The sequence below is a fragment of the Rhamphochromis sp. 'chilingali' genome (assembly GCF_963969265.1).
Source record: "Rhamphochromis sp. 'chilingali' genome assembly, chromosome: 14".
Classification (NCBI taxonomy): domain Eukaryota; kingdom Metazoa; phylum Chordata; class Actinopteri; order Cichliformes; family Cichlidae; genus Rhamphochromis; species Rhamphochromis sp. 'chilingali'.
The window spans coordinates 24339386-24482534 of record NC_137941.1 but is presented as its reverse complement, the minus strand read 5'-3'; the positions used below and the strand labels follow the sequence as shown (position 1 = coordinate 24482534).

Sequence of the window (143149 nt, the reverse complement as noted above, 5' to 3'; positions counted from 1 at the left end):
TGCTTAAAGGTAGCGTTTAGGTTTATTTATTCTGTATTTATGCTAAGATTGTGCTCCCATCATTTAACACATATAGAGTTTTAATACCTCAGTGCTGCGATTCTTCTATTTGCGACAATCGCTGCTTACTTCCGAGTTAAACTAAGAAAACGAGGACGAAGCCTACATTTCCCGTCGGCCCCCGCGGTGATTTCTCCGGAAGAAAACCTTGGCTTTTTCCTTTGCACTTCCTCTTTCCGTCAACGGAGTTTAGGTAGGATGTCTACTTCTGATCCCCGTCCTAAAAATCTGTTCTAAATCCAGATTTAATTAGGCCATCCGCTTTAAAAAGACATGTCTAAATACGGAACAAGTGTATAAGACTAAGACCTAACGAGCATTTTAACGACAGACTTTTGATTTTAAGTTTTTTTTCGTGCTTGTGTGTCCCTGTTGGGCGACATGGCGCACTTACAGCGGTGTGCTGGTAGCTAAAAGGCCGGCAGCCTTTCATATGAGCAAATTTGGCAAGCTGCTAATAATTAAATTTGTATATACTCGTGTAAGTGTTGGAATAAAGGAAATTTGTGTTAAACCTGAACCGTTACTTTAACAAATTGACTTAACGGAGGCTAGCTTGGCGGGCTAACGACAGCTAGCATTATGAGAGATGTATTACTGCATATGAGAAGCCAAACTCGCTTTGTGCAGTGTTTCAGCCACTATACCGACAAACATACATAAGCTTCAAGTTAAAGTTCCCATAAAGGAAAACTTAATGTGACTTTACATTAGTAGCAGCCCTGTTAGCATTTCATATGTCAAGCCGACAGATACGTGTCTGTTTCAAGCTTTTAAAAACCAGTGGAACTCATTAAATCCTCACATTTAAACTCAGGACTTTGAAACGTTTTCTTTAACTTGCTACTGGTTAAATGTTTGCTTTAAAGTGTTTTTATGTATCATAAGTTAAGGTTGGATCCATTCAATGAGGTTTAGCTTTAGTAATTACTACACAGGTCTGCTTAGAGGGGTAGCCACATGTTTCTCTCTGTTTTGACCTGTTTGATGGAGATGCTGGATTTAATTTTATCCTGTATTAAACAAGACACTAGAATGTAACTTTTTTTTTTTTCATTAAATGCTCTGTTTTTCAGTACACGATGGGACGTGTAATCAGGGGACAGAGAAAAGGTGCGGGCTCTGTGTTTAAAGCCCACGTCAAGCACAGGAAAGGTGCTGCTAAACTCCGTCACATTGACTTCGCTGAACGCCATGGTTACATCAAGGGGATTGTGAAGGTAATTTGATGATAAATCCGAGCTGTTTTGGGCAGTGGTGAGGGTGGACGGATTTGTAATGTCTTTCCTGCTGGTTTCCCCTTGCAGGACATTATCCACGACCCTGGCCGTGGTGCCCCCCTGGCCAAAGTGGCCTTCCGTGACCCATACCGGTTCAAGAAGAGGACGGAGCTCTTCATTGCTGCCGAGGGCATCCACACCGGACAGTTCATCTACTGTGGCAAGAAGGGTAAGACGCTGAGCAAGGGTGTATGAGCTGCTCTTAGATTTTCATCTGTTGCCATGGATCTTTCCACAACGTGACGCTAATGCATGAATTCTATTTCTGCGTCCGATCTTACACCATAGCTGGATCCCCATTTTAACTTTACACCACAACCTGCTACATAATCTGGCATCCATCTCCTGAGAAATGTAACTAAACATCAGGTCGACACATAAAAAGATGTCTTGAATGGCGTGGAAGGTTGAGGTGTACGGATGAAAGTAGTTTCCGGTTACTGTGCAAGTTATGACATAGATTTCCCACAGAAGTCTAAATCAAGCTTGAGAAGGAATTTTGGACCTCTGTCTCACTCAGACTCTCTTTTAAAGTTCCTGTTAAGATTGAGTGGCTTCAGAGGTGGCAGTAGTTCCAGGGAGCCATGTAATGATATGATTTAATGTTTTCCTGTCATAAAGTTAGTCACAGGAGTAATGATCATATATGATATAGGAGCTGATAGAATATGCAACATACAGAGCAACTCGACAAGAAGCTGCCTGAATGTTTTCTGCTCTTTCATAGTTTGGGTTAGTGCTGGACACACTTGAGATCTCAACTTCACTCTCTGTGTTTTCACTCATAAGTCTTAAAGTCCTTGCAGGATGTAGCTGTTAAAGTTGTTTTTTAGCTTTAGTCAAAGTGTAATTACACTACTTGATTACTTTTATTTGTATTTCCTTCTACATGAATAAAAATCAGCATTTCCTTCATTGATAATGGTGCTGTTGTGCAGAGAGTCAGCTGTTTGGGACTGCCGTGATGTTTTTTATTTTAATATCTGCTGACAGAAACTCAACAGTTTGAAGGCATTTACACACTTTTTTTTAAACTTGGTATCTGTAGTTTTGGGGCTGTGGTCCACACTTGTGCTTTGTGGGGACAGAAGAAGCACCCAGTACCATGTGTTTGGTAGTAGAAGATGGCGACAGTTGCCCTCCTGTACTTGTTATGGGGTTGGAACCAGCAGCTCTATTCTGATATATAGGTCAGGACTTCAGCTGTCCTCAGCCACACTGCCCACTTCAGGGGGATCTCTGTTTTCCCCTGAGACTTTTAAGTTGTGGTTGTTAAATGACAAACATGATAACAGCAATTTTAACCATGAAGTGTGTAATGTTTGAGCTTTCATCTGCATGGTTAAATATTTTCTGGTCTAAAAATAAATCTGTTCCATTGGTGGTCCTTGATGGAGAAGATGGATAAAGTTATCTGAATGAACCACAAGATGTTTTAATAATAATTTTCAGTCTCAGTGTTGGTTCTAATTGAACTATTGTCTTATTTAGCTCATTAAGCAAAGATGAGCATCCGTGAAAATAGCAGAAGAATCCTAGGGTGTAATCAGAGGGCGATTATTTGCTTTTGTGCTGTGCAGCACCTGCTTATCTGCTGCCTCGTGTTTCTGTTACATTTTTTGATTACCTGTCTTCAGTCAGCCTCCAATGAAACGCGAACAGAGCTGTTGCTTAGGTGACACTGTTTTCAGATTGTCAGATGGAAGTTTGAAGCTTGTCCTCTCATCCTTTGTCCCACAGCTCAGCTGAACATTGGTAATGTCTTGCCCGTTGGCACAATGCCTGAGGGAACCATCATCTGCTGCCTTGAGGAGAAGCCCGGTGACAGAGGCAAGCTGGCCCGTGCTTCAGGAAACTACGCCACAGTCATCTCCCACAACCCCGAGACCAAGAAGTCCAGAGTCAAGCTGCCCTCAGGCGCCAAGAAGGTCATTGCCTCTGCCAACAGAGCCGTCGTTGGTAAGAAAGCGTAACGAAACAGCCGCGCATTTGATCTAGTCTTTGGACTGAGGAAAGCGTTTAAACGTGTCTGCCCTCCTTCTGTGGTGAAGGTGTCGTTGCTGGAGGTGGACGTATTGACAAGCCCATCCTGAAGGCCGGTCGTGCCTACCACAAGTACAAGGCCAAGAGGAACTGCTGGCCACGTGTCCGTGGTGTGGCTATGAACGTAAGTGAACATGAGCGTACCGGCACTGTGCTGCGATTAGAAACACATACAGGACTGCAGGCAGAGCAGCAGACAGATGCATGTATTTATGCATTGAACTGAAAGACATGTCATGTAGGCAGATAATCAGATTGTTATTTTGGGCATTGAATCTTTAGAAAAGTTTACTATGGAGCCCCATAAAAAGTCTCAGCACTGATGCAGATGATTGCCTATTCTCAGAGGTGGTGAAGATAATAGCTAATCACTCGGTATTACAGTTACCCTAATGGGTTTCCAGAAGAGTCTGCAGAACTCACACACACTGCAATGAGTCTGTGGGCGGGCGAATCTCAAAACGTTTAGAGGAACAACCTGCTTTGAGGTTTTAGATGGTGCTGCCTGTGTTGTCAGAGCACCAACCACATGAAGAAAGTCCATGTTTGAGCCTTTCTGGTCACAAAGAAAACAATCTTTATTGAACATATGAAATAAAGGCCTGTTGGTTCTGATTCTCAGAGCTAAGAGGCTGGTGAAAGGATGTTTATCACAATACCTGGTTGTGTGCTTGCTGTTAAATTAGTCAGTGAGGAAGAAAAGAGTAGAGGATGGATTCCCTTTTGAAAGTCCTCATACTAAAGATGCTTCTCCCCCCCCTCTCCTGTCCTCCTGCAGCCTGTTGAGCATCCCTTCGGTGGTGGTAACCATCAGCACATCGGCAAACCCTCAACAATCAGGAGGGATGCACCTGCTGGTCGCAAGGTCGGTCTTATTGCTGCCCGTCGTACAGGCAGACTGCGCGGAACAAAGACCGTCCAGGAGAAGGAGAACTAAATCTGACCGTGTTGATAATAAAAACCTGTTCCAAAACATTTGATTGGCTGAAGTCATTCCGGAGTCCACACCACATACAAAACAATGAACCCCATTTCAGTGAGGTGGTTAGATGAGCAGGTTTTCCTTGTGTGAAACTGAGTAGTTGCAGAATTTTAAAGGTGAAGCTGTGATATTATAATCTGAAGTTAAATTTGACAGTGTTGACTTTGCTCAACAAGCTTTCAACATGCACAAACTTTGGGGAGTTTAAAAAAAAAAGGAATATAGTGAGGGGGGGTTCTTCCTGAGTTGTGATAATCAGGAGCAGGTGTTTCAGCTGTCACACCAGCAACGCTTTAACACAATTTAAAAAAATACTCAACAGATGTTTTTTAACCCTGTTAAGGCTAATTAGTTTTTAATTTGAAACAATTTGTATACAAGTTAGAATTTGCATCAGGTTTTAAAGATTTAGTCAGATTTACTGGGGGAAAACAAATCACACTGAGGTCACCAGTTATTATTTTACTGTTTGGTGACAGGAATAACTTGTTATACCAAATCCCTTTGTCTTAATCTTTGTTTTTAGGTTATGGTCTTCTTTGAGGAGCGAGGGTCGGAGTGTTTCCCTTATCTGAAAGATTTCAAAAGTTCTTTGGGGTTTTTTGGAAAACCAAATCAATTTTAGCTGCTTTAGTGTAGTGACCACTTCTAAACACTAGAGGGCATCTTATTGGGCAGGTGATTGAACTTTCAATGCATTGAAGTATATAAGCAATAAAATAGCCTGACCTTAGTAATTCATCCCTGCTCTCAGCCTTCTGAGTGTGACCCAGAAATCAGTAATAGTGAAGGGTACGTGGAAAACAGACTGGAGACTTGATGGAGGCGAAACAGCCACGTGATTGGCAAGAGTTTGTTAAAGAGACTTAATTATTTTGCTCTTGTGGCCACTATGTAAGATTCACACTTTCAACAAATACTATGTGCTTTTCAAAGTATGACTCCCTTGAAGTTGGGCCTTTATTAAGGCACAGATTCAGTAAAAGTCACACTGCACACACAAGTTGTTTGTGGCAGTTGTTTGAAGAGCTAGTCTTTTTTTATTAAGTTTTGTTAAACAGTTTAGTTTTTAGTCAAACATATTTAATTGACATTGTAAAAGGAAAAAAAGTCTCATTTTACTACATGGCTGCTACCTCGCATCTTCGGTGGGAGGTACCAAAGGGGAAGGGGAGGAATTGAGGATGTGCAGTTCAGGAAATGAGTGTGAGTGTCTCTGATAGACAGAGATTTGAGACATTTTCACAGCAGTCAGGTTTTGGCCATCAAAGCAGGAGCACCACAGCTGTAATTTATTAGTGGTGGATTCCATTTAGTGGAGACCCGTCCAGGGACAAATTGATGTACATTTATCAATTAACCAATCGCTCAACAGAACAGTTCATGCAGAATCGAAAACAAGTCAAGTATCTTCTGAACTGTCCAACGCTTAAAAATGACACGCAGGCAAGATTCCATGTTCTTTATTTGCTAAGGGCGCAATGCTTTTTTTTTTTTGTTATATTTCTGTGCACAAAAAACCTCACAAAGTGAAAGTCCACATCGCGACTGTAGCTCCAGAATTCAACGTCACACCATGGCCAAAACAAAAGTCGGCAAAAAACAGGGCGCAGAACTCTGTACAGTCAAATATCTTCTTTAAAAATAACACAAGGACAAAAATGTTCCTCTTAAATCAAATTCTATTTTTTTAGTGAAATACAACAAAATAAATTCTATAAAATAAGAGCAAAATATTTAAATATAATACGGTGGGCAGAATATTTTCATTTGCAGGAGTATTTGGTATGTTTTTGACAAAATAAAAGAAAAAAAATGAATAAAAAAAAAAGAAAATTACACGCATTCAAGTTACCAATTAAATACAGTATTTACTGATGTTTACCTTTACTCCTACATAATCACAAGTTAGCTCAAGTTGCAACATGACTAACCAGCCGCTATTCTTACGGTAAAACCCTGCTGTGGGACCTACTCTCAAAGGTGGGGATGGGTGGGGTTAGGTGGGGTGGGTGCTCGCTGCTGCTCAGGATCAGTCACATCATCCCAAACCGCAGCCAGATGCCAAACCTGACCAGCTCCACGGCAGAAAGGAGGCCGATGGGCAACAAAGTCTGTCTACGACTAGGCTCTATTGAAGAGACAGAAGCAAACCACACAGTCTATTATACACCAGAAAGCCCAGTACAGCAGTTCTGTTGCATATGTGTTCATTTTCCTATAGATGAAAGCTAAAGTTGTCTAACCCACCGAAACTGACTGCCAAATGTGAAGTTGGAGGATTATAATGTGCAATTGAAAAGCCACTTATTCATACATTGGTTCCAAAAAAACAAAAAAAGTATCGCCCTCTTTGTAGACAGGGTAGATGAGTAGAAAAAAAAGACAACCTAAAGGGAAACAACACCCCTCTGGAGATGTGGATTAAGAACAGCTTTTAGGTTGTTATGATCACAAGTCTTCCCATGGGCTACACTATTCTGGTGAGAAGCCATGCTAAATGTTACAGCATATTAACTAGAGCTTCAGAAAGGATTGAATTAATTACCAGAACCAAAAAAAAAAGAAAAAAAAAGACAAAAGTGAGAGAAAGGCAATGAGTTTCAGAGCAATGTTGCATCAATGCTGTTTCACATCAACCAAACACCATTAAAGTCCACCCAACCATTCCACGTCTCGCAGTAAAACCCAACCACAGCTCGGGGGTTGATTTGGCGTGGGTCGTAAGGTTGCCAAGGAGCTTAAGAAGAATATAATTATGATGATAACAATGCGTCCTTCTACAGGTGAATGACCAGAAACCGTCCGATGGCAGAACAAAGTTTTACTGCTGAGCATGGGTGATAAAACAAAGGAGTTGTTGTCTTCTTACAGTTTTTTTTTTCTGGGGGGGAATTTTTATTATTTATAATATCCATTTTGTTTTTCATAACATCTGCAACATCTCCCAACAGCAAACCACACAGAGTTATGCTACTGGGGAATCTGAACAGTCAAAAACATTAACATACTATGTACACCTTTTCGTCGTGTAGACAAGCGCATCAGCATCGTCAGCTCCAGGTAAATTTGTTTTTTTCGTTATTAGAACTCTTGTCCACTCCCTCGCCTCTGCAGCCGAGAACGGGCCCCTGTCACACAGTCAGGCGGCCTCAGGTCAGGGGAGAGCGTCTCCCGCAGGCTGTCGGGGGGAGTGGGGACAGTGGAGAGAGAAGTGGCCAGGCTCTACCCTGCCCTGGGGCCAGAGAGAGGGAAAGAGAAAGGTGGGACCCGGCGAGAGGAGAGAGTGGGACGATGGAGGCTCGAGGCACAGCAGAGGAAGGGAGGGGGAGGTTACTCCTTAGGCGGGGCGGGCGCTGGGGTGGAGGTGGGGGCGGGAGCGACCTCCTCTGTGCCCTCCCAGTTCTCTTGTGCTCGCGGGCCTGTTCCTGGAGTGGTACCGGGGGCAGGGGCGGGGGCGGAAGTCTGGGTCGGGGCTGGAGTCGGAGCGGAGGCCGGACCGGGGCGCTGGGGGTTGTTCATGTGCTGAGCAGCAGGCCCGGTGTACGGCTGCCCGTGAGGGTGGTTGTTCTGTTCGGGGGGAGAGCGTGGAGAAAAATCAGCACATCATATAAGAAATGCACTCAAATGAAAACATGACATGCTTTAATTGCATCCACAGCCACGTGTTTTATGCACGTGCAACGCTGCTGGGGCCAATAACTCCAAACTAATCTAAACTGACAGACCTCACCTCTGCTGCTGAATCAGTAAAAACATCAGAGCCACATTTCTTCACTACAGTCAACATGTGCACCACAGATTGTTTTTAGTCCGTGTTTGCTTGCTGTAAATGCACTAAACAGGAAATTACCCTGCCTTTCACGAAGCAGAACCTATAAAAATTTTTTAAAAAATCCCCATCTATGACTAGTAATGTATGTCTTCAGTAGGGATAAATGCCCTGACAGCCACAGAGTCACTCAAGGTGAAGCCACATGCCGCTTCCTGTCTACATTTTACTTGCACTTGACCTCAAAGACGGATGAAGTGTTTCTGATGAAAGAAATGAGCCTGGTGTGGTAAATTACTGAATACACAGACAAAACGTGCCAAAATCAGTGTAAAGGGATGAACTCAAGTACAGTTTGTACTCGGGGAAGGACACAAAGTTGTCTGCAGTACAGCATTATCACAGACTGACAAACCTGAGTCACTGATTGTGTGAGTGCTTGGGCACGAAATAATACTCAGGAAAAAACACTTTTCACCATGGTTACCAGCATCATTAACAGATAATACAAGACTCGCTACGGGGATGGAAACCACTGTCTAAGACTGCGTTCTTTTACCTGTGCAATATGAAAACTCGAGAACATCCTGTCTCAGAGTGACACTGAAAAAACACTTCACAAGCTCCGCACTTCTGGGATGGATTTATTTATTTATTTTTGTAAAATCAGGTGTCGTAACCCCTCCCTGAAAAGTTTCCAGTTAAGCAAAAGTTGTTGGCAAACAGAAACTAGGAGATGTCATATTTCTGTGTCCCTGTTAAATCCAGAATTCATCTTAAAGTCTTTCCTCTCACACACCAAAGTTCAGAAACCCCATGTTCAGCTAGCAGGCCCCTCTGCTGTGGACCGAGCTCCCAGTTTGAGTATGGGAGACAAATACTTGAACTGTACTATAAGATTATCCTTTTTTCTTTAGTAAAGAGCTGGATACTCTCTTAGTTATGCTGCTAAAAGCTTAGGCTGCTTTCTATTGCAAGTTCTTTTCCTCACATGTTATGATTTAGAAAGATAGAACATCCTTTGATGGGAATGGGCAGTAAGCTGTCCTCTGAGACACTACCTGCTGAAACTGGGTTGTTCCGGGAGAATGTGGGTACAGAGACGTATCCTCAGGTGGGGAGGAGTCCTGATCATCGGGTGCTTCCTGTTCATCTGGCTCCTAGAATAAAAGAGATGAATATATGTTTGTAATCACATATCAAGACAAAAACTGGAAATGTGCTCATCTATTTGAACAAAGTATAATAGTCTGACATCAGAGAGTAGCTTGTGTGGGAAAGTCAAACTTCCTACTGTGTTGTCAAGTAAATAAGGTTTAGGAGATTGAATTATGTGTGTGGGTGGCGTCTACAGCTGAGAGCATGAAAAAAATGGAGCTAACAGAAGGTGCACATGAACCTCTACTGTGGAGGCAATTTCAGTGCGTCGTTTTTAAAGGACAAGGCTCATTGGCATTTGTACTTTTATCATGCTATATCGAATAACATCAGCCTCATCGTTTTACAGTCTTATCTCTGAGGCAAGGTCAAGTACACATCAACATTACAACATGATGTAACGGACAGGACCTGAAAGCTATCTGAAACATCACGAGTTTATAAACTTTTCAATTTAGCTTTTGTTCATTATTTTGTCACAGATTAAAACTTAATACTATGAATATGATAAGTTCTGGCTTTTGATTTGATCCAAATAACAAAACTGACAGCTTCACATTAGGGGCTGCTTACGCCTTTAAGAGTAATGTGCAACCTTTGAGATCTAGAAATGTACAAATCTGCAAAACAGCGGCTAAAAAAGCACAACGGCTTAACAGTTAAAATACTGTAACTAGCATTGAATGCTCAAGTACAGCTGAGGCTAGGAGATGCAGGTGGCTGGCCGTACCACACTGCAAGTTGGGGAGGAAGCAAAAACTGGCAAAAGAGCACTAGACTGAGATTGAAGACTGGCTATGTCAGTGCTGCTGAGACTGGGCAACAGGACAGGAAGAGAACAAAGATCTGTTCACTGTGTGCAGCTGCGTAACATGACTTCTCATGCTTAGTTACACTACATAGCATCTCATATCTCACCAGTGGCCAGTACACCTTGCCTTTTACTTGAACAGCCAAGAAATGATTTATTTATTTATTTTTTTTAAATAAAATATCATGTACGCTCACAATCTGCTTTACCTACGCAGAGTGGACATGTACAAAATTGGAGTAGTTTACTCTAACTGCACATCCTAAATTATTTACATGACATTTATATTGAAAATACATGCAAAAGGCTCATCGTCATAGTGTTTCAAGCCTCTGACTAATCTACAAGAAACTCAAAGCTGTGCAATTCGATTTAAACTAGTGTTAAATGTGATGGAAGCTAAAACTGTTGTTTCTCTGCTGATTCTTTTGGTAGGTTTTGTCTCACTTCCTTCTTTTATGTCGTGGTGCCTGGAATACTGACCTTCCCTGGGCTTCCCTGAGTACACTTGAGCTGTGTATGGAATATTACAGGAGAAGTGTGTCATTTGACTGGATTTTCCATTCATAAAAAAATATATACAAGTAACGCATTTTAAGTGAAAACAACACAATCATATCTGTGTGTATTGTGAACTGCAGCCATGTAAACAACACAGAGTCAAACATGGTAAGCTGTACTTTAATCAAGCTCAGTTTCTTTTAGCTGAGCACTTAGATTCCAGATAATTTACTCTCTGTATGTTTAAAAAAAAATCAGGATACAAAGCTAAAAATACACAACACATTTCGTGCGTAACTACAAGAGGTAGAGAAAATGGTAAATTACAAATTTTCTGATCGGCTTAATATTCGATTAATCGCCGTGTTAGTACTCATACATATCCACATGTTAAATGCTGGTCATGTTAGACCATTCATTTGGGCTATTTGTGTTGAAGTGATGTGATACACATTCACATTCAGCCTCAGTCTTACAATATTTTTTCTGTTACCTCTCCCTAAGACTGCAAGATAGTGTTAAAGAGAATCTGTGGGTGTGTACAGTACAAGGTTAATGGTATTACCTCCTCGGGACAGAGCTCACAGGCCTTGGCCAGTGTCATACGTGCACTGTGAGAGCGCTCCAGGAAATATCCGTTGGAGGTCTCGTTGCTCTGAACAGGAGGTGACCAGTTGTTGTAGGTGTACTGTGGATTTCCTGTGTATGGCCTCCTTTCCAGCTCATCGCCCAGCCACTCCACTGCCCACGTCCACTTTCGCTTCAGGTCACCGTTACTCTGTACAGACAAGCACAGAAATGTAACAAACGTTTAAATGTTTTAAAGCTTCCAGTCTTTTCACATGCCAAAGCACATCAATATACCTCTTTCTTGTTGTTATGTTACTTAGTGCTTACTTTGGTCTGCATTAGTTAAAGAGAGACAGCCTGTTTACCTGTAAGATCTGGTAAGCCACAGAGCAGTTGCTGAAAAGGGCCACCATGCACTTAATGCACTGATAAGCTCGTTTCTGATAGTGGTTCTTGGAGCGCTGGATGGTGTCAAAAAGCCCATCTCTGTCATCGGGAATGCCCTTCAGCGCATTGTGAATCCTACACACACAAAAAGAAGCAAAGGAGAAATTTAAAACCACGTTCAAGTTTAAAAATTGTAACTTTCTGCACTCAGCAATCAAGTCTGACCTGTGTGTTTGCCAGGAGTCCTCGATGAGCAGGATTTGTAGCAGCAAGTCCAGGTAAGGCCTCAGCTCATAGGTGTACGAGTATGCCACCTGCAGACAATGTGTACAGTCTAATTACAAGCACTTGTAGACGTTTATAAGTAAGAAACCTATGGAGTTCTGAATATCATGTTGCTCTGAAGAAGCATTAGATGTTTACCTGCCAGAGCAGCTCACTGAGCACAGTGGAGGAGAACTGAGGGTTCTCCCAACAGCTGAAGCGAAGCAGCTTCACTGTCTCTTCAGAGTTGCTGCAGTCCTCAATGATCTTCTTCACGTAGCTCGTCCTCACAAACAGGATCTCTGCCACCAGCTGCTGCACAGGCATCACTGGAGCCGTCAGGTTGGTGTCCCCATATGGGTTAGGAAGAGGGGGATTACCTGCAGGAAATACAAAACAAAAGTTAAGATGGACTATCCTACAAATGCAGGCGGATATTAGCAAAGTCCCTCATTCATCATCTTTGAGAGCCCTCAGCTCCAAGCTGTGCCTACACAGCACAGAGGCTCAGAGTGGCTGTTTGTCAGTCACTAGATCCTGAGCAAGGATGAAAATCCTCACTGGGCTCTCACTAACCCTTTTCACACAATCACTTGTTCACTTTAACTGAGCTCATACAACTTGTGCCTAAAAGGAGAAAGGGGGGGGAGAACCCCAACAACTCACCATTGATGGAGGACTGCATGCGTGAAGAGACGTCACAACAGCGAACCAGCTGAGAGACGACAGTGTAGAGCTTGCCCAGTTCAGCATACTGATACTTAATTGGAGGGCCAGGCCCCTCGTCCAGAGCGACCAACATGAACGTGGCAGGAACATTCAGCTTCAGCAGTTGCGTCTTTTCAGCCAGGCCTGCATGTGGCAGGAGTAATGACAGGTCAGAAGAAAGTAAAAGCATTCCAAGCACCAAATAACTTTAATTATTAAAGAACTGAATTATAATTTACATAAAATTTTGTAGAATTCATTGAGGAACAAATGTACATAAAAGCTTAACAATCTCTGTGCGCTCCTTACCCAGATTGGCGTACATGACAAAGAGGTTGAAGTACTGCTGCAGATGACGGCCGTGCTCAGAAACTTCTCGTCTGAGCAGGTTGAGGACAGCTCTCAATAAGTGGTCACTTAGACTGAGGTTATCACAGCCCTAAAACACAAACATGAAATCAGTTGGAGTCCATCAAAGGCATCGTGTTAACATGTGAGGCCAGACAGAGCGAATTAAAGTCGTTTTTCCAGTGCCCAGATGTAAGCCTGGCACCAACCTGAGCTGAGGGTCCAGGCGAGGCAGTGGGGGAGGGGCAGGGGCCATCTTGCAGGGAGAAGTGAGCGATGAAGACAATGAGCTTGGCAAATGCCCCACGGACCTCAGCGCTCGGGCACTCAAGCAGGTACTCAGAGAACCGGTTAGGATAAGCAAACAGAACGTTGTGTGCAAACCAGTAGCGTACATTCTTACTGTGTCTCAGCAGGATGCAAAGGGCATCATACCTAGAGGGGAAAACAAGATAAACATGTGTAAACAAGGGCAGGAACACTTGAGGGGGAAAAAAAAGGAAAAAAGAAACAGCAAGGCTCACCAGTCACTGGCAGGACCCCGTACTACTTTCTTGGTGTGAAAACCTGTGCTGAAGAGAAACCTAGCAGCCAGCTGAGCACTTATCATAGCAATCTCCTCTGCCTCTGGCAAAAGGTGGTCTTGTCCTAAAAGAAAGAGTAGCGGTTACCAAAACAAAGAAAATATTCCATGTAACTGCAGCTAATTCTTCAATGCTTAAACATGCAACTAAGGCTTCACGCAACTACTTCTCCTTAAAGTAACTACTGCACATCAACAGAGCTGGCTAAGAAACACACAAAGGAAGTGAAATATGCAACTCCACTGGAGTGTGTAAATAGCAAACAGACATTTCCTTTGTTTGGAGTTAGATGAAACATGAAATGCACATAATGAAACAGCAGATGGGAAGTTGTCGGCTCACAAAATGAGGCAGCAGCTTAAAGGCTCAGAGCAAGCTCAAATAAAATGCGAAACTACCTAAACTGACACTGTTTTCTTATTTTCTTATGATCAGAACAAATTCTGTGTTTTTGGGGTTATGGCATCACTGGGCTCTGGTTCAAATAATAATGCATCAGAGCTTTGTAATGCCTAACACAGAGGTAGTGCAGTATTAAGCAGTCTGTGCTGACCTACTAAACATCAATTTTTTTTTCCCCTCCATGAGAATTTTATTTATAACATTGAGTTGAGTGAGATATAATATATACATATAATTTTTTTTTAGGCATAGATTAGTGATACAAATATTTTTGGCAGCAGCTGTATCTTTAAGAGAGAAGCTTTGAAACCCACAGATCAGATACAATGAGGAATTAATCAAAAAGATCAAAGTAGGTTTCAGGGGGAATTTAAGAGCACGGCCATTACTGGAGGAACAACACAATCTGTGCATCAGTAATGAAATACATGCTATTATTTTTCATACAACCTGTCAACATGAGTGGATGGTTGGACTGTCTTATCTGAGTATTGTTTATTTTATTCTCGCTGGTATCATTTTATCGATTGCCTGTTTTCATTGCCATCTTGTTCAGGTCTCCCTCTCTTAAGAGGCTTTCCAGATTACATGGACCTTACCTTGATTAATAAAATGATCAAACACAGCTATATTAGCTGGTGTTTGCAACCATGATTTACCAGCATGATATCTGGCAGCAGATGGCTTTGTAAACATCTGCTACAGTTAATGTTTCCAGTATTGGAACCATGTCTCAAAAGGTCTGAGCAAACATAAAGCAAAAAGAAACTAGCACTAAACTAAACTCTAGCTAAAAAGAGTCATTCGTTTTTTCGGATCCAAAGAGTTAGCTCTGAATTTACCCGCACACACAAAACTGATGCATACCTGGAGGAGGGTTTAAATAGACACTGTTACAGGTCAGAAGTTTCTTAATGAACTGGAAATATTCCAGGCTGTATTGCATTCGGTTGTGCATGAATTGGACGTTCTGTTTGCGGACGCTGCACTCGATAACACCAGGCATCTTGACCTGATGCGGCTTAGTGGAGGAGATATTCAAGTCCGAGATGTATTTGACAAGCTCGCTGTCCTTGTCCATTGAGTCCATACGTTCGTAGAACAGGATGTAGGCATTCCACCAGCGTTTCTGCCTCCTGTACGACATCCTTTTCATCATATGATCAAAAACCTCGCCCATGTATTCCCCTCCAAAGCACTGGTTCTTCATTTCCTCCTCATCGTCCATCTTGCACTCAGTCACATCACCATCATCAAATTTATACCAGCGGTTCTTCTCACCATCACCCCCATTCCTCTGGATTATATACGAATAGTAGTGTCCGCCACTGGCCTGGCCTGAGTGGACCAGCACTCCCACCAGGCGATACTTGGAGCTGCCTGGTGGCGTCGGTTCAGAGGGCTCATTCTGTTGGATAACCTGGTTTTCCGGATTTACGTCGTCGCCTTCTAGCTTGGCCACACCTGCTACCGTGTACGGCTCCATGTCGAGCTCCCTAGGGAACTCAAAATAGTCATTAAACTTGATGGCACACTCCCTCTCCCAGTCGTAGTCGAAGCGCTTCAGCTGGATAGCGAGGACAGGAGGCAGCTTCTTGATCAGCAGACGTTTCACTGTGTCCACCTGACAGGGAGAACAAGCATCACAGATTATCTACGGCTCCTTTAAAGCAAAAAGCATAAAAACAGGTGAGGAAAAGGGAACTGGTGAGAAGTTAAACAGAGGACAACAAAGTTTGTTTAGATTCAGTGTGAAAATGATGGTAAAAGTTGGCGTGAATTTCCCATGAGCAGTTACAAGTAGAGGTGGGAATCACCATACATCCCACGATATGATATTATCACAATATTTAACTCACGATACTATCACAATATTTAACTCACAATATGATATTATCACAATATTTAACTCACGATACGATATTATTGCAATTTTTTAAAATATTTTGCGATATTCAGATTCTGTACATAAAGGTAAACGTTTTCAATATTCATTTTATCTAATATCAAAGTCTCACACTCAGTCTTTCTCTCATTTCAGTCAGTTTTATTGTTGACAAACTGAATGGTTTGTATTACAGTCTAGTCCAACTTAACTGAATGCAACCATCTGGTACAATTATAGCTATTCTGAACTATGCAATATGAAAACTATGCAGCCCCTTCAGCAACTGAAGAATTTGAAAGTAAATTAAAACAAAATATAATTTTACATTAAATAAAAAAGTTTTAAACTTAATTAAAATAAAACATGTCTTAAATTAAAATAAGTAAACTGTCATGTTTATTGCTGCCAAAAAAAAAGTTAAACACATTTGGACAGTGTCAGGATTCTTGCTTAGAAAAAGGATTAACATGCTCTGAAGTCAGAGCAGTTCCAGTCCACAAAAACCTTTTTTGTAACAAGATATCGATTTCTGCTGTCCCTGTATCGATACATTATTAGCAAACAAAATATCACGATACTACACAGTATCGATTTTTCCCCCCACCCCTAGTTACAAGCATCACATACTAAACAGAAGGACACCAACTTCTCACCTTTTTGTTACACTTCTCACAGTGGTAGGCGTTTGCTCCTTCCAGCAGATCTCCTTTTACATACTGCTCCATTGAGTCCAACAGGTTCTGATGGTTTCTGATGTCTACATTGAGTGTTGTGAACGACTCTTCACACTCATATCTGACAACACATTTTTTGTGGGTTAAGTATACAGTGTCTTAAACTGCTGCCCATATTCAGTCACCAAACACAAAGTATGTGTACTTACCTGTGTGGGCATCCTTGACAGATTTTCTGGTCAGCAAAAGATCCTCCCAGCACCTTACTGAGCATGGCAGGGTGGCCCAGTGCTTTTAAAGCCTCGTCTAAACTGTCCACCAAAGAGTTGAAAAACTCCAGTGCATCATGCTGTTCCCTCAAGTTAACTGGCTCACCCCATAACCTAAAACAGGAAGACACGGATACATTATGGTTGCTACGTTGGTCGCCTTGCTAGCAAACATTGACACCACCACAGCTCTGAAAGCATTTATAGCAGTGCTGAGGGCACAGGCACTCAGATACAACATCAACTTCGACGCTGGTGTAGGAGTAAAAGACGTTGAAGCTGGAAGCAAAGAAATCAACAAGTTTCTTTTTCCCCCCTTTCGACATCTTTTTCTTTTCAGAATAACTGTATAATCTGGGACACACTAAGCTTCTATATTGATGTGGCATTGACATTGTGGTAAAAACGGACATGATCATAGACTGCGTCTTCAACTCAACCGCTGTGGTACCCACGGCTGGCTGAAAACAACACAAAAATGCCGCCTGTGGCAGGAGATCTGACATAACTTCTGGAATCCCCCATTCGCAAGGACGAGAACATTTGGTATAAGAGCCCGCTAGACTTCAGGAACAGGTAACTAGGCAAACTGCTGATGCTCAAAACAAATGAGTCTTTGCAATACCTGAACTGTTTCCAGAATCCCCTAGGGACGTAGTACTGCAGTCTGGATGCAGCCAGGTGGCCAAAGATGACCTGCAGGTGACGCAGGACCCCGATGTTGTACTCTTTCCTGTCTTCTGACTTACTGGAAGGTTTGTCATCAAACTGGTGATGATAGCTGAACACCTCATCACGAGGATCTACATTGCTCTGTGGAAACAAAATACGCAGGTGAAATATTGATATCCACATGTGTCATTAAATCTAAAATTGTTTATCGTTTTTAACTGCTGCTGTTTAGTTGGGAAAACAAATCACAGCAGCTAAATGACAACTGGGAGGGAAAGTCACTGTGTGAAGTGATTTGCTATTTGGTCTTGTAATTATGCTGCCCTCAGCTCCAAGCTCTACCTACATGACCTCCATGCTTATAGTTGGCCAGTCTGTCAGTCACTGGATGCTGATAAAGGATGAAAACTGGGACTAAATCTCTTGCAACACAAACTCTCACTGTACCTCATTCTCCTGCTTCTCATCCCCCGACATGTCATCATCCACATCGGTCCCCGTGCCCTCAATGGCAAGGATGCCATTGCGGATAGGAGGGATCATGTATAGCTGCTGAATGACAGAGTTCATGTAACAAGTGGCCCCAGCGTTCTTCAGACCTACAAATCCTTTGTTGGGCCGTGGCCCCACTGGAGGCAAGTACTCCCACTCTGTCAGCGTCTCACAACCTAGATGGAGAACAAAGTAAAAACACCCTCATATATACTGTAATTTACAAGCTGCTTGGGCGGCGTCATCTCTAAAGCCAAAGCAATCTCCATACCTAAATAGTACATGTCAGTCAGAGTGTCGACTATCTGTTTCAAGTTGCGGACACAGCCAACAGCCAGCGCCACGAGGAGCTCAAAACCAGCATTGATGGAAGCAGGAGTGCTGCACACTGGGATGGCCTGCTCTGTGGGGAACTCGCCAGTCTTCATGTACTGCAGGTAAACATTAGATGCTGGGAAGATGAAGTCATCAATCAGCTCCTAAATCAAGCAGGAAAAAAAGGAGAAGAAGAAGATATGGTTTCTTAGTGATGTTATGTGAAACAAGAAAAATACAGGATGGACATATTCTCATTATAGTAGCACTGTTTTCATGAATGTGTGTTTCACCTTAATGAGGTTTGCTCCTCCCTTCTCGCAGCCGATGTAATACTTCTTCTCTGGGGTTTGGAAGGCAAGCAGCTCTTTGGTGACTCCAAGGTGGCCCTCCAAGATCGTCTCCTCCACTCCAGTTTCCCCTGTCCTCTTCACTTCGTCCTGGCAAATGAAAACATACAGTACAGCCTCACTTCTGCCTTAAATAACTAGTTGAACAACAGCATATATTATGATTCCTTACACATTTTGCACAGCTAAAACAAATCATTAACAATGATTAAAAGGCTCTTTTACCCGTATTCGTTTCAGCCAGTCGATCTCATTGTTGAGCAGCACCTCAGCGTTTGGCAGGTTGATGTTGCTATTGTAGGCATAGTTTAATAAGTGTCTGAGCAACGTGAAGTAGTCCCCAGCATGCTTGGCTCGCTCTTTGGCCGTACTCTAGAAACAGACATGGATTAAGTTAGGATTCTGTTGTGTGGACTGCAGTGATGTTATGGTATTAAAATACAAAAGAAATATAGCCACTCACCCCTAGTACAGTAAAGAGGAGGGTGATAAAAAAGAGAAGGGGTCGATGGCCCATACAGCACCTAGTTGCCATAAGGAAGAACTGCTCCTGGGCCATTTGCCGCACCGATCTGTTGAAAACAGATTTCAAAATCAGCATCATGTCTCCCCCACCCAAAGCTTAAATCTCATTACTCAGAAGGTGGCTAGAATGCAAACTGGTATCCTTACTTGCTGTGGCAGTGTAGCAGCAAGTCTATGATGAAGGTCTGCCACGCCTTCTCTTTACTGAGTGTGTCCAGAGCTGTGGGCATGAGGGCAAAACACAGTGTCATCACCTCCAGGGCCTCACAGCACACCTGCTCATCCTCTCCATCTGGTTCCTTTGCTGCATTCGTCTACAAAAACAAAGACAGATAAAGGTCACCAGGCTGATCAAAACCTCATATAGATTTAGACTTTTGCTGATCAAGCTTTAGCATTCTTTCCTCATACATCAAACACCTGATGGCAGACAGTTTAAAGTGCTGCTGGAACACAGTCAACAAAACACATCAGCATTCAGAGTCATTTTTACCTTCTCATAGATTTTGCTGATTTCCTCATTGGAACTGAAAACAAGCTGCACTGTACCACAGCCTGATGCCCACACAATTTTCTGTATAGCACGGATCACACAAATGTCCGGGATGTACTTCGATGCCTGGAAGAAATTCTAGTGAAAAAAACAGTTCCAGAAAATCTACTGTTACAGACATAATAGCTCAAATGGGTCTACTCATCCAGTGTTTGCTTGAATATATTTTATGCTTTTCATATCAACATATAATAATTATAACTATATATCAACCTACTTATGTCAGCCCTTAATTGCAGCCCTTTTAATGCTTATAAACACATTTGCCTTTATCATAAAAAATAATTATTTATTTTATTTTTTTATTTTTAAAGGTAAGATACCGTGACCTCCCTAAAAAACCAAACAAAAAACAATTTAAAGAAATCAGTTCCTTTAACTTATCTCACTAAAATTTACCTCATCAGAAATCTGCTGGGCCAAGCGAATGGCTACATTTCGTAGCATGCATTCTGAGGCAGGGTTGGGGATGTTTTGCAGGGCACTCTGGAGGACCAGTGCCTGGTCATGAGTAGCCTGATTTATCTGCAGAGAGGTGTTGAGAAAGAAGCAGGCACGTAAGAGTATGGCAAGCATATGTGCTAGTGTCAAACAAGTAATACAGGTTTGTCTATGTGTGCATCATGAGTGTGACCTAACCGGAGAGACAGGAATATTTCCCTCTGCATTAGGCTGGCAGGCCTCAGCAACAGCCTTCACGTGTCCAAAGCCTACTGCAGTCAGGAGGAGCTTGGCGATCTTGAGCGCATTGAGGTAAGCTCCACGCCGTGTCTCCATGTCAGCAGATGGGAGGAAGTTGTTTCTGGTGAGCATGCTTAAAACCAGGGGCAGACCACCGCTTTTCAAGAAATTATACTGGAAGTCGCTGGCATCCTCGCCCAGAGTGGCACTGGCTGGCATCAGCAAAGCATACACAACCTGGAACGCACACAAGAAAAAAATCAATCTTACATTTTTCTAGCACGCCCCACATCCAAGAATCAAACAGGTTCAAAAGCCACACCCCACAGCCTTTGTCAATTGTTGGGACTGAAAGTTTAATCTGGATGAAACAACCAGCATGGCAGCTTCAGCAAACTCATTTTTAAAAACACATTCTCAGCAAAAATCATATTCATCCAATGTATGTTTATTTCATTTTTCTCCCTTGCTTGTCAACTCCCCATAGGCAGTGACTGCATGCCCTATTAGTGGAGGAAAAAAAAGTTCTTTAAATACATAATGAGGGCTGGGAAAAAAAAAAAAAAACCCTAACAAAACTCACTCCTGTGTAATATTCCTATTAAATACAGATTACACTATAAAATTACAGGTGCCATTGGGGTTGTTCCACTGCTGGTCAATGTACAGCAGCATACATTATGCAAATCTGATAATGAAGGGTATATAGATAAAAGGGAACACAATGTATAACAAGGCAGGGCACAGTGACACTCACCTCAATGAGGTAGAGCACTTGTGAGGGTGAGGGGCCAAAGAAGCGTGAGTCCAGAGAAGGACTCAGGCTGTTCTCACCAAGCTTGGCATGGTCCAGACAAACAGCTCTCAGATTCTCCACTGTAGTGTTATCTAAGGACAAAGAAACCGCACAAACAAGACCACTTAAAATAACACCGTCTGTGTGCATTAGCATAGGAGTACATTATCACCAAGCAACCTAGGTGTGTAATATTGTGAGCACAGGTGTGTGTAATACCCGGGGGCATGAGTTTCATGAGATCTCGAGCTCCATCTCTAAGCAGGGGCATGTTAAGGTTACACCCCAGGTCGGCCACTTGCCACAGGAAGGAAATGTAGCGCAGATGCAGCGACATAATCTAAAAGAGAGCAGAGGGTGTTACAGTACGTCTGCTTACATACTGAGCAGCACATAATTGCATTACTGCATCATATTTAGAGGGGTCTGATTAACTATCAACTAGCACTTGTTAGTGCTGTACAAGTATATGGAATATATATGGAACATGGAAACTGCATGTGCAGCTTATGCAGAATCTATTCACTTTACTTACCACACCCGGAAGACAGCTCTCCACCTCAGGGTTGGGGCCATCACTGTAGTGGTTACCGTGGTTACCAGGAGAGCCAGTGGATGAGTCAGATGAGCTGTCTGGACTCGAGGGCATATTGGCACTCACCTGGGTCAGCTTGGCTGTGATAAGCTGTATAAAAACAGTTACCGTGCAAGGAAACATTTTTATTTCAAAGTCTTAATATTGGTATAGGCAGCGTTAATGCATTATTAATAAAGAGCAAAAATAAATATATTAGTACATATATTAGTACAAAAAAAATAATCACAGTACAGCAGCTTCATCAGAGTGATTCTTTTGTCAGTCCAACAGAATATCACTCTCTCACCGTTTTGTCCTTCAAATTGAGCTGTCCAATCAGCTTCCTGTCGTCAGCTGGATCAACAACCTCTCCACCAATAAAGAGCTCGATCTTGGTATGGGCAGCATTTGCTTTTATCCTGTTTAGAATACCACGCCGAACCGAGCCAATTGTGTCATTTGTGTGTGACCAGATATCCAAATCATCCACCTGTCGACCTTGGTTGGGGAAACGTACAATCAATGTGATATGCTTCCCACGGAAAGCTCTGCAAGAAGAAAAGAGTAAAGAGGTTCAAATAACTGAAATATAGTAAAAGTAATGTCAACACCTTACTTATCTCATGAAGAGAAATGTTGCAAAATGTTTGTGCTGTAGTTTTGTTTTCATGTCTCATGTTTTTATTTGTCAATCGGATGACATTCGACAAATGAGATATGGGCATTTATGATAACTGAATCAATGATGTAATTGCGACAGTACCTTGACATGGGCAGTATAGTCCTCTCTTCATGATAGTCACTGTCACACTCATTGATGTACTCCTTAAGCACAGTGAGAACTCGTACCATGCGGATGGCCTCCTGACGGGCACAGTTAATGCTGTCTTTATCTCCATCTAACACACAAAGGGTGTCGTAGGATGCCTTCAGGCGGTCAAAACATGACTGGATGAAGTCTTCGTGAATTTCAACCTAAAAGGGGAGACAAGAAAAAAAATGGTCAAAGACTTCGATATTACTAATGTATATAGTACTGAAACATGCGAACTAACAATTTGGAACAGCAGATGAAACAGTTTCTCTAACTGAGAGAAGTCACAGTACCTGGTTAACTTGTAGTTTTGGTCCCAGATTGGTATAGATTTCTTTCAGCAGGTCTATGGCTCGGTTTGCAATGTCGTCACTTCCTTGAATCACCACCTGGGAGAAAACAGAAGAGCTGCAAGTCAGTCTTTAATACATTCATGTGTGTGGATGTCTGAGATAAGTGCACAGCAGCCTCATCTTTAAAGGCCATGTGAAAACATTAACAACCCAAACATCAGGTAGTTGTGTGAAGCTTCAAAGCTGCAGAGCATGCACAGTAAATCTTTATTAAAGCACCTAAACAGAGAATTTGTAAGTTAGACATCTTAGCTCTGGGGCACTAAAGTGGCAAGAAAGGTGAAAAAAAAAAAGAGAACGTGATTACAATCTTCAAGGTACAATTTTTTTTCTCCTAAATCAAATTCTCATGACCTTAAAAAATAAATGTTAAAGAAAAATAAAATGTTCATGTGTGCCTGTTGCAACTTCTCTCCTCACCCTCCAGAGATAGTCCAAGCCTATTAGTTCCAGGTCATCCATCATGTAGGCCCTGCGCTTTGCTACCAATTTCCCCTCCCTGCAGTTGACAGCCTTGAAGAACCTCTCAAAGCACTTCATCCCATTCTCTGTCAGCAGAGAGGGATCCAACTGCAAAACATTGTTCTCAAAGAAGTCCTTATTGATGTCTGGGTCCAGATCTGGCTCGTCACCCATCAGTTTGGAGTACCTATTAAGTGATGGGAAAGAAACACATCGTTCAGAAAGCATACTTTGTGATTATCAAATTTCAATTAAGAAACTAATTATGCCATAGGCAAGGAGAAATAGAGCCATACCATTTAAAGCAAGCCTCACGGTCACAGAGAAACACTGCGTTCTCAGCCAGACACTTCCAGATCTGCTTGGCCTGCGGGGCACACAGCCACAGCTGGCCATCTTTTAGCAGAAACCTGGTACATACAAATTTAAATTTAAATGGACCCTGGTGGCCAGAAGGTCAGAGTGATGTTGACGCAATATGTGGACTTGTATCATATTTGCACATTTTTACACAGGATCCTACCTTGTTTCTTTCTTTTTCCCCTCCAAGGAGTACTACTTTACTACTACATTTTATATATTTAACTATGCAATGTCCAATGTAATGTACCTCAGGAAGTTGAGCCTTTCCTGGACTTCCTGGACATGGCTATAGCGGCTTCCTGGTCTAACTGTCTGTGGGTCGAACTCTGCTTGTTCCTCTGAAAAAGAGACATGTTGAGTCACACAGCAGGTTGTACACAATTCAACTGACACAACTAATATAGAGGACCATATCTGGTCTGACCAAAGTACCTTTAGACAACTGCCTCATGGTCTCCATGTAGGCTGAGAGGTTCTCAGCCACAAGCGTCACCAGTGCGTGGTTATGCTGCAGCTGGTTGATCAGGTCATGGCGGTAAAAAACATGGGGACTTCTCTGAGTTTGACTGAAGAGAGAACAGCAGGATGATTGGTGGATATAGGCGGTTTTAAAGCAGTGAGTAAAAACACAAGACTGTTGACCAGCCTGAAATTGAATCTACATACTTTTAGTGATACAACTGTGATTGAGAAAACATAGCAAGACTGATTTCTCATATGTCTGTATTAGGGGCATAAATAAAGCAGCTTTTATTGCATCTCTGTGTGTATGTATGCTATAGAATAACCAGCAAAGAAAGTCATATCAATAAAGGCCATTTCATGCCTTATTTCCACAAGAATGTTTTGGTCTGAAAATGAATAAGCCTGCAAACCTGTACTTTTGAGAGCCAGTATAAACCATAAAGAGTCCTGCGAGAATCAGCAGATACTTAAAAATCATTTTAATATTTTTTCTTTTCCCCCATCCCATTATACTCATCAGCTATATTGTCTTATAAGAACAACTTAAAAAAAAACAGTACAGTGATGACACCAATTATCAATTTGAATTCATAAAAAAATATAACATTTAAAAAATATATATAACACTAAAAAAAGGGGGAAAAAACATGTTAACATAAATGAGACATGTGGATCCAAGGCATGAAATACCCCTGATATTTTTGCATTGAATGATTTGAGCTGAAAGGCATCAGGAAGAGCTGGGCTCCATCTCAAAGGACCTTTCATTGAGCTGTGCAACTCACTACTAGATTAAATGCTGTGTATGCACCATGGCTCCCACCAAGAAACTCCCACCAAGCGTCTCTAGAGAAATTAAACACACTAGAGTTTATCCAGTGATGGCTGTTCTTCACCTATTAAATAACTACATTTTACATCATTGAGTAACCGCTTTGAAAGAATCAACCACACCCTGAATGTATTAATGTCACCATAAATACCGAGATTACCCTGATTCTGTTCAAATCTGAGAGCACAACATTAGTTACTCATGTAAGCAGTCCACAGACCTGTCACACTTAAGTTGTTAGAAGCCTCATGTGACTTCAAAACAAAAATCCTTACTAAAGACAGTCATCAATTACAATTATGAAACAAACTGATGCAACTTTGGTATATAAGCTATAATTCTCTGTAGGACTCATTTTTGCTCTTAAGGGGAATTGCTCCTATAAACAACCTGACAGCTAAGCAAACACTTGCCACCTGGGTCACCAAGGTTTCAAACAACACAACATTAATGATAAAAGTTAATGCAATTTAGAGCTGTCCTAATCTTGCCTGACCTACACATGCACAAACTTTAAGGAATTTGAATAAGCAGTAAGTCATTTGAGATGAAACCCATGAAGGAATTGCTTAAGCGTATTCACGGCAGGGATTTTGCATTTTTTATACATTTTAATATGTCAAAGAGAAAGTTAGACTTGACGTAACACAGAAATAGGAAGAGCCCTGGAATTAGCATTAAACTTACCCCGCTAAGCTCGTTTGTATGTAAATTGGCATTTTCTTTCTGAAAAACAACAGGCATGTGTGCTACATATTTTCTACAGTTACTATTAAAGAAAAACACTACTCCAAGTCTAAACAATTTAATGTTGCACAATCAAACTTAAAATTATTTATTATAGTAACTTTAAATCAATGCTACTCTGGGGCCTGAAGACCCTGAGTTGCTAGAGTACACAGCTTAAAAAAGAAAAGAAAAGAAAAGAAAAAAGAAAAAAGAAAGGGGGGGGGGGGGGGGGGGGCTGCACGATAACCTGATTCACTCGCAGAACAAGCTTTAATGTATGCTTGACTTACACTTTGGGAAAAAGCCAAGTGTTAATAATTAAATTGATAATGGCTGAATTCCATTAAGGTATATTTGTGATCTGTAAAGTTGCTCAGATGAACTTAATTAACTAATATTATTTACTGGACAGAACTAGTATCGTGTCTATAAAGTATTGTGTATTTTGACTGGCATGATGCGATCTTATGTAAAAGCTTTTGGTCCGAATTAAAGCGGAAAGTGCAGCTTTTCAGCTCTTTCCAGTGTATTCAAAACAAAACAATGCTCACCAACCCATGCTGCTTGACTGATTTACTGAGAGATATTGAACAAATAAGGAAGAAAAAAAAAAGGTTGTCCAGCTTTGTTGGTTAGTGCTGATGGATAATTAGTGCACTGGAATGAGTTGCAGACAAAAAATGTTATCTTACAGCGGTGTAATAAAATGTAAACTGCAATGCCATTAATTTTCTGAAATGCAAAATTGACACGCCTCAGCCATTGGGATAAATGCTCAGCTCAAACACAGAAAATTGTTTTCTTTATGAGTGTTCAGGCATTCTGTGCAAAATAAATATAAATAATTCATTATAAAGCATTAAAAGTACAGTAAATGATACCTTTAAAAAAAAAAAATAATTGCCAGTATTAGAACTGTGCTTTTTGTGCATTTATGTAGGAATATATTTCCACCATGACCTTACCTGAGGTTTTGAGGAGCTTCTCCAAAGAGGCTACAGATTTCTCTGATTTGCTTAAGGGCAGGGATCACCCATTTGTCATTGGTTCGTAGCTCCTCTATGAAGCGATCTATCCATTGAATCTTCTGGGTGTCTCTGTCCTGTGAATGAAAATTAAACATCATCAGTATAGAGTTAAGAAAGACCAGCCTATTATTTTCATATTTTTGGAGTCAAACATAAACCGCAGCATGTACCTGTGAGCAACTATAGTCCAATATCTTGATGTGAGCACTGAGAGCCTGGTCCATGATGTCTACAGGCACATCATCGCTGTGTGCTAGGTTCCACAGCAAGTTAAGGACCTTGTGGGCCATCACACCATCCTTATCATCCTCAGCCAAGCGGCGAATAAGTTCCAACAGTTTTTCACGCTGCTTCTTGCTGGCATTGGTCCAGCTTGCCTATAGAAGTTGGGGGGGGTTACAGTAGTATCAGTGGAACAATTACACTGCAGCACGATTCAGCTGAAAGCAAATGAAAAATATACATTGTGGACAAAAATCCTTTATCGCCTGTAACTACTGAGGACAAGTCTTACTCACCTTGAAACAGTCAAAAAGGTGATCCAGCTGCTCAGGCGAGAAGTCCCACGCCAGCTTAGCCAACAGGTCGTGGACATTTTTAACGATGGCCTCGTGTTTACCAGCCTGCAGACATACACAGAACAGTTCAGCTGTCAGGGTCACAATATTTATATTCTACCAGAAACTTTGTGATAAAGGGTTTACTCTGGCTATTATAAAGACACTACAAAAAGTATATTCTAATTTGCTTGTTTAAATGAGAGAAAATTCCCTATTAACAGTGGATCATTTTAAGTCAATTTACTAGAATGTTGAAAGTGCGTGAAGTCTGGTCCAGAGAAGTTTACTTTCCAAATCACGTCCTTTTCTTGGTGATGACAGTGTTCTACATGCTTCAGGCTCCACCCCAGCTCAGCCCTGACTCACCTTCCATCTCATACTTTCTATCTAACCTTTTTGCTAAGAATAAAAGGATGTCTGTATTTTGCCAGCTTAAAAAAATATCATGCAGTCCAACCTTCATGTCTGTCCTTGACTATGTGCATACATTTTAGTGTCCTGCTGCAAAACAAAACTACATCAGTATCTACCATAGAATACAACACTTCAAAAGTTATGAAAAACTTTAAACTTATGTATTGAAAAGGTTGGATTCAATTGCTTTTAGCCAATAAGTAGTGGTGCTTTGTACATGTCATCCATTTATAAGAGACTATTACTGCTCCCAATCCTCCTCATATTTCTCATCTCTTTAAATTTTCTAACTATAATTCAAAACCCAGTAAAAACATAACCTTCAATATTCCCCAATGCAAGCAGCAAACTTGGCATGTCAAGTACATACGCACTCTTCAACTAGAATAAAGTCGAACCTGTCCTTAAATTAAAGTTGTGATCATTGCTAACAGGTTTAATTATCCTTGCAATTGTTTTTAATGATTCGTTGATTATTGTTCTGTTCTGTCAGCTGATTGTATTCTTTTGAATCTTTGCCAGCTCTTTCTTGTAAGACAGATTTGAAAGATGACGTATACATTCTCAGCGATTTATAGGTGTGAGCACTGCAGAAATCTAGAGCTGTGTGCCATGATCACACCATGGAGGCACAGTTTGTACAGATACTGCACAAACAGGGTTGAGGTTAGAAAAAAAACAAATCTATAAAACATACCTGGGCAAGGACACATCTTTTTATTTATTTATTATTTGTTCCGCACTACTGACAAGAATGTGGCAATCTTTAAAATCTTAAAATTGTAAAACATAGTCCAATAAAGCTGGCGCCAGTGCAAAACAATTATAATCTTCAGGATTCTTAGAAACCACTAGTAAAATCTCTCTCTAAAAAAGAAAAAGACAAAACAAAACCACACATTTAAAAGGTGCTTTCACGCTGCAATCTGAAAGCCATCGTTTTTAATGACTTGTACTGTGCAATGGCAGTCTGTCGCCATGCAGAGCAAAGCCCAAACATAGACCTCAGGAGCTCTTGTGAAGAATGAAGTTGCCTTTGCTACAGCAAATACAAAAGGGAGGAAAATTTGATATTGTGCGTTGGTGCATGTATGCTTGTACCATTGTACTGCATTTACTGCATTCTTTTCTTGGAAAGAGCTGCACCAGGTATGCATTTTAACAGTGACATAGCTTGCTGCATATCCGCAATAAGGGTTAATAGTTTAGATGACTGACATCTTGCACAAGTTTTTGAAAGTGCCCATTTTGCTCCTTTGGCCACAGGTCCCTGAAACAGTGCACTGAACGCAAACGTCAAGCACAGTGCGTACCACGTCCTGGATCAAAGCCCCATAAAACATGTTTTGTAATCTTGCAACAATGCCGTACTGTGCTGTATTGCTGCATCTGTTCAACCATCTGCAAGGTTTTATCTAACTTTGATTTTTGCCTCCGTATGAAAATAAGAGTAGTTGATAAAACCACGAGTAAGGGCTCTTAGGCTATAATTTTTTATTTTTTTTAAATGATCAATTGCAGAGTACCTGTGCAGCCCAGATGTTGTCCAGATCCTGCATGGTAAGAGCTTTCTCTTTGATAACAAAGCGAAGGATCTTCTCCAGTTTCTCGACATACTGTGGTTGATGCAAACTGTCCCTCAGCACAATGGACAGGATGTGGTTCTGTTGGATCCATTCCTGAAGCACCATAATGAGATGTGTAAAGGAGAAATGAATTTCACAGACATTAAAATCCCTGATGTAAAACACAAATGTTAAGAGCTGAGCGTACCGCCATACGCTCTGCAGTCAGCCATTCCTCCTCCTCAGGGTTATGCCGATGAGTGTAGTAGGACACACTGGAGATGACCTTGTTAACTTCATTTAGTGCATTCATTTTGCCATTAAAAGAAGAAATTTGCAATAACCTGGTGGTAAAAAACAAAAATAAAATGTTTAAAACCTGATCAAACTTAAAGTTAAACAAAATCTTTATCAGAGAAGACTGAATTTGATATTTACCTAAGAATCATTTTTAACCTAAAAATCTCTAAATTCTTCACGGTCTCCTCCTGCCCTGGTACACGAGAAGCCAGATTCTTCAGAGACTTGATTATCATGGACAGTGCGTCATTTTTGGCTTCATTCTTGGCCTCTTTCTTTAGCTCCTCATCTGTGAGATTCTCTAGAAACTGGGGAACCATCTCGATGACTGGAAGGAAGTACTTCTTTACTGTGTGCAATGTGAGAAACTCATAACACTGGCCAAAAGGCCTGTAAAACAGAAAGTAGAAACAGAAAGTCAGTTCCAGAAACAAGACCATTGCACCAAAAGCACTTTGCAACGTGGTGTAAAACCTTGTGCTGTGTCAGCACTTACTTGATAAGTGCAGCGATGATCTGGACATTCAGTGCTTGGCCGCTCATGAAGCGATCGTGCAAAATTTGAAACCCGTTTAACGTGCCAAATTTGTTTATTAAGTCCACCAACCAACCCTGTGATCAGAATAAACAAGGGACAAAAACAAACTGTATAAGCACCCTTTAATGTGAAGTCAGGTTGGTTACACAGGCTAAACTATCATCAGCTTCCATTCAGAGACTTTAGGTTGAAACTACAACAGAAATTGTTTTCTCTGTGTAAATGAACAACTTCTCAAACTAAATTCCTATTGGCAAGCTTGAAGAAACATATCTATTCTTTGGTTTTCTATATTTATTCTCAGTTGAGATGCATGGCTTGTGAAAGAGGCACACTGCTAAGGAGAACAAGCTTCAAACTTCAACTCTTATTTTAATGTAGCTGGTCTTCCTTTGGTCTTCCACTGCCTCTGTCAGTGCCCCCCAGGGTGGCTGTGGCTACAATGTAGCTTGCCATCACCAGTGTGTGAATGTGTGTGTGAATGGGTGGATGACTGGATATGTAAAGCGCTTTGGGGTCCTTAGGGACTAGTAAAGCGCTATATAAATACAGGCCATTTACCATTTACCATTTCCTTTAGCTAAAAATTAACTTTAAATTTGGCACTGCTGTTAAATATTTAGTAATGAGTAATTTGATTTAAATTTCCTAAAAATAATAGTAATAATAATAATAATAATAATAATAATCTCTGACGTAACAGCACAGTAAAACACTAAGTAGTCCTGGGCCCCCTGCCAATAGACAGCCAGACAGGCAAGCAATACTGCAGTACTGCTTCTACTGACCCTGTGCCCACACTGCATTCATCACTCCTTTACTGTACAATTCTTATTCTCTGGTGTATCCACCTTCCCTTTTATACAATCTGCTTTCTGACATAAGCATTAAATGTCTTAGGGACAGTGAAGTCCATGTTATTTTTTATCAGGCAGCTCCAGAGAGGGATTCTTTATTTCAAAAGGGTCTTCAGGGCGAGACTAAAATGTCACTTGATGGAGTTTGTCTTGAGGAAGAAAGACGAGCTAACTCTCCTCAAAAGAAAGAAAACTCAAAGCTCATCTTCTGCATGACATATCTTGACAATTTTCCATACACCTAAGGATTTGTTATACAATACAAAACGCATGACTGGATCAGTCTGGATCACTTAATGTGAATCAGATTATAAACTAGTCATTTTACAGTTTTTATGGTCAACTGTTGTACTGAGTCACCTTGGGAGATCGAGGGTCTGGTGGTCGAGCGTAGAGTTCATCATCAGCCAGCTGTGCTCCAGCAGGGACGGTCTCAGAGGGCCGTGTGCCATTGTAGATGTGGAACTTGCAGTGAGGGTTGGTGGCCATGGCCAACAGCTCCAGTAGAGGAAACCAGTCCTGAGAGAGCTTGGCCACACATAGCTCCACCAACCGGTGTGTGTTATTTATGATACACCTCTGTGGAATAAAACCCGAGTTTAAAAGAAAGAAAGGCAGGATCACAAGAACAATATCAAGAACTGGAAAAAGCCCAGCCTCGACGCTGCTGTGATTAACTTCTGGTCAGCCTTACAACACACATTTTACTATTCATGGTTTCTCCCCAGTAACCCTGAAGTCTGACAGGCTTAACTCTTCAGCTCCCAAGCTAGAGAAAAATTGCACATTTCACTCATTACACCCACATTTTGTTGCCTTTAATGAGGATTCCACATTGTCAACAAAAGAAATTACACTTCCACACAAACAAAGGAAGAGCACTCCTGCTAGTCACGCCATTGGTCAAATTCCAGCAACCAGGCTGTTCTGCATGGCTCCTGGCTAGTTCACATGTCTGTAGAAACCAGATATGAGCAATCAATACAGGACTGACTCATCACAGCATTCCCAGCAAGCTTTTAGACTTTACAAGTCTCTGACTGCTTCATCTTCTCAGTGTCTCATTTTAAAAGGAGCTGCAGGTGACAAGCATGATGATGTATAATATACTGAAAAAGATTAGATTTAAAAAAAAGAATCCACAGTGAGGAAGAGAAACAAAAACCCCTTTTCCGCCTTTAAATCCTCACACATCTGTCTTACTGGTTTATTTCAAGTACGTTCCACAGATCAATTTCAAGAACAAGAGCTTAAGAAAAAAAGAAAAAAGATCACTGATCACTGCTGGAAATGCCTCTTTCTATTAAATCTACAAAAACTACATAACAACTCACTTTGCAGACCAACCTAAGATCTGAACAATGGATGTATCTAATGAGATAAAGGCAAAGAATGAAGAAACAGGTTTTACAGACCGCCATCCCTCATCAGGACAATCTGGACCTTTAAATCAAATTTTAGAAAAGCATCTAACATACAAGAACGATTTTGTATCTCATAAAAATGTGAATTTGCTTTTAAATATACTATATAGGTTCTTTATTGTGATTATTTGAAAGCATGGTCATCTTAAAAAAAAATCAAACCAAACTGTAAGGCAGAAGCAAAAAAAACTCACATGGATTTCAAACTTCCAACCACTGACTGCCTCGTCTGTGAGGATTTTTGTGAAGGAAATAGTCAAACCATCTCGGAAAAACCTCTGACATGCTTCACACTTCACATCCAGTCCTGCAAGAAAAGTCACCCATTAGATAATAATAATAATAATAATAATAATAATAATAATAATAATAGCAAGGTAAAGGAGATGAAAAATAAGAATGAGAGGCACAACAACAACAACAAAGCATTCATATAGTGAAAAACATATTTGAGTTGACTATCTTCTGATTGGGTGCCTCTAATAAACAGAACGTTTGGAGAGTCAAGGATTTCCTTTCTTTCTGACATTATCCAGGGCAAACAGTAGAAAAAGAAAAACACTTGGAAAAAGTGTTTAGAGGAGTCTGAAGCCTAAGAATAATAAACTTGTTCAGTTAACATAAACATAAAATAAGAACCTAACTAAGGACCCGTGTCCATATGCAGTTTTATGTGCTGTCAGCACATCTTTTCTATAGAAATCCTATGAAGCTGAGCACTGATACCACTCATAGTCCTCAGAGAAAAAATGCCCTCAGGCACACAGCAGTTTTCCGCTGCGCTTTACAGGCCTCTCAGCTGAACACAGGTCAGTTTTGGGAATACTCCTGCTCTCATCAATGTCACTTCTCTCTTAGAGACCAATCAGAAGGGGCATAACTTACAGTAGCAACACTAAAAATAATGACAGAGGAGAAAACTTTAAAGAAGACGGTTTTGTAACCTAGCAACAACAAGCACCTGAGAGAAGCCTCTGTTAAGGAGGTCATGGGCACTTCCAGTACAAAAAATGTCTCTGTATACAACTCGCTCTTTTTGATTCCTCACTGACTTTGGTGGATTTCATCAAAAGAGACAACTGCCCTATATGCACGAGATTAATATCATCACTGATGCAATTTAAAAGTTAAGTCCTTTTGGTATACTTCATATAAGAAATACAAAACATATGTTAACAACATATTTTGATTGCATAACTGTAAATCTTGGATCAATTTAAAGAACATTTAAAAGGTAATTGTTAGCAATGTTATAGGCAGCACAGAGCTGAACACCTACACTGCAATAGCAAGGCCAGTTCTTCACTGTTCTCTTTACATAATTATGTCAATATTGCAGATTAAGTAAAAAGTAAAGGTTATGTGTATTTAACAAAAAGTACAAAACCAAGTACCAAATGGGAAAATGTTTGAGTTTAGTGCTAATCTTTTTAATCAATTAATCAATATGATGAAGTTCTAAAAAAGTTACAAAAACACTTGCATCTGAAATTTACAACTACACATGAAGATTTTGTAATATTCCATTTTATGTCTTTGTAAATTATTTAAGTATTTTTACACATCCAGGAACTCTTGATGTGCAAAGCACGCAAGGAAAATTAAGTAAAACAGGCAAAAGAAATCACTGACTATTTTATATTCTACTGAGTGTTTCATTATTTAACAAGCTCAAAGGAAAGAGATTTCCTACATCTGTTAGATGTTTCACATTATATTATATTGACAAAAAACTAGCCAGTGAAAGCCATAAGCACAGACTGCAGGATGTCAGTGCCACAAAGCTCCTCTATGAAAAAGAACATTCTGTGCACTCCCACCTTTTTTACTCAGGTCTATAGCAGCTTCCAAGAGGACTTCTAACTCTCCTTTTGGCAAAACTGGAACAACCCAACGAGGCCTAGGAGAACAGAAAGACATGAATCGCCAGAAAAAAAGAGGAAAAGGATACTGTGCAATATTTGTAATATTCACCTGTGTAAAATGCATAAATATTACATTGATATTGTCTAACTGCACCCCAAAGAGCTATATTTACTTTGCTGTTAGGCAACTCTGCTGTGAGAGTGTGAATGGTGTGATGTGTTCAGACTGAACACGAAGCAAACTTTAAATGGACTCCGCAGAGTATGCCAGGAGACATGGGTCCTCCCATCCCCCCAATTTAAAAAATGTTTTTAACCAAGTTATGTATGCTTACAAAACAATTTGAGTTTACTCTCTGTCATAGCTGAGATTTAAATGTGACCTACCTGTTGATCATGTCATCGAGCTTGGCTAGGTCAGTGTGAGGAAAAGCTGGCTCTTCCTCTTCCAGCTGAGGGGGACCATCCCCCTGGCCCTGCTCATCTGGTGGGCTCACTGGAGAGTTCTCATTAGATGAGTTAGGAGATGACGTCTAGAAAAAATGCAGACCATCAAAATCAGATCTCATGTAATAATCTTTCTGGATTTCAGGTCTATGCTGCTATGAAAGGAAAAAAATGCAATGGCAGACCAAGTATCAAAAGCAAATGTAGCTTAAAATCCAAACTAAAAACCTAATGATATATATGTGGTTAATTACGAATGCAGAAACAAATTGAAAAAAAATGCACTCACACATTAACAATTCCTAGCTTCTACAAATCCAAATAAATTCACCAATTCCAAAAAAGTGCACCAAACAATAAGTTGATGTAAAGAAAATGCCTGAACCAGCTTACAAACACACGACAGCACGGCCCTCGATGTGCAGTATGCCTCATTTCAAAAGACCTGCACCTGGGCAGCATTTTGGAAAACAATGGCTTTATTCCAGCACACTCACTCCTTTGTTTTTACTAAAACATCTAACTAGTGTTAGTGGCCAACTAATTATATTTTCATTTTTCCTCAGTTTATTTAAACTTTAATACCCTAACCTTTAAAAGCAGCATTGTCTAACAATTTCACTGTTCTCATCTTTTCTGACAATTACCTCCATTAAATCCAGTTCACTTAACAGTCAGTTATCTTTCATTTTTTTAGCTCAGTGGGCAAAAGACATAAGTCATAAAATATCACCCCTATCTTTTTTTTCTTCTTTTTTTAAACACATCCACATGCCTTTGATTAAAAAAACAAAAAAACAAAAAAACAAAAAAAAAAAAAACCTCTCTCTTTATGACCAATTTCACAGAGTGTCTGCTAACATCACCCAGGAACCACTAGCTAACCAGTGAAGGAATAATGCTTTTTTTCCTTTGTAACTTGGGATTACTACTGACTGACTGATTTCTAGGCCTGTATGACTGGGGCTTTAGCAATCAATTTTACAGTGACTGCCTACAACCACTTCCCGACCGGTCACACAGCACACTTCCCCCCCCTAACGAGCAACGGTTGACAGAGGCCACCAACTGGTCTCTAGGCATGCTTAACTCAAGCCTTAGCTTGTATAGCTGAAGGTCACACTATCACTCAGGATCATTTACTTTTTCAGGCAAGTGTAAATCTGTTTTGTTTTTTTGTATTTTTGACTGGGTTGAGGTTTAGAGCTTAATTTTCAACCACAAAAAGCAAGTAAAGAGGGAATTTACCAAAATATAGAAACAAATCACTGAATGCGTTACGTCTCACAAAGGAAGCTCATTTATTGCATAGCTTACTTAGTCACATTTATAACTTTATCAAAAAATAAAAACCCACAAAATGGTAGATTTACACATCACCTGTGAGGTACTGCTAGAAAGCACAACAATGGGCGGGAATGTGTCAACCAGGTACATTCAAGAACCAAAAGCAAGGCTGGAGATGCACCAGAAGACCTGCTCAAAACAGGGGCTTTTTGTTTCTGCTTTTAGAAAAGGAAATATGTTCTGCTCTAATGCTGGTTGTACCGCTACTGATATCACATTAGTGTGTGTCTCAGAGTTTCATCACTGATGAGGTGAAACAGGTGCAGGTTGTTCCTTTACAGACACAGTGGCCAAGTCAAGACAATATGTTAGTTCAGGCTAAAGCCGTTGGACAAGAAGTCCCACATTTTGTTTAAAAATCTGTCCTAACAACAAAAACACTTACAGCTAACTTAAAACAAATAAACTAAAGATACAAAAACCAGTGTGTTAGGGACTGAATGATTTACCTCATGTGATGATAAATATTTAAGAATTTTCCCACAAGCCAAAACAGCCATTTTATTCGTTTTGGACTGTGGTTTGATAACACAAGTTTTTTTGTTTGTTTGTTTGTTTTAAGATATATTCTGTGTACTCCTGGCAGCAGAATACAGCCGCTATAAACCTACATAAAAGCCAACTTTCAACTTCTGTAATCTGCATGGCTTTTACATAGTCAACAAAATATCAACAAGTGGAATATGTTCAGAGAGGCTTATGGCAAAGCCTAACAATGTCATGACAAAGATGCTTGTTAGTAGATATGGGCTAGCACAGCCATGATCCTACACTAAACAAACAACTAGGGTCAGCTTTGGAGAGGCTGCATAAGGATCTCCCAGTAGGGGTGCAATTAAAAGAAACTGCACTACATACAGTTTCCAAGAGAACTGACTGAAACAAAAGCTTTCAACCGACAAACAGATTTTAAACTGTTTGGCTTGATGAGATAGTGTCAATAGGCAATAAATACTGAAGTTTGCATGCATTGTCATGAGAGAAGATTGGATTCCCAAAAATAAGGTAGGACTGAAAAAAAACATTAACCTTTCACATGTAAAGGGATTTTTTTCCTCCAAATTAGGTCCTATAGTTACCAAACAGCTAGGACAGGATCTGCTAGTTTGTGACCACCTGCTCCTATTATAGACATTTTCTAACTTCCTGCTTATGCTAGTTTTGGTGAAAAGCTTGATTTAAAACAAAAGAAAAAAGAAAGGTCATTCAAGTGATCATAACTCTGATACTTTAAATATGAAGTATTACTCATTTCACCATACAGGAAATATAATAAGAGTTGACATGGGTCACGTATAAATGTGTTAGTATGTGGGTGAATCTTAGGGCTACACTGGAAGTAAGAGTATTTGAGAAATACAATCAAAAATGTACATCGATGAATATGCATTTAACCACTTTATTTTTTCTTTCATCTTTTGAGTGCGCATCAACAGTGGTGGTGGTGTGAGCAGCTGTGTATAAGAGTAAAGGAGGGATACTCAACGTGGAAAGAGATGCATAACTGAGAAATATAAAATGTGGGGGTGTGTGGTGAAGGCTCCTTCTGCTTGGCTGACCTACATAGGCAGCTTGCCTCTCACGTCTCACCACAGCTCATCTCTAACCAACACAGGCCTGCACACGCACAAAGACACGCACACACACACCCTTTATCCATCACTCAGGAGGCTCTGTTCATTGATGCTTCGCCTTCTCTCCCTTTCTCCCTCCTTTTCCGCCCCCACCTCCCCTCTCTCTTCATCTCCCTGGGCATCTGTGTGTGGTTAGGTACGAGCAATATCAGCAAAAGAAAAAGAAAAAAAACTGTGCTGTGTTGACTGAAAAAAGCAAAACAAAACAAAAACAAATATCTTTTTTCATTCCTATAACCGTTTTTGGGTTTTTTTCTTTTCTTCATTTCACCTATCTAAAATGAGTGTTAGAAAGATGATGCTGACCTGGTTTTGTGGCAGTGGGGGTTGGCTCTGAGCATCAGGAGCCTGGCCCTGGCCCTGACTGTCATTGCCCCCCACCGGAGAGCCACGCGTGGTGGCCGTCATGCTCGCCACGGGGCAGATCTTGGCAATCTTGGCCTCTTAGGGAGCGCTGGCCAGGAGGGAAATCACAGCCACCTCAGCTGTAGAGCAGAGGGAAGAGAGCCGGAACACACGAGAGAGGGACACAAGCACCTGGAGATCTGGGTGTGCTGCTGAGACCATTGCATAACCTGGAGCAGAGAAGAGGGGGCAAAGGTCAGAATTATCAGCTGACTGCTTAACATGTAAAAGCTGAATGGGTTAGGAGACTTTGTAATATCTAAAATACATGTTTAAATCTAAAATAAAATAAACTGAACTGAGCTGTGCCTGTCAGCTCAGTTCAGCTTGTATCACTCAGTTTTTCAGTGACTGCCTACATGTTCTTTTCTCTTTTATTCAGAAAGGAAGATGATTTGCCAAAAAGGACAAAACTGGAGAGTTCAGTCTCAGCCCATCAAGCCTTAAAGTAATAACACTACCCCTTACTAACTTAATAAGAAAAGAAAGATAAAGAACAATAAACTACTATTGTAACACTTTGATATATGTCCCTGGGATTAGCCAATATGAGGCAAACCATAAGTCATCATCCAAAAGCCAGTTTTCATTTTAATTCTAATATTTAACCCAGAAGATGCTGTCTGCCTGAATCCCACAACAAGAAAAATAATAATCTCAAATGCAGACATAAACATCCGATTGTATATGAAGGAACGGGTTAACAATGGACTGTATAGGAAAAAACAGATTTAGTGCTACTGCATTAGTTATCAGCTAATTGATCCCTTGTTTTAAACTATACTCCCATTTAAGACTGAAAATTATAGCTTTTACACCATCATGAAACGCCTTTTGAGCACTGTCATGTATTAGCTCACAATACCTTAGTTCACATTTATTCTGTTTCTTACTCTTCAGCAATCATTTTTTAGATTACAATACAAGTGTGCCTGCCAAAGTAATTTCTGAGATTTAACGACCTTGGTGATACTGCTAAATGGTACAGTTCAATGGGACAAGAACCCCAAGCAGCTCATGATTAGACAGTAAGGCAGTCTGGCCTGATTATTTAATCACGTTGCTTTACTTGAACGGAAAACCTGTTATGTCAGTAAAATTCTCTCACTGCACTGCAAAACTATGTGTCCATGTGCAACTGTGATGAGAAGAGCAGGTCAAAGTTAAGCCAGGAAGTTTTCCTGTAAACTGTCAAGGATGTCTAACAAATAGAGCTTGGGTAATACAATTTTCATTCACATTTTAAATCAAATTCCCTGACCAATTTGAGTTATTTTGTTCAGTACCATAGACTGAACACATCACAGCAATGAATTTAATGAGAACCACAAAATAAATGGACCATATATTCCCTTTAAGGTCAGATATGCTCATCAGTAAGCAATTTTAGACACCAGTTTAGCACTGGCACTGTGTGTGGGGTCACCGATAACCACATATTTCTGAAAATAAATGTCATTTAACCTTCTCCCTGGATTTCATTTCTAAACCATCAGACCTTTAGATCACTTTCATTACATCAAATAGTCTAAAGCTCATCACTTTTTCATATTCAAAAGAATACAGAAAGAAAACCAATTTCAATTGTTAATTTAAATATTTTGTATTTATCACATTGCCTAAAACCACCACTAGAAAGTCTTCCCATTACAATAGTCAAAAAATAAGTGAAAATTCAAATTACCAAAATAAAATGTTATGTTGCTGGAGCAAACCTTCTAGGTTTTCAGTTATTAAAATGAGCACTTAGGATATATTCTTATTCAGAGTGAACATGTTTTCCATTTAATTTCTTTCCCCACACAAATCAAGAAGGAGCATATATGAGAGATTTACTGACAAGGTCTGAACCCAGAACCTTAGTCCCTTCTGCAATGCCCTTGTAATAAAGAGGGAATATCAACATATTCTCTACACCATTTTACCAGCTGAAAGCAGCTGGCGTGGTATAAAATCTAACAAAGCAAATACTCAAACCGCAGCTCAACTTAGAAACATCATTTAGCAGCTCAATATAAGACTAGAACTAAGAACATAATTGAAACAGAGTGCTGGTTGTACATTATACAAAAAACAAACAAGCAAAACGAGATACACATAAACTGCAGCTGTTCTGCTCCCTTGTATCATACCAACTATCTGAAAGAAAGTTAACATGGGTGTGCAAAAATAGCTGATTTAATATTTATTGGTTTAACAGAGGTGAAACTAGCGCAAATTCCACTTTACATGCTACCTGCTGCACCACCAACATTTTGATGGTGCAGCAGGTAGCATAACATGCAGTCCATAACAGTTATTAATAAAGGCAAAACGTTAGGAGTATCTTTAGCTTGCAGAGAACTAAATGTCACAGCATTTAGCCAAGTGTGCTATCTGTAAAGCCAGCCATTATTAACTAACTATCTGCCAAAACAGGGACGGTGGGTTACTTTCATGACGCACGAAGAAAAAAAAAACCATACTATCATGTTTTGTTTGTTTTTTTAACCACAGTCAACAAAGTGATATACAAATTTAACAACAGCCATAACTAACGCTAGCTCTCTATGCTAGGTGCAACTGGGGCCTTTTGGAGCGCCCGGCTTTGAAATAATAGTGTTATTTAGCGACATTATTAACGGGTAAATCGGTCATGTAATGTCATATGCTCTAAGATGGAATATCTTCAAAATGACACACAGCCCAGATGCAGATGAAGTAAACGGTGACATTACGTAACTGTCGTCGCAAACTAGCGCCGTCAACTACTACTAACAGCTGGTGGTCTAGTTAGTTAATAACCCTGGCTGCTAGCTAGCTGCGGCAACTAACGATGGTTAGCCTGCAAGGCGATCCGCCCAGACAGCACAGCAGTGAAGGCCTGGTCGTCCAAAGCCCACTGCGCTGAGAAACACAGGCCTCATCATTCGCTCAGGCCTGACGTTATAGTTGTCCTGCAAACCTCAGCTGCATAGCCGATGAGCCTAAATACGTAGAGAATTTGGTTAAATAGCTAAAACCAATACTGAGAGAATATCGCGTTTCTCCTCACTACTGTCGACCATCTGTGTTACCATAACGCCATTTGCAAAGTACATTAGTCGAGCTAATAAGAAGTAATCTAAACAGTTAATGTTAGCCAGCCGTTAGCTTCTGTTTAAGTAAATGTATTCACCGTAGCTAACCTTTCTGTTTTGACAAGCGGCTTGCTGAGATGACTCGACAAGTAATTAGTGTTCAACCCATAAAATTATAATTTTCCTATTCAACTCAATGCCACTTCGTGGCCATTTTAGCTTTCTGGGATAACGCATAAAATGTCAGTGACAGTGGAGGCGTCTATTTCCTGAAATTTAACTCACTGTTCTGACCCGTATCGCCTAACGCTAAGTTCTAACTTAGCTAAAACAAACTGAAAATAACATATCAGAGGCCCGGGTTATAGAACAGGTTAGCTGCAATGTAGTTTTGATAAAGCCGCTGTAATAAAACAATTAACAACTCTGGGTGGATGAAATTTAAATTCGCCAACATGTAAACATTAGACGTTTAAAGGAAATGTTCCTTCTCAGTCTTTAAACAGGACCAATCGCAGGTAGCTAGCGCTAGCTTGACTTCAGTGAATCTAGCGGGATGAGCTAGGCAGCCTGCACGTACTGTCAGGACTATGAATTGCAATTTAATCGCATTGACATTGTCAAAGATTCAGTAAGCAGTAGCTAACAGAGAAAACTCCATCAGCAAGTGAATAACACCAACAACCCAAAATGCTATAATGTTACCTTTCATACACCAACAGCTGACGCTAGTACTAGCAGTAGCCAGCTAACAATCACCAGCCAGCACAGCGAGCTAGTTGGCTAACAACTCACCAGGAATTTGATATGACTTCCCCTCTATTCACGGGCTACGTCCAGCCTTGAACGATGGTGTCGTCGTGTATTACATAAACGTGGCCTATATCAGTGACAGTTTCACAGGACACAAACCTGTTACTAGAATGATCTAATTCCTACGTTTTTTTCCTCTGCTTCTGGGTGTTTTTCCTGCGTCACCGGCGCGGTAACAGCCCCCCTAACTCTATCTAGTCCGATTTCTGGGGCTTGTCACTTCGGTCCCAGCAGTCAGTCACAACTTGATTCAGTTCAACATGGCGGAAGCGCAGTCGGACACAAATGCAGCTCACTAAAACAGACTAGACGACTGTGTGAACTCCAACAGTCAGCGATGTCTGTAAGCTAGTTTGCACCACAACCGAGCACAGCTCAGCTAACACAACACCCGCTGAATGGAAAGCGAATAAAACCCCTTCTCGATTCTGATAACTCACTCCAGCTCCGGCATTGATATCCGATCCATAGTTTGAACAAAACCAGGCGGAAAAAAGCCGAGCGGTACGATGCACTTGACTATATCGCCTCCTATCGCTTGGGGTGGTCATCAATTAAAAAGTAATGACAATGAATAACAGAATGCGAGCAAATTCAAACTTGAGCACTTACCAAAGAAGGTACAGTACTGTGCAAAAGTCTTGAACCACCCCTCATTTCTTTAGATTTTTCAGTTTGTTCAGTTCTAACAAGCTTGAAAGTCGATATTTGGTGTGATCACTTTTATTCTTCGACACAGTCTGAACTGTCTAAGGCAAGCTTTCATGTCATTTCTGTCTTTTCTGGAGACCTAGTCCCAAAAACTACTTCGGGAATAGTTCTTCAGGCATCTTGAAGGACATTCAAAGCTCTTTTTTTAGATGCTAACTGCCTTTTCTTCTGTTCTCTGTCAAGATGATCCCACACTGCTTCAATACTGTTGAGGTCTGATAGTGTTCTGTTGTTCCTTTGTCTATGTAGGTATGCTTTTACTGCATTGGGAGTGTGTTTGGGATCACTGTCATGCTAATAAAATTAAGCCAATTAGATATTGCATGGCGGATCAAAATCTAATAGTACTTTTCTTCATTATCCCATCAATTGCAACAAGCTCTTTAAGCACACTGGCTAAAATGCAGTCTCCAAACCATGACAGAGCCTCCACCCTGTTTTACAGTTGGCTGTAGACACTCAGTCTCTCCTGACCTCTTCTGTACATACTGGTGATGAGTTCAAGCAAAAATTTCACATTTGGATTCATCGCTGCATACGACCCACTGCCACTGATTTCTAGTTGTAGTGTAATTTTTCTTCCTGTTTCCATTCATGAAGAATGGCTTCTTGATAGCCACACATAAACTGAGATCATTTCTCATGAGGCTCCAATAAACAGTAGACAGATCAACTGAAAGGTCAGATGCATCTCTCACGCCCTGTGTCAGATCTTTGCTGGATCTTTTTCTTAGATATTTTTAGGCCTGCCACTTCTTCTTTTGTACTCCACTTGTCCATTTCCCCCAGATTTTTTGAAGGACGCACTGCATAGCAAGCTTAGATATGGCAAGTTTTAGAACTACAAACATTGAAAGGCTTTCAGAATGCCTGGGGAACTATTGCTTAAGACCACTTTAAAAATGACAAGGCTCTTTGGAAGGACAATATGTGGAGTGGCTCAAGACTTATACACAGTACACTGTGACTGAAGAGAATTCAAATCAAGAAACATTTTTGCAAATGCATACTTCATATATTAAAGTATATTCAGGCCTGGTTCCAGGATCTTTTAAATGTTATGGCAATGGTAGGGACCAAGAACCAGTGAAAAGGAGTCTGAAGGAAATTTAAACAAAAAATCTATCAGAAATTAATACAGGACTGAAAATTGAGTTGGAAAACACTGAACAGGTTTTTTCATACACCTTTACAGTGCCCTGCATCGTAAATGTGTACGTGAACAACACATTAGCACAAGACAAGATTTCTTGTGAAAGCTCCACTGAAGAATGAAGCTTGATTGTGTATAAGTTAACAGCCCGCATTGTGAGCAAAACAGGGATTACATTTGTTGAAATGTCATCTTTAAACCCTTGGTCTAATAACAATATGGCTGTTTAATTATCTGGCCAGTCTTTCAAAGGTCAAGGCAGCAGACCAGCCGATGAATTCTCTGATTACCTCCACCCCAGTACACATGATGTCACGTTAAATAGCATGAGAGATGGAAAATTACAAATTTAGAAGAAAAATTCAGATCCCTCACATAAGTAAAAGTTATATTATAGCTATATTACAATGTAAAATCATAATAGCAACATTTGCAGGCAGTAGAAAGGTTTCTTCCTTGAACTTATAATTTTAAATGTTAGCCTCGAATATGCAGGATAGTAATTTGAATAAACAAATTAATTTATCAATATAAGCACCACATTCGTCACAGTTTTACTGTTGCATTCGAGTGCCAATAATGGGATAGCAAGATATACTCCAAACAAGCACCGCATGGTATTTTTCCATGGTGAGGGTCAACCTTGTTAACATCTTAACCTTAACTAAAACAGCAAACAAATCTCACAGGTTTGTTTCCAGTTTGATCAACAGCACACTTCTTTCTGTTTTGTCAGTGTGCACTAATGCAGCATTCTGACCACACTGGTGCTGCATGCAAAAGAGGTCCTGGTAAGAGAGATGTAGATGCAAGTAGGTGGGGAGAGGTAACAGTAAATTACAGAGACAGCTTATAAAATTATCAATATAGCTGTAAGCAGCAGTGAGGGGTAAAAGCAGTTCAGCAGGGCCCAGTTGCCATGGCAGCTTGACTGTGTAGCTGTAAGCACTAACTGAAAAAAAAAGGGGGTCATTTTTTATCATGCTGTACAGGCCAAGTGATGAAAGATGTGTTGACAACTACAGGAAGATGCTGCTCTCTGGCAGGTAGCTCCAAGCCCTCCTGGGTTTTAAATGCACCTTAGAACACACATGCATCAACATTACAATGAGCGGGTGGAGGGAGGTTCGGAGTCTTCTCTCACCCCCGTTCTCTGCGACCTGCTGGAGCAGGGGGGCTAGGACTAGGAGGAGGAGTTGGCCGTCCGACTGCGGTCTGGAGTGTGGAGCCTTCCTGCTGCTGCGGAGTCGGGGCGGTCTGCCTCCCCCCACCGCAGGGAAAAGGGATACACCACCTGGGTCTGGGTGCAGTTCCCCCCTCCAGGGGCGGGGGCACCTAGACCCGGTTTGTAGAGTACGCTTGGGGAGTGTGATCGTGTGTACAACGTCTCTTTATGTCTGTCTCCACGTTGGTTGCGTGTTGAGTAATTGCATATGAGAGCATGAGGGTGGGAATGGATGTTTGTATCTGTGTGTGCCTGTATGTCTGTGTCTATATGTCAGGTTGGGTGTCAGGCGCCACCTCTCTGGGGACATCTCAGGCCCTCCAAGGTTTGGAGGCCTATCTCCCCCTACCACCACTTCCCCTGCCAGTGGCGGACCCCCTCAGACATCGGTGCGTTGGTGGTTCTTTGTGTCCGGGGATGGGCGTCCAGGTACACACCGGCTCACTCCTTGGCGGCCGCTTATCGGGGCCTGGAGCCTGGGGCTCACTCGGGCCACTTCGGAGGTGGGGTGCCCCCGGCCTCTCGGCCTGGGGCTCGGTCACTCAGGCGCAGCTGGCTGCCGGCGGAGCTCACGGGCGCGTCACTGCAACTCCCCCTGGCTTCTGCTCCGCGGCTGCTGAGTGAGCCCTCATCTGGGACTCTCCTCAGCTCTTTCCGGGACAGTGGCGCAGCTGCCCCTCTGTTGATCTTCCTTGGTCTCTTGTGTTCTGGGGGCCTCTGGATGTCTGGAGTTTTGATCTCCTCCACACCTGCTTCACGCCCTGGAGGACGGGGCTGTGGCCCCCCCCACACCCTCTAGCAGATTATTACATGAAGGAACCTTTTAAAAAAACAAAAAACAAGCGCGTCCATGCTCACAGGTGTACACACGGGTGATCACACCCACAAACTACACCCTTTTTGGCTCCTACCTCAAAGCACACTGTGTTCTGTTGATCTTATGTGCTGCACAATAATGTTTAACATTTAGTATTTACTGTCATATTCCCATATATCATTGTGATGTTGTTTATTCTATTACTCTTGTTCTCTTCTGCTTGCTTTCTTTTTTCTTTCTCAGCAGGTGATCCAGGTGATTGATATATGCATTTTTTTTCTCTGCCCGTTCTGTTGGTTTTTGTCTTTTGCCCTTCTCCCCGTCCCTCTTCTCAGCTGTTTCTCTTTCCCTCTTTCTTTCTCCCCTTCTTTCCCCCAGTCAAGTCTGTCCCGTATTCAGTAAGTGAAAATAAAATAAACAATAAAAGGTGAATCAAATGGACCATTACGGCAAGGCTGGGATGGTCAGTTTGGTAAAGTAAATCCGTTGGGCATCTTTCTTTGCCTTTAGACAACAATTCTGATGGCAAAAGAGCCAAACGGGACAGGCCAAAAAAAAAAAAAAAAGAAGATGTTGAGAGAAAACACAGAAATCAAAGCACGAAACAGCTTAAATGACCCCACCTCCAACGTGACTGCTTCACTGCTGTTTAAGCTGGCTTTCACAGACAAGGCGTCTTGAAGACTCACCTGATAACATTTGTGTGCTTTATATGTAAATTGTCTGTGTGTGGCTTAATGCAAGGGATAAGGTAAATGGCCTGCATTTGTATAGCGCTTTTCTAGTCCATAGGACCCCAAAGCGCTTTACACTACATTCAGTCATCCACCCATTCACACACACATTCACACACTGGCGATAGCAAGCTACATTGTAGCCACAGCTGCCCTGGGGCGCACTGACAGAGGCGAGGCTGCCGGACACAGGCGCCACCGGGCCCTCTGACCACCACCAGTAGGCAAACACGGGGTTAGTATCTTGCCCAAGGATATTTGGCATGCAGCCAGGATGCAGCCTGGGATCGAACCACCGACCTTCTGATTAGTGGCTGACCTGCTCTGCTGACCTGAGCTACAGCCACCCCATATAAGGCATATAAGGTTCAATAGCTACATGCATATGCACCTCAAACTTTGATGCAGAGTGCTCATACAGTGCTACCTGTTTGTTATAAACAAACAGACTAAATTGCAAAGTAGAACAGAGTATATTAAATATGCGATCCAACTTCTTCAGATTCTTTATTCTGTATTTAGTGATGAGTTAAAGAAAACGTCATTGTGGATACAAATTTTGGTGACCATTAATTTATATAGGGGCTGTATGCATGTGAGAGAGTATAAATAACAGTTATACTCAATTAGATGGTGCACAAAATAGAAGAACAGATAAATATACTGACATTTATAAAATGTTTATAAGTATAACATATACATGTATATTATCCATATACAATTATATGATCAGACATCCCCTGATGTTGTTCCTACTTCATCACAGCATTGTTGTTTGTCTGGCCATTCGGTTAGCATTAGCCAAGAAGTAAGCTAATGCTATTAAAAACTAGAAAAGCTACAGGATTAACCTAAATTTGGCTAACAGCAAATTGATAATATATTTGTTAAATTGCATACATTGATAAATATAACGCTTTAAATTTTGTACATTTTGTTTCAGAAGATAGTTTTATGTAAACAAAGCTTCTTTCTTTCTTTTTTTTTTAATTTTCCCACCACATTTCAAAGCTATGACATCACAACAACACGATTGGTCAGTTGTAACGTTGATCCTGGACCAACATTTTATATGATGATGTAGGAACAACAACAACATGGAGATAACAGATACACCTATACTGCATATGCGTACATATGTATAAAAGTGCTTTTGCGTTTAAAGGATGTAAACAATAAGATTGTAAATGAGGACATTGCACATTAGCACATCTGCAGACTATGAAATGTACAGGAAAAATGGTGATTATATAAACATCTGGATATGTAAACATTTAGAGTTAAACAGGAGAATATTGCACATTACCTAAAACATTTAAAGACTGTGAAATGTTCATAACGTAGAATATATAAATACATTTATAAATATGAGATTATTTAGGTTATGTAAATATATTTATATTTCTGAGGGGTGTAAACAAGGAGAATTGAGCAGAATAATTTTGGCATTACCGCTATAAATAAGCTATTGACAGATCAAGTTCATGTAATAGATATTAGGAAGACTCTATTTATCAATCAGATATTACGAGTTTAATAGGTTAAATGAGTAGTATTAAACAGCGTTGTTTTAGTAGAATTTGTCGGAAACAGAAAAGGGAGACTTGTTCAGAATGCGTTTCTTTGTCATTAATATTTTTTATTATTATTATTAATTATAATAATTTGAGACAAAGAATTGCTTTCAAGTTGAGCCTGTTAACACGAAACATTGTGCACAGTTTTCACAGTATTGTAGCAGATGTCAAACTCGTGCTTTTGCTCTGGAAACAAACGCATAGACTGTGTGGTGTCCCTGTTTGTCGTTCCTCTAAGGTCTTGTCGGGGTTTTCTGTCCGACCGCCTTCTAGGCGATCAGACCCGACAGAAAAGATGGCGGCCGAGCGGCACTAACTGTTCTCTATAATGAGTTACCAAATTTTGTCTATTTGTTGAGTTTTCTTCTGGACAAGAAAAACGAGTCCGTGCGGAGAACCTCATCTGGGAAAGGACATTTTGACGGACAGAAAAGCTTCTTTTCTGAAGCAGTTAGCTGCTACAGCAGTTTGGTGTAGCAGCTCTGGCTTCGGCGTAGCTAACGAGTCTGTCTCGTCATTGTAAAATGGCTCCGGTGCAGATCGGCTCAGACGGGCCGCTCGTTCACGTCGGAGGTATGATTGTTTCGGGTCCACAGGCACCAGCGCTCGGTGCCCCGGGTACACCGGGGGTCCGACTCAGCATGCTTATTGAGTTTCTTCTCCAAAGGACCTACCAGGAAATCACCACACTGGCGGAACTGTGAGTAGCATTTACTGCTGCAGGCCTCAGAGCTAAGTGATGTTGACCTGGCGGGCTAACCTTCTAACTTGAGTAAACTGTGAGGATGTTCGTCTTCCAGATGCTAAAAGAAAGCCTAACAGGCTCATCAAACTGGGACCAACAGTTTTATATTTATATTCAAAGGAGCAAAAAGCTTTAACAGTAAAGACGATTAGCACAGCAGCACAGGTAACTGCTGATATGTTAAGGGCGTACATGTAAACAATACATGACTATAGGAATATAGAGCCAGGATCGGTGATTATGTTTGGAGATGAATATCTGATTGCTCCCATAGAGTTAATATATTAGTACCCTTTGACCGAAATACTATTATGAATAATGTTTTCATTGTAAAGAGCAAGGATACATAATTTGATCATTTGACAGGACATAGGTCTTGAGTTCAAGAGCTTAATAAATGATGCTTAAAGATCTTTTGTTGCTCTTCCAGGCTGCCCAGAAAAACAGACATGGAGAGGTATGTTTGTTTTCTCACATTTCATTCATTCATTCTCCTTTATCCACTCACACATTTAGTTACTGTGTCATATTTTAAAACCCATAACAAAAGACTGCTGTTCCCACCTTAGGAAAATCGAAATCGTTCAGTTCGCCAGCCGGACTAGGCAGCTGTTCGTCCGTCTCCTGGCGCTGGTGAAGTGGGCGAGCAATGCAGGAAAAGTGGAGAAGTGTGCGGTATGTTGTGTGTGTGGATTAGTTAGTACAATTATTATTAACATTCATTCTGGTCATCAGAGCACTACATTAAGTTATGCTGAACTCTCCATGGTAACAGATGATCTCCAGCTTCCTGGACCAGCAGACCATCTTGTTTGTAGACACAGCTGATAGACTGGCATCACTGGCCAGAGAGGCCCTGGTGCATGCTCGTTTGCCCAGCTTTGCCATCCCCTTTGCCATCGATGTGCTCACCACTGGGTCGTACCCGCGTCTGCCCACCTGCATAAGAGTAAGTCTTGGACTTCTTTCCCTGCATGAAATGATGGATGTAGCTAAAACTTGTTCTCTTGAAGCTTTTTGGTATGTGAGCTCAACTGTTTCTGTGTCTATTTGCTTAGGATAAGATCATTCCTCCAGACCCCATCACCAAGGCAGAGAAGCAGACCACTCTGAACCAGCTTAATCAGATTCTACGACACCGCCTTGTCACCACAGACTTGCCACCTCAGCTAGCAAATCTCACAGTCGGTAAGCAGTTTGTGTGGTGTTTTAACTGGCACCATTCTCATGTCTTAATCAGATTATTTTCATCTGTGCTGAAAAGATCTTGTGTGTGTGTTTATGTAGCTAATGGGCGCGTAAAGTTTCGTGTGGAAGGAGAGTTCGAGGCCACCTTGACCGTGATGGGGGATGACCCTGATATTCCCTGGAGGCTGCTGAAGTTAGATATTCTGGTGGAGGACAAAGAAACTGGAGGTAAAGGGACAGGGGGGCACTCACTCACTCCAACACAAACTGATTGATAATGTACTCGAGTGCTAATGGACTCAACTGGTTTGTCTTTCTGTCACATCCCCCTTCCCGCTCTATTGTAACAGATGGCCGAGCCTTGGTCCACAGTTTGCAGGTGAACTTCATCCACGAGTTGGTCCAGGCACGTCTTTGTGCTGATGAAAAGCCTCTTCAAGACATGTACAACTGCTTGCGTATCCTTTTTTTCCTTTGTATTTAACCACACACATGCACATTTACACATACAGAAAATGTGTTTGCGTGTGTATGTCCTGCCTGCATCCACTTGGCTTTTATCCCAGTCTGCTCTCAACTGCTGCAGTAGGGCGGGAGTGTGTGTCGGAGCATATAGAGTATTGACCGGTCAAGCAGATGAGTGTAGAATTCCAATGAGAAACACAGCTGCAGGAGTGAATCCTGTGTAGTCCCCCCTTCACTAAAACAGCCTTTTGTTAATGACAAGGAAAGAGCAGCACTGTTCTGACTATAGCGAGGTCACCCATCCAGGTCAGGTGCTTCAGTATTTTAACCTCCCTGAGAGATGTGGGCTTGTTAAAGTCACAGTGAAGAAAATAGTCCTTTTCTTTGTTCAGTTTTCTGCAAAATACAAGTATTATGTTGTCAACCTGAAAATCACTTGAGCGAGCATATGTGTAGATGATATCTTGTAATAGTGCCGATTTGTTCCCATGTGTCAGACAGTTGTAAGTCTTTGGTTAAGTGTAGCTTAAATGCAGAGAGAGGTAAAAAAAAACTGTTAGTGAGCAGTATTCACTTTAATCAGAGTCCTTAATCAAGCATGCGAGCTGAGCACAACTGTGCTTATCACAATGCTAATCAGTACATCTCTGCTCCGCCTTTTCCCCCCAGCATGTCAAAGAGCAGTCTGTATGAGGCACAGATACCTCTTTTACTACTGGACTGTGTGTTTTGAATTTTAATGGGAAGATGGGTACATCACTCTACCTCTACCCACCTGGCCCGGTATTTTCCCACGGTGTGTTTTCTTTAACCTCATTGTTGCCAGACTCCTTCTGTTTGTCGCTACAGCTAGAAGTGCTCCACTCTCAGACTCTGATGCTGATCAGAGAGCGCTGGGGAGACCTGGTGCAGGAGGAGAGATACGTGCCAGCGAAATACCTCACACTCTCTGTTTGGAAGTAAGAGCTTATAAGCGGCCCTCACATGCGTGAACACATGAACAGTCACACAGAGAGAGGCTCAAGCTGACTTTTTTTTTTTTACTGTTTCTCCAGTCAGCAGGTTTTGGGTAGGAAAACGGGTACAGCATCAGTACATAAGGTCACTATCAGGATCGATGAATCAGATGGATCGAAGCCATTACAAATTTCTCATGAGCCCCCTCTCCCTGTCTGTGACTCCAAATTAATGGACAGAGCAATGAAGGTGAAATTCACACAAATATCAGGATTTTCACTGTTTTACAGTACAATTACCTTCCAGTTTAGTATAACTTTTCCCCCTCTCTACTTTTTTTTTTTTTTTTTTTACATTTTAGATTGATCACCTGTCAGTGGAGAAGCTTTTGATTGACAGTGTGCATGCCCGGTCACATCAGAAGCTGCAGGAACTGAAGGCAATTCTAAAGACCAGCAATCCCAGCGACAACTGTATGCATCCACTCCTCATTTTTTATTTATTTATTTATTTTTAATCCCTTCAAACGTGTTTATTTAGCAAAGCCTTTCAAACTTCTGTTTCCTTCTATCAACTGCAGCCAGACTTAATCAGCAGGCTGCAGATAAGACTGATGAGTGTTTGTGGTCATGAGTTAAAAAAAACTTAGAGATGTTGTCGTTCACACATACTTCATTCTCCTTCTGTCAACTAGTATCTGCAACCAGTCCTTTGAGTCATTCGCAGTGAAAAGACGTACACTTAAATGTTTGTTTGTTTATTTCAGCATTCATCGAGACTGCTTTACCTACACTTGTTATTCCAATACTTGAGCCCTGCGGCCGCTCAGAGTGTCTACACATTTTCGTAGACCTGCACTCGGGCATGTTCCAGCCAATGCTGTATGGGTTAGGTAAGCTTGTGTTTGTGTTGTATTACAATAGGAACATGTATTTATTTAATGGTAATGTGGATCACATTATTAGAATGAGCCTACACCTTCAACCCTTTGTTGAAGATAAAACCCTAGGTGTGCTTTCTCTCTCTCTCTATAGATCAGTCCATATTGGATGACATTGAAAAGACCATCAACGATGATATGAAGCGCATCATCTCATGGCTTCAGCAACTGAAGTAAGTCCACATCAAACAGAGATACAAGTCAGAGCAGTATATCTTTACAGCTAACAGAACAAAGTGTTGTTAGCACACATTAAAGATGCAAATGCACAAAGGAGTCAGTAGTAGGAGATGGAGTCTGACGGCTGACTGTAGCTTGTCAGAGTTGACTAATTGCAGTCAGTAGCAACACTTGGCTCAGCTGGTGGGATGATGGGTGTTGAGATGAATTGTCTGTGTTGTGAGTCTTGCACGAGTGAACAGTGATTGGTCAGTGAGTATCAGTTTCTGCAACTCAGCTCTCATGAAGACTGACACTTTCTTTCTTTCTGGCCAGGTTCTGGTTGGGAGAGCAGCGCTGCCGGCAGTCTGTGAAACACCTTCCCACTGTGTGCACCGATGTCCTTCACCTCTCCAACTCAGCTTCTCACCCCATCGGCAGCCTGTCAAAACACAGGCTCTTCATCAAGCTCACGCGGCTACCGCAGTACTACATAGTGAGTTTTTCAGCCAGTACATTACCGACAAACGTTGAGCTCGAACAACTCTGTTACTTAGATTTTTATATCCTCCTTCCAACTCTGAATCTTTTCCTCACATCTATTTTTTTTGTTTTGTTTTTAGATAGTGGAGATGCTTGAAGTGCCTAGCACTCCCACAGCGTTGCAGTACAAGTACTCTTTCCTGTCAGTGTCTCAGCTGGAAGGAGATGATGGACCGATGTGCGCGCAGCTTCTGCAGCATTTCAAACCCAATCTAGAGCACCTTGTGCAGGACTCGACAACAGGGAGAGGGGCTCAGCCTGGGACTAAGAGAAAGGTAGCTGCACAGACTGCTTTCATCACCCACTCACACACTCATTTTCTTATGTGTGGCATGGCATTGCTAGGGAAAAACATTTGTGGTCAGTTGGACACTTAAAACTGCAATTATGTCCTTTCAGTGTGGGCTATTTATTTATTTTTTTTGTTTCTGTTATTCTGTAGATTGTTGGAGACCAAGGGGAGCCAGAGCCAAAAAAGCCTAAACGGTCTGGAGAAATGTGTGCCTTCAACAAAGAGCTGGCTCACCTAGTTGCAATGTGTGATATCAACATGCCTTTTATTGGCCTTAGAGCAGAGGTACTTCAGAGTGCTTGGATACTTTGAATCATTCCCACATGTGGTGATTAGACAAGCCCAGTTTAGTGTTTTCTGGTTGATGCTGGATCCCTTTCTCTGCCTTTTAGATGTCCAACATGGAGATTCCAAATCAGGGCGTCCAAGTGGAAGGAGATGGCAGCAGTCATGCAATACGTCTAATAAAGTAATTATAATAGAGACACATATTGACACAATTTATTTTAATTAAAGTGTTATAAACTGTAGGAAAAGTGAAAACTCCACAGTGACTCCACGGTTTATTGGGCTTTCTTTTACAGGATTCCTCCCTGTAAAGGTGTAGGAGAGGAGACCAGGAGAGCTTTAGAGCGTTCCCTACTGGACTGCACCTTCCGCCTGCAGGGCAGGAACAACAGAACCTGGGTGGCTGAACTGGTGCTGGCTAACTGTCCTCTTAACAGCACCCATAGTAAGGAGCAAGGTGCACAGCATTTACAAAGTCTTATTTATATACTTTGATTTAGTCTTGAAACAACTGTAGTATTAGTGTTTTTATGGATGTTGTGTCCAAATTAGATGGCAAAGACAGCAGCTGTAACTCCATAAAAGGCTCTAAACTGGAGCAAAAAAGAATAAAATGCGTTTAGTGTTTGAGAGCAAGGAATCTGTATTTTCTTCATATACCAGCTTCTAAACAACCCCATGTTTTTTGCTGTATTAGCCTCCACGCGACACGTGTATCTGACCTATGAGAACCCTCTGTCGGAGCCAGTGGGCGGGCGGAAAGTGGTTGAGATGTTCCTTAACGACTGGAATGCCATTAGTCAGCTCTACCAGTGTGTCCTCACCTTCTCTCGTGCACTGCCAGGTGAGTGCATGTTTTTTTCCGAAAAGTAAATCCCAGATTTGTATTGTCACATGTACACATGTTTAACGTAGCTGCACATTATGATTCCCCCCCTCTAGAGATGCCATCTCATTTGAGTACCTTCTCAGAGGTGCGGCTGTATAACTACCGTAAGCTGGTGCTGTGCTACGGCACCACCAAGGGCAGCTCTGTCACCATCCAGTGGAACTCCAGCACTCAGCGTTTCCACCTCGCCCTGGGAACTGTGGGGCCTAACTCTGGCTGCTCCAACTGCCATAATATCATCCTCCATCAGCTTCAAGAGATGTTCAACAAAAACCCACAAGTGATGCAGCTGCTACAGGTACACTGTGACCCAGTTACAAAATGTAACCACGGAATGAACACATGCACTTTTTGGAGCTGGATTAAGGGACGATTTGAAATTAAATAAAATCAAAAGGATGTGATTGGATTGCTTCAAACATTGGGTGTGGCTTAGTGAATGCAGCAGTGTCGTATTACATGCAGCACTGTGGTGCCGTTGAGTTGCAGTGCTTTACCCAGACCTTCAAAAGCTGTGCGTTTAGTCCAGGTGGAGGAGAAATACATCAGACTGAACCATATTTATTTCTTCTATCAGTCGTACCCGATTAAAATCCAAACCCACACTGCCCACTGTGACACTGCTTTGCTTATGGAATTGTATTCAAGTTAAAGATCTGTGCGATAAGCCTCCGCACTCCTGAACCATTAGGCTGTAGTACAATATCTCACACTTTATTATACTTAATTAAAAAAAATAGAACAGAAACTGAGGATCCGGAGAGTAAGGGTGGATCAGTATCTAGGATTTTAGAATAACAGCCAAAACAAAGGCATATTTACCTACCAAAAAAAGTTGCCCAGTCTTCAGCGAGGTAACTGCATGCACTGTGACTGGATGGGGCTGCTTCAAAACGTGCCTATTAGGATCCTCTAATTTATTTATTATTTTAAGATTTCTTCAGCATTAAAGTAATCCACTGCCAGTTCTCAGTACTTTGGCTGATACACCTTTAAATAAATCAGCCGTTGATTCTCCAAACTTTTTTTTCCAAATTGTAATCCTATACTGTATAAAACAGTGCCCACGTTGCTGACATGGTGTAACTGAATTTAGCAGTTAAAACTCAACCTGCCAATCAGAGAACACTTACTTTGAAAGTGACCACTCACATTACTTCCCTTCCTTCTTTGAGCGACGCCCCTCAAACTGTCAGGTGAGAGTCATTGACGAGGAGAATTCAGGTTTGAGAGCAGAGCTGCTGGTGAAAGTGAAACCTGCAGCACAAGCCAAGTAGACACTCTCGTGAGTGTAATACTTGCTTTGCGTCCTGATTTTACGTGTGAGGAACTGAATTTTGCGAGTGGCAGCGGATGAATAATTACCTGAAATTAATGTATTTGCTTTTTGTTTAAATGAAAAAATTTTTTAATTTTTACATTTTCTTTCTCTCCAGGTCCTTTCAGACACACAGGCTCCTCTGAATGCAATCAACAAGCTACCTACGGTGCCCATGTTGGGCCTCACCCAGCGCACCAACACTGCCTACCAGTGCTTCTCCATCCTGCCCCAGTCACCCACACACATCCGACTGGCGTTCCGAAACATGTACTGCATCGACATCTACTGCCGAAGCCGCGGAGTGGTTGCTATCCGAGATGGAGCCTACAGTCTCTTTGACAACACTAAGATTGTAGAGGGCTTTCATCCTGCTCCAGGATTAAAGGTATGCCAGACACACTGGCACAGTAATAATGTAACAGACAATATGCAGCAGAAGTCCTTTAAGCTTAAATTATTAGTTGAACTTCCACACAAAAAGTCATTACACTTGAAGCTGTCATTACAAGCATTGTGACCTCTTGAAAGGACACTAAATATTGGGTGCTAAATATTAAACCACTTCCTGGACCATATTAGCTTTCCTTACTGTAAAGACTAGAGAAAAGGATGCCCAGCCCAGCTCTGCTGCAGGGATACGCTAAATTATCACTGTTTTTGTCTGACTCTTGCCAAGCACACAAATAAGCCAGTTTCCCAGATGTTGAATGACTTTAAAATAGATTGAGACATTAAAATGGATCCAATTCAGTGTACAGGTACTTACTTCTTAATTTATTCTCTCTCTTCTTTCTAGACATTCCTAAACATGTTTGTAGACAGCAATCAGGATGCTCGCAGGCGATCGGTCAATGAAGATGACAACCCGCCTTCACCTGTGGGTGTAGATGTTATGGACAGTCTTATGAACCAGTTGCAGCCTCAACCACAACCACAGACTATGAGAGGTGGTCCGGGAGGGGTATATCCTCCCCTAACTTCACCGCCACCCAATTATTATGCTAACGTTACTCCCTCACCATCCATGATGCCCACCCCATCACCAGGTATTTGGACCTATCGTACACTGATTGCTTAATTGTGCCTGTGTGAATGTTGCAGTAAAGTGTTTGTGTCATATAAGCTTGTTAAGCTGCCATACAGCATTGTTTTCTCACCACACATTGTGTCATCAGCCACCCCCGCTGACTTATGCATTTGTTGCAATAGCAAATTATGCAAAAAGAATGCGATTGCACAACCATGTGTGCCCATTTTAATTTTGTGAAACCATGCGATCAGTTGTTTCTCTTGCAACATGCACACCTCGCAGCCAAAAGGGAACAAAGCATGCGTTTAGTCATGCTCCTTCCATTCCCCTCCATCTCAGCCCGCCAGCCAGAGTCTACAGCCCTTCCGCCCAGCTTTAGCTTGTGTGCACATGGAGTGAGTGTGTGTAAAGAGTACTTGTCATCTTTAGTCTGATGAGCCCTTTGATGTGTGTGCGTGTGTGTGTTGTGCGGATGTGTTCAGGGAACATCCATGCCTCTGGCTCCCCTAGTGGAGCTCTAAGGGCACCTTCTCCTTTCGGGCCAACCCCGTCCCCGTCTTCTTTGGGCATAGCCATGGGCCAGACCAGCTTTGCCAGTCCCCACGGTAAGCAGCAGGATAAATACTGGCCTGGTAGTAATTTTGTTCTGCTGGGCATGGGCTGGAGCGGGCTGGACTGAATATCTTTTCTAGGCTGCAGACATTAACAGACATATGACAAATGGTCTACACAGCACGGGCACACAGTGGTTTATTTTTCATTCATCTGATTATGTTTATTGTTGTATGAGAAGTGTTAATGTGATGGTGATGACTGACTCTCCTTTAACCTAGGTGTTTTAGACCCCAGCTCTCCATATGCCATGGTGTCTCCCACCAATAGGAACCAGTGGCCAGGTTCACCCCAGGTCTCAGGGCCTTCTCCTGGGGCAAGGATCCACGGCATGTCCCCTGGCAACCCTTCGTTGAATTCACCCATTCCTGACCCGAATTCTCCACGTGCTGGGTCCAGTAAGTACTGCCTCACATTGTCTTTGTATCCTTGTATTTAAAGACAAACACTTTGTAAAAATAGAGTTTAAATATATATATTATTTTTATTTTTATTATTTTTTTTTTTGTAACATGTGTCTCTGTCTTTGATTTAGGTTCACAAGTCATGCCTACCAGTATGCCTCCACCCCGCAAGCTACCTCAGCGCCCCTGGGCTGCCTCCATTCCTACTATCCTCACCCACAATGCCTTGCATGTGCTTCTGCTCCCTTCCCCCACTCCCTGCCATGTGCCCGGCCTGGCAGGAAGCTACCTCTGCTCACCTCTGGAGCGCTTTTTGGGTTCAGTTATTATGAGACGGCACCTACAGAGGATCATCCAGCAGGAAGCCAATGTGAGTGACAAGCAGAGCCAAAAATCAGTCTGTTGTCTTTCATTTCCTAAATGATATCCTTTCTGCACTGTGCACTGAGTTATGGAAGCACGCAGCAAGGCCATGTTAGCCAACATGAGTTTTCTCAGTTGTAATTGGATCATTTTCATTTTATAGATTAACATGAGTCTTTATGTTAAATTAACATTTTCTGTAAAGTGTTTTGGTATACCTAAGGATTGTAATAGATTAAACATCCTTAAATATAGGATGACACGTAAAAGACTAAACTGAAATATGAATTCAGTCATGTTGGCTATAAGAAGTCTGTATATGCAAATTCACCAACTGCCCGATTGGCTTTTTTGTTTTTGTTTGGGGGTTTTTTCCCCTCCCCAGTGCAGTAATCACTGTGTCATCTTTCCTCTCCTCCAGTTAACTATCGTGAACTCTAACGAGCCGGGGGTGATCATGTTTAAAACTGAAGTGCTCAAGTGCCGTGTGGCTCTCAACCCAAATAACTACCAGACGCTGCAGCTCAAAGTCACTCCAGAAAACACAGGTCCCTGGTCCCAGGAAGAACTTCAGGTGCTGGAGAGATTCTTCGAGACCCGTGTAAGTCTTCATGTTTTTATTTATTGATTTTTCCTGAACTGATCATAAAAATGGGTAAACAATCCCTTGCTATTTTGTATCCATTAAAACATAGTTTGAATATTATATGATATATGACTAGTAACAGACACCAGCATTAATCATTAATCCATCTACTGCTGTCCTCCCTTCTAGGTTGCTGGTCCTCCCTTTAAGTACAACACTCTGAATGCCTTCACTAAGCTGCTGGGTGCACCCACTAATATCCTTAGAGATTGTGTGCGCATCATGAAGCTTGAATTGGTGAGGAACTTCTTTTATATGGAGTGTTGTTGCACATTTGGACCGCCCCTTTAACCCCCACTTAATAGTCTTTGCGTTTGAAAGGTAATGCATGAATAAGCCTTTTCTTCTCCTGCAGTTCCCTGACCAGGCTGCACAGCTGAAGTGGAATGTCCAGTTCTGCCTCACCATCCCCCCCAGCGCTCCACCCATCGCTCCTCCTGGAACCATTGCCGTGGTGCTCAAATCTAAAATGCTTTTCTTTGTAAGTCACTGCAGTGCTTTACCTTTTTGAAACATGTACTTCATTTTCATTTGATGGAAAAGAGGAAAAAAAAACATGACTATGTTGAAGCCACCTCACCCTTTGTATTTGGTCTGTTTTGTCCCACAGCTGCAGCTGACCCAGCGCATCCCGGTACCCCAGGAACCAGTGAGCATTATCGTACCCATTGTGTACGACATGGCCACAGGCCTCACTCAGCAGGCTGACATCCCCAGACAGCACAGCTCCTCTGGAGCCGCAGCACTCTTGGTCTCTAATATCCTCAAGAGGTTCAATGAGCTGCATCCTGCCAGACAGGGTGAGACTCTGGCCTCCCTCAGCTGACGAGCACTGAATAATTTACTGTACCTAAACCTTTTCCAACTGAATATTCTAATTAGATGTAAAACAGCTTTGCTAACACTGACTGTATTCTTTTCCTCCCAGGCGAGTGCACCATATTTGCATCTGTTCACGACCTGATGGCCAGCCTCACCCTTCCCCCTGGCACCCGTCAGTAGAAACGATGACGTCAAACCCAGAGCGGAAATTCAACCCAAGTCCCTTTAAAGACAGAAGACGAGCCTCACCCTTAAGCTTACTCGACGCATGAGTGTAAAAGCTGTGGTCCCGAGAGGTCAAAATCCAGCTTGCGTCCCCTTTGATACAGCCACTGGACTTTGATGTGATGGATGATTTCAAAGGGGATTCAATTTTGACAGTCTTGGAGACGGTCTTTAAGATTTGCCATTCAGGTAGACCTTAAAACAAGGACGACATTGGATGCAAATGGATATAAATGTTCGTTTGTTCTTCCTCCAGGTGCACTTGTAAACAAAACTTATGTATTGAGTTTTTTTTTTTTTTTTACAGAAATATGTATATTTAAGTGTTTAAAAGAATGAGGTGAGAGATTTTTCTTTTTGCTAGACCGCTGACTTGCTTTTTTTTTTTTTTTTGGGGTAAAAACTGATATTGTTGTAGTATCAGGAGATATTTTCCTTAGCACACTATTTAACTGGCTTCTTGCCTTTACCTTGTCATTCCTCTGCAATCTAATTTCAGACGTACACTTTGGATACTGTAAAAACTGTGATAAACTTTATAAGCCAGTTGTATTTTATTAAGAACCATTTGGAGTCCTGATTAAAGGATTTGAGACATCTTTTCTGACTTTTGGTATTTTATTTAACCAAATTCTGAGTTGGTTTGTGGTTTGAGGATTTTGCACCAGAAATGGAAAAGAATCGGGTAAGTTACCAAACAAACAAAACAACAACAAAAAAACGGTGTTAAAAGAAAAACTTTGCATTATTTATTCTTTTTCCTCCATTTGGTGTTTTTTCATGGTGACAGAGAGCACGGTCTTAAAAAATCTGTCCCAAATCTCCCCAAAAGTGTCATTCCTGCTCATCACGCCATTCAGTGACCCTGAGTCACTGAGAGATCACTTCCACTGAGGGAGAAAATTCTCATTGTAGGATAAAAGTTCAATGGACCCAAACAACACCAAAAAATGACCCACAGTAAGTAAAAGAGCCACTGGATGGCCTACTTAAATATAAAAGGCCAAGGCTTTGCTTTCCATCCAATGTCTCCCAGCTGGAGCATACCCCAGCTGTCAAAGGTGGAGTACACTTAACCTGTCATAGAAAAACACCCATTCACACCATTTAACCTAACCCCGCTGTGGGAGGAAGCTGGAGTACCCAGAGAGAACCCATGTATACGGCACACAATAAGAAGAGACAGAGGATTTAAACCCCTGATGTTCTCACTGTGAGGCAGCAGGACTAACCACTGCTCCACCATGTTGCGGTTTTGTTTTCAGTCCTTTATTTTCCAAAATTATTCTGCAATCTCATTATGTTGTGAAGATTAGTTACATGTTATGGGATTTATGAACTGATTATTATCAGTTTATGGCCTGTTGGACTCCTCACGTTTTAGGAAGTGTTTTTTTTTGTTTTTTTTTACATCATTTATCACTTGCAAAAATACAATAATTATATAGATTTTTTAGTGTGCAATAACCTCTTCTGAACATTGATTGTGAATATAAATAACACAAATACTCAATCCAGGTCGTGAAAGGAGGTTTGTTTCCCAGGGGAAAAAAACGCTGTTTTCTGCCTGCATCCTCACTAAAGTGATGCTGTGCTCCTCATCCCTAAAGCATGACATCATTGTGAAAGGCTGGTCCTCTGCGCGCGTGCCGCTTGAGGGGCGTTCCCTGCCGCAAATCACGGGCTGTGACTGCGCCGCCGTTGTTGCAAAAGGGGCGCGGGCTTTTTATTGTTACCGTCGTTGCATCAACCTTTCAGCGGCTGCATGAACGAGGCTCTATTGATCAGTGCGCGGTTGCGTGGGGGCATCGTCATCTAAGAGGAAGCGGCGAATCAGGGATGAAGAAACAGTGTTTCACCTGAACGTTTGACACTCGAACGCACCACCTGCGAAAGAGACTTCCGACCAAATGCAATAAAATAAACCGACAGATCTGATCTGTTATTATCTAGTCCCACTCTAGCAAGTTGTCATCGCGTTCATTGTCTTCATATGGCTTTAATTAGCGGGACCGAATCAGGAGAATAGGAGTGATATAACACAGCCGGTCCGAGCCATGGCAGTGAGGATATCGGAGCCGCTCTGTCAGCCCTGCGGTTACCATGAAGCATTTAAAGGTAAGTCCCAGCATCACGCTTTTTAGTCGGGTTCATGCAGCGTTTTGAGGCGTTTCAAGTTCACTTCGGAGGAGTGCGCCCTGCAGGCTCCGACTCCTTACAGCCCACTGACCACTCCCCTTCAGTCCTCATCAACCATCCTTCCTTGGACCTGTAGAATAGACAGCGTGTGCGCACTGATTTATAGTCTGCAATGGTGCACCCGTGTGCTTGTGTGTGTTAAGAGATTATTTTTTCCGGCAAATGTGAGAAATGTCATGGAGTGATGTGACTGCTCTGTGGTCAGTGGAGTTACAGGTGAAGAGACCTCTGATGCCTGTCCAGCTGAGTCCTGAGCAGGTGGGCCTGGAGATGCTGTGTCTTTGTGGGCAGCTGGACCTCCTCATCAGGGCACAGATGCAGCAGGTATATGTATGTCTCCTCAACTTTGTGTTAGTTTTCATCAATTTTCAAGTGAAACTTCAGTCAGATGTTCCATCAAACATTTCATTATTCAAATGTGAATCTGGTGAGAATATGGAGGGCCAAAAGTGCCAAAATGAAATAATAAAATAAAACACACACATCATTAAACACAAAAGTAAATGTGTCATCAATTAATCTAAATGGGAAAAAATATGACTTATACATGTTGGTATGTGGTAAGGACTTGAGGAGGTCAGGGATCCCAGAATATATTTTGAAAAACATTACAAGCAGCAGTTCCCAAACTGTAAGTAAAGGTTTGTGATACTACTTTTTCTGTGTCACCAAATAAATTTTTTAGGATTTTTAGGTGAGACCACTGTGGCATAATCTTAAAAATCTGGTTGATTTGTCAAGATAGAGTCAGTTTGCAAAAGTGCTCCTATGCTGGTGACACAGAAACTGCAGTACTTTAAAACTTCACTTAATTTTCACTTCACAAGTTGTTGTTGTTGTTTTTTTTTATGTTGGTGCTCTTGGATCCCCATAGTCTACAGCAAATAAACAGTCATTTTGGATGCACAGCTAATGTTCCTACACACCTAATAAATCAGTCAATTAGCTTTGGGTGGGTAGCTGGTTAATTACTCTGTACTGTCACACACAGACCTTAGATCATTGTATTAAGAGAACAGGAAGTGCACTGGATAGGACCTAATGAGCAAATTAATGCCCATACACATATTGTGACCTAATTTGGGACGTGCACATGGATTTTTTTCCATCATCGTCATTTCTTTCCAGCAGCTTTTCTCGAGCTTAAAACTAAATAACAATGTATAATTACGATGTTTATTATGTTAATGATGATGTTTATAACACAATAAATAACACCAGGAAATAGTAATTATGGTGTAACATTGTTCAGTCTGTACTGCTTTGATGTTTAATCACTGTTACTCTGTCACAGTTCCAGGAGCAGTTAGGACAAGGGTGTAGTCCAGAGGAGTCAGACACATTCCAGGCTCAAGGTATGTGTGATGAAATCTAAGAACAAAAGATGTCTTGGATATTTTCTGATCTTCTGTATATATATATATTTTGTTTATGGCTTAAAGGATCTGAGATTCTTGACCAGATGCTGCAGTGCCTTGAACATCTACCAAAGCCTATGCCACAGTTAGAGGTATGACCTTAAACCGTTCTGTCCTAATGAAACAGTAACATTAGAAACAACTGAGCACTTCACATATTATCCGCCCCCAACCCCTAAAACAGTGAGTTGTAACTGTCAATATCAAGGATCAAGTGGTGCATGTGTTTCCTCAGGACTACCTGGACATGGTGGGACTGTCAGCAATGTTTCCTCGAGTTGAGGTGTTCCTTATTCAAGGTAGTCCTGTTGACATGCTGGAAAGGCCACCAATGGATGGTGAGAGGAACGTGTTTCCAATTCATACACACAAACACGTAACTTTTCTTGTATGTTGACAGTAACATTATTAATTTATTGTTAAATCTTTGAGCATAAGGCATCTTTAATGTGTTTGTAGACTGACAGTATATTGAGAAAAGACCATCCCCTTGTTACTTTCCTTTCCTTGTGGTCATGGTCAAGTCTCTGTGAACACGTCCTACTAGTGGTGCAACGGATCAAAAATCTCACAGTTCGGATCGGATCACGGTTTCAAGTCACAGATCGGATCAATTTTCGGATCAGCAAAAAAAGAAAAAAAAAGACAAAAATTTTACATTTACTTATTGAATTATTTTTGCCTGTTAAAAACATTCAACTCAAGACTCATTCCACGCAATTAGTTAAAAAAAAAAAAATGATACAATATAGGGCAGTATAGGGCTTTGTATCTCAATTCAGTTCAATTCAATTTTATTTATAAAGAGCCAAATCACAACAACAGTCGCCTCAAGGCGATTTATATTGTAAGGTAGACCCTACATTAACACATGCCGCTAATTATATCGCACACCGCTGTGATATAATGAGCTGTCACGGTCACGTAGCTTTCCGTTGCCCTGGACGTCCAACCATTTGTAGTAGTTAGGGCAACAGAAGATGCCTGGGACAGTTCAGCCATAACTTAAATCTTTTCCTGCTCATACATGCTTGGAACGATCTTGCCACTAAAGTGGACGTGCAACGGGATATCATTGCCCCTTGTTAAACCCCTTGTTTTGCACAACGGAATATGGCCTCAAGTCTGCAGCTAAACACCCCAATAGCTTTTGTAATAGCTTTAGCCCGGTTGGACTGGGCAGCAAAGGGCTGCTTAAATATCGCAAACTCCTCTGCTCCTCCACTTGGACCGCTAGCGCGGGCCATAACTATCGCTTGACAGACCCACCACGCGCACCATACACATACTTTTTTTTCTTCTTTTTCAAATCTTCAGATCACGTGCGTACCGAACCGTGGAGTGGGATCGGTTCGGATTACGGATCAACCGTGATCCATTGCACCACTACGTGGATGCTTCTTAACTAACAATGTCTATTAAGCAAAAAAAACAAGCATGTGAGAGTTTCTTTGTAGGACTTTTCCTTTTATTGCAGTTTTTGACTCTTAAGTTCTGCTGCCTTGATACTTCTGTTGCAGAATACTACTTCCACATTGCCAAACTGAACCAGCTCCTTGTGCTGAGTCAACAGCTAGAAGAGGATATCAGGCACCTTGGAAGTCATAAGTACATTGCCCACCAGCTCTCAGTTATATATGTAAGAGTGATGAACTATAACCATCCTCTGTTTAGCTGTGCCTTTTGCAAAATGTGTGCATTTTGTTTCATTCCACAAAAAATTGCTTTGTGCTATTTAATGTCTCTGTTTTACAGCAAGTCCTCAGCTCTTTCAGGGGAATTCAGGTCTTCTCAGAAATAAAGAAGGATATTGAGGCCAACTTCAAACAGATGAAACAGTCTCTGGTGGTAGAGGAAGGCTCAAGGCATGAGCCTCAGCTGGCTGTTCATTATATCAACTGGTGGGTTTACATTGAAATAATTAGCTGTGAATGAGGTGATGATTAATTCAGCAAGAATCTGATGGCAAACATGTTCTGTTCTCTGTGCAGGATATTAGAAATAACTCAAAGCTTAACATCGATGGTGCTGTTACTGCCAGACGAGCTGACAGATGATGTTCACCAGGCCGTGACCTTCGTGTCTCAGTTCCTGTCCTGACTCACGCTGAGGAACGCCTCTGTATTTATGAATCCTTCTCCAGGGCTCTCCCGCTTCAAAAGCAACTGATTATGTTACGACCATTAAAAGGTGCTACACAATACGATTCTACAGAATAATAGTGGGGTTGAATAGCCCACCTGTTTAGAACCACATAGGTTTTTTGTACATCGTCTTTTGGAGTGCGGCCCTTGTTAGTCCCTGTGCTGAATCGGTTGGTTGGAGCTGAATGTAAGCTTATTGAATCCCATCTTGCACTAATGTTACATTTTTTAAACCTAAAGCAGAATAATAAAACTGAATGCAATGAACGCAAGTTGTATGACATGTTTGCTCTTTGTGGCTGATAAACTCATTGATGAATGAGTGTCAGAGTCAAAAAACAGCTATAAAGGGACACCAGGTAACATAAAATCACAAATTGATACAATTTGACACAAAATAACCACAAAGTCACACCACACAACCACACATCTACAGTGACTACAAAGTAGCGTTAGACTACACATGCAAAATGACCCTAAAGTAACAAAAATTCCTGAAAAAAAGGCAAAGGTAACAAAAATAGCATGAGACGCTACCTTGAACTCATGGGCCAGATACCAGGACATGGGCCATCACATAATATGTCCTATTAGGAGACCATCTCTCCTGGTATGAGGAGAGATAGGCGGGCAGTAGAGGGGCATCACCACTCTCTTCATACATGGGAGCAAGTTCCCACAGAGCACATGGTGGTGAATGTTACATTGCTTACATCATCCAGCATAACAGATTTGGCAGTGGGTCATTCAATATCTGGGACCACATGCTCTCCATGTATTCACCAACACCAAAATATGTAAAAACTTCACGGATGATGAAGACACAGATGTCAGTGACAGGTCCTTGCGTTCCCCAGACTTGAATCCAATTGAGAACCTCTGATATGTTATGTGTCAGTGCATCCAATGCTGCCAACAGACAGTCCAGGAGCTCACTGATGCCCTGAAGGTCTGTGAGGTCCACGAGAACAATATCGTCTGTCTCAGTAGAAGCATGCCCAGACATTGTTGAGAGTGTATGCAGACATGTGGAGGCCACACACACACACACACACACACACACACACACACACACACACACACACACACACACACACACACACACACACTGAGCTACATTATGATTCACGTTGGATGAGCGTGTGATTTCAGTTTTTATTAACAGCATGAAAATGAAAAAGACGGAAAAACCTTCAAAACCCTCATTTCACTTCAGTCATTGGTGCGCCCTGAGGATTGTTATTGTTTTGAATATCAGGCCACATAACCCCAACTAATTAGGTAAATTGGCAACAGGAAAGTAACATGAGCTGCTGTAAAAAGAGCATGACTCCATTAAAAGAGGTCCCGAACTAGCGAGCAGATGAAATCCTATCTCAAGCAAGAGTGGGAGGACATTTGGCTTTCAAAACCACAGCATCTGCTCTCTCGAGTACCCAAACACAAAGTGTTGCTGTATGAAAAGCTTTAAAAACAAAAACAAAAAACCAGCATCAAACAATAACATAAAACTATCTTTAGTTACATGCAGGCTTTAAATTATTGCATTTTGCTTTTGAGTTACATTTTACACAATGTCAGAACTTCAAGTTCAAAAACAAGTGAAGAGGTCGCGTTATATTCACATTAATCTTGCATCTGTTTCACTTCTGTCGATGATGCCAGGAATGTGAATGTGGGACGACTGCATCCATCAATAATTAAGTTTATTAATTACACCTATGCTTTCTAGCTACTATGTGTCATCAGATCTGCGGCGGAGAGAGTTGTCATGCTTATAATGTTATTGGTTACACCTCAGCTTTTGTGCTAAGACATAATCATGTGTACAGGTCCACTGAATGCTTTGTTCATTGTTCGTTGGGAGCTCATTTTGATCTTAAGTGGGCTGGACCAGCGAAACTGCGAGATAAATGTTTAAATTTGGACAAAAAGGTATGAAAGTCAAACAGTTTTCGTCAATTTACAAAAAAAATCTTTATGCACTGCTTCACATTTTCCAAATCCGTCCCTTGGGCCGGATTGGAGTCGTGCCAGGCCGATTCTGGCCCCCAGGCCTTATATTTGGCACTCTTGACCTAAAGGTTCTTCAACCAAATTGTGTTTAAGATCATGGTCAAGGTCACATTTTTTGTTTTGTACAGGAAATGACCTGTAAATTGTCATGGATCGTGAGCTGAAGTAGCTACTTACATTCTGGTTCTGGTGACTTCCCCTCAGTCTGGCATCTATCCACTATGTTTGGACAACAGTTACTCATATTACAAGTATAAAATACTTGGGACTAACAGAAAGAAGTTGTCAAAATACACAAATGCCAAAGGTGCCCCATTTAAAACTCACCAGGAATACACCAGTCAGAGCACATACAGAACAATCAGTCTACATCTTTTAAATTGAGAATGAGATAGAGCGTGAGCTCAGACTTTCAAACCAGTATTTCACATTTACTAATTGGAAACATGTTTACTTACACTAAACGTGAGCTGTAACAATGGAAAAGTGGTTAACTGTGCATATTTTAGAGTGTTTTTGACTGACTTTGTCTCTGGTGGAGACTGGCTTTCAGCATTTAGCTGCAGCAGCTTTTATTCTCCCCATCTGTTGACTAATGTCACGTGTATATAAGCAGGTATCGCTTACTGGGAGGGAGAGAGAGAAAGAGAGGCAGGTGTGCGCTACAGTCTGTAGGTGAGAGATGTCAAGCAAATACAGCCCACGCTAAATGGGCCACACCAATGAAAACTCACATTTCTATCAGAAGTAAGGAAGTCTAAGTACACATTTAACCTCTGAGATATCTTAATATAAGAAAAAGAAAGTGTAGTTTCAATAATACATACAGTTTTTCAACGTGACAAAGAAATGCTGATGTACTAAAGGAAAGAAATCTGTCACCAAAACTTTAAATTGTAAGTAATAAATGTGTCATGCCAGACTGTCATGCAATTATAAAACAGAAGGATTTTGTTAATTGACAGAAACTCATTTCCCCCCATTTCTGTAGTAGATAGTGAAAAAACCCAGCAACATTTGTGCTATTTAATTATTAATTATTTGGTGTAATATCTTTGTCATGAGGAAACCGCAGTGTTTCTGGCCTTCAGGCCTTATGTTTGATACTGCAGCTGTAGGTGATGCAGGGGTTCTGAGAGGCCTTTCTATTCTTTCCTGCATTTATAACATTGCTTCTCAAATCCTTCCCGTCCTTAAACCTTTGCCTGCGGGCTAAGCTGCTCGCATAAGATGAGTGAATAGCTCCCCCTGCTGGTCAGCTCATTCAAATAGTTAAAATCAGGAAATGCCATGACATCTCCCTTCTGAATTGACTGCTGCTACTGTGCTTAATTAAATTACACGGGAAGCGCTTTTGGGACCGAGGTGTGCAGGATACATTGCATTAAAAATCACAGCAGGACCAGCGAGATAGCTAAATGTGCTGCATTATTTTTGTGGTAGCACAAAAAGGCACAATCTTCCTGTTATTCACTCGCTAACAGTTCATACGTCGACGAGGCTCTTCTTACAGATGTTTACAGCGCTGTGGCCTGACGAAAACCGCTCCGTACAGCAAGCCTTCTGTCACCGCCGCCGGAGGAGGGACTCAATTCACACTGACGTTTCCCGCCAGCCAATCGCATCATTCTATTCGGGCTCGTTAGCCAATCACGACCCGTTAGGCTGTCTGTCAACTTGACTGTGAGAGCTGGGGCTAAAGACGGAGGATATCAGTGGAAATACTTGAATTAAATGAGTCTGACAAGCTTCCAATTCAAAGGCATACACTGACAAACATCGAGGCGTATGCGTTTATGCGAAGAGGGTAAGTCTGAAAAGTTTAGCAGCGACCTTTGAGTCTTTGTCTTACCTTTTAGTTTTAATCCGTGCTTGTTATATTCTGCAAGCCGAGGCACTGCTAATTAGGCTAGCTGTAAATTATTACTTATATTTTTTTGATTTAGTAAAAGAAAGTGCTCTGTTCAACTTTCATGGGGGCCAAAGCGGCCACTATGCCCAAGTGTCTTTAACTTACCCTTTAAAGCACCGCGGTAGCTCCTCCCAGCGGAGGGGGCACGCAGAAAATCAGTTAAACGCAAGCCTCTGCCCCCACCCTCCAATGCATTGCTTAGTTTTGGTAGCACAGACTGTCGGGTACTGTGTTTGCAGATGCAGAGTCACACAGCTGAGCCCTGCGTGAACGTCTGAGGGGATCATGATACCAGAGGCCACAGCTGCAGCTGCATCCAGGTCCTCAGAGCAGAAGTAAGTTAGCAAAGTTAGTCGTTATTTGACAGTGCCTGCTATAATAACCCAGCTTCCCTCTGTTAACCAGTTCTCCTGTTTCTGAATTCCCAGTAAGAGCTCTTGTGCCAAGGCGGACACCTCTGAAGCCGTCAGTCACTCAGAGGAGGACTCTGGGAATGAGAACAGGCGAAAGAGTGTGGTATGTGTTATCCACTGATGCTCATGCAGGCTTACACAAGAAAAACGCTTCTTCTGCTTCTTTTTCTTCTTCTTCTTCTAGCTGCTCCCTTTAGGGGTTGTCATATCTGATCCCCTGCTTCCACCTCCACCTATCCCTAGCATCCTTTTCTATCACATCAACCCCCCACATGTGAGGTCTTCCTCTTTTCCTTCTGCCTGGCAGCTCTATATTCTACAGCCTTTGTCCAATATATCCATTAGTCCTCCTCTTCACATCTCCAAACCATCTCCTAACTTTGTCTCATAAATGCTAAACCTGAGCTCATTTGTAATCTTGTCCATCCTTGCACCAGCTGGTGGAAGCCGCCATGTTGACCCACAACATGAATACAGTGGCCCAAGTGGATATCAGTGTTCTGCCTAATTGAGTTTAGTGTATGTGGCTACAAACCAGCCACATACGTAGTCCGGAGAAGAGAAGTCGTAGGCGTTCTAATGCTGTGGAGGCAAATTTGTGTCTGCGCCTTCAGACTGATTTTCACTCGACCTCGACTGGAAATCGTTGCACATTATTTCAGCCGGCTGTATTTTCTTCACCTGTCACGTTTTCAATCCCGGCAGAGACGAAGGAGGCGAACACACGAGAGCTCCGAGAATGTCAAGTGCAAAAGTCCCAAGGCCAGCTGCAGCGGCACGAGGAGAGCAGGAAGAGGACACGGCAAACAGAAGCACGTGGAGGCCGTCACCTTGTTTGAAGTGATCACCATGGGCAGGAGTGCCATGCAGGTAACTTCGTACACATTGTGTCGCTTTGTTGAATTTAAAAAGGGAAGCGTTGTAATCTCTGCTATCTGTCAGAGCTGCTGATTTCACCCTGGCTATTGAGCAGTTATAACAGGCTATTAAAAATCCCACATCCTCAGTGTAGAAATGGAAGATTCTTAATTGTGTACAATAATATTATGATTCACCGGGTCTTCTTTGATGCCTGAGCAGGCGGTGATAGATGACTGGATTGAGGCGTATGGGTCAGACAGAGACTCCTCTCTCCTCGACCTCATCAGCTTCTTCATCCAGTGCTCTGGGTGCAAAGGCAAGCAGACCTGCCAGCGCGCACATACGTGCAGCATACCAACAAAGGGCTTTGTCTTTAGCGTGCTTTCTGGGTTTTTTTTTTAAGGTGTCGTCACAGCGGAGATGTGTCAGAGCAAAGAGGACAGCGAAGTCATGAGCAAGATGGTCGAGGAGCTGGATGAGGTAAGAGGATTTCAGCTCGGCGCTCTGTCGTGTTATTATGTGAAGCATGTTTTGGATGTTGTGGAAGAGAAACTGTATTTGAGTGTTTCAGACTGCTGGTCTGCAGTATAAGAAGTTTCTGGCTTTTCCGTGGATCCTCACAGTCACGTGGCCCATGGATACAGTAAGTACCCACTCACTGCACTTTAAGCACTTCATGTCAGCAATGGCCAGTTACTGCTCTTCCATTGTTTTGTAAATGAACTTTTATTTTCTTTTATCAGCTTTAAACACAAAGTGACAAACAAAGTAGTGTGGTATATAGAGATATTTGTGGCATCTTGGTGTTTTTTACTTTGCTTTTTCTTCTGTTTCCAATATATTTGTTGTTATTTCAGCTACATTCACACGTTTGAAATAAAACGGTCAATCAATCAGTCAAGTAAAGCCGATGGTTCAGTAGCTTGTAGAACCACCTTTAGTTGCAGTAACTTGAAGTAGGAGTTATACAGTGGGGCAAAAAAGTATTTAGTCAGCCACCGATTGTGCAAGTTCCCCCACTTAAAATGATGACAGCGGTCAGTAATTTGCACCAGAGGTACACTTCAACTGTGAGAGACAGAATGTGAAAAAAAAATCCATGAATCCACATGGTAGGATTTGTAAAGAATTTATTCGTAAATTAGGGTGGAAAATAAGTATTTGGTCACCTCAAACATGGAAAATCTCTGGCTCTCACAGACCTGTAACGTCTTCTGTAAGAAGGTTTTCTGTCCCCCACTCGTTACCTGTATGAATGGCACCTGTTTGAACTCATCATCTGTATAAAAGACACCTGTCCACAGCCTCAAACAGTCAGACTCCAAACTCCGCCATGGCCAAGACCAAAGAGCTTTCGAAGGACACCAGGAAAAGTATTGTAGACCTGCACCAGACTGGGAAGAGTGAATCTACAATAGGCAAGCAGCTTGGTGTGAAAAAATCAACTGTGGGAGCAATCATCAGAAAATGGAAGACATACAAGACCACTGATAATCTCCCACGATCTGGGGCTCCACGCAAGATCTCATCCCGTGGGGTCAAAATGATCATGAGAACGGTGAGCAAAGATCCCAGAACCACACGGGGGGACCTGGTGAATGACCTGCAGAGAGCTGGGACCAAAGTAACAAAGGTCACCATCAGTAACACACTACAACGGCAGGGAATCAAATCCCGCAGTGCCAGACGTGTTCCGCTGCTGAAGCCAGTGCATGTCCAGGCCCGTCTGAAGTTTGCCAGAGAGCACATGGATGATACAGCAGAGGATTGGGAGAATGTCATGTGGTCAGATGAAACCAAAGTAGAACTTTTTGGTATAAACTCAACTCGTCGTGTTTGGAGGAAGAAGAATACTGAGTTGCATCCCAAGAACACCATACCTACTGTGAAGCATGGGGGTGGAAACATCATGCTATGGGGCTGTTTTTCTGCCAAGGGGACAGGACGACTGATCCGTGTTAAGGACAGAATGAATGGGGCCATGTATCGTGAGATTTTGAGCCAAAACCTCCTTCCATCAGTGAGAACTTTGAAGATGAAACGAGGCTGGGTCTTCCAACATGACAATGATCCAAAACACACCGCCCGGGCAACAAAGGAGTGGCTCCGTAAGAAGCATTTGAAAGTCCTGGAGTGGCCTAGCCAGTCTCCAGACCTCAACCCCATAGAAAATCTGTGGCGGGAGTTGAAAGTCCGTGTTGCTCGGCGACAGCCCCAAAACATCACTGCTCTCGAGAAGATCTGCATGGAGGAATGGGCCAAAATACCAGCTACTGTGTGTGCAAACCTGGTAAAGACCTATAGTAAACGTTTGACCTCTGTTATTGCCAACAAAGGTTATGTTACAAAGTATTGAGTTGTATTTTTGTTATTGACCAAATACTTATTTTCCACCCTGATTTACGAATAAATTCTTTACAAATCCTACCATGTGGATTCATGGATTTTTTTTTCACATTCTGTCTCTCACAGTTGAAGTGTACCTCTGGTGCAAATTACTGACCTCTGTCATCATTTTAGGTGGGGGAACTTGCACAATCGGTGGCTGACTAAATACTTTTTTGCCCCACTGTATGTATGATTTTATTAGTCTCTCACATCACTTTGGAGGAATTTTGGCTTGCTCATCTTTACAGTGTTGCTTCAGGTCATTGAGGGTTGCAGGTATTCGTTAACGGACAGCTCTCTTAAGGTCCTGCCATTTTAATCAGATTGAGGTCTCAGTGACAGGGCCACTGCAGCACTTTGATTCTTTTCTTTTTCAGCCATTCTGTTGTAGATTTTCACAGGTTCTTGGGATCATTGTCCTACTGCGTCACCCAACTATAGCTATGTTTTAGCCTGGCAGACAGGTGGCGTTATATTTGAGTCTAGAGTACTTTGGTATACGGTTCCAGGCCACTCAGTGACTGCAAGGCGTCTGTTTCCTGTGGCTGCACGACAAACCAAATTCATCATGCCTCCACCACTGTGCTGACAGCTGCTATGAGGTGTTTGTGCTGATATGCTGAGTTTGGTGTTCATCGAATGTAGTGCTGTGCATTACATCTCCACTTTGGTACACTTATACTTAGTCTGGTGGTTTGTTCGGATGGAACTTTGCAAACCTAAGCTGTGTTGACATGTTATTTTTTAGAGAGAACAGCTTTCTCTTGGTGTTCATTAAAAGAAAAACAGAATGACAAGGATGCTGTTTTTTATTTTTAATGTAGGAATCTTTGAAGTTGAAGTCTTGGGATTCAGACAGACACCGACAATAAACCTGCAAAATGTGGAAGTTTTGAGTTCAGTGTTGCTGTTCGTTTGTTCACACGTGGTGGATTGACTGAGCATGAATCCTGTTTTGCAATAACATACTGTTTACATGTCAGGCTGAGTTACTTTCATTTTCACATATAATTCACTGAGCGGTTCCACCACAGCAGCAGGGCAGGGTTACAGTTGTGGTCAAAGGTTTACTTTCACTCATCATGAGCATGAATGTCAGGGCAATTTGGCCTTTAGTGATTTATTTCAACTTACAGTACAGTATGCATCTTTAATGACTTTAAACAACAAGAACTGGATGCACTAATTTGAATTTGTTTAGGATTTTCTTGAATATACACAGGGTCAAAAGCATATTTACAGACAAATTTTGTCTCATTTGAGGGTCACAATTTAAGTCTTCTTCTAGACTTTGGCAAAGTACTTACGTACAGTTTGAAGTGATGATCTTGGAATCTACAGTTGTTTAGAAATGCTTGAAGAGATTGTAGAACCTTCAGCACCACTCATTAAAAGATTTTAGTAAGTGTAGGTATATACTTGAGGCTCTGTGTATACTTATGCACTTGTGCATAAGTATACATTTGATAAAATTCAAACTTGTGCACCCAGTTCTTGTTTTTGAATCATGAGTGTATTTAAACTTCTAAGCACAACTGCAAACTGGTTTTGCTTAAAAGTGGCGTATACCCGTGTTTAAAATGAAAAGTCTTGTAGTAGTAGTAGGGGTGATGCAGTACGGCTGTATGGCACTGAGATTAGCCGGTCTGCCGGGACTGTGGCTGAGCTTGACTTCCTAAGCTAATGCTCTGCTCAATTAGCCAAAAAAGAGACAAAAAAGCACAATAAAAATGTTTGACTCCTTGCACAAATGTAGCTTTTACATGATTTTCTATACATGTTGCAAAATTATTAGCATTAATTTTCTTGTTCATGAAAACCTTCAGTACGAATCTGATATACTGTATGATACTAATCACCTGGAAAAAAGCATTTCAGTAACTTCAAAGGTCTTAAACTTGCTAAACCTGCTGTCTCTTTCTCTCCTCCGCTGTAGGACAGTGTTGAGTATCCTCTGGTGCAGTCTGGACCGTACGGCCGCTGGTTCCACTCCGAGTTCTGCGACTTTGTGTCTGTGCTGGTGGCTCAGTGTCAGCACGGCATCATCTTCGACGGCTACCTGATGAACACCCTCATCTCGCTGCTCACCGAGCTGTCAAACTCTTGCGTGCGAGCGTTCAGACACACCTGCACACTAGCGGGTAAGAGCGAAACTACGTGAATCAGCATTCAGACACACTTGCGGATAAACTAACCCGTACTTTCGATGTGGACTTCTCTAATCAGCGGTGAAGCTGCTGAGCTCTCTGGTGGGCGTGGCTCTCAGCTTGAGCGCTGGCATCGAAAACAGTCAGAAGCTGTATGAGGTGCAAAAAACGAAGACGATGAGGCAGAAGAGCGCACAGCAGCTGGAGAAAGTACAGAGGAAGATCGCAGAGGTACACAGAGAATGAGCAGGACGAAACTGAAAGGACTTTTCCTTTTATTGATGGTGTGGCTTCTGTGTAACCTTCCTGTTGCTCCTCTAGTTGCAGGAGAAGCGAGCAGAGATCGAGAGCATGATGGACATCATCTTCAAGGGAGTTTTCCTTAAGCGATACCGGTACAGTTTTCTCTGACATGCTTCATTATTTAAATGTTTAATCTATACTGCATTATTATTTTAACTCAACTCGGGTTTGTGGGTGTTTGCGTGCTCGTGCAGTGATGTGCTTCCAGAGATCCGCTGCGTCTGTATGGAAGAGTTGGGTTTGTGGATGAAGCTCTACAGTTCTGTGTTTCTCAGCGACAGTTACCTCAAATACATGGGCTGGATGATGCACGACAAGGTAGCCAGCAGCAAAATAACAACAAAAAAATCATCATGGGATGATTTTTACAACGCCGCCTGGCTGCTGTTTATCTTTCAGGTGCCAGATGTGCGTCTCAAGTGTGTGTTAGCTCTGCAGGGTCTGTACGGAGATCCCCTCTTCCTGCCTAAACTAGACCTGTTCACCAGCCGCTTTAAGGTAATCCAGCCTCCATCAGGACCGGTGAAATCTGAATTACCTACACTGCCTTCAAATATCACTGGCTTGTCATGTCATGTTCGAGCCTTAAGAGCTCAATATAGCTGGAGATCTGGACAAGACTTTTAATAAAGCGCTGCTCATAATACTGCAACTACTTCTACTACTGATAATAATAGTAATAGTAACTGATAGGGTTTTTTGTATAGCTCTGATTAAAACAAGCATCACAAAGTGCTTTAATGCTCTTGTACTGTTGTGTTCCAGGACCGGATCATCTCCATGACCCTGGATAAGGACAGTGAAGTGGCAGTGCAGACCATGAAACTCCTGGTGCTCATCTCCAAGTGAGTCTGTTTGATCTGTCATCTAATCTTCTCACTCATGTCTTCATTCTGTTCCTCTTCACATCCACTTCCTTCCTCACTCCTCAGGACATCTGACGATGTGCTCACTCCAGAAGACTACAAACACCTCCTCCAGTTTGTTTACTCTTCACAGCGCCCTCTTGCGGCCACTGCGGGGGAGCTGCTCTTCTCAAGGTATGTCTTCCTATGTCACTTGAAAAACAACTTAGCGGTTTATTAGTGCTTCCATATGATATAGATTGTCTCGGTCAGGCTTCTCAATGCTGTAGCCCCTGCATCTGATACTCAGGATGGATCGAATGAAGACGAAGCGTGTAAGCAGCAAACATTTGCCAGACTGAAGGCTCTGCTGCACTTCTACCAGGAATCTGAGGTGAACACAGACTGGCTGTTTCAAGTCGAAGCTCCAGTCTGAGCTAAGAAAGGACTTTCTTCTCTATTGTGTTATCACCTAGTTTACATCTGTGATGTTGTGAATCATGTAAAGCTTATGCTTTCAGCTGCACAACCACGTGGTGTACTTGGTGGACAGTCTATGGGACTGCGGTGGAGCTTTGCTGAAGGACTGGCCCTCCTTCACGTCTGCACTGCTACAGGACTCTTCCTCATGCAGTCCAGGTAGGGAAATGTGTGTGCTGTCAGTTCCTAATAATTTTCCCTCACCAAAGATTTTTTTGTGGCTTAAAAGGACCGTTTAAAATCATCCACAACCTTCATCTTCCTCATTCTGGTTTTCAGTTGTTTCCTCCACAAAAAAACATGTTAGATCCTCTGTGAACTCCTGCTTTTCTAAGTATGTGTGTGCGTATGTAGGTTTCACCCTTGCTGAACAAGCAGTGCTTGTAGAGATCCTGGTAGCGTCGGTGCGTCAGGCCTCAGAGGGACCTGTGCTGGCAGGGAGGAGTGGAGCGAAGAAGGTCAGTGGAAGATGTCTGTCCTCTCTTTGTATGTGAGATAGCACACTGATAACTCATCATTTAAAAGACATAAGTGTTTATTTTGTTGTGTTTCAGGTAATGAGTGCCAGAGATAAGAAGATTCAGAACGATGACTGTTTGAAGCTCACTGAACATCTCCTGACGGTGCTTCCAAAGCTGCTGTCTAAGGTGTTTATTCCACATGTAGCTGTTGCTATATAAATCAGTGTGATTCTGTATCCAGGCATCTGTGCTGCACTATTGAATTCTGGTTGTTATATTGTAATGTCTCTATTCTCTCTGCAGTTTTCAAGTAGCAGTGACATCCTTGCCTACCTGATGAGGATTCCCCCGTACTTCCTCCCAGAGTGTCTGCACGCTGAAAACACACAGGTATGCACACCTGCACTCAGTTTACACTATTTAGTCATACAGAAATGGGAATGTGGTAATGTGCTTTCCTTATCCTGAAAGGAGGCCTATTCCGCTCATTTCCATCCATGTGTTTTTATTCACGGACTAGAGCAGCGGTCCCCAACCCCTGGGCCGAGTCGCTTGCTACCGGGCCGTGAGAGTCGAGGGTCGGGTGTGAAATTTATGGTTTTCAGGGTTTTTGTCGTTAACTTGGTTTCCCTGGGTCTTTTCCCGTGTTGTAGTTGTGTCTTATTTTGAAAGAAATATTTACACGTTACCTTAGCAACCAGAGAGCATTAAGTGGCAGAGAGGAGGATGTTACTCTCAGTGTTGTCAGGATGCTGCTAATAAAGTTACACAATTACACAGTGAATTTGCATTTATTATTATATTTACAAAATACCATCGTTTTTGTCTTAGTCGTATTAATTTACTTTGTTGTATTTATCTGCGACACCTTAAAGGCCGGTTCGTGAAAATATTGTCTGACATTAAACCGGTCCGTGATCCAAAAAAGGTTGGGCACCGCTGTACTAGAATATCTTCAAATGATTCATAATAGAAGATAACCTTCAAGTGGTTTTTTAACAGAGCGAGGGATTTTCAACACACAATTTCTCAACATACTACTACTAGTTCTGTTTGGTAAACTTAATGGTGAAATGACACTACTCCAATACTCAGCTGGGCTATCGTCTTAGCTTTTTACTTTCATTATACATCACAAAGCCTGCAAATGAGTTTTGCTACCAAATGCGATGTTTTCAAACGTGAGTCGTGTCGCTCCTGTAGGCGGTGTCCAGCCTGTTGACAGAACTGGAAGCTGTTTTAGACGTCCACTCAGGCCCGGCTGTTCTGGAGGGAGGGGCCCGCGTGTTCCTCTCTCTCTGTCGCGAGGAGACAGCTTGGTGCTCCCCCGCCCGAGCTGCTAGAGACTCTCTGGTCCAGCGTTGGGTGGACCGGCTGACAGCACTGCTGGGGGAATCACTCAAGGTGAGTACTGCTGGATTTATGTGGACGCAATTATTGTGTGTCAGGCTTGTATTCATGTATCCTGAAAAAAAAGAGTGATTACCTTGTACTTCTATTCTGATTTTACTTTTACTCATCACGCCTGAAATCCTCGAAATGTTAGAGACTGAAAGCAACTCTCATGAAGTCTGACTTCTCTTACACAGGGTGAAAGTTTCTCTGCTGATGAGGAGAAAATCAGAGAGATTTTAGCCATGCTGAAGAAACTTAGAGCTTTCAACAAGTAAGACTTGACAGTCGTTTAAAGTCAAGCGTGAGTATGGTGCTGCTGATGTGGATTTATGTGGCTGTTTCTCTTCGTGTTTCCATAGTTGCCATGACCTGAGCCAGTGGGGTCTGTTTGATGTGCTGTCTCCTCTCCTGTCAGTAGAGAGCAGCCTGGAAGGAGCTCCACCTGAGGTATCATCCCCGCCTGCTGTGTAGACAAATGTGGTCTTTGTACTGCGCACACGTCTTCAGTGTATTTCCACTTCACTGTGTTTGCAGGTGTTGCTGGAAGTACTGCAGTGTTTGTCCTTTTCCATGATGTGGTCGCTCAGCACCAGCAGTCAAACTCTGACCTGCAGGGTGAGCTACATCCGCTTTACAGCTCAGTCTTTAACCTGTGTGAATGTAGTGATATAGAGATGAGGTGTTAGCAGCGATGTATGTGCACTTACACAGAAAACACTCTATGTGTTCCCAACATTTTAATCATTTTTGATAATTAAAAAGACCGCGTTTTATTTTAAAGTCATATGTAGTGTTTCTTTTTTGCTTTTGTTTGTTTTTTTTGAGTCTGGATGCTTGGGTCAGAGTAAAATTCTCACTCAAAATTAAAAGACATCCCCTCTGAACAGCTGTATTAAAAGTGAAGGAAGATAAACTGCAAATAAAAGTATACTACTGTTCAGAGGTTTTGGGTTCTTTTCCCTGTAAATTAAGGATTTCAATTTTACTGTTTAAGCTAAAATAACATAAAAATTATATAAAACCGGTTGTTATTGTGTCCATGGGGTACCCTTCCTCCCATCTTATTACAGCTGGAATAGGCTCCAATCGCCCTGTGAGCCTGAATTGGACAAATGGAACAAGATTGATGGATCTACCTAGGCTTACAGAGGCTCATTTTCTGTGTTTCTGTGCTGTTTTGTGTTCCCTAATTCAGGATTATCTTTTGAAAGGCTGATTTATCAGCTGGAAACAGTTTTACTGATCACAAAATAATAAAATCTGCATTGTTGAGACTCTGTAGCATCAAACTCTGTGGGTTTAATACACTTCTGAGGGTTTGAAGGGTATACCATGCAGGAAACTGCTGAAAAAAGAAGTTTCTGTACAACCGTGTGTACTACTTTCTGGCTTGTATGAGTAAAATGTGATGAAGCAGCCAGCTGAGGAACTGTAATGTGTCAGTTGCTCAAGCCCTAATATACTTGTGAGCTGATCGTTTTACCTTCTGCTAATAAGGCAAAATGCTAATGCTATAAAAGGAGCAGTACACACTGTAGCAGTCTAGTAGCAATCTCGCAGATGTAATAATCTATTTCCTAGAAATGTTCTTTCAAAAAATGACATTTTTAAATGAACCTGAACCTTTAAACAGTAATGCTAATTTCTTGACAAAAACAGGAACAAATTTAATTTGACAGTTTCACATCTTAACAACACCTTAGGAAGTTTTCATTAATTATTACTGTATTATTATGCAAGTCAATAGAAGTTTTTAAATCATATTTACAAGTTATTACAAGCAGCCAGAAACAGAAGAATTAGAGCTGAAATGATCAGTCAGTTAATCAGTCAACACTGTTTGTGTTTAGGAGAAGGCGCAAGCCCAGAGGCTCCAGCTGCGTCTCTTCTGCGAGAGAAGTCATCACTGTCTGTCCCACGGTGACCTCAGTGTGAGGCAGCAGGTACGCCTGCTAACCATTTCGACACTTCCTCCTCCTTCTTCTTCTTCTTCTTCTTCTTCTTCTTCTTCTTCTTCTTCTTCTTCTTCTTCTTCTTCTTCTTCAGGCCTTTCTTACGTCTTCTCATTTTTTCCAATTTCAGGCCTTCCTGGGTGTGTGTGACGTCCTGACGGCTCACTCCTACCAGCTACGCGTGTGGGATCCCACCTCTTTCGGTCCACTGCTCTACACGCCCAGCCCCAAACTGCAGAGGGCGCTGTTGAACTTTGTGTGCGTGCACGTCTTTGTCGGCTCAGACTATGACAGCCAGAGCAGGGGTGAGACGCCAGCCTGTTTAAGTGGCTTTATTTTTTCTTATCCTTACCTCACTTTAAAGGATGTTTTAGCCTCTCTGTTCAGAATGATGTAAGTCCACAGGCAGTGGGTGGCTCTCTCTGTGCTCACCTTAAATCAGGCTTTAAGATTTCTGTGTATGTTTGATTGTGAGCAGAGAGGAAATAAGAGAGAAGGGGAATGAAGAAGTACGAGAAGTGAAAGCAAAAAGTCCTGCATTAAAAATTGTGACCCGAGCAGAGGAATAAAAGTATCATTAGCAAAATGAGCTTAAGTACTCTCCCGGTGATGGAGTATTATTTATGGCATGATTGGATTGTTAATACTAATGCATCAAAGCCTGAGCAGCATTAGCTGGTCGAAGTTTACTTTTAATCAGGCCTCCTCTGAAGGCTCGCAGCATGAATCTTTGGGGATCGTAAAAAAAAGGATTAATGGGTCAGGAAAGAGGAGAAAACAAAAATCCGATGCTACAAATTTGTATTCATTTCTCTTTAATCCTTCGATGCAGCGGATGGAAGGCAATGGATAATTTGACCTCTTTGGGTCTCAAACATGTAGTTAAGTGAAACCATCTGAGAAGTTTAAAGGGGAAATGACTCTCTGGTGAAACGGCTCAGCAACTCATGGATATCTGAAACACGACAAGGGGGCCAGCGGCAGGGGGGCACAAAAAGCCAAAAAAGTGTCTAAGGCATTGGTTTTCATTTTTATTTTAACTTCTTTTTTTTTTCTAACCAATGCAAAGTATTAGGATTTAATGTTCGTTTTTATGGCAAGAAAAGTAACTACAGCTGGTTTTTGGAATAAAGAACAGAATACTGAAGCGTGCTCATTGCAGCGCCGCGCGGTAGATGGCACTCTCACTCTGCCGCTGCTCTGAGCGAGCCGCTGATTGAGTGTGCCGGCCCCGCTGTGGTAAAAACATGTAGATATTAAATGCACGGCCACACATTTGGCTTAATAAGTCGCTGCAGAGCCACCTGCTGACTGTAAATGGGGTCTGATTTCCAACCTGACCTGACAATTGACCCTCAATTACAAAAGAAGCCTTGTTAATGTCCTCAGACTGAAACAGGGTTGACTAATTTGTAAGAAGGGATGTTAGACTTTGTTATGCAAAGCAATGCAGCTTGTAAGCGGATGACGGTGACACGCTCCTGTCTGCTGTGAAATGAAAAAAACAAGATTGACATCTTGGAAATACATCGTTTTTTTTCCCCTTTTATAAAGTCCTTCAAGTAAACTTATGAATTCATCCACAGCTCACTATATCTAAAACATTTTATTATCTTTAGTATAGCGTCTGCTTTCAGAGACATATTGCATCCAAATATGGGGATAGTCTAGAGAAGTCAATAACTGTCCTGGTGGGAATCTCTTAAATGTTCAACCAAATACGATACAGGATTATTGGTTTTTGAACATGTAATAAAAAGCTATTGTTTTATTGGATTTGCCTGGTAACGATTTTGTTCTATAGACAGTGTTTTCTATTAGCTGCTGGATCAGAGATCACTCGGAGGGCAAGGGCACTGAGTTAAATCATAAAATCATGGCAATCTCTTTCCGTGAGAAAATTCCATTAACTCTGGCTCACCTCCGAGCCTATTTTATTAGCCTTGTGAAAGATTGAAGCCACATGGTGTCACAACCATAACTCCAGCGTTATGTTATCTTTGATATCCACCTGCTAAAGCCATTGTCCTGAAACCAACTAAAACACTCTTTCCTGTGTCTGCTTTGTTCTTTTCTTTCTGTTATATGACTTCTCATCATTAATCACTCTTTGGCGTTCCACCACTTCGCGACCGATCGCACGCCCTGCCTGCTTTTGGGCTCTCAGTCAGTGAAAACTCTCAAGTGGAGAAACTGGAGGACCTTCACAAATGGAGAAATGTGCTCGCAGCCTACTGCAAACTGATAATACACGGAGTGCTGGAGATGAGCATGGCAGCAGAGGTCTTCATGTACTACATGAAGGTAAAGGTGAACTCCTCAAATGAGTAGTGTGACATTATGGGGAAGAGCACTAATAAGCTTTTGAGTAGCGAGGAGTGATTCTTCCTGTTCTGTCCTTTCAAAATAAAGGTTGTTAATATATACACTATTTGATTTTAAACATTCTGATAGTTGCATGAGCTATTATTATTTAGACACACACACACACACACACACACACACACACACACACACACACACACACACACACACACAAAGAGATTGGTAATATAATTAAGTTAGATTATTTTTTTTGTATAAACAAGCAAAAAAAATGACATGTATATTTCTTTGTAATATTTATATTGATGTGAACATAATATACAGGTGTCTTTGAACAAAAGTGCAGCAGCTTTAATCCAACACTAGCAAGAAGACAACTTCTTATAATGTGTTGTGGTGACAGGAAGTACACATGCGTAAAACAAATCGAGTTTCCGTGTACATATCTGGCAGTGATGGGCCTTCAGAAACCAGTGAAAACCTAAAGATGTTTCATTAAACTCTCTTAAATTATGGTTAATGTTATAATCTTGTGTTGTTTAGGTTGCGTGTGGAAATAAAGTCTTGTTTTATAATATCTGTGGTTTGTTTGGCCTTGTTCAGCATCCAGTTGGGTTTAAAACCCTCTAAAGGACCTTTTCAGTTTCTTCAGTTAGTTTTGTGTTAAGCCTGTTTCATATTAGCCAAAATAAGCATTTCATTTAATATCACAGGGAATCATCTGCTGACAAAGCTAACTAGCCAGTGGCAGCATTAGGCAATAACTCCCTTGCTTTACCCTCTTGGGCAAATTTGGTTGGGAAAAAAAATGGTGCTAGCCAAAATTTCTAACTTTGATACATCAAAACAGTGATGATCCACAAACCAATGGGTGGCATCCATCTTTTATATACAGTCTAGACTTTGTAAGAAGATTTTTCTACTAACTTATCCAAGAAGTAGTTTAGCACATAACTAGAAAAAAACACAAATCGTTGTGGGTATTGAACTAACATGATATAACATGTTAAACAGAGACTTTTAAGGGTGCTGCTGGGTGGATTTGATTGCCTTTGAACCACACCAAGGCTGTTCCCTCTGTTTTTGTGCTAAGATATTCAACTCAGCCTCAGTTTGTGTCCCTAATGCATGATCAATAAATCCCCAAAATACTATTTTAACCATCTAGCTTCATGTGGTTTTGTGACTTACAAAAGATGAATATGGTTGGGTACTTGAATCAGGACATAAAGGTGCACTTAAAAACCATTTTTATTTATGGAGGGATGTTTGGGTTGCCTTAATCAAATGTAGCGCTTTAATGCTGCTGCTGTTGCTTCACTAAAGATCTTTGGATTAAACGTCAAGTGTCATCGTCTCCCTCTTTGTCCGCAGTATTACAATGACTTTGGAGACATCATCAAGGAGACTGTGTATCGCACCAGGCAGATGGATAAAATAGAGAGTGCTCGCACACTGGTGCTCTGTTTGCAGCAGGTATTGTCACTGAAAAATATAAACTTCAGCCCCAAACTGTCACTAGAAGGCAGCGAGATACTGATGTGCTGTCGTGTGCACCTGCCAGCTGTTTGTGCGCCTTAAGCAGGAGCAAGAGAGCGGCGGCAGGCCTCACCCAGGAGTCCAGACTTTCACCAGCATTAAAGAGCTAGCCAGGCGATTCGCCCTCACCTTTGGGGACCTTGTCAAGTTTCGTGAGTGTGTCGTCCTGGTCCACAGGTGGGCACGTGACCTAATTTCTCTTTTTGTGTTACTTTTTGCTGATATTTTTCCTTTTTGTTCCTAAAGTCTGTGTGTATACATGTTTAGGAACGGCATCGAGTTTGTGTTCCAAGACTTTACTCAGACTCCAGACTCATCTACACCACTGTACCTCTCCTACCTGACCATCCTCAGCGAGTTCTCCAGCAAACTGCTCAGACCAGACAAGAAAGCAGTGTGAGTGCTGAAAGCAACAAGCAGGAGTTTAAATGGTTTTTAAAGAAAAACAAAAACCTCTGAAGGCTGCTCATGTCTGTGCAGGTTCTCCTACCTTCAAAAACACACTGCTGAGCACATTATTGACCTCAGGGAGGAGTGCTGGCAGCCTCTCATCTACTATCGCGCATCCCTGTTGGCTGTAGCCGAGGGGGAGGACGCCATATCCTACGTAAGCTCGGACAGGAAGGCCAACCTGCCCAATCGCTTGCCCTTCTCCAAACAAAAATGGGAAGGTAGGAGAGCCGAGTTCAGTCAAGCACAGAGTGATTTCCTCACCATCACCAGCTGCTTCAGGTGTGTATCCTTTTTTATTTTCAGGAAGAAAGTCCCCCAGTCTGTTTAGCCCTGGTGAGTCCAAAGTCAGCAAGGTGCACAAACCGAGCTGCAGCCCAAGGTGAGCCCAAGTGAAGTGTTTTCAAACCAGCTACGAAGCAGGTCTCACATGAATCACTGTAACCTGACCTCTCTCATCAGCCATCAGGAGAAAGCAGCTGATACAGATCCATTTTCTGTCCCTCTGGATCCTCCACCCAAAAGACTGCACGCTGAGGGATCTGTAATCTGTGTCACCAAGGAGCCAGATGATGGTGATGGTACCGTGGAGGTTGAGCTCTGAGTGTGAGGTCGTCGGGAGAATCGGTGCTGCCGTCTGCATGACGAGACCTCAACAGATGTTTTACTTATGATGCACCTTGTTACCAGTGTCCTCTGTGTGTGGATAGAAACTGGTGGGGTTTTTTTGTACAGTGATCATGCAGCATGTCATGTTTTCAGAAGGATGTGATCAGAAAGGATAAAGGTGGCCATATTCTGCCATGCAAAGACCAAAACCACAACAAATGTGTTTTAATCCACAGCTGAAAATAGTTCCTTATATTATTACCAACAAACTGCTGTTTCAGTAAAGTTTCCCCAACACTGGACTTCCCAGATGTTTAAGTAAGTAAGTAAGTAAAATTTATTTATATAGCGCTATAGTAAACAACTGAGGTTGTCTTACAAAAAAAAAAAAAAAAAGATAATCCAATTTGGGATCATTTAAAAAAAGATGGAACATTTTCTGAAACTGTACATGCGATTTGAGTGGAGTGATACAAACTGGCTGATTCAGGGACCAGAAGTACAAATTGTTGGTTTTGGCCTTTTAATGGAAAAATAATGACCAACACCAGGATTAATCTGGTGTTATGATTTACAGACCACTTTAATTTGAGGACCATTTGTATCAGTATGTGCATAGATTATTATTATTATTATTTTTTTAAACATACAGCTTTACTGTAAAAAATACTTGATTTTTAAAAATGACACTAAATACTTTCTCTTTTAGTTTTCCTATTGGACACAGGGTCAGTTAAGAATTGTAGTTTTTATTTTGATACCTGCTACTTATGTATTTAATATCAATTAATGTAAATTAAAAAAAAATATTGCCTTCAAGTTAATAATATATTCTATACTTGGAATAAGTTAACAAGCACTTTGTTACTTTTTGAAACAGCTGTACATTTATGTATTGTTGTGCACAGAAACATTGGTTAATCTAGTAAATGATATTCTCTTATCACTAACAAACAGCGCAAACACTTGAAATGTGATATAGATAATTTTCAGCTGGTACAGATACACTTACCAGCCACTGTGTTAGCTACATCTTTTTCACCGCACGTTAATTCAAATTTCCAAATCAGCAATTCGGTGTGTACAGGACCTGGACAAGATAACCTGCTGAAGTTCAAATTGGGTATAAGAATGGGAAGGATTTAAGTGACTTTGAGTGTGGCGTGGTTGTTTGTGCCAGACAGGCTGGTGCCAGTATTAGCTGGTCTCTATGGTTTACAGATGGTCTTAAAAAGATGAAATCTTCAGTGAGTCACAGTTCTCTGGGCGAAACTTCCTTGTTGATATCGGAGGTCAGAAGAGAATGACCACACTGCTTTGAATAGGAAGGCAACAGTAACGCAAATAACTTGTTATAATCAAGGTATGCAGAAAAGCATCTGTGAACAGCAGCAGAAGACCACTCCTGTCAGCTAAAACTAGCTATGATTTGCACAACCTCCCCCAAACTGGACAACAGATGACTGGAAAAATGTTTCCTTCATATAAAGTACAACACTGAACGTAACAAAAAGCATTTCTTTACATCACGCACCACATTAAACTGCACACTCTGTTTTCTTTAGTCTTCCATTAACCAAGGCTTTATTATTAATTTAAAGAAACACAAAACATTTGAAAATGGTTCCTTTTGTTCTGTCAAAGTAGTCAACTGAAGTACTCTGTGACATAGAAAAAAAAGGTCTAAAATACTTGCTCAAATCACATTTACAGCACAGCAAGCACAAAATAAATATTTACATTAATTTATAAATTTATCTCTAATAAATTATAACCCCATCTCGCACACACATTAAAGTCATAACGAATATAGGTCTGTACAACAGATGCTGTGTGTGTGTGTGTGTGTGTGTGCGCCTGTGTGTGTGTCCAGAAGGCTTAACGGTGGCTTGTTTGGCATTTACAGCAACCTCCAACTGCACTGACGAGTTTACAGCAATATAGAAAACACTTTGTTGTGATCACTGGAATGTAAGACTAGCCAATAAGTTCGATATCTGAATCCAATCAGCATGGTTTTTGTCCAAAATACAAAACAAAATGAAAAAAAAAAAAACAAACAACCAAAACTCCCGGAGCTCCAGTGTGTGATTTTTATGTGACTGATTTCAAAACATTTATGTTTAGATGAAACAAAACTTGCCCCAAACATTATTGATGACCAACCATTACATGCAGAAAACAACTTGTTAATGTGTGGGGAGGGAGCAAAGGTCTAACGTGTTCACTCGTGACATCTTGTCTGCCGGGCTGTTTACTGTAAGTGTGAAAATGTAAAACGTCTGGTTCAGTATTGAACTACTGTCTGTACTTTAACGACTTCTTTGTCAAATCTGTGTCAGCATGCACGTTTCTCCATCTGTTTGCAGAAAAAGAATATGGCACTCTGGCAGTGCTTGACTGCATCTTTCTGGTTTACTCTGTTTGGTGATGTTTGTCCACTAACCCAGGTGCATGACTTGTGTTTCTGAGAGTGGAAGGTGCTCAGCAGCTACACTGCAGGATAAAAAACAAAAACAAAAATCATTCGAAGTCATCGTCATACTCATATTCATCCAAGTCCAGGTTGCAGTGCGGGGTGGGGATCTCAAAGAAGTGTCTCTTTGTCAGACCCAGCTCACTGGAGATGTGCTGCCCTAAAGGGCTCAGCGGATTTTCATACCTAAATAAAAATACACACAGACAAAACACTCAGTGTCATCAGGGAAAAGATACTTTAACACATTTTAAACCGTCACGAAACAGAAGTCAGAAGTAGTCAGACCAGTTTTTCTTTGCTGTCAGGCCTCCTGTTCTTTCAAATTTAGCAATGTGGGATAAAATTCACAGGCAAAGTTTAGAACAGTGACAGTGAAACTTTGGAAAGAACAGCTGATCAAGCCTCATATTTCCATTCTAAAAACGTCAGAATGCATTCTGACATTGACTGAGGCCAGTCAATTTTCCCCTCCACCTGTTCCTTCTTCACAGCTTCTATACTGGCCTCGACCCATAGAAGTCATTCAAAGTCATTCAAGAATAAAACTGAATTTGACCAACATTTACAGAAACGTTGGAGACATGGTTGATATATATATCTGCCTTCTTTCAGAGAGCTAGATGAAGTTAATGTACCAGGATATCAATATAACAAGCGAGAAATTTGTATTATTTTTCCTTTGATTTAGTTGTAAAGTTTATCAGTTTATTAGCTTTAGGGGTGAGGGTGATTGGATCTTTATTTAGAGAAACAAGTATTCCCATCTAATTCTTAGCAAGAAAATATATTCCCCAAAAATGTCAAAGTACTTTTTCAGTAACTTGGGTAACAGGAGCACAAGGCATGAACAGAGGTGGAAAAAGTTCATTCCCTTATTTTAAGAGGAAGAAGGATAAAAACAGAAGGTGTCCGGTTCAAAAACAGACTCCCAGGTCCAGGCAGTGGCCACGATCATGACACCCTGCTGGCTGACATTACAATTATCTGCCCTATGCTCAGATCAGTGATGGGACAGGTAGACGCTAGGAGTGGGTTTAGGACTAGACTTTCCCAGAGGAAGAATCAGAATCAGAAACTTTATTGTCATTGTCATGAGAACAACGAAATTAAGAATGGTCCCCGATCATTGCATCATCCCTAGCAATATCAAAATATAAATAAAACAATAAAATTCAATAAATAAAATAGATAGAATACTTAAAATACTAATAAGATATAACAGTAAAACATTCACATACATTCCCACACACATGCTTCAGACCGTGCATAGATTAACACAAGAATGGCGTGATGGACATTTTTTTGTAGTATTCAGATGTGTTATTGCAGTTGGATAACAGCTGTGTTTGAGTCTATTAGTCCTTGCTCTGATTGCCCTGTACCGTCTGCCTGAGGGCAACAGTTCGAACAGGGAGTGGCCAGGATGTGAGGTGTCCTGAGGAGAACAGCTGAACCCTGGTGGCACCCTCAGTTTCTTACCTGCTCTGGTTAGCAGCCATGCTTTAGATTTAGTCGGTAGTGTTCCTAAAACCGCCACACAACATAGCTGTCAACAGTCTCATTTATCACAAACTCGCTCTCAGGGCGGCATTGAGCCATGACTCCTGAAAACTTAACAACACAGTGCACTCTCACTCATCTTATGACTTTATCTATGCCATCTGTGAATACTTTACAGCACACTTTCACTCTTCACACAGAAAAATGACTTTACTGATAATAATGATGAATTTTAGATTTACATAGTCAAGCTTAAGGTTATGTGCCTGCTGTCCAAAACAACTTTAAGTAATCAGATATATGCTTACTAATAGCCACAGTTCATGTTCCATCTTATGTGAACAGATTACATTAAAGGAACCATCATACAGATGGCATTAATAATACTCAAATAAGGATAAAATAATCAGTAATTGCCTCAAAGGGGAAAAGTTCAAATTAAACTGGAGGCACTACGACTTTCAGCTGCTGTTGTTCAGGCTTGCAAGCAAAATCAATCCCAGTTTTATTCTCATTTTTTGCACCAATGAGAACAAAAAAAACATCCAATTGCAAACAAGGAGGCTAAAGCTACCATATTCCAATTTATCATATTGCATCAGCTATTCATCATCAAACTTCAGAGACCTCTGGTGCCGTCCTAAATGTAAAAGCATTTTGAATTTGTAAGAAGAAAAGAACTTTTTTTTAAGACTACGAGTGGACATGAAAGTGAATCCTTTTTTCTTTTATCTTTGCTTAAGAAAAACTAAATGTTTGAGAAAAACTGAACCTTGGGTTGTAACTGCTGCCATTTCTGGCAGACCTGTGAGTAACATCACACTTACACATCGTTACACTGGTCATTGGCTGCCTCCTCGGTTACCAGTATGTCGTACTCCTCTGCAGCATATTTCTCCCAGTTTGACAGCTCCTGTCCGTCCGTCTCCACCTCCTTAAAAACACGACAAGTTACATGATCCACTGGCAGGAAAACGAGACACGATGCTGTGTCAAATGTGGTGGCATCCAGTCAGAATTCAATCTTGCTCACCCTTATGACAGAGAACGGGTCCTTTTGCTCATGGTCCAGGTACTTCTCGATGTTGAAGAGCGTGTCAAAGAAGATATGAGCCATCTTGCACCTCTTAAGATCCCGCAGAGTGATCTTACCTGGACGACAAAAATCAGCTACTTCAAATGGAACATTTATGTTTATGATATTAGGTAACTTGTATCTGTCTATATGAGGTTTAGCCTAGGAAGTAGTACTGGTAACCCAGCTACAACATCTACTAAGTCTTTTTACGGTTTGCCTCATCTTGGGGCGGAGGGAGGGATGGGTGTGGTGTTTTGTCCGGAGATTAAAACAGAGTATGGCTTTGGTGACAATATTTCAAACTCTGGCTGCAAATAACGATTTCCCTACTGCTTATTTGGACAATAAATACTTTAAAAGGTAAACTATACTTAATGTTTACTTTCCTGTTTGATTATATTAAATTAAGAAAGAAGAAATCTGAAAACAAAACTTTAAAAAAAAAAAAACAATTCAGGTCATAAACTTAATTTCACCTAAGTAAGCTGTGCTGCTTGGTGACTTAAACAAAGTGATGGAGCGAATTTCTATCACACTGTGGATAACACCAGCAGCTGTCTCTCATCTATCAGTGTCCCCTCAGATAATGATCAATGACCTGGCTTCAAAATGTGTGTGCACGCATGCCACTGTGATTGTGGCATGCGTGCAAACTACAATGTGAATGTCTGAGTGTGTATTAATGTAAAACAGGTCTGACCTTCGACCTCAGGCTTGACAAGGTCAAGCATTTGGCAGAGGCAGTCCTCAAAGGGCAGCGGCTCAATAGCCATGGCCTCCAGCTTCTGGCACTGCTCCTCGTAGAAGTACTCCAGCTCATACATGCTGAGCACCCCGTCCCCATCCAGGTCCATACAGCGGAACCAGTACTCTATGCTAATCAGACATAGATAACGTGAAAGAGGAGGGGCCAGACATGAGCGCAGATGAAACCTCTAAGCAAAAGGATGACGCAATCAGTGTGGCTGAGTGTCAAGATACCTGGTGTCAGTCTTCTTGTCTTCCTCAGAGATGAGGAACCAGACGAAATCAGCGTAACTCAGCCGCCCCTCCTTATACACTCGTCTGTCCCTGACGGAAAACACACAAAACTAGTATTAAAGCTGGCAGTGGAGACTAGATAAGACTTTCATCTTTTTAAACTTGATTACATTTACCTTGTTACTGTTCCTGAGAATATTCTCTCAATCATCTTCTGTGAAATGGCTGGAAAACAAATACACAAAGGGGTCACTTCCAATCCACTGTGTTTGGAAGAAATATCTCTTTTCCCTCTTAGGCAACAGCTCCTTCAGTTACTATACAACTTTTTCACAACACATGTAATCCATTCTCACAGTCTGTAAATCCAGACTGGCTAGTGCAGCTCTTTTTTAGCTTGACAATGCTATAAATCCTCTGGTCATCATTTCGACTGTACGGTGTTAGAAATTGTGCCAGACTTGGCGTCATTGGAATCGAGTATATATGCTGCTCTCTTATTGATCTCGTGTCTCATTTCCCCTGCTTCACTCACAGACCATCAACCAAGAACATGTGGTGTGGAGTGTGTGGGGAGGAAGTGTCAAAGACAAATCTTTTTTTCCTGGCTGTGTGTTTGTTTTGTGAGGAGTAAGCCCGGACGGACCCAATAACATTTACAAATGCCTTTTTTTGTTCTATGTAGTTTCAGCCTACTGACTGTGCTGCCACTGGCAGCAAGACTTAAGCAGAGTTCATTTGGTTCTGATGAGGCTGAGCACTCCTCTTCTATCTTCTGTATGCATTTTTACAAAATACATGTTGATGGGACATAAAGAAAAAACTATATTGACCAAACTAATGATTTAAAAAAGGCAGGGGTGTGTTTGTGCACCTTGGTCATTGTGTCCTGCTAAGTCCTTCTGGTCTATGTAGAGGTCGTGATCGGTGTCCAGCTCCCAGAACTTGCAGTAAATAACATAGAAATGTTCGTAGGAGAAGAACTCTGTCAGCTGGTTCACATCCTCTTCTTGCTCCAGCAGCGCCACGTTCTACCCAGCAGAAAGTAGAAAAATCTCTCATTATGATTATAGACCAGTTACTATTGAAAATGATTCTTTTAACAGTTTATAAAGTCCCATCCCCCAAAAATTGAAGTTAATATGCATTTCCATATTGATGTGATTTCATTATTATTTTTTGAAAAGAGAAAAAAAACATATGAGATGTTTTAGAGTCCAAACAAATTGAGAGAAATGGTTATTATACATCTGTTTAAATTAAAAAAAAAAAAAAAAAGCAGAGTATGTGAATAAATACCTGGAGAAAGTTACTCTTCCTGAGCTCAGAACATGTTATTTTCCCCGTCCATGACCGGTTCACATTGTAAAATACCCTCTGAATCACCTGAAAAACAATGGACAGTCTTATCTTTGAGATAATGCCATTTCCGTGTTTCACTACAAAGTGCAGTGGTGTATAATTAAGGCATACCGTTGTGATGTATCGCGAGTGAAAGTCTGGTGCCTCTTTTAGAAAGGCCAGGCCCGGGTGTGAGTTCACTACATCCTGGGAACATAAAGAACAAACCAGCTCACTTTGATGTTACTCTGCTTGATTTATAAAGCCAAACAAAAACAAAATAAACAAACAACCAAGCGATAAAGATCACCCCGATGACACGCTATGCCTTCTGCACTAACAAAAAGATACGCTCAGTTAAATTCTGCAGTTATTTCCAGGCACCAGCTAAATGACAGACAACATCTGTCTTTCTTTACAGGTATACAAAGCACATGACTTTCAAAGAAGGAATGAAAATGAACAAAACTGATTCACACATCAGTAGCTGCCAGTGTTTATAGTTTATAAACAGTGCTATGTAAAGAAATTCTCCTTTTTAGGAAATCAGAATTTTCTTTGATTTACAAATTTTTTAAAATTCTCGTCCAACTTGTTTCGGGATGAGCTTGAGCCCTTTTTAACTGACAAAGTGTTAGGAAGGCCAAAAAGAATATGTTTACTGAGTGACCTTCTCTCCTTTCTAACGCCATAAAGTCACAGTGAGGGTGCTGCATTTCAAGTGAACACTGCAGCTATATTCTTGCCGTGAAACTCCCTCATGTCGCTTCTTTATTCTACTCCCCATCTTTCTACTGGAGGAAAGAATTGTTGACATAAATGTGAAGGCGGCAATGAAATTAAAAGGCCTTATTTTCAGGGCAGTCGTCGTGCCTCTTTGACTCTTACTGTGAGAAATTAAATCATAGAGAAACACATAAATCACAGGGCACAGGAAACAGGCGGGGACAGTCAAATCTACTCCACTGCAATCCGCCTTTCATTCATCAAAACAGTCAAAGGCGATTCGCTGAGTGGAACCACACAAATTAAACGGCGTGAGCCACAAGGCATCTCTGGTGGTATGCTAACGGGCGTTCAGCTCAGATCGCCACTTCTGCCAGCATGAAAATGAATCAGGTGTAGGGTGGGGCGTGTGTGGCACACCAACAGCTTGTCAGCTGGGATGCGAATACAAATAGCCGCCACAGCAGGTCCACATGGTAAGAATTTCCAAACAGTCAATTAAACCTCTCTTTTGAGGAATATAAATGAACCATAAGTCCAGGTTTTTGTGACTATTTTAGTACCATAATGCATTTATAACATGAGCCACATTTTCATCTCTATCAGGAGACTCTTCTCTCATAACACTATATTCCAAGCTTACAGTAAGGTGGCTGAATTAGTCCTCCGCCACATGAAAAAGCACAGTCTCAGCAGGGCAGTCTAAAAACATACGTCCAGTTTGCACCACCCAAGCCAATGCTATTTTGCCATCCCACACTGCCAAATCCAGCCCTCTCCCTGGGTGTGCTACAGCCAGTACCTGCAGGAATGGAATAAAGTCATCTTGTTCCAGGTAATTACAGCCAGGCTTGGCCAAGAGGTGCACAAATTTAGAAGCGTCATCATGACAGGTCAGCAGAGTTCTGGAGGAGAAAAGAGAGAACAGATGGTTACAAGGTTACTCCCACTTTGGCTGTTAAGTTGCCTCTGTCTGTTTTATCATTCCTTCAAAAGCATAAGTTTGACAATGTTGTACTAAAAAGTGCTTATGTGAAAGTATAATACATTCTGAAATTAAGATTCTGTATCGCTGCTGGGTGATTATAAGCATGGAGTGTTATGGTAGCAACTCAAAAATAATGGGAGTGTCTGTTGTGGCCTCTTCTAAGAATGGCTCAGTCATGAGCTAAAGTCAAAGGGCAAGTCTGTCCAGTTCTCTGGAGGCTTAAGATATTAATACAAGAGCATGCCTATTGCACACAACCACATTCAGTGCAAATCACCAGTATAAAAGCCCCTTGGTATTCCTTTCAGTTTCATGTAGAAAGACACTGAAAGGATGTTTTCATTTATACACTGTATGTATACAGAGCGTCTTTCCCCTTGTGATGTTTATGAGGGCAAAGATTTTTTGTTTAGGAATGAAAAGGAAAATGCAATAACAGCAGAGATAATAGCAGTGTATGTTATTCCCAGCGAGTGGTCATCATTGTTCAAAGGAGATTGTTTAAGCCATTTGGCTGTGAGTGAATGCACCAGTGGTCTAGTGACAATAAGAGAAGCTATTGTCTTACTTTCTCCACATAGCCACAAACTTGTGAACGGACACGAAGCCCGTCCTGTCGCCTCCAGCTGAGCAGAACAATGGCACTTTCCAGTAGATGGGACACTCACAGGCCTATGGAGACAAGGTGGCAGAAGAAACGGGGTAGTGTGTGATCAGGATTTAGAGAAGATAGAGGAGAAAGATTAAATAGAAATGCAAACTCCACAAAACACATGTGACCATTAATGCAGAAATGAATAGTGAAAAGACATCAGAATCAGAATGAGTGTTTCACGGTTTAAAGACTTCCCAGAGGAAACCTAGCTGTCATTGCTCTCTTTACTCAGGTTCCCCTCTGACCATCACCAACCTTCTTCAAGGTCACGGAAATAATATTTTTCCAGGAGGTTTTAAACATCAGCAAACATTCGTACAGTCAGGAGCTAAATGGCACTAATGAAAATAATTTGCTGTGTGGCAGCTCCATGCTACAAATTATCTACTCACCTTGGCAACCTGCCCCATATCCTCAATGGTGGCTCTTTCATTTGGGAATTGGGAAAATATTTTCTCAATTTTGGAAATGAGGCCGTCAATGTTAAGGTTGGCTTGGGGACGGCCCTGTGGGAAGTAAAACTTGGGAATGCTTTCACTCAGTGCTGTGGTGACTGGCTCCTCCGTCCTCACCTGAGCCTGGGATGAACACAGAGAAACAAGCAGTTAGCGGCTGATGCTAGCAAAGGCTAAGACCACTCAGCTCAAGTATTCCAGCATGAGCTCGAGGCTCGTCTGAACACAAACTCTACACATTGCTGGCATTCATGTAACTATACCTCTCAGCAGCCCAAAGGCCATCAGGGAAGAGTTGTGACTACTCAGCAATCACAATTATTCATGTGACTGACATTTTGCTCCAATACAAATTCACTAAAAGATAAATAATATCTACCAGTGTTTGTAACTTATAATCATTTATTTATGAAACAGTGTCAAAAGGATTTAAGAATTTAGGGCTTTAGACTGGATATAGAAATCTGCAGATAGTAGAAGTCTATAGTCATGATGTGGACAACTTGTGCTACATTAGTCAAATGATTGGTCTAAAGGGTGTTTTGTTTGAAATCTTAATGGAGAATGAGCAGTTTGTACTGAATAATGATTACAGGCTACCTGTGGCCAACTACAATAGGGTATTATACTAAATTTAGTCTTGCAATCTTTGTGCACTGTGATTCAGATGTAAACATGGTGACTTAAAACAACAAGTGTGTTTTAATAAGTCATTTTAAAACTGCTCTACTTTTGTTTCCACTTAAGGAAAACACAGAATTTCAAGATTTTATCTTAAATGTTAGGATCCATGTAAAGAGAAGTGAAAAAAATAATTGCAAGATTTTACTACAAGCTTCCTAATAAATGCATGTAAATGGAGAGGCACACTATCAAACATGGTTCATGGCAGATGTTATGGATGGCTCTTTCAAGTACCCAAGTAAATCACGAGTGACAGTGTTATCACTTAAACGAGTGCTGTTCGTCTACGGCCACTATGGTTGTCTTTAGTGGAGGGAAACACAGCTGAGGAACTAAATGAGTTTCGGACTGCAATGTTATGAATGTGTGCCTCAAAAGGAGAGCAACAGCTTTTTAAAAACAGAAAAATGAAAGCCTGCCTTTTTTATTTGTTTTTGTTTTAGCTGTGGGTATTTTTCTTCTTTATTATTGACTGTGATCTATTTTATTCTGTTCTACGAAGCACTTTAGAGTTATGTCTTGAAAAAAATGTTATACAAATAAAGTTTATTTGTTTTATTGGCAGGATATTATAGGCAAGAAACAAAACTGAAACAGGATTAAGTCAGGGATATACTCTGAACACAGCAGAGGCTAGTGGCTTGAAATGAATGTATTCACCTTCGATGCTTGTGTTTGTGCAGTTTCCTAAGTGATATAAAAACCTGCCTTTATGTTGGAGCTTGCATACGTCTGTGTCTGTTATTATTACTATGATCCCAGGCAGAAAACATCATTTTTTATTGTCAGAGCTTGGTTGCTTGTGCTGTATAATATTATTTTGTTCATTTATGCTTTGTTTAACCATGAAAACATGTGTTTCCTGACTATGGAAAATAACATATTCTCTATTCTAACAATGGAGACATAATATTATGTCCAGGAATGTCACAGTGAATCCAACTGACCACACCAACAGAGCATAGCTGGCATATTAGGAAGATATCAAACTCACTGATAAAAATGACCACTGTGTCACTCACACGGTGCTATGAGCCTTACACATAAAAAGACAACGCGCTCAGTGCCAAATGAGTTGTTATGCTGCACTTATCACTATGCAGACTTTAAAAGACGTACAAATTACCTTGTAAAATCATCACTAGGAACTTGAATGACTGTGTAAACATTAGACTACTTCTTATTGTTGCTATTTTATTGCCATTTTATTATTGTTGTAATTTTAATGTTTGTTTGAAACAGGTCTCTCTTGTAAATGAGACAGTGAGTCTCAATGGGACTACCTGTATAAATAAAGGTTACATTTAAAAAACAAAACAAAAACCCAGTTACTAAATACAGCCTGAGCAGACTATACTTTGCTCTCAATCGTCATTCTCAAAGACTATTCAAATGAGTCAACAATGCTCTAACCGAATCATTTTGTGAGGCCTCTAATAACTACATAAACACACCCACACTTTGCTCAGTTAAGACACCAAAAATAACATCTTGCTGTTTCTTTTGGTCAAACATGTATTCTACCCAAAGTTTATTAGACTAAGTCTCCATGTAACATCATGACTGTAACAATAAAACATTCAACAATAGCTTAGAAAGGCCTTAAATTACAGATCTAAACATAACAGGATGGTAAATCTTTCCTTGCCAGCTTCTACTTATATGACTGTTAGTACTGTCTGAAAATGTTTTGTTGTACTCTAATAAATGATGAATGCTGCTGATCCTCCGCTCTTGTCAACTGTGTTGGTGTGAGCCATGGCTATAAAAGGACATAAACATCTCCCGTTGCCCTGCCCCGCACTGTCCCCTCTTTCTCTCACTTCATGCTAACCGCTAGCAAAGCTCTTGAGCACAACTGCTAAGCCACATGACATTTTACATATTCCCCATGATGTGGTCTGAAAGAGGACAGAGAGGCAGCTGTGCATAACATACCACAAAAGATGAAACACCATCCAGTACGCTTAAATTTCCTACATCTCCGTACAAATGAAGAATACCTTCATTAACAAAAAGAAGAACTGATTGCACAACAATATTTCACATGACACAGCTGTGCGTGAAAGCAAAGTTTACAATATGCCCAGAAAAAGACTTAACTACTACTTTGCCTTTATTTGCCTAATCCGTTATTGTACTTTAATTAGTAATTGTGCTACAGTGACATCTGAATACCAAGAAAGTAAGCCCATAAATACCAGTCAACATTAATAGACCTGTCCCCTCACTGAAAGGCCAGCAAAGCCTGTTTGACACAGCATACACTCACACAAACACCTGCCTGTCCTTGCTGGAAGGCTCTCAGCCTCTTCTTAAACCGAGAGGGCAGAACAAAGTCACATCCACGTGCCAGCAGAGCCAGCTCCTTCCTCAGGTCAGGGTCCTGACGCAGGGATAGCTCCTTCATCCTCATCCTCGCTCCACACAGGACGAGGAACACATAAACATAAACAACACTCAATCCAGCGTTATCCCCTTGACCATGCAGTCACCACTGTAAGTTAAAAGGCAGTGGAAGCAGTGAAGCTTCTCTGTGCGTATGTCCCTGTGGTTGTCCTCCGTTTGAGTGAGAGCCACTTAATGCATGAGAGCAGCTGCTACTGTGACTCTCTCTCCCATTCCAGATCTGGTCTCACAATTTCAGCTCAGCCTGCTGCTCTGTCCCAGCCTCTACCCAACATGCACACGCACACACACAGACGCAGCAGTGTCAGGGAGCCCTTGCCTCAAAGCTGCTGGGGAGATAAGGAAGAACTGGGTGCATGTGTGTGGGAGTCACCTAGTGTATGTGTGGGATGGGAGGGGGTTCAATGGATCTGCCCTTTCCAGTTTGCATTCCTGAGTCCTCATTGAAGGTTATGTAAAGAGACAGACCTGTTGTTGCAGCTAGCAGTCGCCAGAGTTCAACTACAGGATGGATCTCCATATGACAATGTCACACTGTTCAAGCTAAATGGTTTTCCTTCTGAAAGCTTCCACAAAACAAAAAACTTGGGAAACTGACCCCCTTATTCTTTAAAAGGCATCAGGGTGCTAATGAGAAAATTCAGAATAAACCCCTGAAGTGATGGAATATAATGAAAGCTGCATATTACTTCTACTGTCACTAAATTTGCCTCCAAGCATAGATCACAAAAAGAGATTGAGCCAGAACAAGCTACTGATGCATGGGTATGTAAAGTAAATAAGAAGGGTATTTACTATTTAATGACAGAAAACAAGGGTCCACTCATCAGATCATATCTAGACAGCCATACATTTTCCCCATACGTTCTGCATGCTGTCTTCTGGTGGTTTTTGTTTTGCCTTCCCTTCGCAAGCTTAGGCTGCCAGCCATTCCACATCTTATTATAGTTGATGGGCAACAGAGCGAGGCAACGGGACATGCCAAATTCAAAGACTGATGACCGAACCAGTCCGTGCCTATTAAAAGCACCACCAAGCACTGTTTGGGCAATCCAAGAAACTAGATCTGGAAAAACATGAGTGTATCTTTAGTCCTCAAACAAACATCTACTTCCGATTGCTGTTATCCTGAAATGACAGCAATTACATCAATTCTCCATAAACGCACTGATCTAACAGCTGTAGAGTTGCGTTGACTGCAGAGATTGTAGACAGGGCAAAGCCCAACGCCTAAACACCTTCTCATGCAAGTAGCTAATCAAACAGAAATGTCATAGAAATGTCCGCATCAGAAGACTATGTAAATAAACCTGTATCTGTTAATGGCATTGTCCATAGAAACTAAAAGCACACCCACTGTATTTTTAGATGACAGGACTCCACAGTTTTCCACTGGTTTCTGCTCAGTCCCAGTCCCTGGCGTCTTCCCTACAGGATGCTGCTGCTGCTTGATAAGCTGTTTGTATACATTCATTTCACATCAGCTGCCTTTTGCTGATGCTCTCAATACAAATGAAACGTAGAAAGGAAAGCACAACCAAAAGAAACAAAACAAAAACACTCCAACAAACCCTTGACCAGATTCAAGCTTGAACTCTCATCTACTGTTCAGTCTATTTTTGCATAAGCAAACAAAATGTGAAGTCTGTTCCATAAACAGAGCCATCACGACACAGCAGGGATAACAATGTGTTGTTTTACACATGTAAAAATAACCCCATGGGTGTGAGAAGTGATGGTGCACAGGTTCTGTATAAAGTTTGTGCTTTTTAATTAACCAGATAAGACGAGCTCCAGCAGGCGCTATAACAAACTAAATCATCTTAGGGCCACTCCAGGAAAGTTGTCTGAACAGCACCTTGAGAGGCAACTATCTTACAGACAAGCTGCTAAACATCCCCGGGCTGATGGGTCACTTAGTAAACAGAAAAGCAGGAAAACTCAAGCTGACCCCATAATGTGTCCAATCTCTAAACTGTGAAATCTGATTTGTACACAACAATATGTTAAGTCATGTTGACTTAACCGAATTACAGATGAGATTATGAAACACACTGTTCACTGTTAGAGACCTCTGGCAGATCTACGTGTTAGCATTTCAAGCACTCAGATGGCAAGATGAAGGTGGATTTTAGATGGGCTTCAGCAGACTCATACTCTACAACTATGATATTCAAGAGACCAAACCCACCAATCCTATCTGACAGTGACATGATTTCTACATCCAATCAGTGGCGACTTAAACCATCACAACCCTTTGGTAGAGCCACAGCTTGTTCACAGAATGAGAACAAAGCCAGTGTTGCAGTGAAATCCAGAAAGCTCTAACTCAAATCCCCACAACTGGGATTTGAGTTAGACCATCTATGATGGGGATTTGGGATACATGTGAATATTTGTCAGACATTCAACTGAGTAACTGATAACACAGTGGTCACAGACAGAACATGATGTGAGTAACAAATGTCATAGCAGTCTAACCTAGATATTTGAATGAAAATCAATGTAACCAATATGAACAAGAAGTAGAGCAAAGGAAGAAGCTGTAGCTGAGACACAGGCACACCGGTACTTGTATAACAGCACTGCAGTCTGTTTGTTTAAAGATTAGGTTGTAAAGGAAGTTTGTAAAGTTTTTTTCTTCTATTGGCACCATAAGATATTTAAGCAGGATGATAAAATGTTGATGTACCGTACTTTTTTGACATTAATGGCATAACTAGGTAATAGGAATTAATATGTCAAACAATTACACTTTTTATCAAGATATTCAAATCTCATGAAAGTAGGAGATGCCACCACTGAAGAAATATGCTTTCAATGCATCCTGTAGTTTTACAGAAAGCTCACAGTACTAGTTAAAAACAACATTTGCTATTGTACAACGTTGACGCACAAATGACTGAGACTCCAAAATAATAGCACTTGCGGGAAACACTTTAACACCTGGTGCTCTCTGACAGGTCAGACAACTGATAACGTGACCCCAGACCCCCTGCTTCAAATAGCTTCTATGTTGCTGAGTGCAACCAAGCATGTTTTAAAAAGATGTCTTAAGAAATGCACGATATACCAAATGCAGATGCGGAGAACAGAAAAAAAAGTGAAACCCTCAAATGCAATGTGCTCTCACTGCCCTATATTTCAATAACTCACTGTTTGACCAATTGGACTCCTAACATTGAAGTGATTTTACGTGTTGAGCTACACAGCAGCTCTGAAAGCCAAGCATTCACGGGAGAGCTGATATTTACTGTACATAGTGTAAATAAAAGACCTGCAACTACATATCCTGACAATGAGCAGCATCTAATGGAAGCAGTTTCAAAGGAAATTACGCAGAAGATGAATGTGCTGCCACACCTCATCTCACTGGCAGAGTTCTGGGTATCCAATGCCAGCACAAGGGAACCAAGGCTATCTATATCAGTGTCTGATGTCAAAGTCAGACCAGCTGTTCCAGGCTGCATCAGTGTGACATAAATCGAATTTTTTAGTAATCCTTTGAAGAATGCATCTGTATGCAGGAATTCATTTTGTTGTCTTAAAATAGAAGTATTGCATTTATTCACCCTCACAATCCCTCTAATATTGAGTGACACAGTGTGGCCACATGCCATGACACATCACAGCAGAATATACAAACTGCCCAGCAGTTGCCTTATAACTGATTGATCAGCGGAGAGAGGGCATTAGCGGGCAAATTTCACAGTGGTATGTGAGAGTGCGTGTGTGTGTGTGTATGTATGCAAATATCCAAAAGTTTAGATTCAACCCTCCAACTGTTCAAATGATTAAGGCTCAAGATAAAGAACAGAAACAAAGAAAGCCCCTGATAGACAGTTAAAGATAATCGATTACTCTAGTTTCAAAGAGTGACTCTACAATCCACACTTCCTCTTGTGGTCAGGCTATTAAATAATCAACTATAGCTATGAAGAATGAGGTTTTACCTCAACCCCAAAATTTATAATAGATAAAACTGATGGACATTTAATTAGTTAATTTCATTTTATTGTCCTCTATTGAAATACGCTGTTTATCTGTGCCTATAAGGCTGTGCAGTAAGTTGTAAGACCATAGTTAAGCATAGTTATTTATTTTATAACATACTACCACTAGTGCTACAACTGGTCCTGCTAGTCATGTTTCTAATATATAAACATGTAAGTTGAAACAAACATTAGATCTCATTCTCCTGCTCTGTTATTTTACATGTCTACTTGAAGATCTCCTCATGCACCTCTTTAGCATGTCACTAACATGTAGGAGGTGGGGTCCTGAGGACCGTATGCCTCCAGCTGTCTCAGGCTGTCTCACTGTCATCACATGCACTAATGTCCACAATCTATCACTACTCTAGGCTTTCACGTTGCACTTCTCATCCTAACAGATTATGAGTCCTTGAGCAGATATACAAAATATTTACGGGCAGCTAACTATTTTGTGTAGATTGTTTTTAGGCCATAATCTAAACAATCCAAAGCAAAGCACCTTGGACCCAGCACAGTAAGAAGTACAGCACACAGACTGAAAGAAGTAACCAGAGCGCCAGGGACAGGCTAGGTTCAGACACTCCCACTTCTCATACCACACTAATTCATGGGTGAGGCCTGAACATTTGGAAAGTATTTGACTAATAATCACTACATACGCCTACAGACAAGAAGGCTCCACTGTGACTGGGTAGAGTGGACAGCCTCTAAATGTCTTTGATGCTGTAGGTCACTCAGCATCCTCTTGTGGCCAGTGAGAGCAAACAGAGATCCCAGAACATACAAGTAAGGGAAACTTGACAATTAAATCAGTGTTAATACAGAATTTAAAAAAGAATTACAAAAAAAACATTGCAAAGACAGATGTTAAGCAAATATAAGTGAAATCCACACTATGTCCATTTAGAAGTAGCATTAAACGGGACATGTATGCTTTGTATGACAAAGCTCAACTTATGACTAAAACAGAATTTTTTTTTTAGATTGGAAAAAAGTAACTAGGAGGAGGATAACATTAATGTTTACAAACTTTTCATGTGAGATATTTCGATGCTAAAGTAAATTATCAGTGGCAGAAGCCAATGTTTATCTAGTGTGTTGCATCAGTGTTGCACTGGTTAAAAGTTGTTTTAGATCTTGTTTAATAAAGTGTGATGAAGAGGGAAGTTTCTTTTTTCTCCCTTGTTTCCATGTTGCAAAAAGGAAAACTAAACAATAACAACAACAACAACAAAAAAGGCCCCAAAAACTCTACCACTTTTGGCTAAATTAGCATTTTTAACACTGACCCAGAATTTCAAGCTCAGACATGTCCTTTTTGCAAGTACATTAAGTTTGTACGTCATTCATTTAACTCACAATAGCATAGCAGTTGTTCGGGTCATTACTGACTGGAAAATCAACAGTTTATGATTTCAGCTAGTTTAATTAATTAGAGTTTAATGAGCCAGATAAACATTATTTGATCCTAAAATGGTCAGAAATAACAAGAAAACCCATAGTTTTCTATCAAATAAGGTGACACATAGAGACTGCATTTCCTGTTCCACATCATACTCGCTTTGCTGCTGCCCCACCAAAAGGCCCATTCTGTGCCACGAAAACCTTGGTTTAAATGTGCAAATATGGATTTAATTTCAGGTTACTGTATGGATTGCACAATACTAAAAAGATATGCAGATAAACTGCCAGTTAAACATACAAATAAGTGCATTAAAACTATAAAGATAAACTTACCAGACTGATAAGCTGTTGTGTAAAAAAATGCCAAGCCAGGATTGCTTTATAGTTGGCTTACCAGAAAGCAAAGAGAGGTTCCCCTTTCGACTTTTAAATACATGTTTACTATCGGTATGCAAAGAGTTTAAAATATTCAAATCATTGTGCAACACACCCTCAAGTACCTCAAGGTGGTTTCAGGAAGAAAAAGAACAGGGTGGCACACCTTGTTTTTCATACTAGTAAATCAAAAACTGTCTGCAGTGTAATGCCTTTAGGATAAAAAAACAAACAAAAAAAAACGGACTAACAGCTGGCACAATGCAGAACTCCTTGTTTAGTGGATCTTAGTATGTTTGTGGATTTTTTCCTGTGGCACCTTAAGACCTTTTGGCTAAATTTTTCAACAATTAGTTAAATGCTTACTAAAAAACATGGAAAATATTTTTTGGAGTTATTGTTCGAATACACAGTTTACCTTCTTTGTGCTGAGAGATCTCCGTAGTACTCTTCCACTTGGTCCAGTCATTCTGGTGTTACTGCTACTTCGGGAAGGCAGGGTACTGGTAGATGGGGTGCCGAAAGGTGTACTTAAGGGAGCAGGCCTCTTCTCTGCCAGGTTCTTCTGTGATGCCACATTGTTGTTTTCATTGAAGCTTAACGACCTTTTATCAGGAACGTCCCCAGTACCTAATTCAATAGGCTGTCCACTTTTGATTAGATCAAGATAATTTTTGAGTATTGACTGAGTTGTAGGATCACTCAACCAGTTGAGAAATAGCTCGTCTACTTTCATTTTAAGAACCGGCTGGAGAACTTGTGGTGACGGCATTTTGGGCAATGTCGTCTAAAGCTTCCTCTGATGACCGTACCTGCGAAGAATTAAAAGCATCTTTAAACTCACACCACCAATATCTGCCTCCCACACAACGTCCATAGATGACACGAAACTGTCAGAGCAGCGGCGCTGAGTAGGTCACTGAGCAAAAAAACATGACACGAGCAGTAGCCCTTGCTTTGAGTACAAACCAACACTCACTCATGTTATTGAAATTTAGCGCGAAGCGTCAATGCTTTAGCCCATAGGCGAAAGTGGAAAACCCATATGACTTCAATAATGTTTCCAGCCAATTTTAATCCACCACACGTCAAAAACGGCTGCATAAAGTAAACATTTCAAAAGCTTCTGTTAATTAAACCTATCCTTCTATGGAAGAACGGGGACTACAACAGGTTTAGCTACTATAGCTTTAGCAGCTAGCGCCAACTAGCCAATAAATGCACCCACCTTGCCGTGAATGGACAGCAATGCAAAACACGTTAATATGACTCTACATTTCCTTCATAAGCGATGATACTCAGCGTACGTTCGGCTAACAGTCAAAAATAAAAGCACCATCGAAAATCCGGTGACATTCATTTCACTGGGAGAAAACACAGCAGACAGGAACAACTTTTCAGGCTCTCGTTCCCCTGGTAACCACACAGCGTTATCGCGAGATCGTCCACTCTCCGCGGAGTCAGTAAGCACTTGAGCTGACGCACACCTGTTAAAATTTAGAAGTGTGGAAGTATTTCTCATATAATGGTTCTATTTCCCCCGCTACATAAGCCTATTCTAACACTGTAGTATTCTCATTTATAAGTAACAACAAAAGCCTTACTGCCAAGTCTGTCTCAGTAAGTATTAGAAGTGTTTTCAAAGAAACTAGGCCGTAGCCCGTCGACTTGGACTTATTAACGTCCAATGATTTCATCTCCTAAGTTTAATAAGTTCATTTTTATGACTGTAGTATGTAGTATTATAGTGATAAAAAATATATAAGCATGTAATATAATACATAGTAAGTTTACGATATATTGTGGATTAGTATAAATTGTATGAGGTTGCTATTATTGCTTGTGCATCTTGAGACACTAATTTAATACAGGCGTTCATTCAGTCTTTTTCTCATTTAACCTGTACATCTACATTCCCTTTGATAATGTATGTTGATGATATGTATTGATATGTTTGTATGATGTCCAGCGAGAGCTGTTCATCAGTGCACTACTCATTTCCATGAAACTAGTCCTGTGTGTCCAGTTTAGCATCGTACAAACCTGATTCCGACTGTGCATGAATAACAATGATGCATGTGTGTCCAATTTCACTCTGTCTACTCAAAGCAGCTGGACTGAGCACCTGCTGTATATGGAGCTGGACATACTTATTGATTACTGTGCGGAGGAGTGGCCCCAGACATCTGGCTCCCTCATTGCATCCCCCAGCATAGAAAACAAGCAACACAGGAAAAGGTCAGTTTAGATTATTGATACCATATATGACACCTGCAATAAAAGAAAGCACAGTGGAGTATTTTTTTTTTCATCAGAAAGGCATGCTTTATAACAGACCCAAGACCCAGGCTTCAACCACTGATTTAATGGTTTGGTTTTTTTGTACTTGAGTCTTGTCTACATTAGTAAAACTGATTTCATGATCACAGGGTCGGTACTAATGGTACACCAATTTCACGTGGAATTCTTCTCATTTACACAAGCACTGCAGCCAAAACTAACATGTTGGTTATTGTTTGTTTCTGTGAAAACAATGTTGCTGGGTAATTATGTTTATTATGCAGCCAACAGAACAAATTTTGTCTGGACTAATCTTTCTCTTTTGGCATTGACTGATTATGCCTGTAAACATTTTTTCTAAACACCAGTTTTTTTGGCATATGCGCTGTGTGTAATTATTTGTTTCTAATGACTTTAATTTACTTCACTGGAGCTTTATGACTTCTGACATGACGGATGTATTTTCGAAGGTGATTTAGAATTTTTAAAAAGTTACTTTTTGATGGAACCCATACCGCAGTGGTATGCTGACAGGCTTTACTGATGTTTCTCTTTCTTTTCGGCATGAAAGACATTGGGGACACCTATCACTCCAAACCTCTATCTCGTTAATAAGAACATTCAAAGTGCCTGTAGCTTTGTTTTTAAGAGCGCATTAACGGCGGTTCCACAGTTGTGAAAAATATCGACTGAATTCCTCTGATTGCTTCCCTTGATAACACGAGTAAATCAAATCTGAAACATCCAAAGTTGTCTGAGGCGCGGCACGTAATGAGAAACCTCTTTGTTCTGTAGAGCAGCGAACCTTACATGTGTTTTAGAGCCCAATCAATATCCGAAATGAGAAGAGAAAAAGTCAAGGTCTTGAAACTTTAGACTTTGCAACTTTTCAAAGTGTAATTATAGTGTACAAATAGGATTTTACCCAAAGCAGTGTGCATGTTGTTTTTTCACGCCTTGAAGGACATTTCAAAGGTTTGGCCGAGTCTGAAACCACAGGGGGACAGCTGGTTAGCGTAGGAAAGTGTTAGTGAGGGGTTTATGTGTGCAGCTCGCCCTTACTGCTGTCAGCTATGCTATATGGGCGCTCTGTGAAGTAGACGATAAGCAATCTGCTCTAATAAGGGGAGTGAATAAAGTTAAAAGTGTTGTGTTGTAGTTATGTGCTGTAGAGAAATATTTGGACCATACCGTACTCACATACTAGAAAAGGCAATGGGCCATGGTTATTTTAAGGTTTAAGTTTGTTTGACATTGGTACGTTTAGCTACTACTCTTTTCTCTTCATTTAAAAGATCCAGATTGCAATGTGAGATTTTTTTGTGGCTGAAGTTTCACATAAATTACTTACATAGAAGGAGAGCAGTCTTTAATAAGTAATGTACGGGTAACTTTTGTTGTGTAAAAGTGTAAAAATGGCTTTAAAACATACTGTAGACAGACAACAGTGTCTACAGTGCTTTTACTTACACTCAAAGAAAATCTGATAGTTCTCTCAAGCTGTTTTTTCTTGAACATCTTACAGGATCTGATACCAATCCAAACATCTTCACCTTTGACTTTGGCTTTCATTCAGTAGGGACGTTTACAACGCAAAGTCAAGACAGTGACAAATTTGTGAGCAACGTTGCCACCTTTGTCTCAATTGCTTCTAAGTGGTCTTAACCTCTGTTGCACATTTGTTTTAAACCAGCTCATTTGGTACATTTTTGTACAAGGCAGAGATAAGAACAAGGCCCAATCAGACAAACAAATGACTTCTCCATCTGCTTGAAATTTGACAAAATGACCCAAATAGTTTTAACATATTTCCCAGAAGATATGTGGAATAGCAATGTAATATTTTCTTTTCTGTTTTATGACTTTGAATATATAACAACTAAATAAGTACATGATAACAGCGAGTTGAAAAGATTTTGATTGTGAAATGGAAATAATATGCAGTTACTGTTAAGTTACGGTGATATTATTCCCCAGTCGTTTTGCAAACACAACAGAAACTAGTAGAAAGTGCTTTCTTAAAAATTGTATTTCATTATGTAGTTAAACTATTTGTTCAGCTGCAATTTATGCGTATGTTGTTTTAACTTTTAATATAACTCATTGTGGCACTGTTCTCCTCACACACGAGCAGACTTTGCTTCAACATATATTGTCAAATGTGTGCTGCAGAAAACAGCAAACTGCATAAGAAATGATTTTAAGCTTGGAGTAACAGGAGTAAAAGTAAGCAGTAGATGCGTAAAAACTAATGCTGATACAGACGCTGCTTCTTTTCAATATCTCAACATTTAGAGCAACATATATGGTTTTATCTTTCCCAGGCATCTCCTTCTTTTATCTGCGCTCCGTAGAAAACACAAGTGTACTTGCTTTAGTTAAAAACATACAATCCTACTGAACCAAGAGCCAGTGTTAGCGCTGGAAAAACACATTTCAACCTCTCTGCCTGTCGATGGGACTTTTAACATTGTAGAAGAGTAGATTTAAATTTTTTAATGTTAGAGGTCTTATTAAAAGTCCAAATGATTGTATATATAAATTACATGGTGGACTATAATGAATGTAAATCAGTGTAGGAGTAGTATTGACGTGATTAATCATTAGATTTAAATCAAAACTATTTTTACGAGCAGATTAATGATCACAGTGCCTGTTGTTGCAACTGTTTAAATGCAGGAACTACTCAGGAACTCACTTAGCTGGAAATATTTTAAGCACAAAGTTTCTATTCTGAAGTGCATTAATATAATCAGAAAGTTGCTCCCATCCTCACTAGCCTTTATTAGATTATTTTTAAGAATCTTTATTTATTTTTTTGCTGTTGTTGTTGCACAGCAAGTGATGAAACTCTGGCTGACAGGGTGATTTAAACTCTCAGATTCCTGTGGCATGTAATACAAAACAAGGTACACGAGTTACCACAACAGTCCTGAAATGTCATTTTTATATGCCTCTGCCCATTGTGCACTGTGTTTGTTTTATTTCCAGACACTGCTGAAATAATTGTTAGCATAAAGCAGAAATTTTACAAGGATGTTTCTATAGTCTAGTGATATTTTTTGAGCAGAAATTGCTTTGATCTTGGTCTTAAACAATCCTCTGTTTGATATGGCTTTCAAATGAACTGTGGTATGAACCTCACGTTCCGCCTCCCAAAATGGCATCGGGTAGTGATGAGCCTTCTCGTAGCTCTTTCATGGCTACACTGTAAACACGCAACGCTGTTTTTATTCCTTAAGAAAATCACAGACGCAGAATCAAACTGTCTTCAGTCAACATTTAGATTCCTAATATGCTGTGCGAAATGGAGCCGCGGAGGAGGAGACTTCTTTCATTAGACACTTCACTGAGGCTCTGAAGTTCACTCCTTCCATCTGAGATGACTTTAAAAGAGAAACAATGCATCTGCCTATTGGGGCCTTTGGAGATTTTCTCTCTCATCACATATTAATGAAAGAGGTGCATGTATGGAGTTGCAAAGCTTAAGCAGGAAAACCTGGTTTTGAGCATACCAAAGAGAGTCGACAGATATATAGATATATTTAATGGAGTCGTATATAGTGTGTCTAATCAACTTGGTATACTATATGTTGTTTCTCAGGTGAAATGCTTTGCAAATTTTCTTCAGTCTAGTTCTGCAGATGCTATACAAGGATGTAAAATGTGTAACAGTTGCCTGTAGAGGGTGCACTTTACTTGGGATGTGTTAGGGCTGTACTCCTCTCACTTGCTTTCTAAGCAGACACAGATACATACACAAACAATTCACTCAAGTGTAATGATCTTATATGAGGCACACAGACAGCATGAATCAGAGGTGAGTTCATGCCAGTTATTCTGCTGAATGCACCGTACATCAGTTTCTCACATTGGCCTCCATTTCTCCTTTAATGAGACAGGCCCATCAAGACGGAGCGGGAGCTTTTTGATATCCTCAGAGGGGCATGGTGAGCAGACACATTAATGCTCATAATTCATAGCAAATCAAGGAAGATTTTGTTGGAACAGAGGATCACACCAATTACCAGTTGTTTATTGTTTGCTATTGTTGTGTTTACTGCAGTCTAATCATATTTGGAGGTCGGCCACAGCACTACATCAGCTCCAAGTGGAAAAGCTCTTTTGAAGCCTTTCATTTCGTTGTGCCATATTAGCTGCACTGAGCAGCCCTAGACAACATGCTGCCTTTGCTTTCAAGATAAAAAGAAGCAAGCATTACATCACTTTCTAAATAACTTTACAAATTAAGAAAATTGCAAGTAAATTGGTCACCTAGAAAAAACAAAAAAAAGGTAAAACACCAGCCCATTAAGAAAAATGTGTTTCATCTATTAATTTGCTTCGAGATAGTAATCGTTTCAATAATGGCTTGAACATGGGAACGAGAGTTCGTGTTCGATTCTGGGCTGATGTTGTTGGTTGCTAATGTTTGGCCAGACAGAGCTCAGTCTTTTCCCTTCTTGCCCCTCCTATGGAACAAGCAAATTCGTGGCATGAAAGCAAGAAAATCATGGAAATCAGCAAGGCCTTCATTATACCAAGGTCATTACGTCTGGCTTTTATCCTCCTCTGTACTTATAGGAGGTAAGAGAATCCTATTCTCCATCACCCAAGGCCTCACCTTTGAACACACACATGCACACATAGGCTTACACCAGAGCCAGCATTTGCTCATGCACGGGCACACACATATACACAGGCAAACACACGTAGGTTTCTCTTTCATTTGGCCTGCTTGAATTTCATCATTCATTTTTACATCACATTAGTGTGGTGTGTTAGTGGTCGACTTGTCTGCGTGTAGAGGGCGGCTGTTACTTCAGGAAAAGACTGAATAATGCACGGGAGAAGGCAGGGAAAGGCTCAAAGGAGGTCTGTAACAGAAGAGATGATTGCCTCCTTATACTATACATATATATGGCACAGTTAGGGTGCACACAAAGCGAGGTAAATAGATCAGTGTCTTGAATCTTGCTTCACGGTAAACTGGAATGTAGGTGGGCTGTTTTTGGGCCATGCAGTAGAGTAAGAGTGCTTAGTTGACTTTTTTAAATGATAAATCACACTTAAATGTTGTGTCCTGTCCCCTTACATCAAAAAAGACCAAGAAGATGGAAAATATAAGCAAGAGTTGAGCCAAGTGGGTGAAATGTGCTGCTGTTTTGTATCATTAAATCACATTAGATTATTCTTGGAAAAATGGCAAGTATTAACAGCAGATTTAGTTTCTCTAAGCAGTCAAGGTTATTATTTCAGATCTTTTCAGAGACATGCGAGTATAACAATACATTAAGTTACTTTAATTAGGCTATTACTTTCAAAATAACCCAAACCTACAATCTGGAGGGGAAAAAACTCTCCACCTTTAAAGTTAATATTTTTAATGGGCATCACAAGACAGTTGAGTCTTACTCAATGCCTCCTTCAGAAAAAGCAATAACTGTGATGTTAAGGGGAAGAAAAGTGTTCTCTTAATGTGCGCCAAAGATGGTCTCTTTTGTCTGCCTCACTGGCTGTGTCTAACTTAAAACTCTCGATTGATCTGATACCACCAAGAACTGGCCTGCATATTAAACCAAAGCTGCGATACATCTCCTCTAAGACGGATGAATTCGGTGCATGTGTGTTTTAGTGGGCTCGTGGCTGCGGTCCAGGTTTGGATTATTACAACAAAAAAAAAAGCTGAAAAAACCTATTCAGCGTTTGCTGTTGTCCATTAATAGTCATACACACCATAATATCCCTCAGAAGTCCAGCTCAGCGCCTGCCAACACACATTGGCCTTCGCTTCTGATGCTGACATCATTTAATCTTTAGGAGGAGCTTGAAGTTTCTATCCCAAATCCTTGATCTGGTTCACCTTACAGGACGAGCCTCTTTGTCTCTAATCCAAAATAAACAGACGCGTTATTGTATTCTCTCTCGTCCAAGGCACACGGACTTCTTTGCCTGTCTTTAGGTGAAGCAGTCTCTCTACTTTGCTGCCCATCCACATTGAAAATAATTAAAAGAGCAAAGTGAACACAAATGTCCTCATCTGCTGTGCATGGGAACTGACAAAAAGCCAGGAGATATCCCTTTTCAGAAAAGCACGCGTACTGCCAGCGCATAAACACACACAAGTCCTTTGTAGATGTATGCGGTACAACAGTATGAAAAACAATCCTCTGTTGTCTCACTGTTTTTTTGTGCCTGGGTGTTTTATAAGCATTGGAAAGGATGCACACTTCTCAGATTAGGACTGGCAGAAGTGCTCGGGAGAGTGCGCCAGGAAAAGGATGAACATTAGGCACCTGATCAGACAGGATCAATGAAAAGCAATTAGATGATAAGTCTGCAGGAGCAGGCCTGCGTGCGCACGACTGCAGGGGCCAAGACCTTTACAACAGCCAGAAGAGTGAGCGAATAAACATATCTCCTTCAGCCTTTATGCAAGAAGTGAATAAGGCTGAAGGAGTCTGTGACGATCTGTTTAGCGTAGTACAGTATTTATGTGCGTTTGTCTGCTTCTGTTTCCTTGTGCGGCTTATGTGTTTTGCCTAACATCTATTGTCATAATGATGTGTGATTATTAAGGGAGCAGGGATTTCACAGCAGGGGAAAAAAAAGGGGCTGAGCCGACAACAGGTTGGGCCTCCCTTTGTGTCTTTGTTTGAAAGCTCAGCAAATCCATATTCATGCTCCCAGTATGCACACAATAGCAATATGCAACACATTTGTTTATAATCTTTGTTTATTTGGGTTGCATACATTAACAAATTCCCATTTCGTACTGCTGTAATTCAAAGAGGAGGTAAAAGGTAACGGTAAGGAAAGGTTTCTCGCAAAAGAGGTGGACACAGTCTCCAAGAGCTGATGCATTGTTATTTCAGTTCTATCCATGGGAGAGTTTAAGCTCTTGCAGTAGGCTTGCTATTAGGCTAAACCAGGGTGCGCTGTGTTCTGTGTGGGTTGAAAAGACGAGTTCTGACCATTAGCGTAGCTCCCGTTCCTGGTTGCAGAGTACAAAAGCGCATAAGAGTTTTTCTTCCAATTTGTGGGTGTAATGACGACACACACAACAAATAACTCGGCGCTTAATCCAGTCTTTGTTAGTTCATTGAAATATTTTTCCCTTTGTCTGCTCTAACTAAAATATCCATCATTTGTGGCCCTTAAAACTAAATGGAGGTGTAAACATAGCGTATAGGATGCAGTAAAGTGCCTTTCCTCCTTACTTGATTCCTGCATGTGCTCATTTCCAACACTAGATGGCTGTCTGTGCTGTGTATGCCTTGTGTCAGCACCAGTGCAGCCTCTTCATGCTGCTTTTTATTGGCCTTAGAAATGCAAGGCTGAGCAAAAGATTTTTGTTAATAATGCTTTGAGACACTCGGGTTATGAAAACACAGGGCTGCACAGACACAGCACCCAACTTAATGTTTTGATGTTTGAATTTGCCAGCCCTTCGTTTTTTTTTATGATGTCACGAGCAATGGATTAAATACACTGTCATCAGAAAAGTCAGTTGCAGATTCGCACACACGGAGGTGAAAGTGCATTTGAGTGCATTTAAAAATAAACTCTATGTGATGTCAATTCTAATATATATTCCACATATTTCGATCTTTTTAATGTGGTTTAGGAAAGACTTCAACTAAGCTGACAGATTTCAAAACAAGTCAGAGGTAATGCTAATGTCAAAAAACCCACCAAACACATAATTTATCATTCCAGTTATCGTATAATTATTCTGACTGCAGTGCCATTTGTGTATGTGCTTTGTTTGCGTTGTTTAAGAGGCTATTTGTAGTTTCATTATGTGCAGTAAATGGGACCACATAGAGCACTTGCTTGTATTGACTTTGAAGATTGCATTTCTTCCTTCTTCAGAGGCTGTCCGTCTCTTTAGCCTGAAGCTCCCAAACCACACAGCCGGCCAGTTCATGGTGGCCTTTTATTATGATGTCAGCACTTCGCTTAAAGAGCATTCAATATCTCCAGGACGGCCGTTGGTGGAACATCAATAGAATAACACAGACGAGCAATAGATGGCTATTCCTCATAGCCGGTCAGTTCATTTGCTCATTGATTTATTGGTAGCTGACAGTGTAATGGAATTAAGTAGCAGTGATTATCACAAGCAAACAGGTTATTTGTTTGTTTGTTCTTCCTGCATCTGTTTGCAGAGTTTCAGCACTAGCTGTGCACAGGTGAAAGATTACACACGCGCTTACGGACACGTAAATAGATCTACGAAAACTCAAAGTCCTACTGAATTATTTGAACAAAATGAGAAAGGTCTCAAAGTGCAATGTATGTTATGTGATTTATTATTAGACAGGGTAAAAACTAGGTAATGCAAAGGAAAGAGAAATGAAAGAGCAGGAAAAACAAAAGCATCCCCGATGGAGGGGAAAGCTATTGGACACAGCCTGATTTTCAGGCCTATTAAAAGATGGTCATCTAGAAAGCAGGCGGAACCTTGTAAGACAATTGAACCAAAATCACCCACATAAATCAGAGCGTGATTACCTCAGGAGCTGGAGTTATTGGGTGTTAACGTTGCTGTGCACGCGCTTTAACTTATTAACACTCTTAATAGTGAGGAACAGATTTTAACAGAAGTCCTGCAAAACCCGAATGAGGTGGAACAACAACAGCAAACCAAAAAAGAAGTAATGCATTCAACTGGTGTTGGTCTGTTTCATCTCGACAGTGGCACCTTGATGCTGAAGTCAAAATCCTCCAAGATTTCACAAAGTTTGGCAATTCTGTGTTGAAAGGTTTCTCTGTTTTTTTTTTTTTTGGTAAATGTGTACAATCATATCTCTCCATCTCCATCTACTACAGCATCCCTGGTTCTGTAATTCATGTGTGTGTGTGTGTGAAATGAAAACCTTCTTAGCAATATGCAGATTTCTTTATGCAAAACAGTATTACCTATGGTGCGCGGACGGCAGCTAATGCCTTTGATCAGTCTCTCTGACATTCTAACTACTGAGAAGAAAAGAACTTAAAAATTGTAAAGGCTCTTAATTGAAGTGAACATAAAAGAAGATACATGGTGTTAATTGGTATACGCTAAGAATAATCTAGACCTTGGAGACCACTGTCCCTTACCGGCCCCCCTGCCAAAGTGTCAGGATTTACATCTTTAATTCAAGATTTCCCCACATTAATTACCTCGCAGGCAGCGAAATGCGGATTACTTCATTTTAAAGTATAATAAACATCCAAATAGCCCCTCCACCCTCCTCATCCATGAATATAAATTTTGGTTAGTGTGCAAAAGCAGCACTGGGTCTCGTGTTCTTAAAGAGGTTGTGCAGCAAGCATGTGTCTCAGAAAGAATTTGAATTTAGTAAAAACATAATTGAAGTACACATTGTTGGATGAAAACCTTTAATCATAACAGTTCAGAGTTATAACAATAAAGTTAGAACGATGCATATGGAGATTTAAAGATGAAATTATACTTAGAGGTCACTGTGCAGGTGTTACACCAGATTGTTTTGGAAAATGCAGAGCATATTTGGCATGGTATCATTGGCATAACGACTAATTTGTATGTGTTTCTGTGTGTGTGTGTGTCTGTCTTTTCAGTGAGGTAAAGCAATTTGAACACTGGACTCCAATATGACCTTTGATTATGAGAGGAATAAAGCAGTGCTCATATCCCAGGCCTCTCCGTTTCCTCTCAACATGATGAATGGGACACCCTGAGCTGCAGGACAGAACAACCATTTGAGAATCCAGGGTGACACACACACACACACACACACACACACACACACACACACACACACACACACACACACACACACGTACACACACACACACACACACACACACACACACACACACACACACACACACACACACACACACACACACAGAAGTGCTGACAGACAAATGACACTCTGATGGAAAGTGAAGCACTTTTAAGCCCTTAAATGCCACCACCACCAGCAGCACACACACACACACACACACACACACACACACACACACACACACACACACAGTCTGTACTATTCTAGCCGCTGCACTTATCTCCCTCCCTTTAGCACATTTAACACTATACTGCCCTTGAAAATAACCAGCTAAGTTGTGGCTTTTATCTCGTGAGCAGGTTCATGTATGGATTTATTAGTGGAAAATAGACACATCTACCATGGCTTATTGAAACAGTTTCAAACGCATCCCAATGTGGTTAATATTATGCAGTTTATTAAGCAACAATAAGCAATTTATGTAAACACAGTTCAAACGAGCGCCGCTCCTGTACACCTTAAAATCCTCCTCTTTTTTTGAAGTGGTGTTATTTTGGGGATTCATTGTAATTTATTGGCTCAAAGTGCACAATACAGTGTTAAAACTGATTTGATATGGAAACCTGCAGGGACATATTAATTAAAATAGCAATCTAATTAGCATTCCACTGTGACCTAAAAGTTGAATATTATTAGAGCTGCAACCGTCGGCTGTGATGAAAAGAGCTTACATGACAGTGAAATTGAAATTCAAAGAGCTGGAGATAATGTACACACAGATCAAAAGAACAAACGGTGGGGAGAAAAATAACACACCAAGAAGTTTTACATTTCCTCACAAGGGGGAAAACCAGTGTGTTGTGCACACTCCTGCACCCACATTCACACACATGAAAACACTGTTACACTCAGTATTAGGTAGTTGAGTATAATTTAACCTAAAAATGTAGCACGTAGAAATGTCAGCGCAGTGACAAAGAACTTACACTGGTAATGTAATAGCAGGTAAGTTCACTATTTATAAAGTTTAGGAGGAAGAGCAATTTGGGCTGACATGAATATTTTTATCTTTAGGTTATAAATTGGCTGTTGATGTTTTAATTCACATCAGTTCATATGAAGACATAATGTTAGAAAGTTGAAAAATGTATCAATAATACCAAGTAACGTTTTAGTTTTCTACTTACTCAAAGACTATTTTACAAGTTTTAAAGCCTATTTCTCTGCTGGAGCAGGGAAAAAGTACCCTAATTGCAGGACCTACATTATACTTTGTGATCCGATAATAGGAATGTGTCGATATGCTGGCTGAATATAGCAAAGAAGACAATATAACACATACTGTTATCAGTTTGTCTGTTGTGCTACATAATTAGTTGTACATTTTTAAAGATAGCGTGAGGAGCTGAAAGAGCAATGAGGATTTTTTTGTTTAGCTGGCACACACAGGGCATAACAACAAAACGTTCTTATCAGCACTCCTGACTTTCAGAATAGTTGCATAGTTTTGGAAGTATTGGAAGTATTTTAAAGTAAGTGCTTTCTATCTAACAATCACACACATTCGCACTTGAGGTTTATTTTACTCAAGCAGCCAGAGATTCAATGAGAATTAGGTAGCTGACCTGCTCTGCCTCTTGAGCCACAGCCATCTCACCAGGATATGAGTAAAAGACCAGTTATTATAATATTTCTATGAGTAAAGTTAAGAGGAGTGCATTTAAAGCACTTGAAGTAGGAGTAGGACCACTCATGATGCAAAATGACTTTTTTGTTATGTTATGACATTTTGTACTTTTATTACACAGTAATATTGTTTCTCTTATTATAAAACAATAATGTAATATTTTTCCCCAGTGGAGTATAATGAGGCATGCAAAATACCTGAAAACTTAAGTATTCTAAATAAACATGCTTGCTTGCTTTACACCACTGCCGTTATCACACTGTCACAATAGTACGTCAGAAAAGGTAAAGAATGTACAGACAAACACTTTTCTATCCTGATCTGTTGAAGTAAATATTGTGTTTTCAAACCGAATAATAATACCAAGAGTTATTGATTATTTTGTCCACAAATGACTGTCCTTGATTACTGAAATCTTCCTGTACGCCTGTTGCGGTCTCTTTTTTCCTAATGATTTTGTGCTCTTGTTAAATAGACACTTCAGATAGGAAAAAGCTGAAAAATGACACGCAGTAAGAATCGAACCTGAGGACACCCTGCCCTGAGCAGCAAACCAACTGACTATCTGGACAGCCCTGGTTTTAATATTTTATGATGATTGCTGACTTTAGGTCATAGGTTTCCAGCCTGTTTTCCCCATCTCTTGGCTCCTGTTTGAAATCCAATAAGCAGTTCTTCACAGTCATATTGAAGTATAGATTACCTACAGTACACAGCAGGAGGAAGCAAAGGAGAGGTTTACATTGCTGCGATCATTGACTCTACACTTGGTCTGACAGATTTCATCATTTTACCAAAGCGGTTAACCTGTATTAACTGCCACAGCTTTCCCCAATATACATTAAGCCTAACACAGGTCATGACAATCAAAACAGTCCTCACAGGGGTCAGTGCGCTCCACTCTACTCATTGTTACTTCGGTTTAACCTTGAGGGGTTGTATGCTTTTCCCTGCCTCCCTTTGGGGAGACTTGCATATTTCTGCATAGCCTTGTGCACCAGTTGAGGTGCCTGTTCTCTGGGTAAGGGCCTCTACGCTTCTCCTGCAGCTCTACAAGCGGGTGTGTTAACATGTGTCCCTGCAGTGGGCCGCCGCGCCAGCCAGCAAGTGATAATTATTCATTAGTATTCATTAGTGTGAGGTGCTGGCCGGTGCAGGGCTCATGTTGAATCAGTGTTCTGACGAGGCCTCGGCCCGGCGCGGGTCAGTGAGGAGCCAGTAATTAGGCCCACCAGTCAGGAGGCATTTTCCTAAGCACAACACATGAGCTTGAGAGAGACGAGATGCAACCACCAGGAGAGAGGCTGCAGGAAGAGAGAGAGTGTGCATTTTATTTTTAAAAGAAAGCCAACCTTGGCCTCCTTGCTTCCCTGCCTGGGTAGTGCCGAGTATCTTAACCTTTCTCCATCACTCACTCCATCTGCGGTAAAAATGCGAGATAACCTTGGCTGTCTGCTTTGTTTGCCTTGTGCGCTTTCTCTTTGAAGATTTTTTTTAATCCTTTTTTTTTTTTACTTCCCTCAGCTCTCCTCTCCATTTTTTAATTGAAGGATATATAGCGTATATGATTCTGTTTCCTTAAATCTAATATGTTGGTTGCATATGCTTATTTATGGATCTTTGCATGTCAAATGGTTGATAATAGCAGCAGGTATTATCACTTACAGAGATAATTGTGTAACAGTTAACATGACAGAGTGGTCGCCTCCCAGGAATGCTGTTAGTATTGTAAATGGGACCGAGGCCTAACCGAATTAATCTAATTGAAAGATAATTACACTGGCTGCAACAAAGCTGGACCAGATTCATCAAACTGCTTCCTGCCCCCGTGAGCCATTAAGAGGAAGAGATCTACAAGCAAGCACGGGAAGGTTAAAGGCATCCGGGGTGCTCAAAGCTGGCTGTGCCGAAGCTGTCAGTACATATCTGACACAGAAAAAGAGGATTTGACATTGACTGACAGCAATTGAGAAAACAGGGGGTCAAATGTTGAGCTGTTGCGAGACAGGAGAGAGGAAAGGCGCGAACCCCCCAGATCCAAGTCTCTGTGGAGGACAGCAGAAATCCAATGAGATGATAGCTTATCCTGTCAACACATAATGTCAGTTTCCCTTGAATATAAACAAAGAGCATAAGACACTGACAACCTCTCACTCTGCTTCTCTTTCTGTTTCTTTCTATGTTGTTGTTTTTTTTGCTTGTTCATTCATGTGCAAGCATGGGTACACATGGATGTGGGAAAGGGAGTGCCTCACATAACCTCGCAATATCCTGACATGATTCCAGATTAGACGAATTCCCTAAACTACAAGCGAATGGCACGACACCCTCGTCTTTCCCAACAAGCCCCCCTCCCTTTACATTTCCTCATTCCTTCCCTTGGTCTCCAGCATGCACATTTTTTCTCCTTTGGATTTATCAGATTGGCATAGGTGGGTTGACAGCTCTCAAACTGGCACTGCAGAAGGGGGAGATCCCAGAGTGTGAAGGTTAGCTGGATAAACCTATCTGGGGTCTGCCCAGGAGGAGGAGAGGAGGAGAAGGATGAAGAGGGTGTGTATGAGGGGGGAGGCCATGGGAGAGCTGGAGAAGGGGAGAGGAGAGTGAGGGAGAGAGGCTTGGTAGGGCCCCGCTGAGCACATAAGCTTCCATGCTGAGCGCAAACGTGGCTGGCTGACAGTTGTGCTCAGCCTTCACTGTAATAATGAATAAAAGGAAACTCCCTGCAGATTACACATCTTCCGTGTTTTGACATTGACCTTAATACATAATTTAACCACAAAGCCTGAACAGTGTGTAACGAGATAAGAGAGGACCAGAGGATAGAAAAAAGATGCCTGGCCTAAAACATACAGGCCAAAAAAGGCGCCTCAGCCGTAATGGCTCTAATATGAGCCAGTCTGTGAGGACCAGTATTTTTTTTCTAAACAAGATGGGAGTATTTGTGGGAGAAGACTGGAAGATTGAAGGCAGCAGGAAAATTATGGATATGTGTGCGTGTGGTGTGTGTGAAAAATACAGTGATTTTCCTGCTTATCGAATTCCCAGTGGGAGGAGAAGGTAGTGCTGCTAAACCTCAATAGAATAGTAATGTGCCAGCCCGGCTGTTGTGTGTGTTTGTGCTTCTTCCCACTGTTCATATAGTTCTGTTTAGTGTGTAACTGTAGACTGGCTGAGTGTGATATCTGAAAGAGGTATTTGTCACTCTCATTGTCACTTCTCGGTCTGTGTGTGTGTGTGTGTGTGGGGGGGCATCGTGTGTTTGTGTGTTTTCCTCGGGGCGTGTGAGCATTGTGATGTCTGAGTGACTGTTAAGCGCAGTGTTTGCTGAGCCAGCACTCTCTGCCACAGGTTATGTCACTTCAGCTGAGGTCACCATGTCACAGAGACTGTCAGGAAATGCTTTCTTTAGCCAAACTCCCTAAGGAGAAAGCTACCAGACTCTCACACACACAGCCTTTAGCTGAATGTGTCCTAAGTATTCACATCCTAGATGAGCCACCATTATGTTACCAGCAGCTCGAAAGGCTGCGACATGAAGAGGGACACAGCAGTGATCTTGATGCCATTTGTTTACTAAAACACAAACAAAGAGAATAGATTAAGCACAATTACTTAACTGCAGTTTCTGTATCTAACCATTCATGCCATCATGGATAATTTGTATCCAGTATCATTTAGTACTTAGTGTTATTCATTAGACATGGAATCCCATGTGGGATCAATGTTTTTTTACTCTTTTTCTACACTTCCAGCACATGTTCATTTGCTTAGCCCTTTAGTTGTTACTAAAAGACATGAAAACACCTTGTTGAGGGTATGAAAAGATTGTGCTTTAGCTTAAAATACAAAGAAAAACACTTATTTTAAAGCTTTGATTATTATCTTGCCTGAGTGGCACAGCTCAGTTGGCATGTGTAGTGCAAACACACACTTTGTACCTGCACAAAGTCAATTCCTGCCAATGCACACAAAAGAACAGACTGAATTTCAGGCTTTGCCATGAGACTAGGAGCCACTAATACAGACCTGGCCCACATCCTCACACGGTTTCCTTAGGGTCATAATCAGGGTCAGCACCTTGAATGTAAGGACATAGCGACTGGTCCCAATCCTGGTTTAAAAAATACACCTTTTGTTTTCTACTTGCATTTGGCGCATTCATGTGTGTTTTACTGTTAATGGTAAATGCTGCAGATTGAGAATCATTACTACCACATTAAAGCGATGATTACATCACTACTCACCTGCTAGGTGCTGTTGAATACAGATACAGGTCTTAAATAAGAATTAGGAAGGCTGTACTTGCTCCTTCCTCTCCTACCCTTTCATCCTCTTCACTGCTCTCACACCCTTTCGTCTTCGGGCTCTACATGCACAGACTGTTCTGTAATTGAAGCAGCACGTCAGAGCCGTCTTCCTGTCTGCATGTAACCCTCTGATTCACACTATTCTCATTAGTGTCATAATTACCTCGTGTTGAAAAGCAAGGGCCTGAACGAGCTCCTCAATGAGCGCTAAGGTGAGAGTGCGGGCTGACCTCCAGCCCAACAGGGGGCAGTGGTGATGTACTGAACTCAGCCTGCATGATGTCCACAGCTGAGTGCATGAGGTCTTTTTAAGGGCTGCCTGCTGTTTTGCATGGTAACAAGCAGTTGTGAAGGGAAAACCGATTGGGCAATAAATGAAACAGGAAAAATTGTTCCCTGGAATAGATAAGTGCTGCTGCTTTTTCATACATTTTCTGTTTCTTCTATCAGCTATCTCTTTATAAAGCCGCCTCCTTCTCCCAGGAAAATATACACACCTGTCAGTCTGTGCCTAGTCCTTGGACTAGACCTTTGTCTCAGAGCCCTTGGAGTTCTTTAGGGGATTTGCTTGGCTGCGGCCTAACCGGCCCTGAACAGCCAATAAAGTGGTCCAGCTGGGTAGGACATCTAGTATGTGTGTTGTAAGTATGCCTGTGTGGACTTGTGCCATCATGGCTCAGTTAGCACACAGACCCACAGCTATGACTGTGGTGGCAATAGTACTTTGGTGCTTTGCCATCAGGCTTCCCTCCAAGGACTGTGTCAAGACAGTGATGATGCAGGGTGGTGCTCTACTTCTGCAGCAGTAATCTAATGAGCCTGTAAACACACTCATTTGACATCATTAATTGGAGGGAGATCAGAGATCCAAGAGGGTGTGTGTGTATAGTGTGTGTGTGTGTGTGTGTGTGTGTGGTAGCAGTTGGAGGGTTCTCCCATCAGAGAGGGTTCTCCCAGATCAAAGATTTAGAGTGTGAAATCCCTGATTATGCGACAGAGAGACACATTAGAGGCAGTTTTCTGCCAAGCTGAGAGAGCAGCAGTGTTTGGTCAGTGCCAACAGAAGGCCTTGTTTTCAGCAATAGAAAGCACTAAAGCAACACACTTGAAGCTGCCCTCTGTTTTGTCAATTATACAGTGAGTGGATAAATCAAAGTTGGAAGACATGGAGTTTATCTGCGTCCAGTTTATTGATTTTTAACTATTTCAGGAATCGTAAACGTGTGAAACTACATTTTAAACGCATGGTGACAAAGCTTCTCGCGGTGCTTTTGAAAAAAGTTTGAATCTTCTTTGTGACTGTCACAGAGTGCGATCCATTAGCTTTAATTGCGCTGCCATACTGGTTCAGTCACATTTGTCAGCTGGATCTAAGCGGGGGGGAAACAGAGGTGCAGTGCTAGAGTTGCTTGCTACTAGTAGTCCTCTGCTCTGAGAGCAACCCAGTCCAGTCGTTAATGATCTATCTGTCTACCACCCGCACAATGGCCCACACCGCTGTTCGCTTTCATTTACAGAGTGCCAGTCTCTGAACTCCCCTCATCAGCCCTTTGTTCCTGACTGTTTAATGTTTTTTGGGGAGTTGATTGGTGTAGCTTTGTATGGGATACTTTTGAGCAAGTGGCTTAGAGAGACAGCTAGAGCAGGAATTTTCTAGTTTAATACATTATGAAGATTTCACTTTCTGCCTTTGATTCTGTACTGACAGTTATCCTTCAGTCCTCCTTTAAAGTCCCACTTTCAATCCCTAATGGCTGTCATGTCGCTGCACTCTCTGGACTCTTACTCAAAGTGTCATTGGCATAATGGTCGGCAGCCGTTGGCCTCTTTTGATCATCCATGCTGTGTGCGAGAGCAACTAGAGCTGAAACAGTGAGGTGTATGAGGTGTGTGTGTGTGTGCGCGCGCACTGCTTGCGCCTCTGCTCGGCTGCCACTCCCAGGCAGAGCTCCACCACCGGAAATCTAAAATTCACTTTCAAATAGTTTTCCTCCTGTTCTTGGTGCCTAATAGCCACGCACTGCAAAGTGTGTGTGCATGTGTGTACTCATTAAAGGGATAGCACGGGTTTCTCCTGTATCAGCATCTCAAGCTCAGCCCAGTTTGGCACCCTCTCAATGGTTATGCATACTCCAACAAAGAGATGAAGGGCCGCAAGGGAGTGAGAGAGGCCAGGAGTGAGAGAAAGTGTGTGCGTCTGTGTGTGTATGACGGTGAGCTGAGGCCTTGGACGAAGCCAAGCTCAAGTTCAAACACCCCGGCCTGCGTTCGTATGTGTCATGCCAATCCAAGATAAAATCACACTCACCAGGCCAGAAAGAACACATCTAAGCAAGATGATCAGGGCCAGGAAACATCCGGAAGGGTTCTGAGGCTTTCCAGCAGAGACGTGCTTGTAATAGAAGCCAGTGTGCACTTACTGAATGACATTATGTTCAAACATCCTGGGCTGAAACCCTCTGTGCTTGGATCCAAGTAGTGCAACACTTCCAGGATCAGTATCCTCTCATTTTCTGCCTGCTTCACTTACCTGCCCCATCCAGGTGTTAGGCAGGCTCGGCCCAGAGCCCAGGGCACTATTGATGCTCAGACAGTAAGACTAGCCGCAGGGCTTCTGCACATCAGTGTATGTGGTTTCATGAAACCAGAGAACGTATTCTGCTTTGATGGACTCACTTTGAATATATTCCTTGAATTTGACAAGAGCATAATTTATTGTATAGATATTAGTGAAGTAAAATCTCTTCTAGCAATGCTATTCCTTTCTTGGATTCTCTGCTGCTGTTTGGTCCTTTGTGGCCTTTTTCCTGAATCTGCTGTTGCTTCCATTGTGTTATATTATCAAATTTTCTCCCAGTCTTCCTTCAAACCCTAAAAGGCTATTAAATTATACAAAGAAAAGTGCTTCACTGTCTGAAATTTGAACAACAGTTGTTTCTCAGGTGGTAAAGGCTGGTTGTCAACTAAACTCGGGGTTGGCAGTGCGATCCTGGCCCCTCTCATTACAAAGCACCCTTGGGCAGGAGAAAACTCAACCTCAAGTTGTTCCCTATAGTAGGCCAGGATACACACTCATACTCGCAGTCACTCTGGTGTGTGAGTGTGTGTGACTGGGTAATGAGAAACACATTTTGACGCACTTTGTGAACCTAGTTAAAGGTGGTATATAACTCGGTGCACAGAGCGTTAGCGTATGCCGTCACAGTGCCGCATGTAATATTGTGGTTTCTCATCATATGTTGTTTTTTCTGCAAACTTTCCCCAGTAAACTTAATCGATTTGCCTTTGGACTTATTTATTTAATGCACTTACTCGCACACACATACATGTGCAGCCCTGCCCTCCCCTTTATCCAGAGAGGGATACAGATCAGAGCACTCGGCCAAGATTGTGTGTGATGTAAAGTTCTGGAGAATAAAAGACGTCTCTTCCAATAACATATTTCCGCCATGTATCGAAAGACGTGTCAATTTCAGTTACACCTGGCGCGGCAGCTGTAAAACAGCGAGTTCTTCACTTCTAAAAGACAATGCCATAACAGTCACTCCCCACCTGAATGACTGATACATTAAACATGCAGAAAGCAGCGGGAGGACACCAGGGAGGGAGCGTTCAAAGACGAAAACAACGCATCCAAAAACAGAAAAAGAGAAATATGTTGCTTGCTACAGTACAATGCAATGCACCTGTCTGGTGATGCTGACTAGCAGGAAGGATTAAGGATTAAGCCTTAGTCTTTCCAGGAAAAAAAGAGTATTTTACTGTACAGACAGTAAAAAGTAAGTGCTAATATACGCATTTTCTTGCTGTATAAATCCCAGAAATTCTGTGTTACATTCCAGCTCACAGTGTATTTCTCTGTCACTGTATTATTCCAGCTACGCATATATATCTTGTCCCCAGTTCTGGTCTTATCCATGGTCTGAAAGCAATCCCAGAGAGTCAGCTGATCACACAGGGCTTTTGTAATAGCAGCAGAGGACCGTCTCTGTCCTCTAGTTTCATGACAGGACTGTCAGAGAACATGCAAGCTTATAGACCAGACGTACTAAAATCTGCAGCCCTTGCCTTGGTTATGAACTGCTGACACAGCTCCTCTGGCCTGTTGTAGAAAATTAATTCAGGCAAGTCAGAGGATGCCTCAGTCAGTGGGATAGACAGACAGAAGGGGTCCTGCAAGGCAACAGTGTGAAGAGGATAAGAGTCTGTGGTCCTCTCTGTTCACTGCTGGACACATTAAGACTCCATTAAGGAAGCCTGACACAGATGGTGATGGCTGCCTCCGTTCTAACTGAGCAACTTATTAGAGAAAGTGGAACTTCGGCTCTCTGTCTTTTTACTCTGGCTCACATAGAAGTCCACATGACAGTATTTAAAGTCAATGAAATGTTTGTTTTGACTTGAGTCATTATTTAGACAAAACAAAAATTTGACACTGTTATTTGTGCTATCTAAATTAATGAAGTGTCATTTATTTTCATGAGCATTAACATGGTTTAATTTCTATTTTGTAAAATGGAGTCACCAAGTCGTCATTGTTCAGTCTAAATTTGAGTAGTAAAACAGGGTTACACAAGTATTAAATAAAACTTCATGTCTGTAGCACTGGCTGCAGCCAGAGCGAACAAAACTCTCTGCATGATGATAAATGAGAGATCCTGTGTGATCCAAGATGATTTCAAGTGGATTGGATAAACATATCTAAACGATGGTAGAACTAGTTAGGGAAACTTTGTCAATTGAGACATAGCTTATGATTTCATGTTTGTATATCATTTATACATTAATTATAACATCCTCTTCTTCTTTCGGCTGCTCTCTTTAGGAGTCACAACAGCACATCACCTGCCTCCATCTTATCTTATCCCCAGGATCCTCCTCTATCACTCCAGACCTCTGCGTGTCCTCCTTCCTGACATCCTGAATCTTCTCTGAGGTCTTTTCCTCATGCCATCCACTGGCCCATATATCCACTATTCCTCCTTTTCACATGTCCAAACCATCTCAGCCTTGCCTCTCTAACTTTGTCTCCAAAATGCTCCTCCTGAGCTGTCTCTTTGATATACTCATTCCCAATCCTGTCCATCCTGGTCAATCCCAGTGACAATCTTACCATTTTCAGCTCTGCCTCCTGTCCTGTTAGTACTACTGTCTCAAAACTGTAATATTGAAAAATATTTCTGTCCCCCATCAGTGGGCTGACTTTAGACACTAGTCTCGGCTATATAGACTAGTATAGTAATAATAATAATAATGGATTGGATTTATATAGCGCTTTTCAAGGCACCCAAAGCGCTTTACAATGCCACTATTCATTCACTCGCACATTCATACACTGGTGGAGGCAGCTACAGTTGTAGCCACAGCTGCCCTGGGGCAGACTGACAGAAGCGAGGCTGCCATATCGCGCCATCGGCCCCTCTGGCCAACACCATACATGACCTCTGCAGCTATAAAAGTTTAGCTATAGTTGTGCCTATAGCAAAACTATAGTTGTGTGTAAATAAATGGTTCCTATTGTTATGACATAATTGACAGACATAATGGAGCCGAACTGCATACTTTCTTGTAGACATCCCCTTAAAATATAATGTGGGCTTAACACAGCACTAATTTTGTGGGAACAGTTAAAGTTAGTGGGAGTAAGAAAGCTATGAAGAGCAGCAGCTTCAACTTTCCACTTAAAATCATGGCAGCATAGCTCAGTAGCTTGCACTTTCTGACTGGTTAAATATTGTAGATGCCATCAATTGCTTGCAAGACATAATCGTCAATAAAGAGGAGGAAAAAAAGGACAGAAAAACATGTTTGTTTCATTGTCGTTAGGTTATACAAGGCTAGACCAGTCAGTACAACTGAGCAACGAGTCCCTCAGCAGCTGACACACAAAGTCTACCCAGTGGTTTGAATATTCAGTGTTGATACAAACAGGTGACAAGTGAAAGGAAAAAGCATCACAGTTTGGTGGTTGAGAGCACTATCTAACACGTGAGGGTCTTCATGCTGACTTTGAACGCCATAGCATATGAGCCATGTTGCTTAATAGTGTGCTGTAGCATTCAGTGACCCTCATATGGATGGGGACATCAATATAGATTTTTCTTCAAAGAATACAGTATAATTTAAGATGACAAATGGACACAAACCATGCCAGCAAAATGACCCCCAACGCTTAAAACACTGGATACTCCCACAGTGTGAGACAAACAGTTTTTACCTATAATTATTAAGACAAATGTTTTATCCCAGTTTGGACAAAAAAAGTGCATAGTTGTATTATTTTAGGTGGTAATTATTATACTAAAAAATGAGGAAAATTTCTAATTCCAGTCAGGCTTTCAGACATCTAAAATAAAAGATAAGAGCATCAGCGAGTGGACTGAGTAGCTTCTAACTGCTTGCCAAATCCTTCACATTTACCCTTGATTAATATTACTAATTGTGTCTTTCTGCAAGTATTTTATCTGAAGATGAAACTGTGATTTTATTTAATCAGCTTGCAACTTCTGTTTCTAGCCCTACATTCAGATTGCAGACTTAATCTTTAGTCTTTAGTTAGGCCTTGGGGAATCCTTGTTAATAGATCTTCTTGCTTAGGGCCTCTGGCTTAATCCTTGCCATTTACCACTTCCTGTGCTAGTTTTCTAAATACTCTCAATTAGGTGGCTGGCAGGGCATTTTGTATCACTCTATGTTCTGACCACTCCTCTTTTTTTTGTGCAAAAGGGTTTTGGGGGGGGTGACCTTGGCGATTATAGATATAGCCATGATTGGACCTTGGTGATTCATCTTCAGCATCTCTCTGGATATACTGCTAACTTCATAGTGAAATGATAATTAACTCCCAGCATCAATTAGCATTCACCATGTAGAAGGGTAACGAGGAGCCAATTACAAGAAAATATACATAATCAATTATTTATTCATTCTTAATTACAGTGAGTTTTACCCTGTTACAGCAGCGGTAGTTCAATTAATGACCTTCAGCTATCTTCATTTGAAATTGCCACGGAGCAGAGGAATTTACCAAACCCCAGTGTGAAACAAAGCCGGGGAAGCACAAACACACACATGCACGCACAAGCTGAAAATGAATAAGAGAAAGCAAGAGGGAGAGAGAGGAGAGAAAGAAAGAGATGTAGTGAGAGAGAAAAGAGAGAGCAGAGGAGGGAAGGGACTGGCACTGTCTGTCAGTCAGATGCCCAGAGTTGCGGTGTGCACGGTGTCACCCACACGACCGAGCCGTCTGTCGAGGCCACCTGCCTCATTATGGGAAATGTATGCATCTGGGGCAGGCTCTGGCTGGCTCATCCTCAGCATGGGCAGGGAAAATGGCACACTGGCAACTATTACTGCATTATGTTAGCAAGCGGTACACACTGCATGCATACATAGTGAACCGGGAGACAGGAAACTAGCAAGCCAAGAGTTTTGCCGAATGGACTGAAAAATTATGGAAATGACTCTGTATATGTGCGGATTTGTCACATGACTTCACACTGGGATAAGACTGATATTGTTCTAGGAGTGCTGGTTTATAGCATGTAGCAGTGTGCCACATAAATCTTTTTCTAATATTTGATGAGGAAGAGTTCACAGTAACTGCCGTTTTAAATTTGTATGCACAAACTTCTCAAAAGGAGCGCAATGTTAGAGTTACGTTTGACAGATGACAAAGAAGCTGTTTGTTTTAGATAAGCACAGAAGACAGCATGTCAGTGAGTAGACAGCTGCATGCAGACCCTGTGTAGATGTCCTCATCTCTGGCCACAGGGTCCTGCAGAAACCAATAAGCACAAACAGAGCAAGCTGATCACAACAGAAAACTTTCTCCCTGTCCATCCCTGCTCCCCCCTGCGCCCGCCTTCTGCCCATACCTGGCCTGAATACCATTAGACTTAATAGAGCGTGGTGTGAGGGACAGCCAATCATGATGGCGTCCCGTCAGTGACACCGACATGTATCTTGGTGCTCATTATCATCCTTGAACAGCTCCAATTTACATCTGATGCTCTGACTAATTCTGCTCCAGTGTTGTCAAGAGGCATAGGAAGTGGCCTGGCCGTGATGACAGCGCGGCTGTCAGGAGCCCGTGGATGGAGGATTCCTCGGGGCATGATTTAATGCCCATGTCAAGCCCCGCTGTCAGCCTCTCTCTCTCTCCCCGCTCTCTGTGCTCCTTCTCTCCATCCAGCCATTAGGATTCAGCCAGCGGAGAGATGGAGCAATAGAGATGGCGATTGGCCTGCTTAGGATTCACACTCTGGGCAAGAAAATAACACGCCCTGTTTCACAAGTGATTACCCTTTCCTTGTAAACTGCAATTAAGGCTAAAAAAGAAAGGCAGCAAAGAGGTGATGGAGAAACAAAACGCACATGACCGCCAAGCGAAGAGGAAAACCTTGAGCATTTTCCCTTGCTGGTTTTGTAGCTGCTTGTTTGTCTAATTTCCATAGACAACTTTTCACTGGTATTTTGCAGAGTTGTTTTGGTTTCTGTTTGGTTGTATAACACCCACAGATTTTGTGCCCCTCGCTCTCCCTTTTGTAGAGTGATTAGCATATTGCATGATGTCTCTGCGGATAGTTCCAGTTGCACTATGCAATCCTCTCTCGCTCTCTATATATTTATTTTGGTCAGGATAGAGAAGAACTGTTGTGAAGTCCAGCCCAGCCATCTGAAAAGTTTATTTTGTATGAATTTCTAGAACTCGAGATTTGTTAGGGGGTTGAAAATAACACTGTGCATGCTTTTGCATATGCATGCGTCTGTGTGTTCGAGAATAAGACAGACGCTCTGTGCTTTTCTGAAACAATGGTCAAACCTGAGACACCTGACCTTTTTGACCTTTGCTAAAGGTCAGAGTTGAGCAGGCTACAGATAGCTGGAACGGCTAATCAGGACAGAGAGGACCAGGGTGCAGAGATTTTACAGTCCCATGATAGCAACTATGCGTCATACGAGTCTGAAACATCGATCTGCAAAATATCCCCCCCCACCCTCAGTCTGTGTGAAGGTATTCTTGCAATATGTGGCTGCAATATGTTGCCCTCCCTCAGTCTGTTGCCTCTGTTACAAGGGAATGATGGATGACCAGAGATTTTGCTGCCTAATGTGCAGAGAGTGAGGACATATGGCTCAGTTTGCTCTGTCCTTGTGAACGCTCTTTAAACATGAGAACAGCACTGAATGAAAGGAAGAACACCGCAACTGCCTCAAAGTAGAGGCCGGCACAGTAGCAGAAATTAACCTGGCCGTTTCCCCTGCTTTAACATTTAATGAACATTAATTAGATTCGGTCTGCCTTGTGCATGTTTTGGCACAGCTTCATATCCTCTTTGGCCACATTAGGCTTCGGTTGGAGCACTGATTACAGCACTAACAACGCTTTAGCTGTATGGGAAAAAACACATTCGGTTCACAGCATTAGCACTGGAAATCAGTCAAAAACAAGGAATGTTTATGTGTGATTTGGGTGATAGATGACAGGCATTTTTATGAAGTGTTTCTTTGGTATCCTTTAGCTATGGCTCAGCAGTTGGCACACTAAAGGAGGCACAGTGGGGAAGTGGGCTGGATTGGGCCAGTTAGCATTGGCTCTGACTGGTAAGTGTCTGGTCTAAACCTGCATGACTATGTTTTTTAGCATGTTTCCACCACAAAACTGTGAGGAACCTTTGCAGATGGTTTTAACAGTCTTTCAAAAAGATGTTTAAAATATCTGATAATGGCACAAACTAGAAGTTATATGTAAGTCTATAAAATCAGATTTTAGTTAAATAACAATTACACCTAAATAAATACATGGAACTACTACTACTATGCAGTCATCCCCCTCAATTAAATAAATATGATCGATTTTTACGACAGTTAGCGGTTTGATTGAAGAAAAGGCAAGTATATAAAATGAGGCTTAAATATAATAAAAAATAAGATGCTGAAATGCTGGGAGTGTGTCCACTAAAGTCACTAATTGACAGCTCTTGCATCAGCCCTAAGCAGGACAGCAGCAGGAAAATATACCTGAATCTATTTTAACCGAGCCACACAGTATAAAGAGGGGGAATCACAATGTGCATTGAGACAGGGAATATTTTTTCCTTTGCAGATGCTTCTGTGGTGTGGACAGTTTGCAACTCTTTATAAATATGAACTTTGTTAACATAAGATCCCAAAGTTTACAGCAACTCCTTATCAGATTTATGATCCATACTGCCTGGCCTGTGGCGCTGGTTTGCCACTATTTATTTTGAGATCAGGCAATATGAATAATATATATAAGTTGTAAAAATGTTAGTGTTATAAAAATAATTCACAAAAGCTAAATAGATGTTAATAGTCCTGCTAGTTTAAGAGTAAGTTTTATTGATTATTACGTCTAGGAGCAGTTAGCTAACAGAGATACATACATACACAACATATTAAAGCTTATTATAGTAAGGTTTTTGCAAGCTAAATTAGCAACTATGCATAAGAACAATTGGTAGCTTGCACATGCATGTAGGCATTGGGGTATGTACTCCAAAGATAACAGTTTGTGATTGGAGGAAAAAGCCCAGTGACATCTTGACCTGTTCACCACTAACAGTGGATTATATGTGAATCAAATTAATAAACTTTTCCTGTTGTAAAAAAAAAAAGCATTTTATAAATGTGTTTGTTGAAAAAAATCAATCCAGCTCTTTTTCAGTTTATCATTTTTAGGAAATTTAGACGTGGAGCTGTTCTGCAAATTATCCATCGCAGGATTGATGGTGTGTAATGCCCTTATGGATTTTAAGATGTTTCTAGTGCAGTAAACAGGGGGTAGCATGAGAAATGTGTATTTTAGTTACACACACATATAGCTTACCTGATAGTAGCAGGGTGTTTTCCGAGATAGTTGGTGGCCCCGCCCCCTTGTTGTATGGCGACCCCTACATTCCAAAATTGTTTGGAGTGTCGTTTCCATGGCATTAGAGGATGGGCATGATCAGTGTGTGTTATGCCTTGGCTCTCAACATGCTTTGTGAGCCAGGGAAAGGAGTAGGTAATCAGTAATAAGTACTGATTTTTAAGTAACTGGACATGAATAACTTGAACTTATTTTCTAATATTATACTACAGCATATTTCTCACTAACTCATTCTCTTTCTCTTGACAATATGTTAAAGATGTAGCAAATTTTAGGGTCAACTTGAAAGAAAGGGAGATGTGAAATCAGAGGTCAGAGGTCATATGTGACATGATCTTTGGATGCAAACTGTAATGTCACATTTAAATCCCCAAATACCAAACAATATACACATATAACTTGTAAGAATCATAATTTCTAAGGCTTTTTTTCAACTTGACTTTGGGGTGAAGAGTGAATGTGAGCCAAATCTGAACGAATTGTTAGTATGACCTCACTCTATACTAGGGGTGCAACAATACTCGTATCAATATTGAACCGTTCGATACAGTGCTTTCGGTTCGGTACGCATATGTATCGAACAATACAATTTTTTAAAATTTATTTTATCAACTTTTCTTCTGACAATGCTGTCTGTGTTGAGCGCTCAGTGGATCTGCGTTCGACTACTCCGCCTAGGCTGCACTATCGAGTGCAGATCCACTGAGCGCAGCACAAGCTAGCAAGACAGAAGCTAAGCTCGTTACAACATGGCAACTGCCTTAACGCTACCCAAAACTGAACCTCCCCCACCCTCATTCAGATCTGGCCTTTGGACCTATTTTGGTTTTCATGTGACCCTGATGGGGGAATGATGAAGCGCATCATGGACAAAAGTAAAACAGTATGTCGGATGTGCCACGCAATGCATCAATTGGTGGGAACTAGTGCGTTAGCGCAGTTAGCTTGTTAACGTGTTGACGCCGTCCAGCCCCACGCACGGGGCGATCCGTGGTAACTCGTTAACGGAGATTTGCCGTGTTGTGGCGTTAACGTCATTTCAGATTAACGCTGACAGCACTAGTGGGAACACAATGAATATGACTGCACATTTACACCAACATCATCCTAGTGCAAAGACAAGTGGAAGCAGACAAAAACAACAAGCACGCATGCTACAAACTTTACCCGAGTCATTTAGACAGCCGTTAGCACATGATTCTCCTTATGGGGACCTGATATGTTTAATTTGCTGCTGAGAATAAACCCCAGAAGAAGCGTATAGTATAGCTTTTATTTTGGAAAGAGCCATTTCTCTGTAATAAACTCTCTTTTCCAAAGATGAGTGATTTCTCAATCAGATAGTTTTTTTTTTTTGTTATTATTTTTTTGTTTCAGCAACATTAAATTTAATAACTGTACTTTTGAGTTAAAATATATATTTATAATTTTAATAAATGACAAATTAAAAAGGCATGAACATTATTTTGTATCGAAAAAATATCGAACCGTGACACCAAAGTATCGAACCGAACCGTGAATTTCGTGTATCGTTGCACCCCTACTCTATACCCCTACAAAGTTTAACCAGAATTCATTCAAAACTTTTCAAACTATTGTTTTTAGAGACAGAAAGGCACAAATTCAGGTAAACTGTACCAAAAACACAAGTTCCTTGGGGAAGGTAAATATAGAGTGTACATAGTTCAACATGCTGTGGTGGAGGAAAAAATGTTCACAAATATTCCTGAACAGATACGCATAGTAAAACAAATAGATAAAATGATAAACCATGAAGATTCCTCTACTAGAATAAATGATGAAACAATGCTTTAGTCTCGCTGAAGGTGCTTGAATGCACTCTGCATCATTTTCAGCGTTTTGTGGGAGTAATGACTGACCTTAATTGTCGCATTGACGTTTAAACACACATTCTCCGGTAAAATAAATAAGCACTTGGTGCCGATAGCGTATGAGCGAAGAGTTGTTGTGGCAACAAAGAGCCGACTAAACCATGCAGTTATTATTTTCAGTTTGTGGTTAACTTCCTGTCTGAAGATGGAGATTGATGGATACCCAGAGTGCTCCTGTGTGTCTTGAAGGGAACTATTGATTGCTGTTGCCATTGGTTTCAGCCTCCATTTGTTGATCTGCCCATGAAAGCCCAACTGCATGGATCATAGAAATGACCTCAGCTTTTTTTAATGATGTTTGAGCCTCAGAGAGAAAAAAACCCCCTGCTGCACCCACTACACTAACAGTCAGGCCAACCGCTCTGCTGTTTCTCTCCAGATGGGCATGTTATGTTTGTTTTTCTGCGAGCTTTGGTCGACGGTTATTAGCATTGATGCTAAGGAATTGGGAGATGCTTATGCAGATGTATGAGTGCACAACAATTGAAGCAATTTTGCTAATGATGCTCTCTGAATTATGACAGTTCGGCTCTCCGTTCATTTGCTAAATTGTGTTTAGTGTCGTTTTTATTGCAATTTTTATCAGTGCTTTTTTTTCACCCCTTTAAGAAGAGAAGGGATCATTAGCTCAGGACTATTCAACCATGCACAGAGGAAAAATGCCATCAAAGTTGTCACAGAAAATGTCCTTGTTCTCTAATTTATAAACAAAAAACACAGATTTTCCCTTTCATGTGGCTTCTTGGAGATAATTATGACAAGATGAAAGCAGTTAAATTCCTCCCTCTGTTCTCTGCTCTTCAGATGGTTCCCCCATTGTCAAAAATGGAGATGAGATTTCATGTGGCTGTCATTGCCTGTGTCCCCGTCTCTCTCTGTCTCCCTCTCCTACTCTCTTGTCTCTTTTCCTCCTACTTCCTGTCTCTCTCTCTCCTTTTCTGACAGTCTAGCTGTTTCACTCCTCTTTGTCAGTTTTTATTGAACTCTGATATTTGAATCTGTAACGCTTTCAGAACTGTCAATCAATCAGTCACTATCTGTCTTAGAGGTCGCTGTCCCCTAATGGAAGAGAATGATTAGCTTTTATCAGCTCACTGATTTATATGGTTTAAAGCGCCTGCGCACAATCAAAGGAACAAATAAGTCCTCTTCTTGCACGCATATGTTTCTGGGCATGTGTGTGCAGAAAAACACACACACACACACACACACACACACACACACACACACACACACACACACACACACACACACACACACACACACACACGCATGCAATGTTGATGGGATGTCTACCGACCCCTCCTTCCTTGCCTGCCTCCCTCGCACACTCTGAGGCGACGAGCTGGTGCACTGCAAGTGTGCCATGCCACGCTGTGGTGTCTACAAGTGTGTACGTGTGTGCCCTCCTGGGAGGTAATTACCAGAATAAATACAGTAGAGGCCGTGGCTGCTAATTTATGCCTGATTGTTAACAGTCAGAGTATTGTTTAACATGCGCACAGAGGGCCCTTGGTGTTTTATTTCATGAACGTGAGCATGTGAGAGGAAAAGGGGACAATTTTGCATCTTTGTTTTATGTTCATCCTCATACTCCTGTCTGAGTCTGTGACCCTGCTAGTTGGAGCGAGCAACCATTCAAGCAGTTTATGTTGTCTTAAAATATAAGTCTGTGCATCTTACATGAGCCCACTGCTTTTTCTTACAGATAACCTTTGGCCATTCGCAAACTAACAAAGCCACGTCTTGCTCTGAGAGATTTCTGTGCATTGATCGTGTTTGCGCTCTTTAGTCTATTTTTGTTATGGCCAATTTGAGTTTCAGGCCTTGTTAAAAGAAAAGTGAGGACACTGACCAGCCTTTACTTCTTCAAAGACTTGTTTGAGGGTACAGACGTGGTTTTGGTTTTAAGGTTGGATTTAACTTAAGCACGTAGTTCTGATGGTTAAAACCTTGTTTAGACAGACAACAGCACTGCCTGAAACAAACCCAACTAATGAGGCCACTGTGTTGATGCAGCAAGAGTGCTGAAGAAGAGGGCTTCAAGGGTTTAAATTGGATATGACTCAACTATGCAGTGTAGCGTCATCTAGTAAGGTATGATAGCCAATCATGATAAACAAAAGTCCACATTCCTTTCTACGTTATGATCAACCCTGGAGAAAAATAGTGATGAAGTGTCAGTGCATTGCAAAATCCTCTTAATCCTCTCTATTTCCTCATTTTAGTCCCGCCTTCTTAACAACCATGATATCTCACATTGATTTGTGAAGCCCCAATTTTAGCATTCTGGCCATCTTGTTTTTGGAGCTAGAAGAGGCCACATTCGCATGAATGCATTGATCAGTGATATCAGCTAAAGCCCTCCATAAACTGCAGGGGTGCATCAGACAACCAGATACTTGCTACTTAGTAACATATCAATAAAATGGTAGAATTTAATTCACCAAAAATGGAGCACAGACTTTTTGGATGACCTATTAGGAACTGTACAATAATTGCATTAAAATGTTACCAAATGTCCTCTCAGAGTTTCAGTTCAGAGTCTTGAAAGCAGTGGTGAAGTCCAGCAGAGTAGCAGACATCTACAGTACCGTCTATCAATGCATGCACTTTATCACATGGGTTAGCACCTACCTGTGACTCAGATTGGGTGCTTTCATAATAATAAAAACTTTTTGTAAGCTAGTAAGTTAGGTAAACATTTACCCACAATACAGTCAGTATGAATTAACTATATTTTTTTGTGCAGGTTATAAACTTGCCTTTTAATCTGTAGTATTGAGGATTTTAACACAAGAATCTGCGGGCTCTGCATCTCGCTTTTGGACCCAGTCCCCAGTGGCAGTTTGAGGAACTGCAGTTTTTCGCACTTGTGTTAGTTTCACTATACAGCTTCAGAGATCACTGCTCAGTCTGAATGCAGTGGATGTGGTACAGTATGTTTGTATACATGTTGTACAGTGTTTACTAGACATCCATCCGTTCTTTTCTGCATAACCTTGTCAGGGCCACGGGGTGGGACTGGGGCTTGAGCCTAACCCAGCTACCACAGGGGAAGAGACATACGATTCGCAAAAGACAGTAATGCTATTCTATGTTTTTTCTCTTTTGTCTGACAGTCTCATGAGATGACCTAAACTAACAATGCATTAGTTCTTTACTCAAAATTTCTCCTTATGCAAGTTCTTTTGTTTATACTGATGATGTAAACTCAAATAAGGTTAAATAAAGAAATATGGTTCATGGCTATTTCGAGCCAGCAACTTGTACACATTTGCAGTTTACATATTGTATTAGTATTTATAGCAGGAGGCCCTAATTAATTCCAATAATCACCAGTTTTGGACAATAGAAACGCACTTTGTTTGGCCTGTACTCAACGCTCTTAAATAATCCTTTAAGGTTTTCACTTCTTATTCGAACTGCGTAAAAATGTTTAACGTACATAACTGGTAATGACTGCATGTGAAATATTTTTGTGATCCTCATCCACTCACTGTTCTTCCAGAACAGCCCACAGCCACTCTTTATTGACTTTCTTTCTGTACCTGAACTGCACAGTTGTTATCAGACCGGTCAGCTGTAGTTGTGCAGTTCAGGAGCTTTTAACGCCTCACAGACACCTCATGAACTTTATGAGCATGACAGGATAAAGAGTTCACAGTGCTGCAGCTGAGAGTGCTGCTAAGACTCAGTGTTGCTCAAATTATCTGTGAAAAGTCACTCGAATGGAAGTTCAGACGCAACCACCCAAATGAGGTTCCAATGAAGTTAACTCTCAGTCCAGAACTTTTAACGATAGCCTGGGTCTATCAAAGATATTGGATATTAATTCATTAATAATAGATACTAATGAGCTTTGAAGTGGTGTACTGTTGGACTTAAGAAGTCCCCAGTGAGTAATGAAGCCTGTGGAAACACCTTTGAGGTGCCGGGGGCCTGGGGGTTTGGCTCAAGGAAACACTACAAGTCTTTGTATTAGAGCTGATTGAGCTGGTCTGTGCCCCAGCTTCGTTACAGCCGACCACTTACGCGCCTCGAATTCTACTTAGGAGACCGCTGATGAATTTGTATAATTGAACGTAAATAATGAATTCCCAAGGAAGAGATTTGGCCCTGTTGTAATTGCCAGAGATCAGAGTCCACAATACCAAAATTCAAAACGCCCGAGCCAGGCGGTCGTAAGAGCCATAACGATGGCTTCGAAGAAAAAAAGAAAGGAGTGATATGAGAAGGGGAGGGGAAGGGGGGGCAACAGAGGAGGAGTAACAGAGACACAGACGGAGAAAAGAAGATGAACTAATGAGGAACAAAGACCTAACGAGTTTCGCGAGGAAAATGAAGTGTTTCCAAAGTCGTCTTTAAACTTGGTGAGATGAAACGTGGGAGCGGCAGTTGTTTTTGACAGCTCGGGACGAGACAGGCCACAGCTCAGAGAGAGAGGGGTAATTCCCTATTCCTTTATATTACCCGCTCTCTCTCTCTCCCTCTCCCCCCCCTCTCTCAGCCTCTCTGCTGGGAGCCTGCTCATCCCTCTCTCCACTTCCCTACATTGATTCTTGAATTAGACTGTTTTATTGAATAATTAATAGGCCTTTTCCCATGATTGATGATTTGCATGGCTTGAATATTAGCTTTTCAATCAAATGCAGCTTGTTCTAATGTAACCATATTGAAAACATGTCAGACACTGTTTACCCACTTTGTGCGCGATGTTGTCTTAAGTTCTGGCTGCTGAGGCCCCACAATGCTCAGCGGTGGGGAATAGCCTTGTCAAGCACTCGCTCGGTGCTGATTACAAGGCCCTAGAGTTATGACACTCACGCTGAACATGCATATATATACATACATGCATATACACGCGGCTAAGCATGCTGACATTCAAATTCACTCACACACACACACGAGTAAAACCCATATAGGCATGCATGTAAATACAGTCATATACACAAATGCACACCTACAAAAACATACACAAAAGCGCATCTTATTGTTTTCTGTCCACTGAAAAGACATCAGTTCCCCAAAACAGCACGCCTAATAGTTACAGTAGCACTGTGCTTAGTTTGACTGGCAGCACGGCCAGTCTGGGAATAGATTGTCAGGCATATTGCGTCACATCACAGAGAGAGAACACATCAATGCAGGGAGAGACACATGCATTAAGATTCCCTTTTAATTTGACTGGGATTGAAGTCGAGCGCTAAATTACGCCGTCATCCCCCTGCTCAGGCTCCCCCTCCCCAGCACACTCCACCCAGGCTTGTTTTTTGTTTGTTTCGTTTATTTATTTATTTCCCGCCTTACTTATTCATTCATTCCAAGGGTCCGATTTTCTGAGAGCGTGTCAGCGCGTCACGCGTCGCATGAAAGCGCTTTGCGTGGCGTTGTGTCTGGTGTGTTTAGACGGTTCCAAACATGTGCATAGTTAAATAATTTAGAGGAAAACTGACTAATGACAGGCAGTGATCATGTCGAGACGAAGAGGCCTGGGTGACTGCTGATCAGGGACAGAGCCTGTCTCTTCTCCTTACACTCCCTGCTACTGTGTGTGTGAGAGTTTTATGTTGTGGATGTGGGAAGGAGATTTGTTTGTGTTGGTGTCTTAGTATTGCAGGGAGCTGAAGAGATTGGAGTTCATTCTGCTATATGTGGAGAGGATGGATGTTTCCCAAGACATTTGTTGAAAATTGATTTTGAGTTCCATTCGTCACTTGTGTTTTGTGTGTGACAGTTCATTCACTGTGCACACAAGGAAGCTCTGAATACGCTAAGTTCCCAAGACATCTCACTGAGAAATGCATATGAACCTGAGATTGAATGCTCTGCATAATTTTGTGTCTGATGAAACAATATTCTCTAGTTGTTTATGACAGAGGTTTATCCTGCTCAGTTAGACAACCAAATAAATAATTCTTACCACTTTTAATAACAGGGCACATTATCTTTTAACAAAGAAATACTTTACCTGCATTTTTGTCAACAGCAAACAATAGAAAGGAAAGTTAGTGGTCAAAATCATATCTAAAGCTAAATGTAAAAGATGGAGTTAGCCCCTGGAGTTAGTTTGTGGACTCCTTTTAAAGCTCTTGACCTTTGGCCATCACTGGAGGGTGACATGTCTGCAGTACTTCTGCAGACTGTAAAAGACAGATGTAGCCACTACAACATCATCTCATTTTTAGCGTCTTGTTTTGTTTTTTTCCAAGCCTAGAGGAACGAGTGATAAGTTATTAGCTAATACTTGCAATCCTTGTAAACACTGTACAGACAGAAACCTGCTAATTAAGTGATGAAGTGCTAAAATCACATTCAGAAAACCTGGAGCACTGACTTTTTGGATGGGTTGTGATTGGGCTCCAATTAAAAGAACAGGGAGGTATATTTTAACAATCAAGAGAGGTACAGGCTAGAAGTAGTGAGAGGAGGTCTAGTAGACAGCTCATCATCCACCTGTCATGCGTAACTTTAAGACAATTTAAATATTTGTGTTAAACAATTTTCATGCCCTGTGTACAATTATCACAAGGTGGGGTTGGGGATTGATGCTGGAGACCAAACTTTCGTTTTAGATGCTTGTAAACATATTTATTTCTGTTGTAAAGTCTGACAGTAAGTGTTAGTGAGCTTCCCCCTTGGTAATGTTAACTTTTGTTCTTGTGTTAAGCAAAAGTAAGATGAATAATGCTGCCAATGTTATTAATATCAGGATGTTATATATGCCAACAGCTTTATTTGTCTGCATTTGTAAGGCTAAACACGATAAAGCAATTGCAAGCAAAGAAAATATATATTAAAAAAGCATTCCTTAAATATGCTATATGCATGTTTTTTCTCGCAAAGCAATCAGTGATTCGTTTTCAGCTAGCAATAATTGCCATATTTTCACAGAATAATTCAATCTGGCTAAAGAGAAATATGAGTTAGGAGGGAACTGCATTGACATTTTTATTTAGTAAGAAGCCAACCATCTAAAGAAAGACAGCCAGCATTAAATGAAAACACGTATAGAACAATAACAACCTCCCCAACCTCAGCTCCTCTCACTATAAAGGCACCTTGAAGAAGAGGGCTGCTCCCTGGGGCTTACCAAGTATCTGATCTATTATGCAAAAAATCATTAGGCTAAATTAAAAAGCTGTTTGAGGGTAACCAGATCCTTTAATGAGGTCAGCGAGCAGAGGAGCGACATTAAAACACAACCCCAGAACAGAAACACAAGACAAGAAGAGAGGGAGGCCATCGATTATCAATCACGTAGGTCATTATCTCACTGATTCTCTCTCTCTTTCAGTCACACACACACACACACACACACACACACACACACACACACACACACACACACACACACAC

At 41.3% G+C, this 143149-nt stretch overlaps 6 protein-coding genes across 19 annotated transcripts; 4 read left to right on the top strand and 2 right to left on the bottom strand.

Annotated features, from left to right (window-relative positions):
* The first annotated feature begins 148 nt into the window (after positions 1–148).
* Positions 149–4358, top strand: rpl8 (ribosomal protein L8). The gene is made up of 6 exons (XM_080902168.1): positions 149–253; positions 1137–1280; positions 1368–1509; positions 3081–3299; positions 3392–3507; positions 4162–4358. Exons 2-6 carry the CDS (start codon positions 1143–1145, stop codon positions 4318–4320), a joined length of 774 nt encoding a protein of 257 aa, XP_080758294.1. The 5' UTR covers positions 149–253; positions 1137–1142; the 3' UTR covers positions 4321–4358.
* Positions 4359–6347: 1989 nt separating this feature from the next.
* On the bottom strand, positions 6348–42418 carry usp9 (ubiquitin specific peptidase 9). 9 transcript variants are annotated; one of them, XM_080902701.1, is made up of 48 exons: positions 42377–42418; positions 37966–38234; positions 34619–34764; positions 34187–34266; positions 32561–32673; positions 31303–31521; positions 30044–30159; positions 29686–29937; positions 29456–29591; positions 29209–29361; positions 27227–27331; positions 26879–27085; positions 26646–26782; positions 25639–25677; positions 24087–24220; positions 23902–23992; positions 23588–23701; positions 23250–23478; positions 22770–22865; positions 22426–22637; positions 21970–22210; positions 21621–21770; positions 21305–21425; positions 21047–21177; positions 20248–20526; positions 20008–20133; positions 19549–19686; positions 19203–19369; positions 18994–19102; positions 18756–18902; positions 18474–18620; positions 18137–18344; positions 17821–18041; positions 17327–17514; positions 16642–16815; positions 16412–16553; positions 14738–15494; positions 13409–13532; positions 13094–13319; positions 12846–12975; positions 12495–12680; positions 11988–12208; positions 11790–11878; positions 11543–11699; positions 11173–11385; positions 10590–10619; positions 9199–9297; positions 6348–7935 (listed from the first exon to the last, which is right to left on the bottom strand). In XM_080902701.1, the coding sequence occupies exons 2-48, from the start codon at positions 38065–38067 to the stop codon at positions 7699–7701; spliced, it is 7839 nt and encodes a 2612-aa protein (XP_080758827.1). In that variant the 5' UTR covers positions 38068–38234; positions 42377–42418; the 3' UTR covers positions 6348–7698. The 9 variants fall into 9 exon arrangements, with proteins under 9 accessions (XP_080758827.1, XP_080758826.1, XP_080758829.1 ...); XM_080902700.1 differs by lacking the exon at positions 42377–42418 and adding an exon at positions 41919–42367; XM_080902703.1 differs by lacking the exon at positions 42377–42418 and adding an exon at positions 41919–42367 and having other exon boundaries at positions 19549–19674.
* A 5999-nt stretch (positions 42419–48417) lies between these two features.
* med14 (mediator complex subunit 14) lies at positions 48418–60344 on the top strand. Of its 3 annotated transcripts, XM_080902801.1 has the most exons (29): positions 48418–48853; positions 49329–49355; positions 49468–49573; positions 49674–49847; positions 49957–50086; positions 50186–50314; positions 50437–50544; positions 51378–51510; positions 51607–51757; positions 51870–51981; positions 52275–52400; positions 52543–52621; positions 52944–53103; positions 53231–53425; positions 53593–53727; positions 53835–53911; positions 54027–54187; positions 54428–54574; positions 54673–54917; positions 56056–56325; positions 56737–56986; positions 57453–57575; positions 57804–57980; positions 58118–58356; positions 58771–58950; positions 59125–59232; positions 59351–59476; positions 59606–59795; positions 59924–60344. In XM_080902801.1, exons 1-29 carry the CDS (start codon positions 48678–48680, stop codon positions 59995–59997), a joined length of 4308 nt encoding a protein of 1435 aa, XP_080758927.1. In that variant the 5' UTR covers positions 48418–48677; the 3' UTR covers positions 59998–60344. The 3 variants fall into 3 exon arrangements, with proteins under 3 accessions (XP_080758927.1, XP_080758926.1, XP_080758925.1); XM_080902800.1 differs by lacking the exon at positions 57453–57575 and having other exon boundaries at positions 54027–54175; XM_080902799.1 differs by lacking the exon at positions 57453–57575.
* Positions 60345–61741: 1397 nt separating this feature from the next.
* LOC308410267 (uncharacterized protein) lies at positions 61742–66067 on the top strand. Its single transcript, XM_080903508.1, has 8 exons — positions 61742–62160; positions 62447–62565; positions 63536–63596; positions 63684–63751; positions 63895–63997; positions 65180–65298; positions 65415–65560; positions 65651–66067. Exons 1-8 carry the CDS (start codon positions 62100–62102, stop codon positions 65757–65759), a joined length of 786 nt encoding a protein of 261 aa, XP_080759634.1. The 5' UTR covers positions 61742–62099; the 3' UTR covers positions 65760–66067.
* Positions 66068–69144: 3077 nt separating this feature from the next.
* Positions 69145–86300, top strand: LOC308409630 (cohesin subunit SA-2). 2 transcript variants are annotated; one of them, XM_080902521.1, is made up of 32 exons: positions 69145–69626; positions 69971–70066; positions 70160–70247; positions 70850–71014; positions 71225–71321; positions 71409–71485; positions 71577–71648; positions 75330–75534; positions 75620–75771; positions 75862–75935; positions 76038–76161; positions 76243–76341; positions 76609–76688; positions 76776–76883; positions 76962–77082; positions 77210–77327; positions 77523–77626; positions 77723–77815; positions 77933–78019; positions 78833–79033; positions 79219–79295; positions 79384–79471; positions 79559–79639; positions 80875–80967; positions 81107–81281; positions 83144–83280; positions 84676–84777; positions 84866–85017; positions 85108–85236; positions 85321–85511; positions 85597–85672; positions 85753–86300. In XM_080902521.1, the coding sequence occupies exons 2-32, from the start codon at positions 70017–70019 to the stop codon at positions 85892–85894; spliced, it is 3558 nt and encodes a 1185-aa protein (XP_080758647.1). In that variant the 5' UTR covers positions 69145–69626; positions 69971–70016; the 3' UTR covers positions 85895–86300. The 2 variants fall into 2 exon arrangements, with proteins under 2 accessions (XP_080758647.1, XP_080758648.1); XM_080902522.1 differs by lacking the exons at positions 69145–69626; positions 69971–70066; positions 70160–70247; positions 71225–71321 and having other exon boundaries at positions 70876–71014.
* A 1144-nt stretch (positions 86301–87444) lies between these two features.
* ppp2r3b (protein phosphatase 2, regulatory subunit B'', beta) lies at positions 87445–106382 on the bottom strand. 3 transcript variants are annotated; one of them, XM_080902523.1, is made up of 14 exons: positions 106198–106382; positions 105388–105781; positions 96040–96225; positions 95561–95664; positions 94807–94909; positions 93411–93485; positions 93237–93323; positions 92812–92968; positions 92114–92162; positions 91938–92027; positions 91657–91832; positions 90912–91030; positions 90706–90812; positions 87445–88561 (listed from the first exon to the last, which is right to left on the bottom strand). In XM_080902523.1, exons 2-14 carry the CDS (start codon positions 105739–105741, stop codon positions 88423–88425), a joined length of 1746 nt encoding a protein of 581 aa, XP_080758649.1. In that variant the 5' UTR covers positions 105742–105781; positions 106198–106382; the 3' UTR covers positions 87445–88422. The 3 variants fall into 3 exon arrangements, with proteins under 3 accessions (XP_080758649.1, XP_080758650.1, XP_080758651.1); XM_080902524.1 differs by lacking the exons at positions 105388–105781; positions 106198–106382 and adding an exon at positions 99059–99535; XM_080902525.1 differs by lacking the exons at positions 105388–105781; positions 106198–106382 and adding an exon at positions 99071–99535.
* Positions 106383–143149: the final 36767 nt, after the last annotated feature.

Coding starts and splice junctions, on each gene's coding strand:
- rpl8 (XM_080902168.1), top strand. CDS start 1,143: ATGGGACGTGTAATCAGGGGACAGAGAAAAGGTGCGGGCTCTGTGTTT. Junction 1,281..1,367: donor ACATCAAGGGGATTGTGAAG/GTAATTTGATGA, acceptor TTCCCCTTGCAG/GACATTATCCACGACCCTGG. Junction 1,510..3,080: donor CATCTACTGTGGCAAGAAGG/GTAAGACGCTGA, acceptor TTTGTCCCACAG/CTCAGCTGAACATTGGTAAT.
- usp9 (XM_080902701.1), bottom strand. CDS start 38,067: ATGACGGCCACCACGCGTGGCTCTCCGGTGGGGGGCAATGACAGTCAG. Junction 29,592..29,685: donor AGGTTAAAAATGATTCTTAG/GTAAATATCAAA, acceptor TTTTACCACCAG/GTTATTGCAAATTTCTTCTT. Junction 7,936..9,198: donor GAACAACCCAGTTTCAGCAG/GTAGTGTCTCAG, acceptor CCCCCCGAACAG/AACAACCACCCTCACGGGCA.
- med14 (XM_080902801.1), top strand. CDS start 48,678: ATGGCTCCGGTGCAGATCGGCTCAGACGGGCCGCTCGTTCACGTCGGA. Junction 51,511..51,606: donor CTCACACTCTCTGTTTGGAA/GTAAGAGCTTAT, acceptor CTGTTTCTCCAG/TCAGCAGGTTTTGGGTAGGA. Junction 59,477..59,605: donor AATCTAAAATGCTTTTCTTT/GTAAGTCACTGC, acceptor TTTGTCCCACAG/CTGCAGCTGACCCAGCGCAT.
- LOC308410267 (XM_080903508.1), top strand. CDS start 62,100: ATGGCAGTGAGGATATCGGAGCCGCTCTGTCAGCCCTGCGGTTACCAT. Junction 62,566..63,535: donor TCAGGGCACAGATGCAGCAG/GTATATGTATGT, acceptor ACTCTGTCACAG/TTCCAGGAGCAGTTAGGACA. Junction 63,597..63,683: donor AGACACATTCCAGGCTCAAG/GTATGTGTGATG, acceptor TATGGCTTAAAG/GATCTGAGATTCTTGACCAG.
- LOC308409630 (XM_080902521.1), top strand. CDS start 70,017: ATGATACCAGAGGCCACAGCTGCAGCTGCATCCAGGTCCTCAGAGCAG. Junction 75,535..75,619: donor ACACACCTGCACACTAGCGG/GTAAGAGCGAAA, acceptor TTCTCTAATCAG/CGGTGAAGCTGCTGAGCTCT. Junction 85,018..85,107: donor TGTGTCGTCCTGGTCCACAG/GTGGGCACGTGA, acceptor ATACATGTTTAG/GAACGGCATCGAGTTTGTGT.
- ppp2r3b (XM_080902523.1), bottom strand. CDS start 105,741: ATGCCGTCACCACAAGTTCTCCAGCCGGTTCTTAAAATGAAAGTAGAC. Junction 95,665..96,039: donor ATATGGGGCAGGTTGCCAAG/GTGAGTAGATAA, acceptor TTGTCTCCATAG/GCCTGTGAGTGTCCCATCTA. Junction 92,969..93,236: donor GGAAGAGTAACTTTCTCCAG/GTATTTATTCAC, acceptor TCTGCTGGGTAG/AACGTGGCGCTGCTGGAGCA.